At 36.8% G+C, this 121,896-nt stretch overlaps 3 protein-coding genes and 3 long non-coding RNA genes across 11 annotated transcripts; 2 read left to right on the forward strand and 4 right to left on the reverse strand.

The window, feature by feature from the left end:
- Positions 1–18,821: 18,821 nt before the first annotated feature.
- DMXL2 (Dmx like 2) lies at positions 18,822–70,384 on the forward strand. 5 transcript variants are annotated; one of them, XM_052671915.1, is made up of 44 exons: positions 18,822–19,007; positions 25,797–25,922; positions 27,522–27,593; positions 28,319–28,397; positions 29,029–29,182; positions 29,879–29,945; positions 31,749–31,927; positions 32,678–32,861; positions 33,833–34,007; positions 34,878–35,114; positions 36,298–36,575; positions 36,758–37,454; positions 38,631–38,752; positions 39,791–39,880; positions 41,750–41,867; positions 42,549–42,668; positions 43,060–43,287; positions 44,050–45,729; positions 46,040–46,150; positions 46,834–47,003; positions 48,130–48,227; positions 48,381–48,546; positions 49,470–49,734; positions 50,476–51,572; positions 52,228–52,419; positions 53,879–53,955; positions 54,494–54,624; positions 55,294–55,542; positions 57,978–58,159; positions 58,524–58,654; positions 59,595–59,680; positions 59,925–60,126; positions 60,906–61,023; positions 61,843–61,905; positions 62,297–62,383; positions 62,465–62,586; positions 63,321–63,459; positions 64,003–64,063; positions 64,149–64,276; positions 65,321–65,398; positions 65,999–66,090; positions 66,672–66,724; positions 67,899–68,116; positions 68,928–70,384. In XM_052671915.1, exons 1-44 carry the CDS (start codon positions 18,921–18,923, stop codon positions 69,135–69,137), a joined length of 9,219 nt encoding a protein of 3,072 aa, XP_052527875.1. In that variant the 5' UTR covers positions 18,822–18,920; the 3' UTR covers positions 69,138–70,384. The 5 variants fall into 5 exon arrangements, with proteins under 5 accessions (XP_052527875.1, XP_052527876.1, XP_052527877.1 ...); XM_052671916.1 differs by having other exon boundaries at positions 54,497–54,624; XM_052671917.1 differs by lacking the exon at positions 61,843–61,905.
- LOC128075323 (uncharacterized) lies at positions 29,854–48,471 on the reverse strand. 2 transcript variants are annotated; one of them, XR_008203742.1, is made up of 7 exons: positions 48,362–48,471; positions 45,573–45,698; positions 43,105–43,248; positions 41,140–41,293; positions 33,896–33,998; positions 32,705–32,823; positions 29,854–29,937 (listed from the first exon to the last, which is right to left on the reverse strand). It is a non-coding gene; the product is annotated as an uncharacterized LOC128075323 (long non-coding RNA). The 2 variants fall into 2 exon arrangements; XR_008203743.1 differs by lacking the exon at positions 48,362–48,471 and adding an exon at positions 47,558–48,114.
- LOC128075326 (uncharacterized) lies at positions 51,696–53,883 on the reverse strand. Its single transcript, XR_008203746.1, has 3 exons — positions 53,382–53,883; positions 52,065–52,132; positions 51,696–51,765 (listed from the first exon to the last, which is right to left on the reverse strand). It is a non-coding gene; the product is annotated as an uncharacterized LOC128075326 (long non-coding RNA).
- LOC128075325 (uncharacterized) lies at positions 55,536–59,641 on the reverse strand. Its single transcript, XR_008203745.1, has 3 exons — positions 58,701–59,641; positions 57,256–57,391; positions 55,536–55,619 (listed from the first exon to the last, which is right to left on the reverse strand). It is a non-coding gene; the product is annotated as an uncharacterized LOC128075325 (long non-coding RNA).
- A 1,305-nt stretch (positions 70,385–71,689) lies between the features above and the next one.
- Positions 71,690–87,159, reverse strand: GLDN (gliomedin). The gene is made up of 10 exons (XM_052671958.1): positions 86,859–87,159; positions 84,864–84,915; positions 83,625–83,642; positions 83,092–83,199; positions 81,882–82,028; positions 80,894–81,013; positions 77,197–77,277; positions 76,988–77,113; positions 76,162–76,312; positions 71,690–72,887 (listed from the first exon to the last, which is right to left on the reverse strand). The coding sequence occupies exons 1-10, from the start codon at positions 87,147–87,149 to the stop codon at positions 72,428–72,430; spliced, it is 1,554 nt and encodes a 517-aa protein (XP_052527918.1). The 5' UTR covers positions 87,150–87,159; the 3' UTR covers positions 71,690–72,427.
- Positions 87,160–100,712: 13,553 nt separating this feature from the next.
- On the forward strand, positions 100,713–121,679 carry LOC128075313 (aromatase). Its single transcript, XM_052671945.1, has 10 exons — positions 100,713–100,728; positions 106,836–107,000; positions 108,134–108,284; positions 110,760–110,914; positions 112,155–112,331; positions 113,046–113,160; positions 114,013–114,127; positions 114,738–114,900; positions 116,205–116,446; positions 119,045–121,679. The coding sequence occupies exons 2-10, from the start codon at positions 106,859–106,861 to the stop codon at positions 119,291–119,293; spliced, it is 1,509 nt and encodes a 502-aa protein (XP_052527905.1). The 5' UTR covers positions 100,713–100,728; positions 106,836–106,858; the 3' UTR covers positions 119,294–121,679.
- The last annotated feature ends 217 nt before the right edge of the window (positions 121,680–121,896 follow it).

Raw genomic sequence — 121,896 nt, forward strand, 5'->3', positions numbered from 1 at the left:
GTCAGAAATATTTCAGTCAGAAATATTTCAGTCAGAAATATTTCAGTCAGAAATATTTCAGTCAGAAATATTTCAGTCAGAAATATTTCAGTCAGAAATATTTCAGTCAGAAATATTTCAGTCAGAAATATTTCAGTCAGAAATATTTCAGTCAGAAATATTTCAGTCAGAAATATTTCAGTCAGAAATATTTCAGTCAGAAATATTTCAGTCAGAAATATTTCAGTCAGAAATATTTCAGTCAGAAATATTTCAGTCAGAAATATTTCAGTCAGAAATATTTCAGTCAGAAATATTTCAGTCAGAAATATTTCAGTCAGAAATATTTCAGTCAGAAATATTTCAGTCAGAAATATTTCAGTCAGAAATATTTCAGTCAGAAATATTTCAGTCAGAAATATTTCAGTCAGAAATATTTCAGTCAGAAATATTTCAGTCAGAAATATTTCAGTCAGAAATATTTCAGTCAGAAATATTTCAGTCAGAAATATTTCAGTCAGAAATATTTCAGTCAGAAATATTTCAGTCAGAAATATTTCAGTCAGAAATATTTCAGTCAGAAATATTTCAGTCAGAAATATTTCAGTCAGAAATATTTCAGTCAGAAATATTTCAGTCAGAAATATTTCAGTCAGAAATATTTCAGTCAGAAATATTTCAGTCAGAAATATTTCAGTCAGAAATATTTCAGTCAGAAATATTTCAGTCAGAAATATTTCAGTCAGAAATATTTCAGTCAGAAATATTTCAGTCAGAAATATTTCAGTCAGAAATATTTCAGTCAGAAATATTTCAGTCAGAAATATTTCAGTCAGAAATATTTCAGTCAGAAATATTTCAGTCAGAAATATTTCAGTCAGAAATATTTCAGTCAGAAATATTTCAGTCAGAAATATTTCAGTCAGAAATATTTCAGTCAGAAATATTTCAGTCAGAAATATTTCAGTCAGAAATATTTCAGTCAGAAATATTTCAGTCAGAAATATTTCAGTCAGAAATATTTCAGTCAGAAATATTTCAGTCAGAAATATTTCAGTCAGAAATATTTCAGTCAGAAATATTTCAGTCAGAAATATTTCAGTCAGAAATATTTCAGTCAGAAATATTTCAGTCAGAAATATTTCAGTCAGAAATATTTCAGTCAGAAATATTTCAGTCAGAAATATTTCAGTCAGAAATATTTCAGTCAGAAATATTTCAGTCAGAAATATTTCAGTCAGAAATATTTCAGTCAGAAATATTTCAGTCAGAAATATTTCAGTCAGAAATATTTCAGTCAGAAATATTTCAGTCAGAAATATTTCAGTCAGAAATATTTCAGTCAGAAATATTTCAGTCAGAAATATTTCAGTCAGAAATATTTCAGTCAGAAATATTTCAGTCAGAAATATTTCAGTCAGAAATATTTCAGTCAGAAATATTTCAGTCAGAAATATTTCAGTCAGAAATATTTCAGTCAGAAATATTTCAGTCAGAAATATTTCAGTCAGAAATATTTCAGTCAGAAATATTTCAGTCAGAAATATTTCAGTCAGAAATATTTCAGTCAGAAATATTTCAGTCAGAAATATTTCAGTCAGAAATATTTCAGTCAGAAATATTTCAGTCAGAAATATTTCAGTCAGAAATATTTCAGTCAGAAATATTTCAGTCAGAAATATTTCAGTCAGAAATATTTCAGTCAGAAATATTTCAGTCAGAAATATTTCAGTCAGAAATATTTCAGTCAGAAATATTTCAGTCAGAAATATTTCAGTCAGAAATATTTCAGTCAGAAATATTTCAGTCAGAAATATTTCAGTCAGAAATATTTCAGTCAGAAATATTTCAGTCAGAAATATTTCAGTCAGAAATATTTCAGTCAGAAATATTTCAGTCAGAAATATTTCAGTCAGAAATATTTCAGTCAGAAATATTTCAGTCAGAAATATTTCAGTCAGAAATATTTCAGTCAGAAATATTTCAGTCAGAAATATTTCAGTCAGAAATATTTCAGTCAGAAATATTTCAGTCAGAAATATTTCAGTCAGAAATATTTCAGTCAGAAATATTTCAGTCAGAAATATTTCAGTCAGAAATATTTCAGTCAGAAATATTTCAGTCAGAAATATTTCAGTCAGAAATATTTCAGTCAGAAATATTTCAGTCAGAAATATTTCAGTCAGAAATATTTCAGTCAGAAATATTTCAGTCAGAAATATTTCAGTCAGAAATATTTCAGTCAGAAATATTTCAGTCAGAAATATTTCAGTCAGAAATATTTCAGTCAGAAATATTTCAGTCAGAAATATTTCAGTCAGAAATATTTCAGTCAGAAATATTTCAGTCAGAAATATTTCAGTCAGAAATATTTCAGTCAGAAATATTTCAGTCAGAAATATTTCAGTCAGAAATATTTCAGTCAGAAATATTTCAGTCAGAAATATTTCAGTCAGAAATATTTCAGTCAGAAATATTTCAGTCAGAAATATTTCAGTCAGAAATATTTCAGTCAGAAATATTTCAGTCAGAAATATTTCAGTCAGAAATATTTCAGTCAGAAATATTTCAGTCAGAAATATTTCAGTCAGAAATATTTCAGTCAGAAATATTTCAGTCAGAAATATTTCAGTCAGAAATATTTCAGTCAGAAATATTTCAGTCAGAAATATTTCAGTCAGAAATATTTCAGTCAGAAATATTTCAGTCAGAAATATTTCAGTCAGAAATATTTCAGTCAGAAATATTTCAGTCAGAAATATTTCAGTCAGAAATATTTCAGTCAGAAATATTTCAGTCAGAAATATTTCAGTCAGAAATATTTCAGTCAGAAATATTTCAGTCAGAAATATTTCAGTCAGAAATATTTCAGTCAGAAATATTTCAGTCAGAAATATTTCAGTCAGAAATATTTCAGTCAGAAATATTTCAGTCAGAAATATTTCAGTCAGAAATATTTCAGTCAGAAATATTTCAGTCAGAAATATTTCAGTCAGAAATATTTCAGTCAGAAATATTTCAGTCAGAAATATTTCAGTCAGAAATATTTCAGTCAGAAATATTTCAGTCAGAAATATTTCAGTCAGAAATATTTCAGTCAGAAATATTTCAGTCAGAAATATTTCAGTCAGAAATATTTCAGTCAGAAATATTTCAGTCAGAAATATTTCAGTCAGAAATATTTCAGTCAGAAATATTTCAGTCAGAAATATTTCAGTCAGAAATATTTCAGTCAGAAATATTTCAGTCAGAAATATTTCAGTCAGAAATATTTCAGTCAGAAATATTTCAGTCAGAAATATTTCAGTCAGAAATATTTCAGTCAGAAATATTTCAGTCAGAAATATTTCAGTCAGAAATATTTCAGTCAGAAATATTTCAGTCAGAAATATTTCAGTCAGAAATATTTCAGTCAGAAATATTTCAGTCAGAAATATTTCAGTCAGAAATATTTCAGTCAGAAATATTTCAGTCAGAAATATTTCAGTCAGAAATATTTCAGTCAGAAATATTTCAGTCAGAAATATTTCAGTCAGAAATATTTCAGTCAGAAATATTTCAGTCAGAAATATTTCAGTCAGAAATATTTCAGTCAGAAATATTTCAGTCAGAAATATTTCAGTCAGAAATATTTCAGTCAGAAATATTTCAGTCAGAAATATTTCAGTCAGAAATATTTCAGTCAGAAATATTTCAGTCAGAAATATTTCAGTCAGAAATATTTCAGTCAGAAATATTTCAGTCAGAAATATTTCAGTCAGAAATATTTCAGTCAGAAATATTTCAGTCAGAAATATTTCAGTCAGAAATATTTCAGTCAGAAATATTTCAGTCAGAAATATTTCAGTCAGAAATATTTCAGTCAGAAATATTTCAGTCAGAAATATTTCAGTCAGAAATATTTCAGTCAGAAATATTTCAGTCAGAAATATTTCAGTCAGAAATATTTCAGTCAGAAATATTTCAGTCAGAAATATTTCAGTCAGAAATATTTCAGTCAGAAATATTTCAGTCAGAAATATTTCAGTCAGAAATATTTCAGTCAGAAATATTTCAGTCAGAAATATTTCAGTCAGAAATATTTCAGTCAGAAATATTTCAGTCAGAAATATTTCAGTCAGAAATATTTCAGTCAGAAATATTTCAGTCAGAAATATTTCAGTCAGAAATATTTCAGTCAGAAATATTTCAGTCAGAAATATTTCAGTCAGAAATATTTCAGTCAGAAATATTTCAGTCAGAAATATTTCAGTCAGAAATATTTCAGTCAGAAATATTTCAGTCAGAAATATTTCAGTCAGAAATATTTCAGTCAGAAATATTTCAGTCAGAAATATTTCAGTCAGAAATATTTCAGTCAGAAATATTTCAGTCAGAAATATTTCAGTCAGAAATATTTCAGTCAGAAATATTTCAGTCAGAAATATTTCAGTCAGAAATATTTCAGTCAGAAATATTTCAGTCAGAAATATTTCAGTCAGAAATATTTCAGTCAGAAATATTTCAGTCAGAAATATTTCAGTCAGAAATATTTCAGTCAGAAATATTTCAGTCAGAAATATTTCAGTCAGAAATATTTCAGTCAGAAATATTTCAGTCAGAAATATTTCAGTCAGAAATATTTCAGTCAGAAATATTTCAGTCAGAAATATTTCAGTCAGAAATATTTCAGTCAGAAATATTTCAGTCAGAAATATTTCAGTCAGAAATATTTCAGTCAGAAATATTTCAGTCAGAAATATTTCAGTCAGAAATATTTCAGTCAGAAATATTTCAGTCAGAAATATTTCAGTCAGAAATATTTCAGTCAGAAATATTTCAGTCAGAAATATTTCAGTCAGAAATATTTCAGTCAGAAATATTTCAGTCAGAAATATTTCAGTCAGAAATATTTCAGTCAGAAATATTTCAGTCAGAAATATTTCAGTCAGAAATATTTCAGTCAGAAATATTTCAGTCAGAAATATTTCAGTCAGAAATATTTCAGTCAGAAATATTTCAGTCAGAAATATTTCAGTCAGAAATATTTCAGTCAGAAATATTTCAGTCAGAAATATTTCAGTCAGAAATATTTCAGTCAGAAATATTTCAGTCAGAAATATTTCAGTCAGAAATATTTCAGTCAGAAATATTTCAGTCAGAAATATTTCAGTCAGAAATATTTCAGTCAGAAATATTTCAGTCAGAAATATTTCAGTCAGAAATATTTCAGTCAGAAATATTTCAGTCAGAAATATTTCAGTCAGAAATATTTCAGTCAGAAATATTTCAGTCAGAAATATTTCAGTCAGAAATATTTCAGTCAGAAATATTTCAGTCAGAAATATTTCAGTCAGAAATATTTCAGTCAGAAATATTTCAGTCAGAAATATTTCAGTCAGAAATATTTCAGTCAGAAATATTTCAGTCAGAAATATTTCAGTCAGAAATATTTCAGTCAGAAATATTTCAGTCAGAAATATTTCAGTCAGAAATATTTCAGTCAGAAATATTTCAGTCAGAAATATTTCAGTCAGAAATATTTCAGTCAGAAATATTTCAGTCAGAAATATTTCAGTCAGAAATATTTCAGTCAGAAATATTTCAGTCAGAAATATTTCAGTCAGAAATATTTCAGTCAGAAATATTTCAGTCAGAAATATTTCAGTCAGAAATATTTCAGTCAGAAATATTTCAGTCAGAAATATTTCAGTCAGAAATATTTCAGTCAGAAATATTTCAGTCAGAAATATTTCAGTCAGAAATATTTCAGTCAGAAATATTTCAGTCAGAAATATTTCAGTCAGAAATATTTCAGTCAGAAATATTTCAGTCAGAAATATTTCAGTCAGAAATATTTCAGTCAGAAATATTTCAGTCAGAAATATTTCAGTCAGAAATATTTCAGTCAGAAATATTTCAGTCAGAAAGAAATGGACTGTATAGACATTACTGCGTTTCTAAAATGGGAGTGCACACAGAATTCGTGAGATTCTGCTTCTTCAAAGATTCTGTACTATTCCTTACTCAACTTGAACTAAGATTTCATTTTAGCGAACAAGGAAATCCTGCCATTGAATAATAACACATGAAAACAGTTGCTTCTCTGCTGTTATTCAGAGAACAGACGATCATAATTAGTTGATGTCAAACAGAACAAAAAGTTAAGCCTGCTCTTAACACTGGGGGGGAAGAGAACAGATCTTTCATTATCACTGCCATAATTGATATTGAAATCCAGCACTGACAAGAACTTCTCAGTGTCCTTTTTATTACTACATGGTTGATCTACAAGTGAGGTGTAAAGACAAGATTCTATAAACCAGTTCTCTCTTTTTGCCATCAGTGAATTATCTTTCCACAAGCAATGCTCACTCTACTTCAGCCTGAAATGAATTAGAAGGATCTTCTTTCATCAGAGGGGTGTCAAGTGCTCAGCTGACATTCTTCTAATTACTTCTTAGCAAAAGGTGCAGAAACAATCATCTATGACAAAAAAATACCTTATTAAAGTATTTCCTCTGTTTCCAATAGAACAGAATAGAAAAGAATATTTCTGTATGCAAGATTCCTAGGTGCACCAAATAGTCCTTTCAGTTTTGTACTGGAAGTATCAGCTATAAAAATATTGCTTCAAATTTTAAACTACTGAATCAAGTTCATCCTTGCAATTCAAGCACTTTCTTTCCTTATTAGTAATTCTATTTTTTTCTTTTATAAGAAGTAAATACATACATATGCATTAAGGAGTTATATATTTGAATGGCATTTTAATGAGATGGAAAGTGATTCTCAAAAGACACAAGCACACACAGGTCTTCTCAAAGACAGCAGGCTAGGACTGATTTGCATTAAACAGGGTCCAAGAAATCTCTTTGGCAAAGGTCCCTTCTAACTACACTTTTCATGATCGCAGTACGAAGAAAGATTTGTGAGTAGGAAAATGGTTTTATAACCAAAGATTCTCTGATGTCTGTCAACCCCACAGCAAACAGACATATTTCTGGAAATTCAAAGCAAACTTTCAAGTCTGATTTGCAGTAAAAGACAAAGCTGAAGATCTTAGCTCTCCTTTGAGACTAAGAAGAAACAATTTGTCCACGGTCCAGGACAAGTTATAGTTACAGGCACTATTCCTAAGGGGTGTTTTTTTGACTACATACATTGAGTATTCTGTACTTTTTGTTATCATTCAGTTTTCGTGGGAGAAAAGGGAGCTGGTCTGGGACAATTCATGTCCCTGGAGATCTTTTCTTTAACTTATAAAATCTTATTAAAGTGTATGAAAGGCTTCTGTTGTCTCTCTCTAGACACCCTTTCTGCCAGTATATGTTCTTCCTGGAACATAAAGTGTTGTGTGATGTGGCCTTTGAGGATGCTTAGTCATTTTTCCAAGGCAGCTAAGAGTATTCCTCTGGCAATTATTCTAATCTATTTCATAGTATTGCTACTCACTAATTACTAGCAAAGAGGGACAGATTCGCACTTCGGGACAATAAACTGGAAACCAAACAGCAAATGTTTAAGAGCAACATAGCTGAGAACAATGTTATACAAATTAATATTTGTTTGGCTAGCATAAACCACCTGAAAATAACTTTGCAGGAAACACTTTTTCCCAAAAATGTTACATAAAAATAAGAATGCAGCACTGTTCCCAGCCTCCTCCCTTCTGTTTGATTCTTCCACTATCTCTGTGCTGATCTTCCTGCTACACACTGCAAAAACTGGAGGAGAAAATTTAAGGGGATTGAAAATTAATTTCCTCCATTTATCAAGTTAGGGTAAGCACAAGATAAAGGAAAATTTTGTGAATCATTCTGATATTTTTAAGTAGGTGCTTCTGTTTTTTCAAAATAGCAAATTTAAGGTCTACTGAACTCCAAAATGAACCTAAAGGCAAAAGAAAGAAATTACAACTGCATCTCACTGGTGAAAGTAACTACGCTGGAAGTTAATGCCATGAGAAGTTCCCTTTACGTCCAGACCCACATCTGGTGAAACCAATGGTAGATTCTACTGCTGACAGGACCAACAACTCTAAAGGACATCAGTTGCCATGACAAACATTTTATCAAATGAATCACAGAACTTTCTCACAGCTAATGCCATCTGGCAGAGATCTGAAGTGCTAGCATTGGTATTGCCTAAAGCATGCAACTCCTATTATAGCAGCACAGACTATTTCCCCACCTACCACATCCAGGGAACAACAAGTAGTGTTTGACACATGGACAAACAATATTCAAAAGGTACTTAGATGTTTTTACTGCTTTTCCTGCACTAAATATGTTGTTTTCCAAATTCAAAATAAATAATTTTTATTTTATTTTTTTTTAAAAAAAAAAAAAGAATCTCACTGGCTGTGCTGGCTTGTCATTTTATCTCCCACTCCCATCTGTTCAGTTGCTCTCAGCTGGAAACAAGAGAAAAAGACAGCAACATTCAACTGCTGTTTTCTGAAAGATGAAGCAGTAAACAAACCAAAGTTTAGAAAAAGACCCGTATTATAGAGTTCGTTGTTTTTTGTTTTTTTGTGTTTTTTTTTTTTTAAATGCACTGGCAACTTTTTGTATACTCTCTACATATTTATTTTACTGTGAAACAAATACAAATTATACAGCCAAGTCAGCCTAACTACAAAGCAACTATACAAAAGTGCAGTTACCAGAGTAACTTCTACACTTAAACTCCACAGAACAAAATGCATTAATCCTGTCTCTTGTCTTCCTCCTTAGAAAAATAGTCACTTTCTGTTTCTACATTTGGAATTCTTTACATCATTAGGACAACTGCACAGATGGAGACCTCACAATGGTGCTAAGCACCCAAGCACCAAATTAAGCTGTATAAACCACAATAAATGACAGTATAGCTAGACTGCAAGGAAGCTGACTTGTATCTACTGCATTTCTTAATCATGGCAGGAGCAAATAATCAAGCCAATTGTAACATGCAGCCATCTCTCCTAGGCAGCTCTTCTTTCCTTCCCAAAGTCGATTTTCTTATTTCTTTCTTTCTCCCATTTTAAGGACAGATACACAATGGGAATAATTAATCTTTGTGCTGGCACTGAGCCCAGTTCAAGAAACAAATGGCAAGCACTTGGCTGTTCTTGAGCCTGCCAAGGTTACTTTGGATCTTTGACACAAAGCAGAACAAATCCAAGGCTGATCTAACCCTCTACTTGCAGCACCCCAGCACAACTGTGCTGTTGCTATTGGCACATAGCAACTGGGAACAAGAAATTCACCCTGGATATCTCCTGCTCTAGAGATCCCCAATGAGGAGAGGCAGAAGGTATGGGAACAGTAGCTGCTGTCTCTTCATTCTCCCATCCCAAGAATCCATCAGCAGAAGCGACAGATTCTTCAGCCAAGTGAAAGCTGGTGACACCAAAACAGGTGAACATGTCAGAACGAGGTTCTGGGGCAGAAAACTGGAGAGCATTTGAACATCAGAATACAGTTTATACACAGGATACGTTGTACTTCAGATCTTCCAGTAAGGTTCAGTACTGCAGCACAGCTGCCTGAAGAGCTATTTCCAGATGGGAAAACAGCTACCCATGATGCTGAATACATGGCCCTACTCACACATGCTATTACATTGCTGGTCCCCTGAGAAAAAAATTGTATTTAAAGACCAATCGGCCTTAATGTTTACTATCAGATACCAAAGGCTGGCAGCCTAAGGCCTATACAGATGGGCCACTGCACCACCTTTGTTGGCTATAAAGCTATAACAGTGTTAAAACTGTTTTGAAGAGGTTATTTGGCCAAGAATTACGGCAAATACCCCTCAATAACAAATACAGCAGCAATGGCAATCATTTTAATTGATCTGCTGAACTCTGAAAAATCAAAATATAGACACTCTGAAAACTATAACTACAAGTTCATCATGAAATCAATCCTTCTGGGTTCAATTATTATAAGTGAGATATAAAAAATACCTTATCCAAATAACAGACTGTTTGTCCTACTACATTAGTTACTGGGTTTCTATATTTGCCAGAATAGCAAATCAAAGAAAAAAAAGGCAACGTTGATCAGATATACAGGAAAATAGCGTTTACAAACTTAAGTAAAGGAGCCTTATGTTTCTAGCATCCATGGAGATTTCAGAATATTAAAGACAAAGAGACTTGACTTGAATTTCGGAAGAAATAAATTTCCATGGAGAGAAAAAAAAAAAGCAAATTTTGCCACAAGTTTAACATACGGAAAATTATACAATTTTCTGCTCCTCTTTAATGCAGCAAACCTTTGTGAACAGATGGTAGCAGATCTGCGTGATGCAGTGGGCAGCATTTCCACATCACGCTGCTGGCAAATATCACTGACATTTATTCCTGTGCACACCCCCAAAATACACACGTGCATTACTGCTCTGGTAGAGGTGTATGGCACATACCACACAAACCAATGGGAAAGAGTGCTCACTACTGACTTCTTGTATTGCACAAAGAACAGCCGAACTGTGTTTCCTCACCACTCCTCCGTAGTGACAAACTTACTATTTTCCTCTAATTCTCAAGCAAAAGCAGATAACACCAATTCACCCATTCTAATTTAATCAAAAGCAAAGTCATAACAAGTTAAGAAAAAACCAGCCACCACATTCATGTGGTAGTATTAGAAGGCTTCTACTGAGGCATAAGCTGTTACTTAACCAGTGGATAAAACGAAGCCTGCCATGTTCTTAGTCACCTTTTATTGCCCTTTCCTGTTCCACATGACATCAGCACTCTTTTTAATGCTCTCTTGCCTTCTCTATCCAACGGCAATAACACCAGTTTTCTCCTGTGCCACGTGAGACAGATCAGGCCCTCACTGAAGCCTTACCATCAGTGGAAGCCTAATTACAGTTCTTGTCTCTACGCTGCCATCAATTACCCTAATATTCTTAAGGGACTTTTAATTTGATTCAGCTGAGAGGGAATTCAAGATCATGGTGAAATGGAGAAGGAAAAAAGGGACAGGAAAGCAGAAAACACAGTACAAGGGGGTAGAACAAGCTAATAAAACACCACGAAGCCCCAAAGACACACAAAAATTAAAAAGAAAACCTGAAACACTCTTCCCATCGTGCCACCAGTAAAAACTATCAGTTTAGTTAGGCCCAAGTTTCATCTTTTATCTCAGCTGGATTAAGGTGTGCGATGGATAGCCAGAATGTACTTCCAGAGAACACTTTGCACAATATGATTTACCATGGCTAGCATTCAGTTTGTTTCTCATATCCTGTTCACGGTTGTAGGAACCAAGATGCTGTTTTTTGCATGCATACATCTTTATTACCATCTCAGAATTGTCTGGAAGATCAGAATACACAGTTCATGCCCCAGAATATCATAGAAATTCTCAACCCTATATTAAGGATTCAAACGAATTTCACTGTAACATTTTTCTCCAGCACTGTGCAGATCAGTTTGAAGACTTCAGCAAAATCCACAGGCTCCTTACCTGTATGTTGACTTGGCAATCAACAGTCCTTACGCATGCCTGTCCTGTGAATCTCCAGTTAAAAAAAACCTACACAGACATCACATATGCAGGATAAAAGGCACGTAAAACTGAGCTGTTACATTTATTATCTCCTGGGAACTGTATTATCTGCTTATTATCATCAGTGAGTTGCTTTTTATTATTTCCTACAAATAACAGAAGAACAACAGTCACCAGTTTAAAACTCAAGTCTGTGGAGACAGATCACACACACCAACCTTGAACTTTCCTGTAAGAAACCTTACATGATGCAAGATTTATTTTAGCAACTGAATACCAAGCTAGCACTTTTCTCTTGAAGAATGTGTCTTAGATGCCAAGGCACATAGCTCATTTGCAAACATGTAGAACATATACCTTAAGTATTAATAAAGTTCTCTATGTATTATGGCAAGAAAAAAAAAACTGCAAATGCTTTTCTATGCAAAGAAAATTATGAACAGGTGTTAAATCAAGCAATCTGCTAAACTCTATTGCAGTTATGATTCACTAACTCCCACAGCCACAGAAAGACAAATTTCTGCCTTCCTGAAAGAGAGATTTGGATAGCAACAAAATACCCGACAACTAAACAGGGTCAGGCAGAAAGTGCATATAGAGAACTTGGTTGCATGGTGTAACACGATAGTAAGCACAACAACGACAGCAGACCAGCAGGACCCCAGGCTGCAACAAGCGGGATTTGCTCAAACACAACAGCAGCAGGCACAGAAATAAGGAAAAGCAACTTTATATAATATATAATATTATATATATATATATATATTATATAATTATATATTATATAATAATATATAACATATATTATATATATATATATATATATATATAATATAATTATATATAATATAAGCAACTGCTTATCTTCAGAAGGCCTCTTGGTACGCAGAGATCCCCAGCAAGATGGTCTTGCTTCCACTGCCAACCCTTTACAAGAGGTCTGGAAAGGGGTGGATCCTGGCTCCTCCTACCCTGGTTACTCAGGTGCATTGCATTGAATTGCATGCACCTGAGCAACCCTGGGCTGGCCCTGCCTTCCCAACAGGTGCTCAATCACTGCTTCAAGCCATGACTTAGCATTTCAGCTGCATGTTGCTTTTTAGTACTTAGAAAACAACAAATCATAGAAAAAAATGCAAGACAAAATACCAACTTCAACTGCAAGCTCCATAATGTATACAGTAAAGATCTTACACGTTCACTGTGATTAAAGAGCAAAGAAAGTCAGAATCCCGATTAATTTTTCTGTTTGAGTCTCTAAGGACTCAAATTAAACTATCCACTTGCAGTTTTAGCTACTGGCACTTATACAGAAAATTTAAAAAAAAAAAAAAAAACCATCTAGAAGTGCCAGCCATCCGAAATCATTGGGTCAGACATCAAGCTCATACCTAACAGTTATTTCATGTCCTAGTAAGTCAATTTGCACTTGACAATGGTCACAGGATTCTGTGCAACTAAAACGTTCTTTATTCTAAGTAAAATAAAATCGTTAAGAAGACACCAGTAACTCAGATTTACCTCACTAAAAGACTGTTCAACAGCCTTACCATTGCTTTCCACCTCCTGAAGAGCACTTCACTAAGAATGTTTTAGAATGGATAAGAACAGCTGAATAATAATTAGTGCAACTGATTCCAATGAATTTAGTCTGCACTTAGATAAGCAGAACAGTTGTTTGCCTCTTCTGGACAGAAAGCAGATAGATTGGACATGTCTGGGGGAAGGCAAGAGAGGGGTGGGGGAAAGCAACCTTAAAAATAATTTTCAACTTTTCATTTCTCAGGAAACTTCAACTTTTCAACTTTTTACTCTGATTGATAGGGGGGAGAACCTCAGACTATTGTACTGTTCCTGTTATTACTAAGTACATGCTCAATTCTATATTACTGTCTTTTAAAAAGTTAATTAGACAAAAGAAACTCCCTCAAGTTTCAAATACAAATTTCATCACAGAGATTCCTCAGAGTTATGTTAAAAAAAGAATATTGATTTACTTCATTTCAAATGATTCATAACTGTCCTAGCAGGCTCACTGGGAATGCATGAAGCCACAAAATACTTGCGATCACCAAATTACCCACAGCAAACACACTTGTATTACCTAAGGCACACCCTATAGATATATATGTATGTATGTGTATGTGTATATATATACATATATATACACACTGCACTGCACTCAACACAAGAAAATGCCACTGAGTTAATTAGCAATGGTTTAGAACTTCAGCATCAACAAGGTCACAGCATTTATGCTACTAACTTGAGTACTGAAGAGTTAATGGTTAAACTCTCAACGCATTACCAACCCAAATTAAAACCCAGCAGCTTGCATACACATCAATTACATTGACCCATGACTTGTTGCACAATGAACTAGTTCACGTATCAATTTGCACATCTCTTTTTGTGGTGTATTTCCTGTGTAGTCAAGAAACTAGTTAGTTCTTCTAGAGCAGTTTGAAAAAGCTAGCTAGATACTCTACATGAATTGTTCCCCATATACACTTGGTTGAAGAACAAAATTAAAAGAAAGAACAAAAATTAAACTATATACAACTTTTCCTCACACAATGCTGACATGACTACATCTAGAAAGACGGTATGTAATGTTTACATATTGAAAACATAGAAGATGTTCATAATGGCTTTCAACAGCTAAATACATAAATAATTTCATGTTTTATATTCATCTGCGGTTCAAAGCAACAACTATACTGTTAGGAGTTTGGTTGTTTTTTTGCTTGCAGCTTAAAAACTTGCATCACAATAATTTGAAATGTAGATAAAATTATGGTAGGCTCAAGGTCTTACCAAAAGCCATCAAGTCCTAAGAATCTGTTGTTTTAAAGATACACTCAGATACATGTAAAAAATGAACTGGGCAGAATGACACTGCAAGCAAATCATAGATTTTAAAAAGCCATAGATTAGTGTTGGCAAAATTCAAGAAGGGTACCAAGAGGAAATCAAAACAAAGAAAGGAAAAAAAGTTCATCCCTTATAGAATCTCATTCTTATTGGATAAATAACAGTTTTCTTGTTAGTTTAGGATGCATTAGTAACAACAAATACCAAATTTAAGAAATACACAAAAGTACAAAGCATCATTCTGCCATCTGATGAAAAATATTTACATTAAAACAGTTCCTCCTACTGCCCATTAATATTTAGACTCACAGGAAATGATTCCAAACATCCACTAAAAATTTCTCTATCGCAGAAGCATTTGGGAGAGAGCACAAAGAACAAACTCAGCCAATGGGACGAGTTAATCTCATATCATTAATGTTCAACGTCAAGCTGCATATCACTGCTCAAACTAGTTCACATTAACACTGTCTCTGTTTTCTTAGCATTTAGTTATTTACAACAGAAAAGTAAACTCAACTATTTCTTGGAAAAATCCAATGAACTGTCCTCCAAAATTCCACACACGTGGAGCTGGCATCATGATTAGACAGACTGGCAAGACAAGCCTTGAACCTTCTGGAGGGTATTAAAGGAGAGAACTCCTAGAGATCACCTGCCTCTGGCATGGAGCGAGTCAGCACCATTAAATAAGTACCTCAAAGCCTCTGTGTGCTTTCAAATATACAGCCTTCTCCCTACCCCACAACTCAATTGGACTGCACTTTTAATCACTAGTTCTTTCCCTCCACAAGTTTCTCGTTGTGCTTTAAAGAATTCCTGAAAAATTACTATTTTGGTGCAGTTTTTCATGCAGCAAATTTTTATTTCACTCAGTTTGATTCTTTAGAATGAAGGTTGGTGAATACAGGAAAGAAATGGCCCACACTGGGGGACACGTTGAGACACCCATCTACTGCAGAAAGCATTCGACACTTCTGCACCCCAGAGGAAGGCTTTTCATTTCCAGAAATATAATCTTTTAAAAGTAACCAAGTAAACAACAGTGCTGTAACTGGGTGTTTTCAGGAGTATTAAAATGACCATCCTTCATGGATTTATGTCTTCTACAAAAACACAGTGTGCAACAGTTCACAAATAAAGATACTTAAGGAGGCAATCTTGTTCTATCAGTAATAACAATGATACAGCAACAAAAACGCATTCCAGTTCAGAAATTAATAGCAAGTGTAGCAAATTGTGGGTTGAAGTGCACGATTTTCTCCAAGTGAAGTCAACAGCTGAATTTTGGTTTCTAGAGAAAAAACAGACGAGTAATTTTTCTTGAGGGAAAAGGGCCATTTTTTCAAGAGCACTGTGAGAGTGTGAGGCAGTCATCACAAATCATGATGAAAACACTCACAGAATCATAAAAACACAGTGCTGAAATGTTCTTCTCTTCTGAACAGGTAGAGGCCTTCAGCAGCACAGAAAATGGACAGAGTAGTGCAAATAGGGTGTGTTCTTCACATTTAAAAATACCAAGGCTATCATGCAGCATTTCACCTTTGAAATAAAGGCAATCCACCTGAGCTATTTACCTTGCATAATCTCTTCACATACTTGGTTTTTTTTCCTCCTTAGGCTGTGCTTAGCACATTCCTTTAGGATTTCTTCCTGCACAAATTCCACAGTAGCCTCTTGAACCACTTTGAACCTTCCTGTAAAACACCTCACCTTTTGCAGAAAGGTGGATTATTCTCATCCAACTGCTATGCACAGTGAGCAAACCCAGAAGAAAAGCTTTCTGTTGGTTTGGTTTACTTAGTTCTGTTTTGATTTTTAAATAACCATGGTTTCTTTATCTATACATGTATCCTTCTGATTATTTATAGACCATCTTCTTTTGCTAAGTGAAAATATCCCTTCCTACAACAAATGGAAAGAAGTTATTTCTCCACAGCATCTGTGCAGTTCTGTTCCTGTTTTCTAAATTTGAGATTTTCATTCACCTCCCTCTCATTCTTTTTGGAAAAGCAGAAAGGAAGTCGAAAATCCCAACATTTGAATACCTAGACTTTTCTTTTTCCTGTGCAGTTTGGAAAAGCAGAAAAGAAATAAACAGCCATCCTCAGATACTATGCAAACAGTCTTCAGAGGTCATCTAATCCATCTTGCTAGATATAACCAGGAGCTAAATTACCCTCCACATTTCTAACACAAGCTTTGATCTCCATCTGCTCCAGATGCTGCTCCAACTGAGAAGTTTTAGCAGGTGTTAAATGGATTTTTGGTACACTTCTGCTCTCCCTCCCACAACTCCAATAAATTTCAGACAAAACAGGGAACTCTTGGGTAAGCAGCTTACAGCAGAAGTATTGCAGACTCCTTTCTCTGTAACTCTAAGAAAAAGTAATTGAACAAGGCAACAAGCTAATCAGAAGAAGAAGAAAAAAAAGTTCTATATGTTCTTTTTTTTTTTTTTTTTTTTTTTTTTTTTTTTAATATATTCTTATTTTTCAGTTGGAAGCAGTAGGAGGGAACGTAAAAAGACTGCTTCATGCTCGTGAGCATAGAGATCGCTGCTATATGCATTGGAAATTACTCCAACATGACGGATTTAAATCATGAATAAGGATGAATCAACAAAGGTAAATAAAACTTGATTTGTCAGCAAAACTCAAATGAAAACACTTGTTTTCAGGAAGAATGTAAAGGCCTTATCTGCAGGTACTAGCAGAACAATTCTTGCTCAAGAGTCTGTGTACAGAGCTGACCATAACTATAGGTTTCCACAACCACAAATACGGTACTAGGAAAACCTTAATCTGGTGTTATTTCCACTTTAAAGAGGAATCTTTAAGATTCAGAGTAACGTATGTTATCTGTCCCAGAACAAAGTCCCACTGGAATTCGAGAACCATGTAAGTCAAACACAAAAAAGTTTCTCAACAACCCAAGATAGAAGTCCTTCTCACATTTGGCGTGACAAAAAGCTACCTGTACTGTTAGTCTGATTCGGTAACAGAAGACTGGGCTGAAAACCAAAGCTCTCACCAATCATATCTGTCACCTAGGAAGACTGAGGTGATCCTGCAGGTACTGTGCTTTCACTTAAGACTCTATGCCAACAAAATCAGATGGGGTTCCTACACACAGGAGAGGACAAGCTTTCCTTAAGATCACACTGTTCTCCCATACAACTTAATATCAGTTAGCAGAGGTAGCCATATCTGTTCAAAAGCTACATATTTTTATCACTATTAGTTGGATTGTGTTCCATCAGTTTCCAAAAATACTCTGGTTTTGCCTCTAAGTCCTGCTGCATTCATCTGAAATATCTTATCAAAATAAAAATCAGTTGTAAGTTAGTACACATTTTCTGTAGCAGATCAATCAGAAACACTATGGAATAGTGTCAGTGGAAGTTTCCATAGTAGCTGCATACGTAACCTATGAAGATTAAAATGGCTTTCTTACCTTTTCATCCCAGTTTGAGACACTACTCCCTTTGGATAGGGATTGCCATTAACTGGCATGGAAACAGATCTAATGTTATGCTTATTTTCCACTGGAAGATAACTTGATAGAATCAGAGAATCACCATGGTTGGAAAAGACCTCCAAGCCCATCTAGTCCACTTACCAGCAGTATTTCTTTATTAAACCACATTCTTCAGTACAACATCTAACATGTGATGAACACCCCCAGGACGGTGACCCCACCACTTGCCCCACCTCAGAAATAGACAGGATTTCAAGATGCAATATAAGGCAAGATGAACCACGCGGTCCTCACTGAGGCAAAACCGCGATCAGCTCAGAGACTGAACTCCAGTCACCACCAGCACAACTGAGGTGGAACCACACCGACAGGGTTCCAAACACTGCAGGATGTTCCTTACACGATGAGGCAGTGCATTTAGATTGCTTTTATTCCCATCAGAGCTTGGAACCCCTCCCAGCCAACGCTCAGCACTCAGCCTTTTGCACATCTCTGAGACAAGCACGTTGACCACCAGCTTCCAGCGCCATGCGGCTCTGACAAAGGCCAGCCGCGGTATTTTTAGTGAGGTTGCAACTACATTCACAAAGCAAGGCAGCTGCCCACACACCTCGTGTAGTTGTTACAGTATCCAGCAGCGTTCTCACCACAAGTGGATGTTCGCGAGTCGGGAACACCTACTTCTCGCTAGCACAAAGCGGTCCTTTCGGCTCACGGACGGGGCGAACAGTTTGCCTCGCACTTCCCGCCGCTGAGGCGGCACTCTGCAGACCCTCGCGCCGCACCCAGCGCTCCCCGCTCCCCCCCGCTCTGCATTCAGGCGCCCCGCGCGCGCCCCTCCAATCCGATCCATCTGCCCGCAGGCGCGCGCACGAGGGCCATCCCAACGGCTGCCGCTCGTGCTCCTGCGCGCGCCTCACCTGATGCAGGCGCTGCCCGGCGCGTGCGCCGCCTCTTCTCCCTCCCCCCACCCCCTGCCTTTCCCGACTCCCTCGCGCGCGCGCTCGCGGCGGTGGCGGCGGGCAGGGCTCGGGCCCGTGCGGGAGCGCGGCGTCATCCGGGTCTCGTTTCGTCGTCCCCGGGCGAGCGGCCGGGATGCATCTCCACCAGGTGCTCACCGGCGCCGTCAACCCCGGGGACAACTGCTATTCGGTGGGCAGCGTCGAGGACGTCCCCTTCACGGTGAGGTTGGGGGGGTGGGGAGGGCGTTTTGTAGGCCCGCGGGAGGGGCCGGAGGGGATTAACCTGCAGGGGCGGCCTGCGGGGTCGGGGCCGCGCGAGGGCGGAGGAGGGGCGGCTCGCCGTGCGGCGCTCCGGGCCGGGAGCTGCGCGCCCCCCCTCCTGCGAGGCGGCTCGGGCGGTGCGCGGCTGGGGGGCCGCCCGCCGCTGCTGAGACACGGCTGGCTCCGCATGGTGCTCCCTTTAAGGAGGGAAAGAGAGAAGCGAAGCGGATTTCAGGAGTCTGCCAAGTTGCGTAATAAACGCGTCCATCAGCCGCGGGCCGGTCGTTCTGTCGATGGTCAAGTCGGTTTTCCCGTCTTTAGTTTACGGTGTGCCGGGCGGATTGTAGCGAGCCATCAGCCGCAGCGCTCGGCGCACCGCATCCCAGCAGTGCGCGCTGGCTGTGGATACATTGTCTCGCTAGATTGCCTGCTAACGTTCGCAAGATATTAACTACAAACCGGATAGATGATGCAGAGCGCCATTTCTTGCCCAAGACAACCATCAGCTGACTTGTCCAGCATTTAAAGGCTGCTTCGGGTTAACACACAGGTCTAATTTTGGTATAGAGTGCTGAAATTCATAAGGAATAAGAGGTGCCATCTTTCTCTTTCTTTCCTTGTCTTGCTGCTGTGCAGCCATGCTGATATTAGAGGGCCTCTTTTGGTATTTACACAATAACATAGCCATACATGTCATATATATAAACATATGTCATATATGAGTGTGTTTCCTTTGGCTTTAACAATCTGAAAAGTCTGCACTATAAAAGTCAACTTTGTGCTATTTCTCATGATAATAATATCATCAAACATGATGAAACAGCAATATAAATTACAGCTCACGTAACACTTTTACAAGAACAGTTTGTTTGGGTTCTTTTTTTGTTTGTTTGTGGGTTGTTTGGTTTTTGCTGTTGTTGTTTTTTGTAGTCATTGTATTTTGTTATTCCATAAAAAAAAAAAGAATCAAAGAATCATGTAGTAGCATGTTTTAACTGTAGAGCTGCATATAACAGATCTCACTTGCTCATCTGGCTGCTGTGTCTGAGAAGGAACTGTTAAAGAAGGAACTACAGGGATGGGCGTGACATTGAATGCACTTCCTGGACATCCACAGCTATAACTTTTCTCTTTGCTCTTTCTCCCTTCTGTTTTTGATGTAGGCATTTAAATTCCAGGCCAGCTTAGCTGGAGCTCAGATGATACATTCCACCTAATAAGTGTATTGTTTAGGGCTTTAGGTGAATGGCATCCAGTTATTCTGAGCATAAGAAAGGAAAAATTTTGCTATTAAACTTTTTAAAACTTAATTTGCTAAAAAGAAACAGGTCGTAGTGACTCCATAAAGTGAAACAAATCCAAAGAAATAGGTGCTGGGACCACGCAGCTAGTAGTTTTTTTGTTGTTTATGTTTTAGTGTTAAATGACAGCTTTCTGTTTGTCATTCTGGTATAATTCAGCATGCTTTCCAACCTGCTGTGAGCAGGGCGTCTTGTCCTCCTTTCAGCAGTTACCACTAACAGTGTTTCACAAAGGACCATGCAGAAGTTACAGGTGGTCAGAGCTGATTGCTGTGCAAAGGAGTCTTTCAACACACACACCCCAACTAACCAGAAAAGGTATTCATTGTCTGCACCTTGTGGAAGTAACTTGCAGCCAGTATGTTTTTCAAAGATTGCAAACTACCTCCATTTTGCAAACCCTGTTTGGTTTCACTCAGCTTAGCACTGTGTCCTACTGTGCTAAGAGTAGGACTGAGCCTAAGCCTGGTACTCCTGCATTCAATTAGAGCTTTGACATTGCTCATTTCAATGGGCTCAGATCTCAAGCAAACATTGGCAGACCACAGCTTATTAGCTGCTTGTGGATCCTGCAAGTCATCTTGGCGTTCTGGCAGTTTTGCAAATCCATTTAATTTTAAAGTTACCAGTGACATTGGAAATGGAAGCTGGCAGGTATTCCATGTGGGTGGTTTTGCTGCACTGGTTTCATTCAGTGACAGCTTACAACTGTTTATCTAAGGCCTCTGCACTGTGATCCATTACAGTATCTCAGCATTTTTTTCCCCATCTTTCCTTTTTGCTTGGCTTACCAGTTTTCCATTCCTTCCATCAGGCTGTGCAGATGATTAGCCTATTGCCTTGAATTCTATGGCCACTCTTCTTCTGGCAGGAGAGATCTGTGCTGACACAAAAGATCTCCTTGAAGATGTTGTCAGCTGAGTCCTTCAGAAGGAACTACTGTTAAATATTATAACTATTATGGCACTTTCCTATTCTTTGTTGGTGTAGTGGGGCTACCAGTGAAGCACCTTTAAGGAATGAAAGAAGAATTTAAAAAGAGGATTTGACTGAAACATGTTCTGTTCTGGTGTAAGCATGATAATATATTGAGATAATTAGAAATAAAATAGAAATAAAAGTAATCAAATGGGAAGCTTGTACTTAGACAATACAAGGTGATTATGTAGAAATACCTTTCAGTACAGGAAAATATATGGATCTCTTCTGTTTTGAAAAATGTGGACAGTGTAAACGTGAAAAAGTGAACACATTTTCAAATGAGGGTGTGCCTTTCCTTCAAAGTGCTGATACTGCTGGTACTGCTGAAGTTTTATAGCAAATACGCTTCTCAAGAACTTCAAGAAACAAGAGACTTTCTCAAAATAAATACTGACACTAAAAAAATGACCTCAGAACCAAAAGTGCTTCCTCAAAGAACCTGGAGCTGCAGGCTGATACCTGCAGGGAAAGTGCTCTGGCTGAGGTCTTCCATGGACTGACGTGGGACGCTTAGGTGCTGTGCCACATGTAGGCAAAGAGGAGAAACAGAAGAAAGAATAGTAAGATTTCACTTAGGAAACAGATCTCTATGTCTTGATGATTCCTTGAGAAAAATAAAAGAACCTTCTGTAGAACAACACCCTTTTGCTTATTAACCAACTTTTTTAGTTAATTTCATAAAAATGGTAAATGCTAAAATTAACCAGCAAAATGTTCTTTTGTTGCAATGATAACAGCTGGGGAGAGGGGACTGGAGAGGGGAAACAAAAACATTTTAAAAAACAATCTACTATATTCTCTTCCTTCACAGGGCAAACAGACATACACAAGCATTAACACTTTTTCTGGTTTGACCATTATCAACTGTACACACACAGGCGTACATGTTTAACAACAGTAAGCATAACTGAAGTTGAGAAGTGTTTTCCCTTCCCTGTGTTATTTCTGAGGCTTGAGTCTGTACGTCTTTCAAGTCAAATTATCAATACCAACAATGGAAAAAAAATAGGGTATTTCCATAGTTTAAGTTCTTATTTTAAGTGGACCAATGCCTTTTCTTTCTTAATGTATCAAATAACATTTTAAATCTTGTCCCTTAGTTTGTTGGTATTAGTAATTAGAAAGCAGACTGAGGGACAAAAAACTGAAAATGAATCTTTGTCGTTTTAATCGCTTACCCTTTGAAGTAGGTGAATAAAATATTGGAACTCCAGGACCTGCTTTTGTTCCCCTGTCTTTCTGTGGACATTCACAGCACAGTCTCCATCTTCTTCACCCTACCTGTGAATGTTTGCTGAGCTGTCCAGCTTTCCACACCACTCATGGAGTTTGTTTTGCAACAAAATCCAATATGAGAAGTTGAGCAACAATAAAGCAGGAAGATTTTCTGTTCAGTGCCAGAAGTTACTTCAGTATCTCAAGTCTCTCTCACTCCCACTTTCTGGAAATAATTGTATTCAACTTCTGTAATAATTTGTTCCCTTCCAGCCAGGTGTAATAATGCATGGCCTAGTCACAAAGGAGCTTAAGGTATTTTCTTACACAGACAATCTCCCTCTAACCACCTTTTAGCAGTTGGTTCCCCCCTCCTCCCTGCTTGCAGTATACTGATACCTCAGTATCAGTTCCTCAGAGCTTCCCAGAACAACAGCTGTAGGTTTGAGGACTCAGAAAGACAACCTGCATTACCTCATTTTTGTGCCATGGCCTTGGAAATCTTTCAGTCTAGGCTTTGTGTACCCAGTTCTAATTTTCACATGCAACTACACAGTCGCAGGACTACTTTGGACATTTAATTGCTGCATCTACAGGTAAAATGTGTATTCTCATGCTCATGGTAGGTATTTAGCAAGGGGACCACATTATATAAGGCTATATCAAAAGCTTGTATTTAGAGCAGTGACAATAGTACTCAGAAAACCAGGTGTTTGCAAGCAGTGCAGTTACTGACCTGAACTATCTTCAGATTGTAAAATCCATAAACATACTCTCAGTTAATGACAGTTAATGACTGTGCTGGTAGACGTCCTGTGGAATGGTAAATTGTAGATGTTTCAAAAAAAAAAAAAAAAAGAGGAACCTGGAATTATCATTTCATTAATAGTTTCTTTCCAAGGACATGCATAACCACTTACTTTAAATATTGTGGTAGCAGAATGGTCATTTATAGAAACAATGATTTTCTGGACTTCAGAAAAACTAGTAGTAAAATATTTTATCACAGTTCCACTTCTCAAGTTGTGACATTTTTCTTTGTATATTTGCCAGTTCTCAAGCTGGGAGACATAATAACTCTGAGATGAAATCCCACAATCCTTTCCCTTAGAAACAACCATCCAGAGTTCCACAAGTCTGAAGAGCCACGTGTTGAGATTCTTTAGCAGGCCCAACTGTTGGACAGCTGGAGGAGCAAATTTTTTCAGAGCTCTCACTGAAAAAAAAAAAAGTAAAAACTAAATCTTTTTCATACTGCAAGCAACACAAGGTTTGAGGGAATGTTAGCACAAGAAAAAGTTTAAAGGTCTGTAAATCAGATAGAAATTAACATGAGGTAGATTAAAAATTTCTACAGTCTGAGTACCTGCTTTTTCTACTTATGTTGCTGTTCCCTTCCTGTCTTCGCAGTGACTGTGCTTTCATTAAATTCAGCCTTTTTTCTTCATATCTTCACTGTTCCTTCCCAGGAAGATCAGAAGTAAACATGAGACTGAGATCTTGCAGACTTGTCTAGTTCCAGTGGTTTTCCTACACCATTACCACACAGTGACCAGCAACAGGCATTAATCTTGGACACCTATAGAAATACTCACCTAGATAGCCTTTAAAATGACTGACCTCAAAACTGAGGGTAGGACTCAGTAATCTAGAAATTATAGTGAGAAAAGCAAGAGGCAAGTTAAACTGGCAAAGTGATTTTATGGCATCTGGCACTGACTGCTGAGAGCAGGCACGTTCCTGCTTAATTCAACTGCTGTAAAATGTGTTCTGCTGTATTAAAATCAGTGGAAAACTTCCTTTAAGGAAAGAAGCCTCCTACTATGACTTTTATTTACTTCAAAACAGCTTGTTAGTAGATTTATGAAAGAAAGGGATTTCTGTGCTTGAATGTGGGACTTCAGTACAACAGATCATCTGTGATTATGGGGCTTAGAGTATTCTAGTGCACAGGAGCAGGTGAAAGGTTGGCAGACATACGTGTTTATTCTGCCAAAAACAAGTGCTGCAAGCTATCACTGTACTATAAATTATTCTTGCATTGTTTATACTGCAGTTTGTCTATGAGATACTATGAGATACTGTGTTTATCTATGAGATACAACTTACCCAGGACAAATCTTTGCTTTGCAGTATCGTAACAAGCATTATTTTAAAACCCAGAGGAGTGCAGAAATGGGATCCTTGTGGAAAAGCGACGTTTGATGTTCTTTTTAAAGGGGGTGGAATGGTGACAGCAGGATGAACTTCTACTTAAATTCAATATGATTTTTTTTAAGTGAGAGAACACGCAGACTTGAAGTTTTAGAGTAAGTTTTCTTACTGCTTCTTTTTACCAGGATTTAAAGATTTAAACCTGGGAAGATTCAAGGTGCACTTTCCTATTTCATTTTGAAATCAGCTCTGTCTCATTGCTTCTGCCTCTGGAACTTTATAACACCAAAAAAAAAAAAAAAAAAAAAAAGGAAAATATCCCATGTAAATTTAAAATTCAATAAGAGTACAATTGTTCCTGTTTTAAATAGGCTTTCACTGATATTCAGGAGCAGCAGCATTACACGACAGAAACATCTTAGGTTCTGCTTTCTTTTTTTGGCAGGAAAGTCTAACGTGGAAATTAGCAATGTGGTCACTGCAGACAAACAGAATTTTCCTCCATTTCCCAAAATGCTGGAGAGAAGATTAAAAATATACATATCTTCTCATCATGGAGAACTTTTTTTCCTGATAGTAGAATAAACATTCCTAGTATAATACCATCAACATCTGATATTTGACATTTTTTATCACTGCACATTATACTCCTCTATCCCCAAATGCAAAAGCATAGAACTCTAAAGCAAAAGACAGTACTACTGTATTGCACACTTTGTGCATAGAGCAGTCAAACCTCAATACATTCACATCTGCTTGTAGAAGGACGTAACCATCCCAGCTGTAAATTCTTCAGATATTGGCATTGGCTGCTCAAATTCCTTTTCCCTCCTGATAATCGTTCCTAGTCTGAAAGGCAGAGTAACTCCTAGGAGTTGATTTGTACTTCTTGATTATCCTGCTCTTGCTACCAAGTTGATGAGGAATGAACTCTCTACATAGCAACATAAGATCCATTACTTGTTTAAACTGAGATTTTTACGTTTTTCAAAACATAATTCTAATAATGATTTACTTGACTTTTTTAATGATTTAGTTGCTTGCGTGTTTGTTTCTTAATAAATTTTAATTTGTATTCCTTTTAAAAATCATTTCAGGCATATGGTTCTGGTTGTGACATTGTTATTCTGGCAAATGACTTTGAATGTGTACAAATTATTCCTGGTGCTAAACATGGAAACATTCAGGTCAGTTGTGTGGAGTGCTCCCAGCGACAAGGCAGGGTAAGGATTGGGTTTTTTATTTTTCGTTTTTATATAGGCCTAAAGAAAAAGGATACTGAAACAATTCAACACAAAACATTAACGTGATTACTGAGTTAATTAAATGACAAAGATTTTTACTGATCTGTGGTTTTCAGCGCCATTCTGAGGATTGCTTTAGAACAGTCCATTTTTGAAAATTTTAGGTTGTGGTGCAGGGAGAAGGCAGGAGTTACATTTTAACAGTGGATTTTATGCCTTTGCAACATATGCAGTAACAAACCTCTCAAAATGTGGAAAGATACATTAGTTGCAGTATGGCAATGGTATAAAATTTCCTGCTTCTGTGATTCAGTAATTTTCTGCTTGCATATGGTAAAACATGGCAGGGATAAATAATTTATATAAACATAAATAAATTAAAGGTTCTTTGTTTTTTTCAGAAAAGCTCGGGCACGTTTATAGTGTTTCAAAGTGCTGCAATATGAGCTGTCATAACTGTGTATGTGGCTTTATTTTAAATCCCCACTTAATGCTGAACAGACAGTCTAGATTGCCATGAAAAAAAAAAAAACCAAAACCTTTCTATGAAGTATTGCAGAGCACTGAGCACAAATTTTGCTTATCAGTTCTGTTTGCCCACCACTGTTACCAAGTCAGGCAAATTTTAGCTGTAGAGGCCCCCGCACTTCAGCCATGGAGGCCCAGTGGGAAGAGAGATTCCATCTTGCACAGGTGGCTTCTGCAAGACCACTGTGAACCTCTGCAGGGTTCTGCATTCAGGACTCTGAACTCAAAGTCCATTCTTTTTTGGTTTGGTGTTTATTTTAATTTTCTCCCCACCGTGTGAAGAGGAAGTAAGATTTCATAATGTGGTGAAACTCTTATTTCACTTCCGTGTCAAAGAGAATGGGAGGAACTTTAAACAGTTGTTTTAAAAATCTTTTATACAAGAAAACAGTTAAATGATTGTCAAAAGTACTTACAAGCATTTGAGTATTGGGAATATTACTAGATAAATTCCTGATAAAGGCCATCTTGTACATGGAGGGTTTCCGTAAAACAAGTAGATGAAGGAAATTGAGTGGTACAAGAACTTCAGTTTTTCCATTACTATTTATCTTCCCTGACAATGTAATTTAACTATTCAAAATGGAATCCAATTTCTTCCCCTTTTCTAGTAATTATTATTTAGTGGTACAAAATGGAACATGGGGTCACACTGAGACCCAGACACTAATAATTAATTCATTAGTTACTTGTAAAGTAGGGAAAACGAGCAGAAGTAGTAAGATACCAGCTTTCCCTTACGCATTAACAATAGTTGCCTTAGAAGTAAGTATTAGATCTGATTGACAGTGTTCATCCCACTGAATGAAATATCTTCCATACTTACAGTTAAAATCTTAAAGATGGGCTAGTTCAAAGGTATGCATTTCTGATCTTCCTATAGAAAGTATTTGTATAATACTCTGAATAACATTTGTTTTCATTTTACTTGCTGAATATCTGTACATTGCAGTAGTACTGTGGAAATTCTTTAGATTCTTTCAAAGATTTTGGAGCAGTTAGGCTTCTCTCCTAACCTTATATCTTGAATCTTTGGGGTTTTTTTTCCAGATTGCAGCATCATATGGAAATGCTGTTTGCATTTTTGAACCACTTGGTGTAAATTCTCATAAAAGAAACAGTGTAAGTATATATTTTATGATTGTAATTCATTTTAGGTTCTGAAGGAAAAGTATGTCTGTCGGTTATTAAATTGGCACCCAAAAGACTACTGGATACACATTTCACAGCGTCCATAGTAATGGATAATAATAATAAAAGATAAAATAATAATGGATGAGAAGGATCTTCCACTGTACAAACAGAGCTGGGGATTGCAATGTTCTCAAGTTCACAGCAAGATCTGATGCAAGAGTGACATAGCAGTCAGCTCATATTTCTTTAAATTGACATGCCAGGTCTGTAATACAGAAATAGGACTTGGACTTGTGTATCCACACTAGTTTAAACAGCACAGTCATGGCCAAATGTCATGTTGATTGTGTTCACAAGTGGGTTTTGTGATCTGTTGCATTTGTGCTGCCATTCCTTATGTTGTTACAAATGTGTGATGCAACCAGCTTACAGCTGGTTCCCTGCTAGGCAGGGGGGTTGGAACTACATGATCCTTGAGGTCCCTTCCAACCCGGGTGATTCTGTGATTCTGTGATATAGCAATCTACAGATTCATTTGTATCTGATGTGACTCTGATGTGTTTAATTTTTATTAAACAATTGAAATTATTCAAGCTAGACTACAGAGTCTGCCACTGGGTCCTGACTTCGTTTGTAACAACTCAGTGAGAAATAAACACAAACGCCATTGCCGCTGATGTTAAAATTAATTTTTACTCTTCTTTAAACTGCAGCAGCTGAAGTGTCAGTGGCTTAAAACGGGGCAGTTTTTTCTCAGTTCTATGACTTACAACTTAGCCTGGGATCCTCAAGGTAATGTGAAATTTGTGATGCATTTGTTTGATGTTTATAGTTAGAAAACTTGAACATAAATTATTTTTATTGAAATGAAGTGGGAGCATGAATACAGACATTTTAGATGATCCATTCTTGGCAGCGTAGCATCGGATAAAATGCATTTGTGAAGATGCTATGCCAAGTATTTTGAGTGTTTTATGTAAGATTTTAGTTTGGGAATCACGGTGTTAAGTTGATAACTGCCTTAAATTACTACTAATAATCATTTAAATATATTGCTGACTTATAATAAAACTCTACCAAGAGAGAGATATTGATAAGATATCTAACAGTGTGCATTATCTGAGACATTAATGGCTGTTCAGCATCTTCAGAGGTCATTATTAAAAACTATCTGTCATTCAAAGTGATCTTAAAAACATCAAAACCCTAAAAGTTTTTCTTGAAAGGCATTATAAATTCAAAATGTTTTGATAAAAACAGATGTATGGTATGATTGAATACTCTTTCATATTTAAAATGGACTTTATAAAGTTGAATGTTCAACCTGTTTTTAATTATTTTCATCAAAATATGATGACAGACATTAAACATCATTATGCACGTATCAGTTTGGTTTCATATCTTCAACATTACTCACATTCAGGTAACAGGCTGCTGACAGCAACTGACTATTTGCAACTGTGGGCTCCACCATCTAGTGACATTCTAGAGGAAGATGAAGATGATCCTGATAATCAGATGAAAGATGATAAAGTTCTCCCAGTTCTGAATGACTGGAAATGTGTCTGGCAGTGCAAGTGAGTGAGACAGTTCTCATTTTAAGACAGATTGCGATGCCAACTCATATATCAACCCTATCTTCTCTCCAAAAGTGTATTTTAAAATATCTTTTAAATAAGCTTAAACTATCATAAAATTCAAACAATGAAAGTTACTCCAAAAAAAAAAAACCTCATTTTTTCAGGTGACCTTCAGTCACCCAGTAACATATCAAAGGCTTAACTATAGCCCTGGCAATATGTATAAATTTTCCCTGTCTTCTCATCCTTTGAAAGTAGTGCTGAGATACTGGATGTGACAGAGGAGCAGCAGCAAGCAGACATACAATGCTGATCAAGATGAGAGCTGTTTGATGCCTTCCTATCATTTGTCTTGGCCTCTGGGAGTAGAAAAGCAAGTGGAACAAACTTCACTTCCATGATCTCATTAGATCTAGCCTAGGCTTACCATATTTAAAACTACTGATTTTTTAATGTGCTGTTTTTCTCTAAAGAAAACTATATGAAAATACTAAATACTATGTTTTTCTTGTAGCAAACACTTCTTACACTTCTGCCTTATCTAAAGTATGCTTAAAACAACAACTATAAAATACAAATATAGTTTAATTAAATAATGACATTAACATTGAATTAACTAAATATACTTGGAGTAATACTGTACAATAAATAGACTTTACTTCCATTTTAAAACTTTACTCTTGTGTTCTTTAGGACTGCAGTATCAGTACATTTGATGGCCTGGTCTCCTGATGGTGAATACTTTGCAACAGCTGGGAAGGTAAGGATAACAAAAACAACAAACAGGATAAGCTCTTCAGTTGTGTTCCTTTTTTCGACAGAAGAAAATAAGTAATATAGAATGGTCCTACAGCCATGTATTCTACTGTAGTCTGAGCTAAGTAATCATCTTCTGTATAATGCTCTATTTTCACGTAATTCCATGAATTTCAACAAGAAATTTGATTTAGCTGTTTACTGTTACTGAATACTTCAGAATTGTCCTGAAAATACAGTGACAGTAATACAGACTCAGTTATATTTTAGATAAAGTATACTTAGATGAACTTTCAGATATGCGTAAACAATTTTTTCATCCTCTATTTGAAATAATTAAGATAAATTTTAGATCGTGAAAAACATATGCATTTAAGCAAGTGTAACGTGCATATCAGTGTACAAACAGAAAGATTTTCTGTTTGCAGTGAAGTCTGGGTTTGCTATCAGTTCTTAACTTCTAATTCCATTTGTCATATTTTTTGTCAAATTGCTATTCAAACTAAGTTTTCAACTAATAATTCTCTTTAATGTTGCCCTCTCATTTGAGTTCTGAGAGTCTGCATAGTTGGGCATTTATTGCTTGTGCTAACGTTGGTCAAATGATATAGGAATTTTAGAAACCTTTATCTTCTTAGACTTATTAAAGAGGACAAGGAATCGCAAGCTGTCATTACTTTATGACTAAAAATCTAATAATGACACCTCAAAAATACTACATTTAAAGTCACTGTAGTTAGAAAAATACCAAAACTTTTGCTTTGTTCCATGCTTCTGTTTTCCATGAATTTAGTTTCATACAGTTAAGAATTTGGCTAAGCGTGTGAGGCAGATGGTTCCAGTAGTTATTTCCTGTTTGTAGGACAGATCCATCTTAGTTCCTTCACAGTTTCATCATAATTTTTAACAGTGCTGTCTCTCAACCTTTCTTCTTGCAGAGTCTGGTCAGATACTGCCTTTTACATGTTTGACAGGAAATAAATAAGAGCTCCCAGAGATTTGTAATTTATTTGTTTATTGTGCATCTACACTCCTTTTCCAGCGCTGAAATCCAAGGATGTATTGCACAAATATATACAGTGTATTGTGGTCATCCTAGTAATGTTGCCTTAGTTCACATCAGTGCAGTCACACTCCAGTCCCACTTAACAGCATTTGGAGTATTGCTGTGTCAGCAATTCACTTCTGTTTCACTTAACCAGATCAGTAGTACCCAGCCATTCAAATAGGAAAGGTAGCACATGTTCTGCTGGTGGAGGGAAGGGTTGTACTATGCAGCCACTCGTCATTCATGGGCCTATTGGCAGCAGATACAGTGCTTCCCACAAAAATCAGGCTTCCTGTGCATGGGAACCCCCAGGGACTTCAAGCACAAATTTTCCTAAGGGAGAAATTGACTGGTAATAAGTTTAATATTGAGCTAGGAGTGGCAGCCTGTTTCTGGCTTTCATTTTTGCAGAGGAATGGATGTGGGATTGAAGCACACATATATAATATGCAGAAAATGCAAAGAGAACCAAGAGGAATGTAGGGGGACAAACGGACTGCAAGAAAAATTACTTCTGGGAGTGGTGTGTTCCTAGCAGAATATTTATTCAGTCCTGCAACTCATTTCAGGATTACTATCAGTGAAATTTCTGGTCCCAGGAATGGGCTGACTGCAAAACTGCAAATAGTTCCGGGGCATAGATTGAGTATTCGTGAAAGGTACTGAACAGCAGTCTTGTATACCATTTTAGTATTTTCTTTTTCTGACTTTTTTCACTTGTAGCTAGCTAATCCCATGTTATTTTGCTGCTTTACCTAGGATGATTGCCTCTTAAAGGTTTGGTATCCTATAACTGGTTGGAAGTCATCTCTTCTGCCCCAAGAGAATGAAGAGAAGAAGAAATGCTCAGGGGTTGTCAACTTCTCATTTGCCTATTTAGCTCATCCTCGAGCAGTGACAGGATTTTCATGGCGTAATATTAGCAAGTACATGCCCAGGTTTGAAAGATTTAATTTTTAAGACAAGCAACAAACCAGCAAGCATATATTTGACCAAACTGTTACGGTTTTTTGTATTGTTTTGTTTTTTAACACACTGCTTAAAGTTTGGCCATGAGAACATGGTTCAATTTCACTGCTTATGCTTTGAAGAAATTGAACATATCCAGCATATACGAAGACATCCGTTCCTTATTACAACAATTATAGTCATGTTAATAGGAGGAATTCATTCTAAAATATGGTCTGAGCTTCTCAAGTTCTGCCAGACATTGTGACACTGGAAATAAAACTTTTTCTTTAAACAGTTAGCACTGCGTAAGATTTTTTCTGAACCTTGTTGTATATGCTGCTGTTTAATTCATTGTTTGATTCACTTTTCAGGATTTAGTAAAAATGTATGTATTCTTCACATTATCCAGCAAAAAAATAACTTCGACAGTTCCATAACTGCAGTTTTATAAAAACTGTTGCATTTATCAAATAATAACCACCCCATGTTCACATGCACTTTTGCTAATAATTTATGAGTTTATCTGTCAGCATGTTGAAAATCCCTACTGTTATAAAACCTTTAGTTTTATAACATACAAACCTTTGTAATATATAAACCTTTAGTTTAGAGGGAGAGGTAGGAATTTGGAGGAAGTAGCAATGACTGCTAAGTATTTGTGTTTCTTCTGATTTTTGTTGTGTCTTTAATCACAATTTATCTATGTTGAGTAATATTTTTGATATGCTTCTCTTTAGGGGTTTAGTCTGCAATGTGTTACTCACATCATGTCTTGATGGCATCTGTCGACTGTGGGCAGAGACACTGTTACCAGAAGATACTCTTCTGGGTGAGCAGATATGTGAAACTAGCACTTCCAGCATTAGCAGCACCATTTCTCAATCTGGAAAGCACAAAGACAGAATACAGCATGCACTAGAGGTACAATACTTGTCAATTTTGTATTTCAGAATTGTTAAAACTTGTAAACATTTATTAGAAAATTTAAACTATGCAGAACTCTAAAACTGTGTATTATTTAATTCTTGCAAGTGTAGCAGAATAGTCTGCATTATTTATAGATGTATGTTATTAATCACTGAAGAAATAAGGTTCTTTCTGCACCTGAACTACATGTTCTTAAATTCCAGTCTACTTTTTCCATAGCTAACTGCAAGTGTTGAGGAGAGAGCATGACTAATATGGAATAGTAAGATGGTTTCATTTTGACTGCGTCTGAAAGTCTGTAGATAAAAAAAAAACATAGAAGCAGTAAATACACTTTACTTTAGGCATCTGAGTAGATAATTGCATTTCCAGAATTATAAAAATGTGAGGCTCTAAGTTTCAGTAGCAGTCACATGCAGTATATTATGTTTACAGGAAAAGAAAACCTGTCATTGTGAAAACAAAACCAAACAAAAACACCACTCATTTGTAGAATATAACAATCAGGTGAAGTTCTTACTTCTTACATATCATGACTGACAATACCCAGAGAGGGTGGAACCAACTATGTTTCAGGCTATTGAATAAGCTGCAGTCTCCATGTACTCTCACTAATTTTTAGTTGCATAAACGTAATTCATTATAAAATTGCTTTATAACTGTTTCTGCTTTTAGACTGTAATAATCTTTTTCATTATTGTTACACAAAATAGTTGGATTTTTTTTTGTCTTTGAAGCAGATAATGTAAGGACCTTTCTGGAGACTGCTAAAAGAACTCCGTCTTCAGTCAGAACTGATACACATGAGCTTGATTAATCTCCTTTGAAATGAACTTCAAGTAATCTTTTTGAAATTAGTCTTCACTTCTTAGGGAGAAGGAAATTTTAAAGCTTTACGTTTTACATAAATATTTATATCTTAATTTTTTTATTGTTTCTTAAATTGTTTTTTCTAACTGTACCAGACAATTCACCACTTGAAAAATATGAGAAAAGGACAAAGGAGGTCTTCCGTTCTTGTTACCCACACAGATGTGTTGCCAGATCAGCAGGGTACTCATGAAGTTCAGCGTCACATTTCACATCACGCAAATGCACTCGGTCACTTCCACATAGCAGCAAGCATCAACCCTAACACAGGTAAAATGCAACCATTTATCAAATTGTTAATAACAGATTTGAACAAAATGGAAAAAATAAACAGAGGGATCTGAGGTCCGTGTTCTTTGTTATATGTCTTTGAATGCAAGGTATTCATTCATAGGGAGAATATTATTTCATAACTTTTTTTTTTGCATAGAATTATGTAAACAAATTGGTCTGAATATTTTAATTACTTATTAATTTTTTCCTAAAAAAATCAGATGGACAGAATGGTTGTGGTTGAAAGAGACCTCTGGAGATAATCTTGTCCAATGCCTCTGCTTAAGCAGGGTCATCTACAGCCAGTTGCCCAAAACTTTCAGCATTCTTAAAATCCAAATTAAATTTATTTTTGCATATCAGAAGTAAAAGAAATTTCACAATCTAAATTTCAAGCCTGCTTCATGCTTGGTTGTTGGATTTAGGGAGGCAACAGTATATGAATGAAGTATTTTAACTACAGAATATACAGAATGAAGAAAAGTTGTACAATATTTTTTTTTATGGATAAAACCACTTTGTTTTTTGTAGAAGAAAAAGATTAAAGATACTACTTTACCTAAAGTCCGTAGGTGAAGTGACAACACTGCAACTTATGAAACAATTGAGCAATTAGAGCTAGTAAATACCATTTACTATTCTCATCACAATTTGTTAGTTCATTAATGTTAAACTGTATTTTTATTGTTTTTAATTCATATGTAGGAACTTGACCTGAATCTTACTTTTCCTAAACTTAGAGGCAAAATTATGTTCTACCAAGAATGAATTAAATGTTCAATCAAGAAATCTGTTTATAATATAAGTATATATACATTTATATAGATTTAAGATACAGCTTTTTGATTTATTTACAACAATCCACAGATATTCCATCTGTTTTGGCTGGAACAGCTTTTAATACAGATGAAGGCAATGGAGGTTTCGTCGTTCACTGGTTGAATAATAAGGAATTTAATTTTACATCATCTATTGAAGTATTTATGCAGCATCTAAGAAAACTTTCTGAGCAACAACTAGAAGAAGATTTTGATAATGTTGAGGTTGAAGAGCAAGAAGAAATAGAAGAAAAAGAGAGAGGTTTGCGCATGAAATTAGATCACGGTTAGTAGCCTTGAGATCTATAGCACAAGAATAATTTTGAAACACATTTATTTAGTGCAGTAATTGATGCAAATATTTAGCACGAGAATCAGAGGTTATATTTTGTTATTAACCTAAAATAAATAGATAGAGCTAGAATTTTGCCTCCGCAAATAATCAGGTGGCATGAAAAACTTAATGATATATCCCCTATTGGAAGACAATAATGATTTATTCAGTGAAAAAAAAAGGTTGCTTTGTTTTTCCTATCTGTTTTGGAAATGCTTTATAGTTAGGAAATAAAGACTAAGACTTGCTCTTGATTTACCATACAATCTGATTGTCAGTAATGAACAATGATTTGATGGCAAGCTTTAAGGAGGGTTGGACATTGTTCCACTTGAATGAAACTGCACTCTATCTAGTGTAAGCTTTGCATCTTACACCTTACAGCATCCAGTGATCCCAATTGTAGCTGTTCACATAGGAACAGAGGGACATATTGTGAAATTAATTTTTGAAAACATGTCCTGCTGGAAAGACTTCACATTGCTGAGAGAATGTCACTTTTCCAGGGAATGTATTCCTTCAATTTTATTAAAGATTACAAACCCCATTTAATTTAAAATTCCAAAAATTTATTTTCCCTTGTTTCCTCACAGTTAATAATAATGAATTATCTAACTAATAATGTACTATTAAAAACTTTTCTGCCTAAACAAGCAAGAGTTAATACTGAGGGTATTAACTAACGAGTATACAGAGGGTATAAACTAATAATGAAATATTGTCATTTATAATTCTTGGGTTCTTAAAATCTAGGTTAGTGCAATTTATTTTGTCATAATTCTGACTGCACATGCTACTTCATCAATGATCATATACCACATAGTTCATGATAACATTTTAAACAGAAATAAAAATACTAAACCAGCATTAATACTAAATATCTGTTTTTATGTAATTGAACAGAATAATCGTAGTCAGGATAAGATTCTAAGTATCTCAATTTTGATGACTGTGTTCATTATTACTAATTAGGAGCAATAAATGGAGAGTTCTACAGACAGATATTTCTACCCTCAGTTTGCATGAATATCCTTATGAGGTAGTGCTGTCAACAGATTTTAAAATGTTTTCTTGTTTGGAATAGAAACAATGGTAGGAAAATATTTGAAATGGATAAAACACATTTCTGTTGCAGACTTGTCTATAGATAGAGAATCAGAGACAGGGACTGGCACAGGCTCTTCAGAACATGAAGATGGAGAACGAGAGGGAAGCCCCAAAACATCTCTAGGAGGAAGCCTGCGGATGCCTCTTCCAACAGTTTTGTTAGATCGGAAAATTGAGTTGCTGCTGACTGAATGGAACAGAAATCCAGATATGCTTTTTACCATTCATCCTGTCGATGGTACCTTTCTGCTATGGCACGTGAAGTATTTAGATGAATACACGCCAGGCATCTTTCGCCAAGTTCAGGTGTTGTATATTTGAAATTGGTTTATTACTTATGATCCTAATGAAGTCATTGTGTTCCTGCTATTTAAATCTGGTTATCAGAATGAACTTACTTATAAGCATTTCCTGTAACATCTAACATGTATTTGGACTTGCACTGTGTTGTTATATTCTAATTTTTTTTTTTTTTTTTTTTTTTCCAGGTTTCATTTTCTTCTAGGATTCCTGTTGCATTTCCATCAGGAGATGCTAGTTCCCTTAGCAAAAATATTATGATGTATGCTTGCCCTGTCTTATTAAAAGATACCAGTAATGCTGTACATCAGAAGACAATGGACTTTTCAGATAAAACTCTAGAGAATAGAGGACCAGGCTTTACCCAGAGCAGTACAAACGTGAATATAATTTCTCCCATAGTAATGATGATTTCCAAGCATATAGATGGCTCTCTAAATCAGTGGGCAGTTACTTTTGCTGATAAATCAGCTTTCACTACTGTGCTAACTGTATCACATAAATTTAGGTACTGTGGGCACCGTTTTCATCTTAATGATCTAGCTTGCCATTCTGTTTTACCATTACTGTTAACATCTTCTCATCATAATGCTCTATTAACTCCGGAATCAGACAGTTGTCACGGCTCTGACAGAATAAGCAGAGTAATGGATCCTAGTAAACATCTGAAAGGTTCTTCTCGGCAACAGCTTAAAAATGCAGCAACTCGTACATTTCATGACCCAAATGCAATCTACAGCGAGCTGATTCTGTGGCGCGTAGACCCAATAGGACCTTTGTCATACACTGGAGGAGTGTCTGAGTTGGCCCGAATTAACTCTCTTCATACTTCTGCTTTCTCCAATGTAGCCTGGCTTCCCACACTTATTCCCAGCTATTGCCTTGGTAAGTACTCTTAGCATGATGCCATGTAAAATTAACACCAGTAGCCTTAGAATTTATTTTAAAAAATAAGTTACTGTTATATTTGGAATTTTGTACTTCTCAGCAGTTTCCTTGTATTGTGCCATGGGCATTCTTACTCCATTTGAGGCTAAGCTACTTCAAAATAGCATAGTTTGTGTGGGCTAAGAGTTTGTAGTTACTATGGATCAGCTGATAGGCAGCAATTTCTTTGTTAGACTTAATAATCACTCTCATAACAGGACAAGGTGATCCCATTGCTCAGTATGCTAGGCAACCTTAAATCAACTACACTTACTTTACAAAACTGCAAACGCTATTTTTTCAGTGGTCAGGATGTACAACATCAGATGCAATGCCCTGGGGGAAGTTTTTGTATAAAATTTTGATGCTCTCTGTTACATTTAAGAAAATTGTTGCTAGAAATGTTAATCTGTCACTTAGATACTTATTTTTAATTATAAAGATGCTGTTGTAATAGTGGTTGTCTTTGTGAACAGTACTAAAAAATGTAAATTGTGAATGTAACATTATTCAAGTTTAAACTAATAACGCTAGGATACTTTATTACAGTAAGGCTAGACTGACTTTGGCAATTCTTAAATGGGTATCAAAGGCACTGAACAACCTCAAAAATACTAAGTATGCTTAATAAATGCATAACTTTTCTTTGATTTAAAAAAAAAAAAAACCTTTAATCACATAGTACAGTTTTTTGCTGTCTCAGTCTGCAAAGCTGCTATTCTGAACAGTTTACCTTAGACTACTTTAAATCATCTCCAATAACCTAGGGAAGGTAGAGTTCCAAGCACCTCCTCAGAGGTTCTCTTTGACAGCGAAGAAAACATAATAATTTTAAGGAATGGCAGTATTCTGTTAGGCAAACTATGAATTATATTCACATACAAAAGTGAATCTCACTTAAATATTTCAACTTTTATGAGAAATCTTGGTTAAATAAATGAGCAGAAACTTACCCTGAAGACTTAACATTGGTGTTTTAATCCACATAATTTCTTGGGTTTGTTTCACTTCAATATTTTATAACAGTTATTGTTAAAAACATTCAGATATTGTGAAGTGGAATATAAATGACTACCTGAGACTATTTGATGCCCTTTTTTTTCTTTAACTCTACAATTTCTTTTTTTCTACTAGGTACGTACTGCAACTCTGCTAGCGCTTGTTTTGTTGCATCTGATGGCAAAAACCTGAGGCTCTACCAAGCTGTTGTAGATGCAAGAAAGCTTCTGGATGAGCTATCTGACCCAGAATCATCTGTAAGTTTTATGTAGTTATGGCTTGAAATGTTAAAAATAGAAGTAGTTAAGGTAACATTTTTTTCCCCTCCAGTGGTTTGTCTTCATTTATTTGTGCGCATCAAGTTTTGTGTTGTTGCACATATAAGGCTTTAATTTTTAGTTTGTGTAATTACATATGTTTTTTAAATGTCTATAAACATTAGCAGACAGCAATTCTATGCATTACTACTAAAAATGGTTAACAGGGAAATTTTAGCAAGAGAGGGAAAGAAAAATGGGATTTCTTTCTTTGTCTTCTCAGAAGAGGGGAGTCAGGAGCAGCTAAGCAGGTAAAGAGGGAAGAGCAAGACTTACATGCACACACTTAATGTTGATATAGGAGGGAATCAGGGCAAGTTATTGTTAATAATTAATAACTCATATTTTTTGCTCTTTTATCTTTCTTTCCTATGACTTCAAGCAAAGTAAAAACTGCCCTTCTAATTGTTACTGAATAAACAAGCACATTTTTCCTGTTTCCATTTTTCTGTTATTTTATAAGCTATCCTGTAAAAATATTAGCTGTCAGTATTCTGATCAGTCTGACCAACCTGTTGGAGGAGTAATGAATGTGAATGTTCCAGCAGTGACCTAGAGTACATTCAGTTTATATATAGCCTGAATTGATTGAATTTTTTCTTTTAAATTTCTTATAAATTTTCAGTGTTGTGACAAAACCTGAAGCTTTAAACAAAAGTGAAATGGTATATTTGAGTTCTCTGTGGTACAGATACTGAGTTATGTTATTATGAAAGGATAAATCTTAAAATAAACAACATTTTCTTTCCATATAAATTGGTATGTTATCCCCGTGAACAGTTTCAGACTCAGAGTGCACATGTTCTAATAAGCACATTATTCATAACTGCCAAAATGAAAACAGGAAGAAGCCTAAGAAGCCTATTAACTATTCACTGCAACAACAACAAAAAAAACGACCATTTTATTGTAAATGGTTGCAATTTCCTTTGTTTGAAGGGAAAATCTACTAACTCATCTCATTTTGCTTTGTTTCAGAAACTGATCGGGGAAGTGTTTAACATTGTGAGCCAACAATCTACTGCTCGCCCTGGATGCATTATTGAACTTGATGCAATAACTAACAAAGTAAATAATTAATTAATTCCGTAGGATATCACATAAAGGTGTTTGATAGCTTTGTACACTAATTAACCTAACATATTGAAAAGACACAAAAGAAATGACATTTCTCTATGGTGATAATGGTAGTGATGAATTTCCATGAATGTTAAGATACCTTTCAGGACCTTTCAGAACACTTTCAGGAGACAACTTTTAGCTGCTTGGATCTCAAAGTCCATTGCCATGGAGTGTAACAATATTTTCTAGGCACGAATCTTGTTTAAAATAAACTTGACCAAAGACTGGTTTATCCCCATCATGATTTAAAGGAAAAAAATAACAGTCACTGTCAGAAACTCAGCATAACATAGGGACAAATAACAACATCGAAAGATAAAAAATAGAGCTTAAGTCTTTTAAAATGTAGGAATCATATATGACATAGTTGGTACTCACAGAAGTTACTGTGCTGGTTTCTTTAGGTAGCAGCTTTTTTAGGTAGTGACTTTTTTTTATTTTTTTATCATGTTTTACTTAGAGATATAGGTATATTTGACAAATCTAAATAAGCATTTATCTGTTCTTCAATATTTCTTTCTCTATTCTTCTATGTCTTTTAACTATTAATCATATGGAACCTTTAATTCAGGTTTACAAAATATTTTTTCTAATATTTTTGTCATTTTTTTATGAAATGATATGTGGAATACAGGAAAGGACTGTGAACCATCTTTATGGTATAAGAAACAGTTTTTCTCAAGACTTCTGTTGAAAGACAGTATCAAGACATCCTGGTTACCTTTAATGTTTTCTATTTCTCTTAGCTGCTTAGCTTCTAACCTCCCTTGTCACCTGAGCAGTATAAAGCTTAACTAGCATTCTTGGATCTTATCAATACCTACAGAAATAGTAAATAGGATAATTAAGTTTTCATTTGTCACTTTCCTAGTTTTTAAAAAATGAACGTAGACATCAGTACATCTATTCAAGAGAAAGGTGAGGCTGGAACTAGGAAGAACTTTAGAATTTAAAAGGCAGCAACAAGCTCTGGAGAGAGAGGTCCTCTTCTATGAAAAGACATTGAATCCAGGTTTCTTAGAGAGCATCCTGATCACAATGGTGACTGTAGACATTCCCATAACACAAATGCTGTGTAACCTCTCACTACCTCCTTTGTTCCTAGCCACCGTTGTAATGGCATCTGATGAAGCTCTAAGAAAAACACCTTTTATATTGAGTGACTTAGCTCTTGCTAATTTCATCTAGTAGGATTTTAAGAATACCTGTATGGAGGAAGATGCCATTCCATAGTTCTCTGGAAAAAGAAGATATTCAGGAATGTGAAAATTTTGCCATTGATGTCTGGAAGACACATTTTCTTTGTCTGCAGGAAATGTTTTCAGTCCCAGCAGCCTCCCTTGTAGAGGGGTAGAGGTACTGCAAAGAAACATCTTACTGTCAGGAACAACAGCTATTGAGATATGAGAGGAGGAGTATCTGAGGTTCCTTCCCTTTTTTAGCAGATTTCTTAATTCATTGCAGTCATCTTCCCACTGAAGAGGAGTAGTAGAAGTCTCAAGATATTTTACTATGGTCATTTATTCATCATCTAAAGAAATAAAAATCATCTTTAAATAGTTGCAGCAAAAATATTATTACAGAATTAGTCTAGCATGGTAGATCTCAGTAAAATTTTTTGAATATACAAACAATAGGTTCTAGAACATGCTAGTTTCAATGTACAGATGAAAATGTTTTTCTAATAGAAAATGATTTTCATCATTATAAAGCGATCCCTCCTTATCAATACTCAGATTACACAAAATAAGTATTTTAGTACAAAATGTTGTTAAACATTAATTCTGAAAGCATTACTACTGCTCAATATTTCAGTGTGGCTCAAATACTCAATTGCTTCATGTCTTTCAAGAAGACTTCATTTTGGGATACAAACCACAAAAGGAAGATGTGGAAGAGAAGGAAACAGAGATATTTTTCCAGCCCTCACAAGGTATAGCATAAAAATAAGTACTACGAAGTAGGTACCAAAAATGCTCTTGAACAGTATTAAAATTTAGCAGGCATATCCTAGATTCAATTTAAGGAGAATCTGTTGAATTCAGTGAAATGTGTGAACTGATGCTGCTTATATAAATCATTGCCTACATGGTAACAGTATTAAGTAAATTTATTCTATTTGCTTAGAGTAAAATGTTTTAACTTGTATGACAAGGTCCATTTTTCAAAATGCTGTATCTTTTAAAATCCATACAAAGTAGAACAGAAGTCTATTTCCTGAATTAACATGTAGTTACAAGTGATAAGATGAACATACCTATTTCATAGTTAATCCTATAGAAAGTAACTGGGAATTTAGTAGTAGATTTAAAAGAAAAAAAGGTAGAATGCAGGCTTGTAGGGAAAAGAACTTTTACAATATAGCAGAGTAGTTCAAACTGACTGAGAAGGTAAATGCATTTAATTAATCAAAATTATTCAGGCTGGCTGCAAGTTAGTCTCCCCATTTTACTAATTCTTCTATAAATCTGAGCAAACAAAATATTGATTTAAATGTTGTTACTAGTATTGAGCATTTTATAATCAATTTCAAGGAGGAATTTTTTTTTTTGTATCAGTGTTCTTTTATCCATTGTAAACTTCATGACAGTTCATCAACGTTTTTAAATTACAGGATATCGTCCACCGCCTTTTTCAGAGAAGTTCTACTTGGTAGTAATTGAAAAAGACAGCACTGGCTGTTCTGTTCTTCAGATGTGGCATCTTCATCTCAAATCTGTGCAAGCTTGTTTAGGCAAGTATTTTCTTATAGGTGAATGTTTTGAATATCATGACGTGTCATGAATTTGAAGCTTGTCATTTTAGAAGCAGTAGGAGTAAGATTCCATGCAAACACTGGTTGTGTTCTGTACTACTGACAATATAAAAATATGTTGAAATAATAAGTAACGTATCATTGAATTCTTTATTTTAAATTGTCAGTATTTCAGAATGTTACGGATGTCTTATAATGAGCATAAAATTATTTGCAATAAAACTAAAGCAGCCAACATATAGAATTATTTTCTGCATAACTGAAGCACAACTAAGAAAGACGTGTGATTGTAACATATTCATGCTTTGTTCTAACATATAAACAGGTTTTTTTTTAACTGTTTTCAATGACTTTTTTTTTTCCAATATAGCAAAACCAACTGAAACTGCTTTATCAGAGAACAAGCTTAGCATACCTGAGCAGAAGACTGTAGATTCTTCTCCAGATTTATCACCTGGCGTGAGTCCCATTCCACGATCTTCATCAATTGCTAATCTTCAGACTGCTAGTAAACTCATTCTGAGCTCCAGACTTGTGTACAGCCAACCACTGGATCTTCCTGTTGGTGTAGAAGTAATAAGAGCAACTCCTTCAGCAGGTAAATTTAACATTTTTTTTCTATCTAATTGATCTACTGTCTACCACCTGGTTTATAGGACAGTAACCCTAACCCTATCACTCTCTTAATTGAATGATAAAGGAAATGTAGAACTAAAAAGACTCTCTCACCTCTATGTCCATATCTCTCAAATCCAAAATGTCTTGTTTCTCATCATCTCTTTTTTAAATGTATCAAGTCCCCCAAATCAAAGCTACTTGTATAACTTATTGTTCCAGTGCTTGGAGATTTAACTCCTAGACTTAGTTTATTAATGAACAATTCATATCCACTTTGTCCCCTGTCAGCATTGATCTGATGAGTATTTTGGGGGTTTTTTTTAGTAAACTTTGTGTACTTACCTCCTTTATTTGTCTCTCTCTTCTTCTTTTCAAGATACTTTTAAGTACTATCGTGCTCCCCGTAGGTTTCATTTCTGAATGCTACACAAGCCTAATCTTAATGTCCTTCAACTCATCTTATTAAAGCTTTGTATTCCCCTCATTATTCTAGCAATCATTTTCTTAATTAGTTGAGTTAAATTTTACCATCTTTGAGTAGTGCTGCAACTGGCAGATGACAAGTAATGCCCAGGCTCCTAACTCTGTCACTGATCTTAAAACATTTGTTTTTATCTAACTCCAAATTAGAAAAATACAACCAGATCAAAAAGTGCTTTGTTAGTAGTGACAGCATTGTGGCTATCTTTTATAGTCGTTTGACTTTTGTTACTATTAGCAATTATGTCTGTTCTAATTTCAGGTCACTTGAGCTCTTCTTCAATATACCCAGTCTGCCTTGCACCTTATTTGATAGTAACATCATGTTCAGACAACAGAGTGCGTTTCTGGAGGTGTACTGTAGAGATAGATCTAAACAGCAAAAATGAAGAAAGGGAAACATATCATTGGAGAAAATGGCCTTTAATGAATGATGAAGGAGAAGATAACAGCAGTACTGTCACCATAGTAGGAAGGCCAGTTGCTGTTAGTTGTTCTTACACAGGACGTCTTGCAGTAGCTTACAAACAGCCTGTACAGCATAATGGTTATGTTTCAAAAGAATTTTCCATGCATGTTTGTATACTTGAGTGCGAGTCTACAGGAGGATCGGAATGGGTTTTGGAACAGACAATTCATCTAGATGACTTAGTTAAAGTTGGAAGTGTGCTTGATTCAAGGGTCAGTGTAGATAGCAATTTGTTTGTTTACAGTAAATCAGACACATGTCTGAATAAAGACAAATACCTAGTGCCCAATATCAAGCATTTGGTGCATTTGGATTGGGTATCGAAAGAAGATGGTTCACATATACTGACAGTTGGAGTTGGTGCCAATATTTTCATGTATGGGAGACTTTCAGGAATTGTAACAGATCAAGCAAGCAGCAAAGAAGGTGTAGCTGTTATTACTTTACCGCTAGGTGGTAGCATAAAACAAGGTATAAAGTCAAAGTGGGTTTTGCTTAGATCAATTGATTTGGTATCATCTGTAGATGGCACTCCTTCACTGCCTGTTTCTCTCTCCTGGGTGAGAGATGGTATACTGGTGGTGGGCATGGACTGTGAAATGCACGTTTACGCACAGTGGAAACACACTGTCAAGTTTGGTGATGGTGAAAGTGATGTTTTTACTTCTGAAGATTTGGCAACTCAAGATCCACTCAAAACAAGCTTGATATCAAAGAAGACTAGTATAATTGATGGGGCAGGTATTGTGGATGATGTTTTCGGCACTCCAACTGTAATTCAAGACGGAGGCCTTTTTGAAGCTGCTCATGTACTTTCACCTACTCTCCCTCAGTATCATCCAACTCAGCTATTGGAACTTATGGATCTGGGTAAAGTTCGCCGAGCCAAAGCCATTCTATCACATTTAGTTAAATGTATTGCAGGAGAAGTTGCAATAGTAAAAGACACAGAAGCTGGAGAAGGCAGTGGTCCTAAACGCCATCTTTCTCGCACCATTAGTGTAAGTGGCAGTACTGCAAAGGATACCATCACAGCTGGAAAAGATGGCACTCGAGACTACACAGAGATAGACTCTATTCCTCCACTGCCACTTTACGCGCTTCTTGCTGCAGATCAAGATGCAACTTATGTTTCTGAAGAAACTTCTAAAATACCCCAGGGCTCTGAAGAAGACGCTAAAAAAAAAACAGAGGACCAGTACTCAGATCTGTTTCAGATTCAGCCTGTTACAACTGATGACTTCATTGATTTTGAGCCTGAAAAGAGGGAGAGTAAATCTAAAGTTATTAATCTCTCACAGTATGGTCCAACTTACTTTGGCCGAGAACACGCCAGCGTCCTTTCAAGCCACCTGATGCACTCAAGTCTGCCAGGCCTCACTCGTCTAGAGCAGATGTTCCTTGTAGCTTTGGCAGACACTGTGGCCACAACAAGCACCGAACTAGATGAGAACAGAGATAAGAATTACTCAGGTTAGTAACTGGCATATTATTGAATTAACATTCATGGTCTTCCCAGCTAAGGGAATTTTAGTCTTTGAAGTATTTGGGGATTACAAAGCTGAAATCTAGTATCAGTTATTCAGATTTGATATGGCAAAGAAAGGAATACTTAAATACAAATCTCTATATTTCATGCACAATACTTTGTCTCATACAGCAAATTTAGAAAGATATATTCATTAGATACTGCATACAGTAAGTCATATGCATTCCTTTAAATCATATACATGCCCTGTGTAGTCACTGCCGTATTCAAAAGTCAGTGTTTTATATTTTACAGGAAGAGATACCTTGGATGAATGTGGCTTACGATATTTGTTGGCTATGCGCTTGCACACCTGCCTTCTGACATCACTCCCACCACTATATCGAGTTCAGCTACTTCACCAAGGTAAGTTTTAGAATGAGGTATTACTTTAATTTGACCCAGCTGAGCTGACAGGATAACAGCTATTCTTTGAAGCCCCTTTATTTGCGAAGTGCATGTTCCCCTGCATGCACTGCATGTAGAGAAAATACAGAGCTCTAGAATAGAAGCCAGATTCTGTGCCATTCCATTTGAGCACAATTTCTCCAAACAGATCACATACTGATTGATTATATGTTGCTTTGTTTATGTTGGAGGAATGAAAGTACTGCTTTATGGAAGCATGGTTTTTATCTCCCCTACAAGATAATTTTATCATTTTCATCACAGGTGATTTTTTTTTCCTTTGCTCAATCTGAGTAAGTGAAATACACAACAGGAAAGAAAAGCAGTTACCACCTCAACAGTGTACAGAAAGTTTTCCGGCCCAGAATGAGTCTGCCTCTGAGATAATGTTTTCCTGCTGTTTTACACCATATAAAACTGTAGTATGTATATGATTGGGGTGCTGGAAAAGAATAGAAGCATTGAAGAGAGGACATATACTGGGAGATGTTTTGACTTCACCTTGAACAGCTCTACTTCCTGTCAACAAACATCCCTCTCTACCAACACTCTTTGCAGAGGTTCCATTTTGCATCTCTGATGTATTCCATTTGTTTATTAATGAGTATTAATCTTCTGAATCTTATTATGTTACTGTTTAGGCCTATCTACCTGTCATTTTGCATGGGCTTTTCATTCTGAGGCTGAGGAGGAGCTGATCAACATGATCCCTGCTATCCAGAAGGGAGACCCACAGTGGTCTGAATTAAGAGCTATGGGTATAGGTTGGTGGGTCAGGAATATCAACACGCTCCGAAGATGCATTGAGAAGGTATTCTAGTTGCTTATAAATTATAACTATATGCTGTTAGATGCCTTAACAAAAAAGGTAACTTGTGCAGACTCTCTTGTACTCCAGACCAGCTGGAAGGCTAACTACTTTTTTTTTTACATAGCCCGCTTCCAAATAGCAGTACTGTCAGATCATGTTGGCAGTTCTGGCTTATAAATCAGCAGTATCATGCGATATGTTTGAGCTAGGAAAAAGCCATTTTTGAAGCATTTAATCTTTTCCCCTATATTTTATAGTATGTTTAACATGGCATTACTCTATTTTGTGAAGAGTCATTTCTTTTTAGATATGTGGCAGCACATATCAATAGATTAAACAAGGAATTATATTTTGAGTTCAGATGTGGGTCTTATTTATTTAAGAAATAATTATTTCTAACACAAAGTAGCGTCAGATCTCATTTCATGCAGTTTTTATGGGAGCTCTAATAGTAGATAACATGCAGTATGTGCTTCAATATTATTTTATAATGTTTCCCGTAGGTACCAATGAGATTTAAATTCCTACTTCAATAAAAATTTCAGCTTTCTTACCAAGTTTGATGGATTTGATTTATTACTACTCCTTGCTTTGAATTACAACAAATAATGTAGCCTTTCAGATGTTTGTGGAACAGAAATATCCGGTAGTTTACTGAATTTCTAAGTCATGTGATGTAAAACTAAATTAGTCATCCAAATCTGATGCGATTCCATCTCTTGAGTCCTACACAGAAAAACACCCAGAATGGTCACTAAGGAAATATTTGTATTACCTTGCAAATTTGGAAATAATTGGTCACAAGAAGAACTTCATCCAATACTATGAGCTACTGTAACTTTTGAGAAAAATATTTTTATTTGCACAGCTGTAACATCCTGCTGAGGAAGGGCATTAATATGTGCAGTAGTGCTGCTTTTTCTGAATTACAGGAACATTAACAGTGTAATGAGCTGTTGTCCCCTGTCAATAAATTAATTCTTGCAAGTCATTCAGAAAGAAATTACTGTTGCTTTCTATAAATAATGCAGTCACCCAGAGCATCCTCCCAGCAGAGAACATACGTTCTTAAGCTGAAAGCACGCTTTATATTTTCACTAGTAATAGTAGGTTTTGCTTACTACAGGTTGCAAAAGCTTCATTCCAGAGGAACAATGATGCCTTAGATGCTGCACTTTTTTACCTTGCTATGAAGAAAAAGGCAGTGGTGTGGGGTCTATTTAGGTGAGTTCTGACTATAAGTTTGATTAAATTATATTTGAACCAGGAATGCAAAACAGAACTCATTCAGGATTAGAGTTTAATTGGTGCTGTTCAAGTGACTGTATCCTAAGGCCATGTAATAAAAACTTGTGTACCTTGCATTTCTTTATGCAGGTCTCAGCATGATGAAAAGATGACTGCTTTCTTCAGCCACAACTTCAGTGAAGACAGATGGCGAAAAGCTGCTTTAAAAAATGCTTTTGCTCTGTTGGGAAAACAGCGCTTTGAACAATCAGCTGCATTCTTCTTGCTAGCAGGTTCACTGAAAGATGCAATAGAGGTATTAATTTTTGAGAAATTAAATTTTAGTTTCTAGTCTAAACTATGGAACTGCATCCTTAAAAGCTGATCTTTTTGTAAAGTGTGGAAGCAGAAAGGGTATGTCTACACATGGAACCCTGTAGACATGGCATTTACCTCCACACTACTGTGAAAAAAAAACTTGGAATCTGATCTGAAGACCAGAATGAATGTTCAGATACATGAGTCCTCAGTGGAAGGACTCTTGAGAAAGCAATCATGACCCTGCCGGTGAAGCTTTGTTTTGCTTGTTGTAGCACTCTGTTCAGCTTCTAGCTACTCTGCATTCCCTACTGTTAGAACATCAAGTAAAACACAAAGAATCAAAACAAACAAACAAAGATCTTCTGAAGGATCCTTTTTTAGTGGAGTTGTGGTGTGGAACTGCCAAAAGGAAGGTGAAAGTTCTCAGCAAGGTCATAATTTAAGCAGTATATCTTAGGAGAGAAGGGAATTAGATAACTTTTACTTATCTTGCCTTTTTTATGCAGTTGTGTCTTTACCTGAGAATGTAAAGGCTCAAAAACATTATTCTGCAGATGAGTCAGTGGAAGAAAATCTTACCAGTTATGTACAAATGTTAAAGTTGGAAGCTAGGTTTATTCCACTAGCTAAAACATCCTTATATTTCTATCTGATATATTGTTTTTTGACATGATGTACTGAGGCATACTATAATCGCTACAATAGAAGTACACCTCTTTCCAAACATGGAAGAAAATATGGCACTTATAAATATCTCAACATACTTTTGATTCAAAGATTAACATATACTTTAAAGATCAGATATCATGAGGAAAAAAATGTATTGTGTAAAAAATTATTGTGTAAACATGTTGCTGTTCACTGTCATTTAAAAAAAAAACTTTCCCTCAAAAGAGACCTTTTCCCTTATTATCACAGGTGTGCCTGGAGAAAATGGAAGACATCCAATTGGCTATGGTTATCGCTCGCTTATATGAATCAGAGTTTGAAACCTCTGTCACATACACCTCCATTCTTTATGAAAAGATTTTGGGTTGCCATAAGGATGGAACTGGGTTCAGCTGTACTAAATTGCATTCTGATCCCTTTCTGAGAAGTATTGCTTACTGGATAATGAAAGATTACACTAGAGCACTGGACACTTTATTGGAGCAAACACCAAAAGATGATGATGAAAACCCAGGTAAGGAAAAAAAAGATTGTCTACTGGATCAAACACTCAATGACATAGTAGAGAAGGGGTAAAGTTTTCTGTTTATGTACACAGTCCCTTCTCTTGAGATGTTATGATGCTGAAATTATTAATAGGCTTATGTACTAGCCCACTCAGTTTCTTATGGAAAAAATATTTTTTTCCAGTTTTTTCCACAGGCTTCTTTCCAGTGTCCAGTACTGAGCTTAGTTCTAATAAGCTCAGATAAAGTCTAATAAGTCAGATAAACTCTGGAGGGCCTAATTTCTTCTTACTTTTCCTACAGTACCTCTCTTCTACTTAATGGTAGCTAATTTTTATTCTAATCAACTTCAGACTCGCATTCTTGCTTCTAGGAATCAGCAGTTCTCAAAAGCAGGGCTTCCTATGCAATCTCTTGCTAGATTCACGTTAAATGATGGAGAATTGGATGCGCTGATTTCTGTAGTATGTTCCCTGCACTAGTTAAATCTACCTGGCTGGTCTTCTCAGATTATTTTAAGCTTAGCTGGTGAAACAGTAACAAAGCAGATGTGAGAGCTTCATGTTTCCACTCATCCGGTTTACATCTTTAATGTTTTTGTGGGGAATAAGTAATTCTTTTGCTTTGTTTTGGCAACTAGACTGTCTTTGTTTTTGCATTTTGAATCTTTGTAATGCAGAAAATACTGCAAATCAGAGTAACACGTGAAATCCATTGTCAATAAACGTCTCATCTGTTTAATTCCCTAGTTATTGTCAAGTCATGCAATCCTGTGGTATTCAGTTTTTACAATTATCTTCGGACCCATCCTTTGCTGATCCGAAGATACTTCAGCTCACCAGAAGGGACTTTGGCCACCTTAGGTCTAAAAACTGAGAAAAGTTTTGTTGATAAAATTAATCTTATAGAAAGAAAATTATTCTTCACTACTGCAAATGCTCACTTTAAAGTGGGTTGTCCTGTGCTAGCTCTTGAAGTTCTTTCCAAAATCCCAAAAGTAAGAAAAAAATCTGCTGTAGCTACAGAGAAAGATGCATCTAGTCCTCCAATGCAGGCTGGTGTTTCAGATTCCAAAGCCTTAAGGGATGGTGGTGGAAGCGGTGATATAGACTGGTCAAAGCCAATTTCAGCTTCCTTTGCTTTGGAGGATAGTGCTGAGTCTTCAACACAATTTGATTGGAGTCAACCAGCAGCAAAATTTGATGATGAGCCTCTTACTCTTGATTGGGGTGAAGACAAAAATGAATCAGATGAAGAAGACAAGGATGTCGGTATAATTATGAAAAATTCAAAATCTGCTTCCAAGAGTGAAGAACAAGATGAAACCCCAGACAGTAATGTCCCACAGACACTACATGGAGAGATTTCTGATGTTGGAGACACTGAGGTTGATGTCATTGCTGAACAACTGAAGTTCAGAGCCTGTTTGAAGATCCTAATGACTGAACTGAGGACTTTGGCTACAGGTTATGAAGTAGATGGAGGAAAGCTCAGGTTTCAGCTGTACAACTGGCTTGAAAAAGAGATTGCTGCCATGCATGAAATATGCAACCATGAAGCAGGTGGCAAAGATTACTGTAAAACATACACCAAAGTAAATGGGGATCTACTTGATCATGAGAATGTTATGGATAAGCCAGACATTGGTTCCTATGAACGGCACCAGATAGAAAGGCGTAGGTTACAGGCAAAACGAGAACACGCTGAAAGACGAAAGTGGTGGCTGCAGAAGAACCAAGCTCTTCTACGAGTATTTCTAAGTTATTGTAGTCTCCATGGGGCACAAGGAGGTGGTTTAGCATCTGTAAGAATGGAGCTGAAATTTTTGCTGCAAGAGTCACAGCAGGTAAAACAAATTCAGCTGATTTGTATTTACGAGTCTGAACAGTTCTAGTCTGTCAATTTTATCAAATGCTTAAATTTGTACCTTAAGCTAAGCAATTCTAATGTTCTTCAGGCAAGAACTTACTATTCTAGCTTTCTGTGCATCCGCATCCTGGCTATTTGGTTCTTCAGAATCTGCCGGAGGATTAGGCTACCTGTAGTTATATAAATACTGCTCTATGTACTACAGACTTAAATGTATATTGAAATTATAGTTTTGATCACTATATTTTGGGTATCCATATAACAAGTTAAATAAGTATTAAGTATGATAAAATCTCTTTCCCTACATCACTGCATGTCATGCAAGGAGCTGTAAGGAATAGAGTCTTAGTCAGCATACTGCTCCCTTTTCTGTATTATGGCATTTTCTACAGTAAATGTAAGTGACTAATCAGAGCAAATGCTCTGACTTGGAATAAATCATGGAAGTGGCTCCAGTCCCAGAACTTACTTTTAACATCCATCCTTGTGAAATCTTGTTTGTACTGAGTAGACAGCAGTAGAAGAGAATAAATAATCCTGGAAAAAAAAAGAAAAAAAAAAGTAAATTACTGTTTTATTATTATTTTTTTCTCAAAGTAATCATCTTAAGTGCAATCTTTTCTTTTAAACAGGAAACTACTGTAAAACAGCTTCAGTCTCCACTTCCATTGCCCACAACACTACCATTGCTATCTGCAAGCATAGCATCCACAAAAACTGTGATAGCTAATCCTGTGCTGTATTTAAACAACCATATCCATGATATTCTTTACACAATTGTGCAGATGAAATCACCACCACATCCTAATATTGAAGATGTCAAGGTAATGAAATCAGGTTGTAAGAAATGCTGACTGTTTACAAAATGGTGAGAATACACTAAAATTGTGTTTAATTTTCAACTCTTACTCCTCACAATATTGACCTTCTTTCTAAAATCTAGAGAATTGAAAATGGTAGTCAACCAACCACTTGATTTCTGACACCTTTTGGAATCTCCTCAGTTCCCTTTCATCCAAATAATTCAGTCATTCTTGAGAAGCTGTTCTAAATTCAGATGTTCACTAAAGCACTGAATTGTTACTCTTACATCACGATCATATATGTTAACTATCATCATCTTGGTCAAATCTGGCGGGAAGATTAATGAAAGTAGAGGTGGAAGCTATGAGGTACGTTGTAACCTTCTGTTTATACCGTAGTTATAAATCTTAGTCCAGCGTGGATTGTACTGATTTCCATGTAGTTGTGATTAATTACTTTATCTGGCCCCATATCCTAGAGTAAATAAATTCTGTTCATAAAATAGAGGGGATTGGGGAAACATATTTCCTGAGACTATACAACAGTTAATTAGTAAAAATCTAGATCATTGGTTTGTACATTTTTATCAGTATTCACATTCATTAAATTTCACTTAAATTTCTATTGAGTAAATGAAAGTAGGTGAAAGCTATAAACTAAGTGGACCGTCCCATTGGTAGTTAGTTACCAATTTGTAAACTGCAACCCACGCTCATTTACTTCTTTACATTAGTTGACTCCTTTTCCATCCTGCACTATGCCACATTAAGTATCGTTCTTATTCTAAAAACTCTTATTCCACACGCATTTTCCTTTAAAAGGAAAGTCAGAAAGAACTGACACTTCCTAACTGTAATCAACTATTTAGATAACTTGTATCTTTAACCTGAGGTATGGCATCTCATTAAATAGAGGAAGTAGGAAGAGATGGAAATGAGCAGAATGTTAAAAAGCATTCATGTTTTTTAGCAGTTGGCAGTACCATTTTCAACACAGTTTGGCTTCCATCAGTCTTTCCAAGAAATCCTTGCATTTCTTCTTCTAGGAAATGGAGTGTTTCTGCTGCATTGTAAGCTCATAATAGTAATATTCTTGTTACTAGGAGAGTCCTGAAAAATTTTAAGCACGTAAATGAGGTGAAAAAGCTATTATAAATAATTAAATGATGATTACACAAACTTCTGTATCATGCATATAAAGCAAATACTACTATAATGAGTTATGATGTTATATTATATTGTTTCCAGGAACCAATCAGACTATAGAAATCACTGTTAGAACAGGACTTAATCACTTCTTCAGTATACTCACCCTGTGAGAGGTCTGTATTAGAGTAATTTTTTAATTGCTATTTCCTGACTGTAGTTTAAAACTGGGACATTCTGGCATAACACATTTCAAAAACTATTTAGAAAGAAGTGTGGTTTACATACCTTTGTGTATAAATTACATATAACTTACCAGCTCTTTTCATTTTAGGTGTACACTCTTCATTCTTTAGCAGCTTCCCTTTCTGCATCCATTTATCAAGCACTGTGTGACAGCCACAGCTACAGGTACAAATAGAATTTCTTTCTTACAGTCCTACATTTGAAGAATATTTAGTGCATCCAAAATGGAAATTCTTTCTGCCTGTGTCTAAGCAAAGAGATTCAACTGCTATGTATGTATAGATAACTATGCAACCCACACATTAGTTCTGATAGTTCCTGCCAGTTTCACACAGATAAAATAATAACAATCTTTTTTTTCCAATGAAAGGAGGAAAATCTGGTATCAATCTTAGGATGCTTCGAAAAGAACGTCTGAGTGCTGTTTTCCACAGTATATCCATTGCTGGGTGGGACTGCATGGAAAATATTTGAGGTTAAATGAAGTCAGGTTTTGGACAGTTCTTGTTTCAAACCAAAATTGGCTGTAAAAATATAACAAGTTTTAATTTAAAAAGTATATACTATGATATGAAATTGTAGTCTTGTAGAACTTTAAATATTGCATTTTCTGATTAAAAAGAGAAGCATTTCTATATACTGTATTTATTGCAAAAATGTTCTGAAATCCTTTCTCATCAGAAAAAAATTTATTTGTATTTAGCAGCCAAACAGAAGCAAATCAGTTTACAGGAATGGTTTATCAAGGACTGCTTTTGAGTGATCGTCGCAGACTGAGGACAGAGAGTATTGAAGAGCATGCAACTCCAAACTCATCTCCTGCTCAGTGGCCTGGTGAGACAAAAATAAATTACTTTTAACATGTCTGGAAAAGCTCCACTTCAAATTTTTTTTCACTGCTCTGTAACTTCATAACTTACAGTACAACTTGATGGCAATTTTTCATGCGAATATAGAGAAATGATGGGAGAACAACGATGGATAAGTGTTTTAAATTTAGCTTTCACATGTGACAGCCGTTAGCTTCCTCACAGATCAAAACAAAAATCGAAACTTTTCATATGGCAAATGTCTTACTTGAGGAAGAGATCAGAATCTTCAGGATAAATTCTATAAGCTGATTATTTGTCATCCTAACATGTTTTTTTCTGGTCTGTGTCACCCTCAAGCATAGCAGTTTCTGTCAGTTGCAGCTACAGTACTGTCTTACATATTTGCTTTTCCCGCTGTAGCCATCAAAACAACTGCTTTTCACATACTAGCAGAGAGGTAATATTGTGAGGTCAACTCTGGCCAACAGTGCAGGAGTTTCAGAGGCAAAGCAATCTGAGGCACAATTCAGAAATCTTTTTGTTCAGTCTAAGAAAAAATCATAATTGTTGATATATCAGAACAAAAGTTTCAAATGGCTATTAGTATGTGTGCACCAAAAGAGACAGAGATGCAACACAGAATTCTTCCTTGTTTGTAATTAACAAAGAGCTTTTCCTCTCCTCTCTGCAGGTGTGAGTTCACTGATAAATCTCTTAAGTTCAGCTCAGGATGAAGACCAACCAAAGTTAAACGTCCTTCTTTGCGAAGCTGTTGTAGCTGTTTACCTGAGCCTGCTGATCCATGCCCTGGCAACCAACTCATGTAACGAGTTGTTCCGACTGGCAGCTCATCCTCTGAACAGCCGGATGTGGGCTGCTGTTTTTGGCGGAGGAGTGAAACTTCTTGTAAAGCCTCGAAGGCAATCAGAAAATATTCCAGGTATTTTGCTTTCTAAAGGTCATACTAACGATCTGCATTTTAGACCTTTTAGTAACCCAGTAGGGGAGATTTCTTTTCTTTAAAGATTAGAAAAAACAAGGAAACACAATTTAAGTATCAACTGGCAAGAAAATTGTAACATTAATTAAAAAGCAGAAAGAAATTCACTTTTTTTTATCATGACTGTCCTTTATGATAACACCTAGCATGATTTGAATTTTCCATTGAAACAGTACAGGCATTTTTACTCAAAATGTAGCCCTTTAATCTGACAATTACAGCTTAACTGCTTTTTTTGATCGCTGCATTTATTTTAATTCGGGACTTGAAGACTTCTGTCTGAGTAATTGTTAGATTAAAGAATACAGATTTCATCTTCTTTGTGACGAGGCTGTTGTTTCCCCCCCAAAAAAATAAAACAGAAACAAGAATGTTGCTGTGGTAGAGGATTTTTTGTTTGTTTTGTTTTGTTTTCTTTAGTATCCACTTAGAATACAGATAGAATGACCTCTGCATTTAATTATTGTTACACTCAAAATAGTTTACTTGGACTGTATGTGTTTGTGTATCTTCCCAAATGCAAGCCTTTTCCTTTCCATCTTTGTAAAACAATAATGAATAATTTGTCAGTCAGAGGTAAAACAAAGTGCTTTAAACAGCAAGATATCAAGCATAATATCATTAACAAATAGCCATCACATTGACTAACTGTCAAATAGTGATGGAATCAGTGCTGTGATGCAGAACTTATACCCCAGAAGCATGATAAGCAACTTGCATGTGGAATGCTATGGGTATTTCCCAGCATAAACATTTCAGAATTACTAGTATACACCATTACTTTTCCTAATACACATCCCAACAGTACTTAGAATGGTACTGCCAGTGCTCTGGTCACTCAAACTCACATTTGGTATTAAGCTAGGCAAATAAAATAAGTTTATAATAACACAATTTTAATTCAGACATTCTGAGTCAGAAATCATCCTCAGGATAGCATATTTCCTTACCTTACTCCTATTAGATGCTTGTTTATAACACTTTCCATTGTTTTCAACCATTATTTCTTGTGTGAAAAAGCAGATAGTACAAATCAGTGTTAATACCTATGTTTTCCTGTATGTGACGGGTGGTGCTGTATAACGGTTACAGTAATTTGGAAGCAGTATTTCTGAAACTGTTTCTACTGCAAGATACAATTTCACCATGTGCAAGAAGTAACAGCTTCATCTGACAGAAAAATAGTTCGTACACAGCTAAGCTCCAACTAAAAGCAGGGATCTTTCAGACAGATGAGATTGTCTTACTATGCTGAGAAGTGAAGGCTGAATCCAGGCTCAGTAGATAGGTGTAAATGAAACCGTTTGCCCAATAATTTCACTGTAACAATCCTGAAAATTCTGACACATTGGCTTTAAAAACTACAGGTTTGAAAATTCTTATGCAGAAAATTGATATTTCATATATAAAATACAAAGCAAAACAGTACTAAGGTGGTATAATGTAAACACTGCTTCTAATCTTCTAGTCACAATCATTGCTGTCATTGCTGATGTTATCATCGTGTCACCATTGGTCAGTTAACATTCTGAAACAGACCATCACATGAATGCATTACGTATTTCTCTTTTATGGAGTAACTTAAGGACATGTGAGAATAATCATTTTAGGAGTGATCAGTGATTTAACAGGGTATTATTATGAACAGCTTACATATATAAGCCTTGTTTTCATCGGAGATATATTCTGTTTTCCTTATCCTACAAGCTGCTACAGTTTCTGATGTTTCAGAGGATGGTAATGAAGGTGTGTAAAAGTTTGCTGTGTAGATGAATGGTAGTAGTGGCTTCTAAAAAAAACAAACTGATTTTAAGTATTTAGGTCCTGTGTAACAAAGTAAGTGTAATCTTCAGCGCTGCCTGCCAATAACACCTTGGAGAACAAATTTCACAGTTATATTCTGATAACTATTAAGATCCTTTGAATCTTAATAGATTTGTCAAAAAGACTTGCCCTATTCAAATTTTCTTTACTATCTTACTATCTGGCTTGTATTTTGAACAACTGCTGCTACTTGTGCTATTTACAGATCAGTGAAATTTTCTATACCTACTTCTTAACAAGTTAACAATTTTTTTCTTAATTTGAGAAAAAAATATCTAAAATGCCCTTTAATTCAAAGCCATGTCTCCTGGAAAACTCAACCCAGATAACGAAATGAATTTCTCATTACATACACAACGTGTAACTGCCACAGCTACTGAATTTAACCGAACCTTCTGTATGATTACACTTCACTTACACAGGCTGGCTTTGATCCCTGAGTTGGTAGAAGTTAGTACTGGTAATAGTGCTTTTAGCTACTTCAGTTATAAAATATAGCCACTTTGGAAGATGCTGTGTTAATATCAGCTTCTCAAATTATCTGAATTTAGCACCACCTCTTCCTTCAGAAGAAATGGACAAACATCGTCGCCGTTTTAACATGAGAATGCTGGTGCCTGGAAGGCCTGTGAAAGACACCACTGTGCCACCGCCGGTACCTGCAGAGAGACCCTCTTACAAAGAAAAGTTTATCCCTCCAGAACTCAGCATGTGGGACTACTTTATGGCAAAGGTAATTTAGAGTGGAAAATACGTCGGGGTTTGTAAAAAGCTTATTCTCATTTAAGCTGTAAAGGGCAAAAATAGCGTGGAAATTCTGAGTGCTCTTCAAACTGAGCTGCAGAATATTATCATCTCAATAAAAGGTAAAGAGCTCTATGACTTGTCTTAGGGCTATTTCCTAATTTTAAAAATATGGTTCTTGCAAATAATACAGATTAATACTTTTCTCCTTGATACTTGTTTCTTTTAGAGAACCTTATTTATGTTAAGTTGTTATCATAGACAAAGAGTATAAATTACAAGTAAAGTTAAAGGTATGTGCATTAAGAGATCTGAAAACTATTTTTATAGCAGACTTTTATTTTGCATTGCAGCCATTTCTTCCTCTGTCAGACAGTGGTGTTATATATGATTCTGATGAAAGCATTCACAGTGATGAGGAAGAGGATGATGCTTTTCTCTCTGACATACAGATCCAGGAACACAAAGATGCAAATTCTTACAGGTTAGAAGAAATTGCCATTCTTTTAGAATTACAATATCATGCTTACCTTTTCTTCAGGTTTAAAGAAAATACAGGTGCTCTGAACAGTCCACAGTTTAGGTTGCGTATTTGTAGTTCAGTGGACGGGGGCACATCTGTAGCAGTGAGATCACAGGCACAACAAATTTTGTTTGCAGTAACAAACATTTCCCTATTTACTTGCCTGGAAAAAAAATGGGATTAGGAAGTCAAAGCTGTCTGGCTTTTGTGGGTGGGTGGGGAACAAACAAGAAGTACTCTACTATCACCTTCAAGACACAAAAACCATGACCTACCACAGTGCCAGCTCTAGAATGATGTTTCAGAGATCTCAGTGAAGTATGATCCTTAGGTTTCTGAATGAGATGCAAATTAAATGGACTGCTTACAGAGAAAATGTTGCAAGAAAAAAGGGAATTAAGCAAATTAACTTAGCATTATAAAAGTAGAGGAAAAAAATGATAGGTTTTTTTTTTTGTGTGTGTTCCACCCTTCGTCTCTCTCTTAATCCTTATACTCTACAATATTTATATTTTCACTATCTATGAGAGTCAGCTGGGAAACTTCTGGTGTGAATACCAAACTCAAGTTTTCTGTGATCACTATGATTTCATTGTAGAGCTTGTGAATGTGTTTCAGGGAGCTTGGACTTAATTAGCAATCTTGCAGAGTTCCACTCTTGCACCTGATGCATATTTTTAGAGGAAGAGTTACTTGCTGTTACAGGGGGAAGCCCTCAGAGATGGCCTTAATTCTGATAGTTGATGTGTACGTATCTTGCCATGTGTGTCTGTTAAACTCAAAAAATTCAGTGACCTCCCTGAGTTGTTTTTCTGATCTGCATAGTTGGTAGAAGGAGAGAAAACTGTTTTGCCAATAACCATATTACTGTTGCTTTAACACAACTATTATTTTTATATAGCTGGGCTCTTCTGCATCTGACAATGGTAAAATTAGTTCTGCACAACGTTAAGAACTTCTTTCCCATTGCTGGTCTGGAATTTAATGGTAAGTTAAATTCTACTTCACGTTTTAGTTCTCTGTGTAAGTGGCTTTCTGTCAGACTTCGCTTTTAAATATATTGTTTAATTTTTATTTTAAAATTTACATAACTTAAACATTCTTAAACAGTTGTTAAGAAATGTGTTTCTGCTAAACTTTTTGTTGAACGGTTGTATTGCTCTACTTTTTTGTACACACCGTAACTTATATGACCTTTTTTCTCTAAGCCTTTATTAATATTTCTGTTTAGATCTGCCTGTAACATCACCATTAGGCATTGCTGTAATAAAAAATCTGGAACACTGGGAACAGATTCTTCAAGATAGAATGGACCAGTTTGAAGGCCCACCACCAAACTACATCAATACCTATCCTAGTGATCCTGGAGTAGGTGCAGGACCAGCTATTCTCCGCAATAAAGCAATGATTGAACCTGAAAACACACCATTCAAGTAAGTTTTTTTTCCTATTCCTTAACCACAGAAATACTGAAGAGTATTTCTATCTAAACGTAAACAGCCAAATGAAGTTTAGCTAAAGCTTAGTTATAGCCAGTGCTTTACAGAATCCATTTTCCTCACATCTATTTATTACTTCTTTTGTTGCTGTTTCTTGCAGCTGCCTTTACTTATTTTGCTGCACCTTTCACAGCTGTAGAAAGAAAAGTAAGGTGGAAAGAGCAAAGTTTGGAGACTACAGATCAAGGGCAATGGCTCCTGCTAGAAAGTCCCTATTGAACCACCTTTTCTGTTCTTTCAGTAGCAGCTACTTCCCACCCTGTCCTCACAAACAGAGGAAAGCTTGTGTCATACATAAAGACATCAGGAGGGAGAAAGAGTTGTAGTAGCAGTCCTTATAAAGTCAATCCTCCTGTGTTAGGCATATGTCATGTTTGCAAGTATCTTTAAATGCAGTCCTTGAAGAATTTTATTCATCTCAAAAGTAGTTTACTTTTCTAGAAATACTAAAATACAACTTCAATCACTTAAGCTATATGTTAATTTGAATTTGCATCATTGGCACTATAAGATTTTATTAAGATATTCTTACAAATACAAGAAAAAGAATGTATCTCTTGAAATTCACCTTGAAGATCTTAGAACATTAGACTTAGATGGTTTTCTTCCAAATTGAAATTTAACCTAAAGTAGATGTGAGGAGGGACAGGAGTTATTTACCTGTAATTAAACAGAAGCTGTTTCCTTTTTATTTCTCCTTCTGCATCACCCAGATCAAAGGATTATTCAGCTCTTCCAGCAAAAAGGCTCTGGCATTTTCTCGTGAAGCAAGAACTTCTTCAGGAGACTTTCATAAGATACATATTCACAAAGAAAAGAAAGCAAAGTGAGGTAAGCAAAAAATCACCTTTTCTTTGTTGTTTTTTAAGAAATCTCAATTATAACCAAACCTCAGTCTCTTCAGTATGTATTTTAATTTTGCTTTGAAATGCCTTTCTGGTGGCATTTCAGTCTGTTTCCTTTCATTTGGCAGTGCTGTGTTTTCAGTGTTTTTTTTTCAAATCAACGTGACAATCATGCTGCTTATTGAAATATCAACTGGAGCAAATATTTTAGACGAGACATATTTCACCTTAGCTTTATGTATTTGAGAAGTGTTCTAATAAATAATTAGAACATTTGCAATAAATGCAGTAAGTAAATAAACTTGTTTTCATGTATTTCTTGTTGTCATATTGAAAAAGAAATTCAAGTGAGCTATTACTTTGTGTATATGTATATATGCATGAGTAATATATACATATAAAAATAATATTATATAGTAATATATAATATGGGATTTTATGAATTGTACCAGTTACAACTGTAATGAGTTGTAATTGTAGTTTTTAACCAAAATAAATACCATAGGAAATAAATATATTATTTAATATCTTTAAGATTTCCTGTAAGTATGGAGTTTGTGTGTGTATTACTCCTCCATTTATTTACTATATCATACATTTTGTGTTCATGTGGGAGGCATTACATTTTGAGTGAGTTTGTTTAGATTCCTGTCGTAGTTCCTGTGCCTTTTATAAAAAGTTAAAAATACATTTGTCATCATTTACTGACAGAGTGGCCTTTAAAATCTAGTTTGGAATGTTTCATTCTTTTTTTATATTTGTTTGTGCATGTGTTTTGTGTTTGTGACTGTGTGATGTTATGTAGTCTGTAGAAGATCGTGTGGAGCAGGTCAAACAAAACTGCGTAGCAGAAGATCACAAAAACAAGGTAGTATCCCTTCTCCCAAACCTCTGGCACATTCTTAAAAGTTCTGTGGAACTGGCTTTTCTTTCTCTAACGTGACTAACAGAAGCTATGTGTTCTGTGTAGTCTGTGTGGCAGGCTTTTAATCGGTGAATTAACTTTGGATGTCCTTTAATTGGGATGAGTGAGCACTTTGTAAATAGTGTTGTACACACAACTTTGTGTTTCTTACACTCAAACACGTCTGGCTCCTAGAACACAAAACAGTCTGAGAAGTCTAAAGTTTAGCTTCCTAAACGATGCTGAGGCCACTGAACTTTTCTTGCATGAATTTTGTATAGACTTTTGCACTTTGAATGTACAACTACAAAATGGATTTTCAGGCTAATTAAAGTTTCTCATAAATGTTTTGTAGGTTGAAGCAGATCTTGGCTACCCTGGAGGAAAAGCAAAAGTAATTCACAAAGAATCAGATATGATAATGGCATTTGCAGTTAATAAGGTAGGCCTCAAATTTTACTAGTAAACGTAGTAGAATAATCTAAACTGAAATTAGTTTAAATTTTCTATTTGTGCTGCACAGGCAAACAGCAATGAAATTGTTTTGGCATCTACACATGATGTTCAAGAACTTGATATTTCAGCTCTACTGGCTGCTCAGTCATTTATATGGATTGGGGAAGAATATGACAGAGAGTCAAAAAGGTAGGATTATCTCTCCGTGGATATAGTGGGCAGACAGGTTGACTGTGAGGCTGTATGTGGAATTCCAGTGCACAAAATGTTAATTGCATAATCTTTGGTAGGTTTTAGAACACTTTCAAAAAGAGTAGTGGTGGAAGAAAGCAAAGGAACATTAGTATGTTTTACAAGTGGTAAAACTAAGTTTTTGAGGGATTTGAGTATTTGGGGCATGTCTACACTGCTCAATGAAATACAGTCTCATGGTGTATAAGCTAATAAAAGAAGCTGTATATCAGAAACACTTGTAGTTGCAAAACTGCTTTGTTGAGCCTACTTCTGGTACCTGATGCTAGCTGTCCAGCGCAGTGGCCTCATCTCCTCCGTTATCATGCTGAGAGCAAGCACTTCCCTGCACTACATTCCATTGCACAAAACAGGCACGGTTACAGATGCACAGGCCAGGAACACTAGATGCTGTCATATCTTTCTGTCATATTTTTAACAGCATATTCTCCTCAAGGGAGCTCATATTCTCAACAACTTAGAATCACATGTTGAGGTTAAACACTGATGTCTGTGTGGCATAGGGGAGATTTTGTGTATAATACAAGTGAAGAAGTTATACATTTATAGTCTTCACTGTATTCACTTTCTCTGTCCACTGCCACTGGGCTCTTAACAGCAATGAGATAAGTGAACAGCACTGGTGGCAAAGAAACATTTGTTTAAAGCAGAACACTGCTCTTTTCTTACAGTTCTGATGATATTGACTTTCGTGGTTCTACTACAACACTAACTCAGTCAACTGCACCATCTTTTGGAGTGAGTCAGATACAACCATCTTCATCTATGCCATGGCTGGGCACTGGTCAAACTAGCACTGGAGCTGGTGTGGTAAGTACTTTTGTTGCATGCAGCCCTGTAGACTTACTGTAGTCTTTGCTGTGTCATTCAGTACACAAGTTATTGTAGTGTTAATTCAGTGTTAAAATAAAAGGCCTAAAGTGACCAAGACCTGGCCAAAAAGAAGATCACACTGCATATCTTCTTTAAGATTATAGCACAGTGTTATTGTGACTTAAAAAATAATAAGCCAAACAAGATTTTATGAGGGAGTTGTGAAGTAGGACCTGCAATTTCTCAAAAAATAAAATGTAATTTTTTAAACTACTCTTGCATTGGGACTAATATAAAAAGCATTACATCAGCCATCTGTATAATGGAAGATAATACGATCCGAAATTTTGTGACTGAATAGACTATCAAAAACAGGCTTTAATTACTGTACTAAAACTAGACATAATTAGATAGAAATAATGCTAGTTTGCAGGCATTTTAATTATGGAGGACATTTACCATATAGCAGAATAAAGAAAAATTGAATAGTGTGTTTATCTCTTCTTGATTTTTTTTCAATTTTTTTTTTTTTTTACAAAGCTTATTAAAAGAAATCTGAATAATGTCAAGAGAATGGCTTCACATCCAGTCCATCAGTATTGTAAGTGAATCACATTTGCCAGTATGAAGCAGACATTTTTCTATACCATTCTGTAGTACTAATGAATGCCTATTTCTTAATCCAGATCTTACAGGAGCACAAGATGGGAGCGTTCGAATGTTTGAGTGGACAAGGCCACAGCAATTGGTCTGCTTTCAGCAGGCTGGGAACGCCAGGGTTACAAGAATGTATTTCAATTCCCAGGGCAATAAGGTAAGTACAATATCTGCAATTTTTTATGGAACACATTTGATCATGCTGTGACCTCTAGAACAGTTCTATCTGGTGATATAGAAAACTCCTGTTAACGTATCCTAGAATAACCATAACCAGTACCATTTCATTTTTACTGCATATGAAAGCTCTGTAACAAACAGTGATTTTTATTCTCCTTTGTTTCCTGTCAGCTTCACACAGATTCCTCTCAGATTACATTAATACAAAGCAAGATTTTCAGTAATCTATCTGCAGTGTCTTTACACTTCAACAGTAAAATCTATTGCAGGAAAAATGCCCTGATTTATATCAGCTTGACTGTCTTCTCTTCCAGATTCCTTCCCTATAGAACTGTTTATTCTCTGCATATTCTAAGCAATCTCAAAACAATTTGTTCTTAAACCGACATACATGCATACAGTTTTTTAATGCCTCTACAATTTAACTGAGCCAACGTAGAACATAGTTGGATCTGAAACCTCTTCCTTACGTTCTCGCAAGGAAAGCTGAATATGATTCACTCAAAAAAAAAAAAAAAAAAAAAAAAGGTTTTGGGTGCTGTAAAGTTATCTGTTGATTTCAGGCTAGTCCTTATTAGCTACATTTTGAGACAAAAAACTTTGCAGTATTGTGTGTCATATTTCCCATTTTCAAACTTTTCTGTAATTTGTTTCTAAGTGGTGAGCTTTTAAATCAAACATTAATTACAAAAATGGAACTTGCCTATTTTGCAGAACAAAACTCGTATTAAACTAAATACAGATGTTCAAAAAGTACTTCATACTTTGCTTTCTGGCTATAATAAAGTTGAATGGTTTGGCTAGAAAACATACTTACAGCCCATTAATTGAACAGAGTAAATATACTGCACTACAGTGGAGAGCAGGAAAAAAAGTACAGAAGAGCCACACACTGTGGCCAAAAATAAGTATGTGAGGTAGATAAGCTGCAGAAAACAATGGACAAAGAGAAGGGAAGTGGGAGAAATAGCCACCTTCATTTTTCAAAGTTATGCTAAGAAATGCATTTCATTCCTTGCAGTGTGGTGTTGCTGATGGTGAAGGATTTCTAAGTATTTGGCAAGTAAACCAAACCACCTCAAATCCTAAGCCTTATCTGGTAAGTTAACAGTTGTGGGTTTTTTTCTTCTCATAGAGGAAATTTAGTCTTCAAGACTTTACACAAATCAAGACTGTAAGAGTTTCACTGAGGCATTTTTGTTTCGCTTATTTTTAATTGGCATACTTCATCAGCATGCTTATTTTCACTACTATTGATTTGAAGCTCAAATTGTAAAGTGACTGTAAGCTGTGATGCAATTACAAATGCTATCAGCATTGCCCTTGATTAAATAAAAATGAGAGCTCGCAGTAAGGACTTTACAGCCCCAAGAAATAGTAAAAACACTCTCTTCTTTTCACTGCTAATTAACAGCACAAAAAGATCATGCTTAATTTGAAATTCAGGCTAATGTGATACAAGACATTGTGGATTTTTTTAATAGTTCAATTATTTTAGTATTTGTTTTAGATTTTTTTAATCCATTGATTCATCTTCTGAGATTTCAAGCTGCACTGTGTGTCACTACTTCAGCTTTCAAAATCTTAAGACCGTTTCCTGTATGACAGCAGTGACATGACACTGATAGTAGCACTTGATGCTACTATCAGACTACAACTGATATGATTGCTTCTCTGTTATTTTGCTTTGTTTTAATAGAGTTGGCAGTGTCACAGTAAAACCACAAGTGACTTTGCGTTTATAACCTCTTCAAGTCTCGTGGCCACGTCAGGACAGTCCAATGACAACAGGTGTGTTTAAAGAAACTGAGGCATTTCAGCAGAGCTACCTACTGATGTCTACTAACCCACTGCTTGTCACGCATTAATACGTGGCTGATGTTTTAAGGCTTAGCATTACAAGTTTACTTACTGCTCAGACCTGACAGATTATTTCTTTGAACATTATTCCTTCGGTCATTTGTTTTCCGACACTTATTTTGTGAGGGATGCTTAAGAATTAAACAGTTTTTCCATGGTGTATTCCACGTTCAGAAAGTTCTGACATGCTGCTGTGAGGATAAACATGTTCAGTAAAAGGAAGATAATTATTTTTCTTTGAGAAGAGCAACCTGAATAACTTCTTGGTTCATCCTAGGGTAAGGTATGCATCTTAGAGGCAGAAAGTACAGCCTCTATCATGAAGCATAAAAGAGCACAGAAAGAGTTAAGATCTTAAATCTTTCCATATGCTCTCCAATGACTGCAGAGAGCCAAGGGCTCCTAGTTCAGTTCTACCTTCTCATCTTTGATACAGAACACAGGCACTATCTGACTCCTGTCACCCTATGAATCACTTATCAACAAGCCATAATGACTTTTTTTTCTTTCAGAAATGTGTGCCTCTGGGACACTTTGGTTTCATCTGGTAACAGTCTTGTACATGGTAAGTGCTGCAGTGAAAATATAAGTCTGCTTCTCACTGAATAAAGAAAAATACAGAATGCACTTTCAGGGCAAGGAGAGAAATTTATGCTGAAGAACTAGTCTATGTATTTGTATATTTGCACGTCCCAGGTCTGATACATGTCTCTAGCATTATCATTATCTACTCTACAGAGAAAAGTATGAAGAACACACTTAGAGCTATTTTTGTTACAATAAGGCCTGAAATACTTGAATACAATCCTAAAAAACCTACACAAGTGACTTAATCAAAGCTGCATTATTAAAGACTGTGTGTATGCAGAATTTCACTTAAACAAGCAATTCATAGATCCACTACTCTATTAAACTACCAAGAGAAGACAACTGTAGGTAACAGCAGAAGCAAATCAGAAAAAAAATGTCTTTATCTTTCAGCAGCCAGGCTGGATTCTTAACAAAATGTTTTTATCTATTTGACCAAGTTCAATACATTCATCTTTAGGTAAAAAAAAATAAAGCAAAATTCTATCACCTTGCACTGTGGAGGAAAAATTAATTTAAAATCTTAATATGAGAGCATGGATTTGTAAAAAAGCAACTATCATACACAGCTGCAAATAACTGCAGTACTGGAATGAACCTAGCAATTACCTGTGTAAACAATAGGTACATTCTTAGATTCACTTTTTTAAACCAGCAGATTGCACTGAAGTTCTGTCTCATTTTAAAGAATTCCAGTCAGGGCACCTAAGAAATAAGAGTTTAGGAAATTATAACAGAATAATTAATGTGTATATGGTAATTAATACTTACTCTAATTTTTATCTTCAGCTATAGTATTTTTATTTTTTTAGTATTTTATTTTAATGTACTTTATATGTTCAATGTTGTATTTTCTTAGGGTTCTTTTAATTCATTTATGTATATTAACTCATGTATAATTTATTTACAAAATATATTTAATTCATATATATTCTAATAAAGATAAGTTAGACTGCATATTTCTTGTTCCCTAGACCTAGGTAGCCCTTACAAGAGCAAAGAAGGATGTTAACTGATACAACATTATCAATATGAAGGAATGTATCTATCAAGTTAGAAAACATTCAGAAAACAGTAACAGAAATGCATGTGAAGATCAAAAGCTACTTACAGTTTCAAATCTATTAAACTGTGGCATCCTTCTTCTTCAGCCTTCACTTGTCACGATCATGGTGCCACGGTACTACAGTATGCACCAAAGCATCAGCTGCTGATTTCTGGTGGTAGGAAGGGATACATCTGCATCTTTGACATCAGACAGAGGCAAATCCTTTATACCTTCCAAGCACACGATTCAGCTGTTAAGGCCCTTGCACTGGATCCTTCTGAGGACTATTTTGTTACAGGCTCAGCAGAAGGTAACATGAAGGTAAGCTATAGAGTAGCTGAGTTGTACTAGAAGAGTATTTATCTTAAGCAGTGCACAGATATATTTTGGTCAGCATGCTGTAAATAGGTACATGAACATGGTAACAAAACAGCTGAAAAAAACAAAAAGTCCACAAAACTTCTACATTTGATAAACAGGATGCTTACTTTTATCTTTCAAGTATGAGATTAAATATTCTGGTATCTGTGTTCTCCACTAAAGAAGATAAAAGTCTTTTAAAAATTGCAATTTTAAATGGTTAAAGCAAAATTCATGATTTGAAATCTTATTTTTCCCACTTTAAGATGTATTGGTTTTGCCTTTGGATCTGTCTCCTTATAATACAGTGGGCACTCAGTAACCTTAATATCTTTCAACACTTCTGTAACACCAAATTCTTTTTTTCACTTGGTGCTACAGCACAAGACAGCTACTGGGATTTCACAGGAGGCAGACAAAAAAAAACAACCAACCAACCAACAAAAACAACCAAAAGAAATAGAGGCTATTTTAAATGTATCCTGTACCTTTTTGTACTTTCCAAGGGAAGAAAACCTCTGATCAGGCAGCACAGCAGCTTTGCCCTGTGAAGTAACCAGCTGCCCTACATTATGGTAGCTGTTTTGCTGTATGTTTCAACAAGAGCCTCTTAAGATTTGTGGCAACTCTTGCTTATAGATAACAAAAAATATCCTCTCTCTTTGCTGAATAGGGTTTACAAGAGCCAAGAACCTGAAATATTAGAGAAAAAAAAATATAAAAGTCCTAATTTTCATTATCTTTCATCTCATTTGTCATTCTTTTGATACAGGTGTGGAGATTGACTGGCTACAATTTAATCCATTCATTTAAAAATGAACATGCTAAGCAGTCCATTTTCAGAAATATTGGTGCTGGTGTCACCCAGATTGAAACTATTCAAAGGAATCGTATCTTCTCCTGTGGAGCAGATGGCACCTTGAAAATGAGGGTTCTTCCCAACGCTTTCAACATCCCTTCAGGCATTTTTGACATTCTGTAGCTTTCTGCCAGCTAACCCTGTTTTTATATAATGCCCCTTTAAGTCTCAAAAAATGCAGTGATATGCACTGTGGAACTTTTCTGTTGCCTTTCAAAGCAATTACAGCAACATTAATTATTACTGGGGGGAGGAAAGACACAGTACTTTTTCAACAGGTATATTTTGAATATACCTATAAGGATCACTGGGATGGAAATGTGAGTACTGTGTTGTAAAAGCAAAGAATAAAACCCAGTACAGTCAGTCGTGGGTGGGGTATTGCTCAGTAACCCACAGGCTGCATTTAGTAAGTATAGGTGTATTGTAAAGGTCCTGACTGTCAGCCACTTAACAAGCACTGTGCTCTACAAGTCAGTAAGCATTTCTAAAGTGATTCTGATTATTTTTATTCCAGTTTTTCCCACTAATGGAAGCATGTCTACAACTTCTCATTGTAAAATAGTTTAGTTTTAATTAAAGGTACTCAGTGTATTTGGTTTTCACAAGAACGTGTAATGGATGCAAATGTGCAATCAAGAATGTACTGTGAGACGTATCATTTTATGCTGAGATTTCTTTCCCAGTTAGTATTACTACATAGTTGATACTGTAAACTTGCACATTAACATTTTTAAATGCTTTTTTTTGTTTTAATTTGCACACTATTTCCCTTCCTTTCTGACAGCTATGTTCTCTATTGGCCACCTGCCTTTACTTTAGGAATGTACTGTGTGCATTAAATGTTTGTAGTGAGGACACCCATGGTTCTGGTCAGCTTTTAGTTTTTGAAATTCATTTGTCCAGAAAATACTTCATTAAATGAAGCTAATAAGAAAATACCAATAGAACATACAATGCCACATTTCAGATGAATGTCAGGCTTTATGTGGCCAGCTAGTAAATAGTGGATAAAACTGGTAATTAAATTATTACCACAGCATATTGTATAAACTATGCAGAGTTAAATATTGTTTGCTTGTAATATAACTAGCTACTGTTGTCAGATGTATTTTTCTGTTGTAAACAAAAACTATGTTCTTAAGACACTGGAAAAGATGTCTGTGTATTTAAATGTCAATGAAGTGTCTTACTCTTCCAATGAAAATTTTGATGTCTGTGCTGTATTGTAAAATATACTGGAATAAAAAGCACCTTTCTCCAAAGGCAGTCTTAAGTTGCAGGCTGTGAAGTAGGAAAAGAAAGAAAAGTAAATGTCATTGTTTAGTTTTCCCTTTGTAAGTTAAATAAATTACTTTTATTTCATGGAACAGTTCACTTCAGAACTTCCTTACATTTAAATAGACTTAACTGAACTTCTTAGAGACTGAATGAGCGAGCTTTGACTTGACCTGACCATACTCAAGGAAGAAAAACTTTTGCATTTCATTTCCAGCTTTCCTAGAAAATTATGAAGCTAACATGTAGTTCCATCTCCAACTGAGGCAGCTGCAAGAAACACTTCTTACACAAGCCTGGCTCAGCCACTGAGGCAGGAGATGGAGTTTGCTGGCCTTTCTCCAGTAGGTTGATCTGACTGGGTCAGCAATGACATTCAGAAATTTAACATATTTAATACATGCATGCTATATAAAAAATTTCAAATCTGGCTTAAACTATACTTTCACCAGTATATATCTCTGATGATTTATTTTTTTTTAAACTAAGAAGTCTACTTTCTTAGTAACAGAATTAAAAAAAAAACAAAAAAAACAAACCACAACCTCCCCCAAGATGTAATTCTGGACTGTGACATTTTGCATTATTGTTGTGGATAGGATTCTTGGCACATAAGTTCTGACGTGCTTATTAGTTCAGAGTATTAATTGTGCTTTTTTGTCTCTGCCTGCACCTCTATTCTTAGCACAGGAGGCCAAAATCCTGGCCTCAGTGAAACCAGCAAACATGCTAAGAGAAGACGATACTGCCCAGGCCCAGCCATCACTGTATCACACACTGAAGCTCAGCTGCAGCAGCTTTATTTTTCTAATACATCTGTTAGTTAAGTTCTGCATGCAAAGATCATCCTGCATTGTTTTTATCCATTCAATGGCTCCTTGATACCCAGTAGGCATTAAACAGCTGAGTGCAGTCAGGTTTAAGAGAGTTTTTAAATATTTGGATTAATCCTACGGATTTACCAATAGGCACTGACAACTTTGAAATTCAAGTTTTCAGAGGGCAATTTTGAATTGGAACACACAAAGACACAATGGATGTTCCAATGTTAAAGTTAGAAATCTGAAGTACTGAACAAAATTAAAGTCAAAAGCTCCTATCACTTTTCGCCTCTTGTTCCCGAAAGTTTGAATGTGAGTGGCTACCTTCTGAATCAAGTCACTAAGCACTGTAACAAATACAGGCCATCCTGCTCCAGGTATTTCATTTTTCAAAGAATACCAGCAAAGAAGTACACTCTCCATTTTGTGACTTCATTTCTATGAATAAGTGTGAGGAAAATTTATCAGAAATGCACCTTCCTTGTAACTACACTTAGTGAGCTGTAATTCTATGAAATGGTGGACTTTATGTGGCAGTGAGAGGGGGAAGGAAGAGATTCCAACAATACAAGCAACTACAACACTGTTTAAACAGGAATTTTAATTTTAAAATGTACATGTTTTCTTCCAATTTTATACCCAGTTACTTTCCTTCCCACATTTACTTTACTAAACAGTTTCACAGGCGTCAGTGTTTAATAATGTCATTACTACCATTTTCCTCGCAACTGGGGCTGAATTGTGCTTTTAATGATGTAACAGTTGGCTGGACTTCTCAAATCTGAAGATTTTGCTTTTTGATATTTAAACAACTCTTTCCAGTCCTCTTAACAGCTCTATATCCTTGTCAAAAATACGTTCACAGAGAAGAGGGGCGACCAAGGAAAGTATTTGTACACAAGTTCATTATTTAGACACTTATACCATAATTGCTGACTAGAAAATGACTGCAGATAAGATGATTGCAACTGGAAGTTATAAATAGTCACTGCTGATCACAGGACCATGGAATAATCAACAAATATTAGGTCTAATTATTGGCTCAAGAATGGGAAAAACAAAAGCAAGTCTGTGGTAACTGTGTGTCAGCTGTAATATCGAACATTCTCTGAACAACAAAAAGAAGAAATAGCCTGTATGATTTAAGTGCATTTATACAAAGGGGTCTGATTTCCCTTTTATGCAAGCACGCAAACCACCATCAGTGAACAGAAAGGGTATACCAAGTGAAGAGACTCCAATATGTATATCATATAGCTTTAAATAATCTGTTTAGTCAAACATGATTTCCTAACATTCCTTTTTAAAATATATTCATCCACCAAAATGTACTGGATATACCATTAAACTCCCATTCTCCCATGTATACAAATTCTTATCTCTTAGACTGTATGAGAGCATAGCAAGAACAGACTGTGAAGACCGTAACTCAAACCTTGCATCAACCTGCTTTTCTTTCAGTAAATCAAAAGCAAAACTTACTGTCATGTCCTTAGTATCAGTAACATAGATAATTCCACATGCTATGAATGCATTACCAGCTTTGGACTTTGGATATGTAGTATTGATATGCCGAATGACCGAGAACGTTTCTTCATCAATGTGTGCTACTATTATTGTTTCATCAGTGCTTGAGGCATATATAATCCAGAGTCCTTTTTCATCCACTGCTATGTTGAAATATGTCTTCGAGTTAGAAAAGAGGTAGTTACGGCCGTGATACAGGGCATTCTCAATGAGCAGCATGCCCAGCGATGCTTTATCAAGCCCAAGTCTGAAAGGAAATAAAGTATCAGTACCTTGTGTTAAAAGTGTGTTTGTATTTCAACCGGCTGGATGGATTGATTCAGAGGATGTAATTACTGATAGAAGCATTGTTGAAAATACTTATAGGACAATTCTAGTGATATCTTTTAAAATGAAGCGCTCCACCGAAAGCACCTTCCAAAACACCAGGAGAAAACTTGACAATAATAACCAGTTTGGGGCACACAAGAGCATGAATTCACTTTGGTAAGTTTAGTTTCATTTAGCCTATGAATGTTAATATCAGTGAGATGAAGGAAGCCAAGTAAAAGAAAGGACGAGTGTGAAAAAATGGGATACCAGGTGAAGCCCAAAACTGAAATCTACAGAAATTTGCCTTCTACCTGGCAGGAACTAAAGGGAGAAAGTGTGACTGACCGAACTGGCATGAATTCTGGGCAGGTTCACCTAGTCTTAGAGCTCGTCTTTTGAAAATAGTTCAGATAATGCAGTGATTTGCTCAAATGAACATCAAAGGAATAAAAATGCTACTTTTGCAGAGCCAAAATTCTGACCTCATGCCTCCAAAAGCACAGCTTGAATGTCTCCTCTCTGATGTATAAAAGTGGTTTTATTCCTTGAAATACCTTAATATGATGATAGTCCAAAGATAGTGGCATTTAGCACCTTAAAATTGAATTCTACAATTGCAAGAAGATAATCAGCTGCTATCAAAGCATATTTGCAGTTAATATTTAATCAGTGAGTAGTGTAGTGCTCTAGTAAGTGCAGAGTATGCTTTTATCCTTTTAAGAAATGCATTCTGTAACAAAGCACATTTCACTGTCTAATATCTCCATAACTTTATAGTTAATTTCCACAAATACAGGAAAAGAATTTTTCAGTCCAAGAATCTACTGTCCAAGAGTTTTCTGAAAGGGCAGACTTAAGACTGACAAATCATGCAGGAAAATGATCCAAAGAAAAGTCAAAACTCAAAAAGTGATTCACTTCAGCTTTTCTAGAACTCAGCTATGCAGCAGCTCCATATTCCAGCAGCACATGTTTGCATTAAAACATGCTTTTAGGGCTGGAGTTGATTTCCAAAAATGTGTCGACCTTGCTAAACCTATTACTCACTTCATATTTGTAAACAACCTGATGCAAGGGCTAGGAGGAACAGTCCCACAGAAATGCCAGTTTTCTTTGGGAGGCTTTTCTATATGAATCAACAAGGCAAAAAGCATCTCAAGATGCTTTAGAAACGAGCAAGATCATAGAATCATAGAAAACCTTGTCTTTTTTCTCTTTTATGTGAAAATTCTGAAGCAGAATAGTGAGGTTTCATTCCTGAGGTTCCCTTCCTGTCACTCCATGGGGACTGTGTAGCCCAGAACTCCAAATGGTTCAATTAAGTACTTAATCTTCCACCACCTTGAGGTAAAAGGTGAGATACAGGTCAATGTCACATCATCCACATCAAGCTACAGGCAGTATTCTGATCAACTGAGATGAGTAAGTCGACCAAAATGAAAAGAAGTGCAAAAACATTACAAGACAAAAGTGGAAGGGATGAAGCATTCCTTATGCAAGGGATCTGGCCATCACTAGAAAACTTACTTAAGGGTACCAGAGAAACCTGATTTTGTCAGCTTGTAAATGTGACAAGAAACTCCTAGATATGTTTCCAGCATTTGCAAAATCATCTAGCCACCTCTAGCTGCTCTTTGCACAGCATCAATACAAAAGCTGCCAGAAGCTTTTTTGCAGCCAAGAATCAAGGATTTTACTACAACAAATTTCTTACTGCCTAACCCTTTCTTATGCTGAAAATAAATAACCTCAGAGTGAACAACTGAACAGAATGGCAAACTTTGAGCAACTTCTTTGAGAGGTTCTGAAGATTCCATGAATAGCTTGTGTTCTTCTGTGCATGAAGGCAGTTCCAAATTAAGGGTGTCCAAGCAATGGTAAGGAACTTCTGTACTATCACTATGCACTGTTTAGACGGAGATGGTCATTAAAAATGTATAAACAAAAATCCCTAAAGATATTTAGAGTAGGTTGCCAAAAAATGAGTTTGTCTTTGGCAGAATAAATATTATAGAATCCAAGCAGCTTGCTTACATTCCTTAGCATCTAAATGAATATAGGAAGAAGGCACACACACCTGCTTGGGTAGAGACATCAAAGTACAGTAATGTTCTTGGCTCAGACATCAGAGTCAACTGAGCTTGAAAGAAGATGAAATCTTTCACTTGCCCTTGGGCTGTATTTATTTGGCTCTTCCCACAAGATGAGATTCTGTTTTTGATTTGTATTGTCTGTCATCAGTAGAAACTGAAGAAATAAGGATGTAATTTCCAGTTCAAATTCAGGGTGATGCATTGGGAGAGTTACAGAAATTTATTAGAAGGAAACCAAACAGCGGAGTGATTCCTCCACAATGGAACATTCAATCACAGGTCGCTACTCCTGTGCCACGGTGCATTCCTGTGAATGAGCAGCATTAACTCAACCCTTACCAGCATTAACTCAACCCTTACCAGCAAAGAACAGTGCTATCTGAGAGCAAGACCTGTGCATCAACCCAGGAAGAAGCTCTGGTAAGCCAACATGTTCTGTAAGTGGGCTTCAGTTGTATAACCCTTTATCTGTGTCCCCCAGACTGAGGCTGAACCAATTGCTATGCTGATGCAGGTAGATGCACACACACCTTACTTTCTTTAATCATATTCTTTTTTCTGACCCTTGTATTCCTTATTCAGATCACATTTCTTTCTGGCAATTACGAACACAGCAAAGAATCCAAGTGCAAAAACACCAGTGTATAATAGGAACCTGCTGGACCCAAGAATCTTCCAATAGGAAAATCCACTGCCATCTCTGCACACAGCATCTTTTCAATCTGAAGGACCAACTGTTTTGCATCTCATACATCATATAGTTACTGCTACAGTTATCTGCCTGGACACAGAGCTGCACAGTGATTAAAGAGCTAATTGTCACAGCAGAGTAATGAGCTGAGAAGCCCAATTCCTCACCTCCAACACATGATGCACACACAGACTGCATGGAAGGCCAGTGACCCACATTCCAATTACAGACAGGAAAATGTTAATTGTTCTATTCTGAAAAGAATTCTGAACCACTTCCTCCATTCTTCCTATGCTACATAGTACCAAAAAGAAACAAAACAGTACAAAAGAAATGGCCTGGCTTTTTGAGGTCCATCTCCATTGCTAACATATGGCTCCTCGTTCCACCACATCATTAGCCTTAAGCAAATTATATCGACTTACTTCAGAATGACATTGGTTCCTCCCTTTTGGTAGTACAGATGATTGTTTTGTACTGCGTGACCGCAACCGTAAAAGAATCCTGTGATGTTAATGATCCTGTAGCTGTCATTCAGCAAGGCATTGGAATTCTCATATTCTTTTATAGAGTTTCCTAAAAGGAAGAATAAAAAATAAAATTAAAAGACCATCATTTGATTTACCTAATTTCTGAAATCCCTACCCAAAAATTCAATCAGAATCAAGTCTGTGACAGACAATAATCGTATTTATGTTTTCAACAATAATTTAATATGCTGGAACATGATAAAATAATCCAGAAGCAAAGCCAAGAACACATAAAGGTGTTCAAGGGGCAGCTTCCCATTGAGTAATCAGCCTTCATGTTGAACACACTTGCTAAACTGCGACAATATTTCCTTCTACCATTCACGTCCTGGAAAAGATCCTGCAATAATGTAGCTCACATAGCATCTGATTCATTTACACTCTCCCTTAATGGTAAGGCAAGGTCCTAGCTACAATTTAGGGGATTAAATTAAAACCATAGAAAGCGGTAAAGGACAAGAATACAAAGACATGGACAATGGGCACTAAAAAAAATCCTCAAGCTATTCAGAATCAACACTGGATTCTGAAAACGTCAGAAAGTATTAGAAATGTCTATCATCATATGCATAGCTAAGTGTTAAACAGTGATATGGAAAACACTCTCAAAAAGATGTGGGTAAAACCATCACGCTTTGTTTGAAACATTAATCTGGGTTGAAGGAATTGCGAAGGCAATGTTAATAAGCCTGACTTTTGATGGTAACTAGCAGTGCCATACCTGAGAAGTGCATGGTAAGCCAAATCCTTTCATCGCTCACATTCCCAGGTTCCCGCATCCACGTTCCAAACGTTTGCTGTACGCTGACAAAGTGAACAGGACTTCCTACAGATGTTATGACACACTCTAGTAGAGAAAAAGCACGCGTCTGTTACCTGTGTGACTGCAACCCAGCAAGCAGCAGCTAGGCTGACACTCTAGCAGGTTACCAGCTTTTTTGGAATGACCGGAGGGTCTGTCTTCAGCTTTTCCAGCCAAGGTATCATCATTTGGTATGGCACACGTCTCACCTGGATTTCAGAGAGAAAGGGTCAAAGGTGACATCTTTCTACACACACGCATCAGTGGCTTCACTAAACTAAAGAAATGATGTTTGGGATTCTATTTCATCTAGAGAAACACTTAAGTGATTTTAAATAAATGAACAAATGAAGTGTTCAGGTGAGTTCGTTCCCTTGAAGTTATCAGGCTGACAGACAACTTTGAGGAGCAACTGGTTTTGCTCAGCAGATTTCATCCTCTAGCTGAGAATTTCAGAGCAGGTGCTTTGAAAGGCAGTACTGTCCCTCTCCTCAGATAGCAGCAGATAACTGAGGCAGCTGCCAGCTGGCTGACTTATCCGTAACACCAAATCTGCTTCCTTGGGAGAGAGCAATGGCCAAACTCAAGGACCTCACACCTCAAAATCTGGACACACCAGCAGTGGGGCTGCACTCTGTAGACAACCATGGAAGTTCTGAACTTGCCACGAATCCCCAGAACAGTAAACCATACTTAATGTACACACTGAGCACTGCATGCATAAGAATGCAGATCAGCCACCTGTGTCATTAAAGAACCAACACAAAAGACTAAGGGAAACTATACACCATATTCTTTCCACAGAGAAATGGTTCACCAAAGAAGCAAATAAACAACTGCAAACATTTTCCCTCACTCCTCAATGATTTGAAGGTTAACTGGTTGGGTTTTCTGCAGCATTTACCATTTAAATGATGCCTTTATGAGATTATTTATAAAACCTTTTCTGTAAACACAGATGCACCTTCTGTCTTTAAAACAATGCAGCACATTTCTACTTTGTTACAATGAAAAACTGCAGAGAACAAATAGTTCTCAGTCCTGTGCTGAAGACATCCTGATTTCACTTCACCTCTCTTCTAATCCAGTTCTTAACATTCACCTCCTTCCACATTTCACACATTTTCACTGTTGTTTTCCAACTGATTCCTGGGCTTTGCAGGACTGTGATGACGTTGAAACTAGCAAGGTAGCAAAAGTATGAAGTATCCATAAAGTAAAGCTGAAAGGGCAGTATGACACTGAGGAATGAAAGAGCAGATTGCACTGCTTTGTTTCCTCCTTAAGATTATAACCTCTCTCTGTTAATACAGAAAGAAAATACTCCAAGGCAGACCAAAAACAACACATCCATTTATCTAAAACACTTACTGATACGACATTTGAAGTTGTAATTGATCACAACTTCTCTCCTAAAAAAGGCACAAACAGTCAATCCAGTTGTGGGAAGACATGCCTGTAGCTGCAACCCAGAAATCCCCCAAATACTCTTTCCAGGTTTTGATCTCAAAGTCTTCTCAAAATATCTCAAGAAAGGAATCCACCTCACAGAAATGACAAGCTGTGATGCACAAGCTTATTAGTCTCAGCCCAAGGAAACTGATAAAATTAACTGCAAGAACAGCTCCTCATACAGTGGTTTATCTAACACTGTGGAATAGTCAAGGACCAGGTCAATGTTTCTTGTGAAGATGAATGCACTGTTTGGATTTGAGAACATTTGCAAACCTCTCTGGGAACTTTCAGCTGCATGAAACAGAAAGCAATTAAGATTAGAAAGCTTTCTATCAGAGACCACTATGTGAAATTTCCACTGCATTCTTTCCACCCAAAATAATAATAATAATAAATATCATAGTGGTTCTTCTGATTCTAAAATATTCTGGCTGAGAGTTAACAGAATTTACAGGACATTAGAACTATGGTTATGGTCAATCTGGGGGAGGATGTAAAGGGCAGAGTGAGGGATGTGCTGTTTCTTCCAGAATTAGCTAGCAGAATCATGAGAGCAAAGCACCTGAGCTTGCAACTAATTATTCTATTCTCTTAAGGAAAGTAAATTTTGAAACAGGTAAAATCTGATTCATGGAAATCATTCCTACATTCTTATGCAATAACTTAATTACAGCTGTAAATCAGGACATGTCTTCTCTATCTTCAAAGGGATATGATTATTATATAAGAAAAGATGATTTACTTTTGCATTATGGTCACACAATTCACTACTCATAACATTTAAATGCTCACTGAGGAGCACCTCTTCTGTGCAAAGTTTTTGAATATAACTCCCATCTGCACACCGGGATTTCAAATCCACCAGAAATCCATCTGGTAAAGTTTAACCCTCCAAAGAACTTCAGACAGTATCAACAACTGGAAAAAAGCTACCTGAGTAAATGCTCTAATTAGATCTTGCACAGCACTTCACACACTTCTGAATTTTAAATAGCATCAAATTTCTGCTCAGCTATCAACTGAGGCTCTTTGGGCTCCATTCTGATGCTTCAGTACCCAGCGTCTCCCAACTGAAATCTCACATGCTACTACAGTTACATTCTAAGAATAAGAGACAGAAATAATTGATGTATGTTCCAGCATTAAATATTCACCAGTTAACAGCATTTATAATAAAAAAGATGACATTAATATACATGCCAGGCCTAGCTCACTCAAAACTCCTACAAGCTGAAATGGACATTGCTAGTAGCTGATCACTAGTTATCTCCTTGCAGTGAACAATTCAGGTGCTAGACATCCTAAATGCTGAGTGCCTTGCCTGCAACATGAAGGGCTGCTAATGACAAATGGGAGAAGAAAGAAGTGAGAACAGTATTTTGAATCCATTACCACTGAAGGACTTTTTCCTAGCACTGGAGAAGAACCATGCTCCCCCTCCTCAACTTTACTATGGCAACATCAAATCAATACCACCCTACTAATGACGAGACTTACGAATCGCTCTGCATACTTCACACTTGCACTGTTTGTCTTAGTTCATACATTTCCAGTTTCCAGAGAAACCTCATTTAACCAACACTGTCACAGACAACTCCACTCTTTTCTGAAAAATGTGAAAGAAGGAAAATTACTACCTGGGACATTCTTTGCTATCACTCTGACCTTCTCAGTGAGGAGGAAAAATCATCCTAAGACTGTACAGGGAGTAACAGTCACTGAAAAACATATCTCTGGCATCAAATGTAATACTATCCGGGGTAAAGGACAAAAGGACAGCAGGACCAGATCCAATATATAGATCCAAAACCAAAAGTTTCCTTCCATTTTCAAGCTAGAAATACAAATGCTGTTCTAGCAACAGCTTCTCTTTGCTTTCCATTATCAACTGATGGATCGATCTAATATTTTCCAGTTATCACAATACAACAGTGTTTGTAGAACGCTGTAGAACAGTGGGCAGAGCAACCAAGCAACAGCTTGTCTCACCTCATACTGCTTCAATGACCAATAAGAATGGCTCTGAGGTAACATAACTTGTCAAACTGGACTAAACTTCAGTGACTCGAGAATTAAAATGCATATAAAATACAGCTGCTGAGTTTTACAACAGAATGAGCAAGATTTCCAAACATCCGTGTGTACCTTTTTCCTCCACTCCTACATGGAGGGGAGAGGGAAAGGAGAGAGGAGTACAGCTGCTGCATTTCAGCAGACAGTCTATGAACTGTCAGTATGGATGTTCTTATCTTGGCTATAACAGTATCTGCTGGGAAATTTGCAGCCAATCACTGCTTCATGACACTTAGAACAACGTGCTTAATCTTGAACCTGTCAATAATATTAAAAAGAACAGTGGAAAGAACTAACCTGTGCATTTGTTGCTGTACATATTCTCCTGAAGCTGTGCTTTACCTTTACGTTTTCCTGGAGGCCCTGGAGGTCCAGGAGGCCCAGGGGGGCCTGGTGGTCCAGGTTCACCTTTTGCACCTGCGTACAAAGCAAAGCACAATGTCACAGGTCCTGCAGGCAAGGATGTAACCTGCAGAGAACAGAGTCAACATGACGGACCTAATAGAGATCTCTAAAATAGCTTCTGTCTTCTGAAGAGGTCTTTGTGTACAGGAAAAAATACAGCTCAATAAACTCTCTGGAGTGCTAATTCTTAGAATCATAGTATCACAGAACATCCCAAGTTGGAAGCAACCCATAAAGATCATCAAGTCTGGCTCCTGAAAGGTGAACCACCCAGCACTTCACAGGTTCCAGGACAACAGTGCAATTTAATCTGTCTGGATTATAGGCATATTAGAGAGTTATAAAGCACAACTGCCTTTGTTGTAAACTGCACAGTGTTCTCAAATACTTCAGTTTAAAGGGCTCCAGTGCTACAGTTTTAGCAGCTTACACGTACAGTTGCCGTGATGCTTTCTTTACATATTCCCGAGTGGAAATCTGCTCTCATTTTCTAACACATAAGTAAAACTACACTGCATGAAAGAGCAGGAGATCAGCTGTCTGGAAGCATTCTGGAAAGGGTGGAATTCGCATCCTGGAAAGGGTGGAACATACACATAAGTCTTCTTGTGAGGAATTGCATAATGAAGGGATCCCCTGAAGACATGCATAATGAAGACGATACCCTGGGCAGTCGTTTTATTTCTGGAGCTGCACATACCCTTGAGACTATTACTGAGAGATTCTAATATCTGAACTGTAGCAATGCCCAGAAACTTCCCTGTGGATGAAGTGGCCACGTTGGCTGGTCCAACTCTTATAGATCATGTTCATGCTACAGAAGCAGAGTGTCTATTTCTCCACTATGTACACTGTTGCAAGAGAGAGTGCTTCTTCCTACCTTCCAACAACACATCATTGTTTGCATCCCCCTTTTCTCCCTTTGCTCCTCTTGCACCTTTCACACCAGGCATACCGTCCTTGCCAGGTAAACCAATTTCTCCAGGTTCTCCTTTCTCCCCTTGGTCACCTTTTGGTCCTGGCACACCTAGAAATAAAAAGTATTTCGGTACAAAGAACATTTACCCATGGTGTGTCCTAAAATCAATACACTCTGTTGAAGTGCAAAATGCATTCACCCTAGTTGTTCAGTGGCTTGCCATATTGCGCTTCCAACATTTTCCCTTGCCCCAGCAAACATCAAAGTAACTGCCCACTAACATTTCCACATGCACTTGTTGCAAGCATGACCACTCTGTACACCTCCTGTGCTTGGTCATTTAGCAGAGTAACTTTTTTAACTAGACATTCATTTATCCTGCATAACCTTGGCCGGAGCATTTTGCAACAAGGAACACAATGGTGTGGTTGTACAACTGACACCAAAACGTTCCACTTCCTGCCTTCGTGTCAGTATTTTGTGCTATAGAAGAGAGGTGAGCTGCCACAGAGCCAGAAATAGAAGTGTTCTTGCAGGCCAAGGGTTCACGTTATATCTGTAAGTACTTGAGGAGAAAATACTTGTCCTTCCACTTACAGTATTACTATTTACACTGAAATTGTGAAACCAGAAACAGAATTATAGTTTTGGGGAGAAATCTGAAACGTGTCTTCCGCACAATTGCCCTCTGACTCTAAAAATAGGCTTTCACTTTCATTTCCCATTAAACAAACAAAAAGTTGATGAACACTAAAGTGACAGACAATGTACTGCCTTCAAACAACCACAGACAATTGGCTCAAACTCAGCCTTCATTTTTAAAGCCCTGTGAAGTCAAAGATTCCTTATGTTGGCAGGCTGAAGGAATGGAAATATTCTTATAATGACATTATTTACAAGAAATTTCAGAATACTGAGGTGCAATTAATTTTATTTTATAGCCTTAATTTGCAATATTTGACAATATATTTATACCATCTTTCACTGTCTAGAATACATCTGAAGTGACCTACAAAAACTTAGTGCAAGACAATGACCATTACAGAATTCTGCAGAGTGCAAATCCTTTGCAGACACTGAATCCCTTCTCCCTGTAACAAAGGTCTAACAGTAATTGCATCTGAATGTAACAGTGAGAACAGGTTTTATTTTATTTAACAATAAAGTATACCCATTTTTCCTCTCTTTCCATTTAGTCCTGGCTCTCCTTTTTGACCTGGGACACCTGGGGCTCCATCTGAGCCGTTGTAGCCGGGCAGTCCATCGAGTCCGGGAGGCCCTGAAGAAGCCAAACAGCACAACAGAAATGTCACCATTCACTATAACTTCAGAAATCAATAATCAGCATTTCTAAGTGCTGTTTATAGCATTAAATTAAAATAATCAGCTACTCTTTTACAACACTCTTGCCTAAATGCTACCAGAAAATTCTGAACACCATCTAGCTTTGAACAAATATGCTCTGGCAAACATCATACAATTTTCTCACCTCCAACACAAAAACACAACCTCCCTTCTACCCCCAGAGGGGCACAGGTTGACATTAGTAGGAAAGTGATAAAGGCAAGTAGTCACTCTATTCTCCTTCATTCTAATTAGCAAAGAAAGACTATACTGTAAAGATGCATTTCTATAGTTCAACATCTGTACCAACAACTGTTTCAGTGAACCAAAACCATTACTGCAGTTGTGAAAATGTCTTACCTGGGGGACCTGGAGGGCCTACACCAACAACATGCAAAAGAACACAAGAAAGAAGAAACAGTGAGTTTATCCTAGCACGTAAACAAAAACAATCCCAGATTGAAGTGATGAGTGTTAGGTCAGAACAATGAAAAGGGGAGGAAAGCACATCACGTCAAAAGGAAATCCTATGAATTTACATGTTTTGTATTGTAAGCAAACATATGAACACTACTGTTTTTACATGGAATTGTTCTCTGCACTGCACCACACTCACCACAGCACCTGGCTGGAGAATTGCCTGGTGTGGTAGAAATTGGACCTTTGTTACTCTACAACTTTTATTAAAATAACATCTGCCTTATTCCTTCTGACTTAATTTGAGTATAGGGCCCTAATGGTAAGAAAGCACAGCAGGCAGGAGTAAAGCATCGCCTGAAAATATTTCTATTACAAGATTTGTCTTTTGTGATCCCAATACACATTTTAAAAAAAAAAGTTGTTGCATTTAAAGGAGCAAATCAGCTCCATGAGCACTTTCATCCAGTCACTGAGTACTGCCTTGTTTCAACAAAAATAAAATCTCTAAGACAAAATAACAGTAATTCCTCGATTTCCCTACAGGTGACACTTTCCAGCATTAACAAAACACCATGAGTAAAAACCATTTTATAATGCCATCACAGAGATTATCCCTTTTAATGAGCACTGACAATACCAGTTGGTAACTTACTGCCAGTTTTCCAGTAACTGAATCTCTCCCCCACACCACAAAGTTATGTGCATTAGTGCCTAAAATTTGTATGCCATCTCAGACTCTGAGGATTTTAATTATCCTTGTAACAGATAGATAAGTAGAACAGAAGATAAGTAAGAAAGGTGCTTGAGAGATAGTAGAAAGGGTGACAGCAGAGAAAGCCAGGACTAAAGAGTTTAATGGAGTCAGAAGAGCAGAAAGCTGTAAAAGGCATTGAGTAATTATGATTTCACAACTCTGGAGCCCAAGGAAACATGGCTTCAACTGAACTCATAAACTTCCAGAATTTATAAGTAAGTATAGGTAAGTCCCGAAGTGGCACCTACTATCTTTTTTAAGTAGATAATGTAAGTGATATAAACATATATATACACAAATATGAATTTTGATAAATAGCAAAATTTGTCATGTAAAACTTTATCTACTTCAAGTTCTTTGAAAACATTGTGATTCTGTATTGCTGAGAGTAAAAACAAATGTAATGTTCATGGCAATTAACATACCTGTTAAGCATATCCCTTTTGTGCTGTTACACAAATCCACCATCACTCGGACCTAATGTTGTAAAGAAATTAAGTTCAAAACAAAGTAAAACACGACAGCTCAAAGAAAATGATCTGATTTACAAAACCAAAGATATCATTACTGTGCTTCAAAGAATAAAATATTTAGACCTGTTCTTACACTGAGACACCAACCACTTCCTCATGCAGTGATTCTCTGACACTAACCTGTTTGGTACACCTCACTGCAAGCCCTACTGAAGACATTAAGAAAATCATTATGGAAATGCCCACGCTACAATTCCACAAATCAGCTTCTTGGCCATTATAAAGCAGTTCTTTCCCCTTCTACTGTAGGCCTTTCTATTATTTTTATCTTTGTATTATGATTTCAAACACTTCATCCCCCTACAGCATCAACCCTGACCCAGTGCCTTTCTGAGTCCCAGTCATTCTGAGAAGCTTCAGAGTCAACCTAACTTAGCTCAACGGCTGTTGCAGTCAGGATTTGCTTGTTCTCCTTCCCCTCATCTCTCAAAAACCAGGCTTCTGTGCTGTAATTTGTAAAATACACCTTGTCCAAGCATTCTCTAATTCAAACTGCATTTTAATCTGAGTGGTTTTGTTGAGATCACTGAAGTGATTACAGCTCGCTCTGAAGCCCTGCAATTATCTCAGCATTATATTTGCCACTCAGTGCAATCCACACAAAAGTTACAAGCCTGGCATTCAGAGAGCACGTTACAGTGTGCAGCCTGCCGCACAGCCTCCAGCTCAGCCACGAGGAGCCAACTACCTTTCCATCAATATATTTTGACGGAGCACATCTTGATTTGAACAGAGGAGGGGCACAAGTGGACAGTCTTGTCACATGCTGTTAAAATACACTTTGTGTCTCTCAGCTGAATTTGGAGAGCACAATAAAATTTGTGTCATTTAACCACAGAGAGGTGGCACGTGTAGCTGCCACTGTCACAATTATCCAACTCCACCAATAGCAAACAGTTTTAACAGCATTCCAAAGCCTGTGACATTTTCTCCACTGATTTTATTTGTGAGTCACTCAGATTCAGAGAATCATAGAACCATTGAGGTTGGAATGACCACAAAGATCACCCAGTCCAGCCATCAACTCATCCCAAAATGTCACTCAATGCTACATCCACCCTTTCCTTGAACATCTCCAGGGACAGTGACTCCAACAAGCAGCCTGTTCCAGTGCACAGACACTCTGAGAAGAAATTGTTCCTAATATCCACTCAGAACCTCCCCTGGCACAACTTGAAGCCGTTCCCTCTAGTCCTATTGCTGCTACCTGGGAGCAGAGGCTGACCCCACTTCATCACAACCTCCTTTCAGGCAGTTGTAGAGAACAACGAGGTTTCCCCTGTGCCTCCTCTTCTCCACACTCACCCATCCCAGTTCCCTCAGCCGCTCCCCCTAATCCTGGCTCCAGACCCTTCACAGCTTTGTTACCCTTCCCTGGATGCACTCCACGGCCTCAATGTCTTTCTTGCCCAAACTGAACACAGCACTCCAGGTGCGGCCTCACCAGTGCCAGTGCACGGAGACCTGCAGCTCCTGCTGGCTGCGCTCTCTGACACAAGCCAGGATGCCACTGGCCTTTTTGGCCACCTGGGCACACTGCTGGCCCATGTTCCACCACAGTCTGCTCACACCCCCACATCCTTTTCCTCTGTGCAGCTTTCAGCCACTCTGCCCCAAGCCTGTAGTGGAGCATGGTGTTACTGTGACCAAAATGCAGGACCTGGCACTTGGTCTTGTTGAAGCGCATGATTAGCCTCAGCCCGACGGTCCAGGTCCCTCTGTGGCACCTTCCTTCTCTCAGGCAGATCGACACAACTTGGCGTCACCCACCATCCTACCGAGGGCGCACTCGACCCCCTCATCAATAAAGACATTACTCAGTGCTGCTCTGAGCATCAGACCCAACCACGGTGAGCGCGCGGAGTCGCACGCGTCGCGCCGCCCTACCGGCACCATGGAGTAGGTGAGCATCATCAGCATCTCCTCGCTCTCGGCACGCACGTGCCCGCGGCGACTCCTCCTGCTGCGGGCGGGGGGCGGGTGGCCGGGCCCGGCTGAGCCCAGCGGGTCCCGCACGGAGCCGTTGGCCGCGGGGATCCGCGCCGCCTCCAACTCCCGCAGCGCCGCGCTCAGCTCCCGCCACTGCGCCAGCAGGAACAGCGTCCCCGCCGCGCTGAGCGCCGACAGCAGGCCCACGGCGGCCAGCACGCAGCGCAGAGCCCGGCCGCCCGCCTCCATCGTGCTGCGGCCCGGCGACTCCGGCCGGCGGGAGGGATTTATGGCCCCCGGAGCCGTGGGTCGCGGGATGGGCGGAGGGGAGTGGCGGCCGCCCGGTAAGGGATACTGCGCGGTAAAACAAAGCTCCCCTTTACTTACAGGATCACTGAGATTTGAAAAGACTTCTAAGATCATCTGATCCAAACATCCACTCATCCCCACGTCACTCAGTGCCACATTCACCTTTTTCTCGAACACCTCCAGGGATGGTGATTCCACCACCTCCTGGGCAGCCTGTGCCAATGCCTCGCGCCAGTCTTTCTGAGAAGAAATTCTGCCTAACACCCGACCTGAACACACACTGCCATTCTGCAGTGCCAGTGATCCTTCGCTAAGAACACACGTCATTCACCAGCACTCATGTGCACCAACAGCACTACCTGCTGCTTCCAAAGTTCGAGCGTGGATGAACATTTTCCCAAAGTCTCCTTGCCAACCCCTGTAAGCCGTGGGATATCTTTGATACAACACATTCTGCTCCTAATTAATTCATAATAAAAATAAGAAAATGAATTATACAGTACTCTGTTGTGAGGAACATCACAGCTTAGCTGAAGGTGAAGACGTCACAAAGACCGTGAAACTTGAAAGAACTCTGAGGAAGAGTTGTAGAAATGCTCTCTAACAATGCTTAAACTTTAAGCTTGAAGACAGACAGCTGTGCTTTTTCTCACTGTTGCTATTTCAAATTGATCTCAGGAAATTCAGCCTCTGAATGCCTGGTTCCCTGCAAGGAGGAGCATCATTCCATCTCATTCCATAAAGGAGACAGGAGACAAGAAAATTACCTCATGTCCAAAGGAGTAGGGCTCACCAACCTGCTTATCTCTCTCAAGGAAGGACCAGCACCATGCAGTCTTGCTAGTCTCATTTGCACTGTAATACAGGATAGCAGACATCTCTGGTAGCTCACACTGCAAATATCCTAACTTAGGATTTAGCAACAGGTTGCACCATCTCAAGCCATTTGTGCTCATCTTCTACCACGGCACAGTGCATTTTTCAGCTTTCCATATCTTATAAAACAAAATCAGGAACCTAACCCCTTAATTAATTGGTTACAATGCTTAAAATTTAACTTGGCTATTGAAAAAACATTAACCCTATAGGGATGGAATTGTACTACATATGAAGCACATATTTAAGTTTTGTTTCTATTAACTTGTGAAGGGAAAAAGAAAAAGAAATACAACCTTACACAGAACTTCTCCTAAGTCATTATTTCCTAAGCAAGCTTTGTTTATCATGTCACAGATATTATAAAACTGGTTAGAATCTGTCATAGCAGCAAACTAAAGCATTTTTGTCTGAGACCATAAACAGAACTTCACCCCATCTGAATGCCTCCACATCCCCCCCATCCTCTAGTACTCCCACTTCAGGGCTTTGATTTTTCATCTCCCTCTATGTGTCCCATCCCAGTACAACACACCCAAACTCTTGGTCCATCCACTGTCACCAGCTGCAGCACAGCTCCATTCTTGATTCCTCTGTTCTTTCTCCATGATGAACAGCAAAGCAGAATGAAAGTTTGAGAAAGCTGCTGATAAAAACTGAAAAAGTACACTCAGTAATAATCTACACCAGCATAAGAGAACAATTATCTCTTATATCCATTTGGTCCTTTTTTCCAGGTAGGTCAGATAGATGCCAACAAGCAGCAGCTGAATTATTTGGTGGCGCTTCAGGAAGTTGTCATTCTTAAAGCATGTCCTACAGTAAGCATGCATCACACCTGACCTGCAGGAAGCATGGCATACAGCAGTGATGTACATCAGCCCAGCCCACATGGGAAGTAGAACAAAACTATCAATGTATTGCCTGCACACTGCAGGTACAACATCACATTTATTCTTTGCACAATTCCAGCTCAGTCACACAGCTGAAATAAATTGTTAGAAGATAAAACATTGCTTTACCATGAGATATTTTTGCATCCAAATGACATGCTATGTGTGTAATAAAGAATATCACTTGATTATTCTGAGGCAGACAATGTATTCAGAGGTGTCACACTGAAATACTGCTCCCACTGATGTTTTACTTTGCAAAAATTGTCATAACTGAAATGTCATCTCTTTAGGCAGCTCTCCCAAGATGAAGCACACTGCATACTGGCACACTGCTTTCACTTGAATAACTAACGCTGAAAGATGGACTGAGTTCTGAGGTGATACTCCACTAGATAGACAACCAAACTTCCTCCAATTATGACATTAAAATGATGCTAAAACAGACCATAATCTTTATGAGTACCATTAGAAAGAAGTTCACCTCTTTCCCTCATCTACTTTTTTAAAAAAAAAAAAAAAAAAAAAAAAAAACCTTTCATAGCCTCCCATGATAACTGATACTCCTCTGAGACACTGGGTACTGGTAACTGCTGCAGCTATATGCCCAGCATGGATACATTCCAGAAGAATAGAAACACAAGTGCTATAATGCCCTTTTCTCCTCATCTCTGCTATCACTGCTCAAATCATACAACACATTGGCAGCCAAGCAGCTATAGAGTTCCTCCATTCAAATCATGGTTGCAATTCAGTTTTGGCACTGAAGCAAACACTGTTTCACTGTAGCATCCAGACTCTGCACCAAACTTCATGGTTAACCTTGTCTTGCAGAATAGCCTCAGGCTCACATCAATGACAGCTGCCAGAATGCATTTCTGCTCAAACAAACTCTGCACCTACATTCCATATGCATTGTAGTATATTGGATACACAAGCTTCCCTTTAAAGGAGGGGGAAAAATGAAAAGAAAAAAAAAGTTATTTTTAAGAGTAAGAGGCAAATGAATAAAATAATATAAATAATATAAAATAATATAAAATAATATTATATATATAATAAAATAATAATATAAATAATATAAATAATATAAAATAGTAGAAGAAATAGAAGTATGTTCATGGTATAGCCCCCAGTACCACCGTGAAAGAGGGGCTGGATTAAGGATTAAACTCTTTAAGGTTCATTCCAACCCAAACTGTTCTATGATTGTAAGTATAAGTGAAATTAATCTTAGGCTGAACAAATAGTATTTAATTAGATACAGTTAACAATTTGAAGCAGTATTTTATATAATAGTTTAAAAAAAAAAGACAAAAAACCCAGCATGGAAAGGTTATGAATTGCTAGATGATTCTTACATTACTAGCTAAAAAAGCTGGATCTATAACCCAGCCCCTTTAAGTTTCTGTTGTGCATTCAAGCGGCACAAGGATATAAAGTTCTTTAAGGCATCAGCAACATATACCTTAATTAGAACCCCTGATTTTAGGCAACTTTTACTTTAATAGAGAGTTGTAAAATAAATACATGTATACAACGAAGTCCTGGTATATTTTGGAATATCTAGACAGTGATCAAAGCAAACTAAGGACCAATGAAAATCAACCTCTTACTAGGTCAGCCTTTAACATCCAGAACAAAATGCACAAATCTCAGCAAGCAGTGCAGCACAGAGAGCACTACCCGGTGCCAGCAGCACAGCTCCTCGCTGTGCAACAGCCATTGGCTGCTAAAGATGGCTTTCCCAGAAAAGTGCTCAGAACTCCTAAGTATGCTATAACGACCAAAGCTGAATCACAGAGGAGATGACTTGAGGAGCAAAGTCACACAGAGCAATTCAAGCACCATTGCTACAATCGTTCATTGGTGATTTAAACTAGAGGAATAAAAGCAACTGAAGAAATGCATGACAAATGGTAAGTGACTCAACAGATCTGTCACATCCTCATCATAGCACTGCAATCTGAAGGCAGTAAATGCTACTGGAGGAATCAGTAGTTCAGGAATTAAATACTGAATATTTATTACCAAACAAACTGTCAAACCCAACTTTTGTCTAGATTGAAAGCAACACACAAAACATCTGCTAAAGGAATTCCAATAACACATCTCCCAGCAGTAACTCCAGTTCTGAGCTGCAAACTATGGGCACTCACCTCAGCCACTTCCCATGGATTTGCCATGGAAGCAGTGTGGATACACCCCAGTGGCCTAAGGATATCAGATTAAATGAACAAAAATAGCAGCAAATGAAGCAGAGCAGCCTTAAAGCTTCCTCTTTGCTTCAGAGATTTCCTTTCTGCGCTACACTGGGTGTACATTGCATCCATCCCTCTGACTTCTTAGCACTATACACAGTTCAACCTTAGCAAAAGCTGATTACAGCTGCCTGTGTCTCTCACTAACTTTCACACAATCAGTGCTCTTCATAATTTCCTCACAACATTCTGTCATTCTATTTATCTACCATTATGACCCACTGGAAATTAAAACCACATTTTCTTATCTGAGCACTTCTTCATTGGATGTACTGCAATACATGCTGTAAGGACACATCCTAAGATTCCCTATAAAGCCAAGAGAGACAACTAGCACTACATGGCTTAACAAATTCATCCAGTGCCTCTTACAAAGGGACGTGGGGGCTGAGTTGCCAAGCAGCCTTCCACCTGTGGAACAAGATGAACCCCATTCCAGGAAAGATTGCTTTACCTCTCCTGCTAATAAAGCAAGCTCAGACATATGTGTCTGAAGTTAATGGACAGTGTACCCACAGCAATATTACCTCTCCGGGAGCTCGGCATATTAGGATAGATCTTATTCAGACACATTTCATAAAAGATCATCTCTGTTTCAAAGGTCTTATCATCTCATCTCCAGGCAGCACACAACAGGAGTGGAAAACAAGAAAAGAAGAGCGAGGCAGAAGGCTTTATTAGTTTTTTATTCTTAGATTTATTACACTTCAAGGAGTTTTTAAACATGAATCTTCTAAGCATACCATTTTCAGGAAAGCTGCTGTGTAACTTAGGCACAGAATGTACACTCATAACACTATTTTGAATATTTTGCCTTACTTTGGAAGAAGCTGTAAAAGGCACTGAGTGTAGCTGAGGAAGGAGAGGGCACATCACCCCCACAGCCACCCCGATACAAAGCCGTGCACTCCTTCATTTTCAGAAGCAGCAAAAAGCAGTCTGTGCAGATCTCAAAATGGCACATGGCTGTGACACAACATTCAAATTGTTCTGGGAATACAGGATGGAGGGGGCACTGGCAGAATGCTCAGCGCCTTTACAGGCATTGTGGCTCCTGCCCACGTCTACAGCAATTTGGCACATTCTGTGTCTGGGAAGAATCCTCTCACATCGCACTGTCTGAATTTTTATTCCTGGTCTCCACAGAAAAAAAGAAACCATTTGAAGATACCACAAAGCGATGAGAAATGCCACAAAGCGTAACCTGAGGAATGGCATTTCTAAGTAAACAAGATTGAGTCAGAAAAACTTTTTTAAAAAAAGCAATTTAATCAGGGTTTTGATGGGCTGGGTGCTGCGCTGCCTGGCGGGCACAGAGGTCTCCTTGTCAGGAAGAGGCTGGCAGCAACCATCAGCTCTAACAGTATCCTCCATTGCAGTCAGACATGGTACTGAGAGGTACATTTTCCATGGCAGGCAATGGAACAGCAGATTTGGGCAGCTGACCGCCAACCTTTCTGCTGTACAGCTTTTTCTACCAGAGGGCCTTTTAGCCAGTATTATCCTAATGCAGAGTTTCCATAGAAGAGGAACCAGAGAGCCTAGCATAGCTATCAGTTGTCATTCGGAACCAGCACTTACAGTTTAAAAAAAAAAAAAACAAAAAAAAACATGGACTTAATCTCAGGATAAATAAAGGAAACTGGCACAGCAACACAATTTGTTTTGTTTTCTACTCATTTACTACCATTATATTTTCCAGTATACTGGCAGATCTGTGGGACGTTCTAGAAACACTACAATAGAAACACAGCAAAACAGTTTAGAAATATTGGTAGCTTGCCATTCCTTCTTAGCTTTTGTCACCATGATATGAAAGTGCATCCAGTGTCCACTTCTGTTCCTACTTCTAAATCAAGATTTGGATCTTCATGTCAACAATGATAGACAGCTTTAAAAAAAAAAAAAGTTCTCTCTTTGTTTTCCTTCTTTCCCCTCAGAAGCACTTTGTAAATCCCAATGCTCTTTTTTATTACTTGTCCTTTATTGAATTTATTTTTTTTCTCCTGAAGGTACATAAAGAGAAATCACATCAGAAACAAGAATGCCCCAAACATTCAGGTCTTCCAGCTGTTTCTTTGATTCCCCACCTTTATTAGCACTTGGTTATGGTTATTTTTGCACTAGCACTTGGAAAGTTTTGCACTGTTTCTACATAAACTAGTTTACATCAATAAAATCCTATTTCTTACAAGCGTGCTCTCTTTATTTTTTTTTTTTTTTTCCTTCTTCTTAAAAACACATCGGCTCTACAAGATGCAACATTGACTTTTTGCCTCACCAAGCAGCACTACTGACACTGACCCAGGGCCCTGCACTTCACAACAAAAGCAACATATGTATCGGTGTGCAGACACCAGCAGTGAACAGACACATAACAGAAGCATTAATGTTTCACTGTAGAGCCTCAACATAATCACAGATGATTCAGAAGTCTGACCTTTGCAGTCCATGATAATTTCTGCTTTGTCTGCATTTCACGGTTTATTAGAAAGGACACAGATTAAGCATACTTACCTCACAAAACTTTAAGGCCCAAAATAATTTTAAAGATCACGGCATTTGGGAAATATTCTGAGTCACACAATGGAGTCCCACAGAGCCCAAAGCCAAAGAGCAATTACAGTTGTTCGGTCCGTGACCACACACAACTGTTTTGCTTTTGCTAGCAGCTCCTTCTGCAGACAACTGCAACAACTGCAGTGCTGCATAGCACGAGGCTGTGATTCCACAAAACTGGCTTCAGGCCTTACAAGGTGCACAAGGTAATTACAAGGTAATACAGAAGCTTAGAACTATGTATTTCAACTCAGTCAGAATCATTTTAAAGCAGAATTTCCAATCTGAAATTCTACTTAGCTTTAACTTAGCTTCATTCACATCCTTTATGGTTTACAATACTATTATTTCTCATAGACCACTTCAAAACATCTACTTCTATTTGCCAAAAGAATGCAAGAAGAAAAAAGGGAGAAAAGGGGGAAAGAGTAGAATTAGAGAAGGGAAGGAAAGGGAAAGGAAAGGAAAGAAGAGAAAAAAACTAAAAGGTATCACAGAATTTTAAGAGAAACTGATGGGTCACGAAATTCTCCATAACTTTGACAGATACATGCAAGAATGTAGCAGTAGAACACACTTTCTGAAAATCCATCTTCTTGCACAAACAATGCATCCCATGCACTAAGCCTACTTTTACAAATCTGTCAGGCCTTCAAGCAGAGCAGGACTGAGAAAGAAGTTAGGCACAGAGAGAACGCTCTGAATCCTGCCCACTTCAGAGCTCATGCAGACAGGGCAGCTCTCTTCACAGAGCAATTGGTACCATTAGCAAAATAAGCAGCAGCACTTGAAGGAGCAGTTAAAAGGATTCAGAACAACTAGAAGCGATCGGTCACATTTTCAGTTGATTGCTTTGTACCTTCTTTACAAGCTAAACTTAAGTACTGCGTATTTATATTCCATTACAGAAATACCTACAGTACCTTCAGTGCTGGAACTGTTCTGTTCCATAAGCACTCTTAAAATGTCTGCTTCCACTGCTGGCACTGCAGGCACAAGAGGTTTGGCTACATTTCCACTTAGCAAAAGTTTAACTCACTTTCCGTTGGGTTTTTTTTGGAGGGGGGCAGGTTGGTTGGTTGGTTGCTTTAAATTTTGGTGGAAATTGTCTCTAGCTGTTAAAAACAAAAATGCTTAAAACTTCCTATAATTTATGCAAATGACCACTGGAAAGGATTCTGTGTGATACAACAACAGTATGACAGAGTACGACTATAATAATCAAATAACAAAAATTTGCCCGAGAAAGTCAGGAGTGCTTTCCTACAAGTGGCACTGAAAGACAGCCAGTCTGTTCAAGCTGCTGAAGGGAGAAGTTGGGAGTCCAGCAGCCCTAACAGACCAGTGTGTCCTACCATGACTGGAGGGATCCCAGTGAGTAGGAGAGCAGCGCTGGCCCCTTACAGAATACAGTGCTTATCTGGCCGAACAACAAGGCCCTAGATCTCAGGAGTCCTGAAAGGTTCCAATCCTATCTTTCTCCTTTAAAAACAGGCCAAGTGGCTGGAATTAAAGTACAAAGAAAGTTCAGAAAGGCAGATAACCCCAAACTTCAACTCCTTGTGAATAACAAGAAATACTTGGAAAGCGTAAGTGTTACTTCAAAGAAATTAAAACAGGGGAAAATGGTTTAAGTTCCACAGAAAGTACTCAGTCTTCCTTGGTCCTTTCAAGTTCAAGCTCTCTATCACCTTTATTGCAGTCAGTCCATGGGCAAAGAGAAAAAAAATCTGAGACAGCGCTCCCTAGTTCCTGCACATCCAGAAGGGGCAAAGCTTTCATGCACCTCTTCCTTTTCTTGGCCAGCTGTAATTCCAACTCAGGAGTAGGACAAAAAGTAGCTAAGCTGAACAGCTAATAAGCAAGGAACTGTAGATGCCCAGAGAGTAGATTCAGAGTTTGTTTGAGATGACACATCCACGACTTGTTCCTGTAATACTTCATTACAGCCACTTCTGTGTGCGACCAGAACACATTGTTCCCATCTTCACAACCAGCTGCACTTCTTGAATTAACAAGTGTAAGCCTATCATAGTCTGAAGATCTGAACTTATGGATGTTTTTCTCCTATTAGTCTCTCAGAATGTGGTTAACTCTTTCCATTTTGACTTACACTGGCTGTTTTTTAACGCTGTTTTATCAGTTCTGATGTGGACAGAATGAGAAAAGTGACTTGGAAGGAAGTTACTGAAAAAATGCAGCTTACATTTTTAAAAGGTTTACATCCTCTTATCAGGCAAGAGCAATGCTTGATATAAGCTAACGTCGATTCCAAAAGGCAACAGCAATGTAATCCTGCAATAATATATTTTTTGCTTTTGTTTCAAGCATCTCAAAGCCCAGTGCATCTACTTGGCCCTAAATCATGCAGGTAGACAGTTCCCTTGTAACAGCATACTGGTTTTATACACTGCCACAGTGAATTACACATCTTGATCAGCAACTAAAATATTTATGCAGCAAAGCCTCTACCTTGCATGTGCAGCCACTCCTATAGGCTTAGCATTACGAGATTGGGGCTGCACCAACCCTAAAAGCCCACTGCCCCAATGCAGCTACACACATATGTAGTCTTCACAGAAGGAATGGTTTTGGTAAAGCACGGAGAATACAAACACCAACAGAGTCCAAATGCAAGTGGCTTCTGAAGAAGCAGCAGTCATAAATAGTACTTTTCCTAGTGAGGTTTTTTCCTGCATTTGTTCCAGACAGACACAACAAATAAAATACTTCAAAAAACCAACAAACTACCTTCAAGGTCATCATCTCCAAAGACTTGCATGTATTTCAAAACAGTACAGAGCAGCTTTCTGACTGTACTTGAAGGAATGATGAATTCTTCCCAAAGTGTCTCTTTCTTTCAGACTGTTTAAACACTTTTAGGTTCCGAGGACATATCCTGCAGCTAGGGGAAGCGTGTGGAAGACTGCTTTAAGAACACTGCACTGTTTGATCATGACATGTAATGTAATGATGCAATAGCAGCCACCTCATCTGCTCAGCAGCTATGCACAGCAGTGTTAGAGCACACTCATGCACAAGCCTTCTTTTTGCCATTTAAAGAGGCAGAAATACGAGATGGAAGCCAAATTTCTTCACCAAGTAGAGAACTTCACAGGTTGAGCATGGGATATCCCCACGGCTTTTCCATTAGACAGAAACAGATGAAGCATCTGATTACACAGACACTCACAGTAGTCTTAGCTCCATTAGTAGTATTTGATGATTAACTTGTTTAGGATAACAGGAAAGCAGTATATATGAGAAGTTAAGAGAAAAGGCCTAAGCAAAATGCCTCGATAAAAAGAGTGCATCATCCTTCCTGGAGAGCCTACAAAAGACAGACAACCACTACTGCAAACGCATGGATGGTGGGGGAAAAGGAGAGGGAAGTATTACATCTGTATTTGCCTGCTACCAATATTCTTCATCTAGCCAATGGTTTGGGCCACTCTTCAAGGTGCAGCACTGAGCTAGATGGTTCTTCAGCCATGCAATCACAGACTGCATCCATACAAACATCTCTGTCTCCTTCTACCCTGAATCACATGCAGCAGATTAGGGACAGATGTACCAGACAACATTCAGCCCTGCTGTAAGGACAACGTTTACCTCATGCCCTACTAACTGCAATGGGATCATCAGGCCATAAAAAAAATTAAGCCCTAAGCCTTACTCAATCCTACTAGTTTCACAGTACTGAAATTTTGTAATTTTGTACATAGTATTTTTGTCTTCACTGATTTAACTGATTTTCTTTCTATGCTGTTGCTAGATCTGATTTGATCCCATTTTATTAAAACAACATTCTAACCAATGTTATCATGTGAGCCACAGGGTCCCTGCAAGGATGTGAACTCCCCTGCTCAACCATGGAGAGCATTTACATCCCCTTTTCACAAAAGTCTATTGTAAAATATTTAGGGGGGAAAAAAAGCCTTATTTTTATTGTATAAAACAGAACTTTGTTAATTCACTGAATGCCTACTCAGGCACTGAAGAATTTGCAGTATTTAACTATAGATCTTTGTAGTGAACAGCAAGTCCAATCATTCTGGTTGCATTATACAGAGTTCCAGGAATTCTTTGGCTTGAAAGAACTGAAATTCATTTTCTCTGGCATATGGAAATAATATTTGATTTAAAGATATATCCCACAGAAGTCAGTCTTGACAAAAACCAGTCTGAATGTAAACAAGCATTTTTACATTATTTAACCTTTCTCATGCTCTCTTCATGACCAATTAAACTGTCGCATTGCTGCCAAACTACAATTCATGAACAAATTCTTTTTGTCACCAAGTAGATATAAAGCTTTGACAGAAGGAGACCCAACAAAACATTACTAAGATGTTCCATTTTTAGAAATGAGTCGTTTTGATTAAACAAATGATTAAGGTACGAGGAATCAATAATTCCATTGTGTGGGAAACTAGCTAGATCTTTGACTCCCTTAAACCTCAAACAACTCATGCTAATGAAGAAAGAATCTATAATGGTTTCACATTCCTTATATTTACTTCTTGCTTTACCAAGCATTTCATTCTGAGGTTTTATAAATAATCTGAAGAATTAGGTGGTTTATTCTTGCTATTTGCATATATAATAAAGAATATCTAGGGATATATGTGCTTCTAAATTGAGTTAATCTTCTTTTTTTTCTTGTTATTACTATGATTTAGCAATATGAAAGTAATACCTTCCAGAGCAGTTTTTCCAATAGCTGTGGTATTCTCTAATGCTACAGACTTACATAATGTCTTATAAAACAAATAAGCAAGTTCTGCACAAGTTATTTTTCTTAGTTACTAAAGCCAAAGCAACACTGCAATGAATAAGTCTATTTGAAGCCACAGGAAAGGACTGGAACTCTCTTTGGTAACTTTCTTTTGCTGGTACATAAAGCTCTTTTCATTTGGTATCCATAGAATAACTCATCCTGTTCAAAACTGACAATTCATATTAGTTTGTCCACATTAACAATCTGTAAGTAATATACCACAAAATAGATCAAAATCAGCCTCAAGATCTAGTTCTGCTAAAACATAGTTTACAAGTAGTAAGAACATAGAATTATCTTTTTAAAACCAAATTATATATATATATTAATGCCTGACTTTCCCTGAATTTTTAAGCAGGCTTAAAAATTGAAAACAGCTGTCATCTCCTTTGGAAATCAAAGAAATAGATTTTAACAAACACTCCTAGAACATAAGATAATGACTGAACCCTAATGCACAGAATTGTGATCAGCTCTGAATACAAGACACAATAGAATTGCTCACTAAAGTTCTGACCATTTTTGCTGGTACTTTTGATTCCAAGAAAATTATACAGTGAAATGAGTCTGCAAACAAGTCTCTGCATAACAAATAGATATGGAAGGGTGTGTTTACATGGAAAATGAACAAGAGTTCAGTTTTCAGACTGCAATTATTTTGACTTCTGATTGTATAAGCTGTGTAACTTCAATGAAGTTGCAGTCATGCCGGAAGCATTTCCCAATGAATTCAGTCCTTATTCTCCAAAATGTCTGCATTCATTCATTATTTATTTATTTTAGAAAGGCTTCTCAGCAGAGATTTCACATTCATCAAAACTCTAGGCCTCTTCCAAGCTTCTCCTGAGTTAAAAATATTCTATCACAAGAACTATTGTGCATAAATCTTAAATACCTTTGTTCCAAGTGAGATCACAGCTGCTTAGAATTAAGTCTCTTCTACCCACTTGATGGGCCTTCTGACTAAAAGCGCTAGGATTCATTTCACTTATTTCTCTTAAACGCTGATGCTAAAGCCTTGAATGAGTCCATAAAGAGAATGAAAACACTTTATGAGAAGTGTTTACTTGGCCTGACAGCAAGAGACAAGGATGAATAACATCTTCACACCACAGGACATGACTCGGTCTTGCTGAAAGCAGCCCTGAGTAACTGGGCTTTCTTAACTTGGCAGCACTGAGCAAAAAGATGATTTTGACCTATTTCTCAAAACATTCCATTGGAAATCATAGAAGTAAACTTCACAGAAGAGGCAGCTGAGTAAGAATTTGTTGTAGCATAAATTGAAACCCTCAATTCAAACTTTCTGTTGGTGTTTCAAACCAGTATCAGACACAACTACCTTATTCGTACTTCTGAGTTAGTCTCATCTTTTAGTCACATCATCATCCTTTTCTGTTGAACTCTGTTCTTTATTTCTGCTTCCTGTAACTCTTTAATGCAGTTCTTAGAAACTAATCTTCATACACTATATTTATTCCAGCTGACAAAAGCTACAGCTCTACAAAGCAGTGAATCCAGCCTTCAGTATGCATGTTAATTCTGAAGTGTTACTAGGGCAGCTGGGAATATAAAGGAAACAGTCTACACACAGAAATGGAGGATAGCCATTACAATCTTTGTAGTGTTGATGCAGGATGGCATCTCATGAAATGTTATCTACAGTGATGGCCATCTCAATATCAGAATGAAATACTTAAACTTCTCTTCCTTTCTGTTAGAAATCATTAATAGATTTAAATGCACAAGGCAAAAAATTAGCATCATTTCTGATAGTTACATCTCCATTTAAGTGCCACATCTATTTCCTTGGTATTTAAAGTCTTCAATTATGATTAAACTTTACTTTTCTGCTTTGCGATCCAGTCACAATTCTAATTAGTTCTAGACACGTGTCTCTCTACTGCTGGCAGCTGATACACTGAGCTCTAGAGGTAAAATTACAAAATTCTCTTTTCAATAGCAATGGCCCCTGATCTATTACAAAAAACAAACTTCCATCTCTAAGCAACTGATCTCTTAGCAACAAGAAGCACCTGCATAAAAGATGCCACAGGGAGGGATCACCAGAAAACCTACTCAGATCTTTAAAAGAAGAACATCAGTAAGAAAGATAGCACTCTTCACTCAAAATCCAGAGGAGGACACAGGTAATTTTTTAATTCATATGCTGTATTTTCTTCAGACTGTGTGAATAGGACATTACAGAAACGTGTGTGCAATTTTTAATTTTGTTTTTGTGGAGTAAGTATACTTTCAGCTGATTACTTTTTGTAATTACGTTCTGTAATTAGCTTTATATGGATGATACGTTGCCGGTATCTAAATAGATTTTTTGATTGGAAGATCTGCAGATTTTAAACCAAATTCTTAGCATTAAAAGAATAAACTGTTAAATATACGGACATTTTTCTACAAAGTTTCTTTTTAAAAAAGCAAGTACAACATTCTTGCTGAATAGTAATCCTTAGAAACTTTCCACCTCATTCAAACCTCCAGTGCTTCTACTGCATCAAGTATTATAACTTTTTAGTTCTTTTAAATACAAACTCTGGTGATTTCTAAAAGAAAAAAGAAAACACAGCCATTGCCTCTGTGGTCTCTGATTTCACTTCAGAGTGGACTGAATTTTGCTCCATTCACTACACCTCACATAAAGATGCAAAGCATGACAAAGTTAAGGTATGATACATAGAAGAGAATGGATACTGACAAACTGTTAAAGACAAACAGCAAGTTAACAGCTGGAGCTAACGTTTGTCAGCAAATTTGGAAAAACCAGCATTTCCAGGTTTCATTGTCACAGGAGGGAAAAACTGAATTTTAGTAGAGAAGTTAAAAAAAATCGTGAAGTGAAACAAGTCTGGAAATGGTTTGTTCTCTCATGACTTGCTCTAGCTTTGTTAGCTTTTGATGTGGGGAAGTGCTATCTGAAAGTTATCTGAAAGGTAAATGGTTTGAAAGTATTCATACATTCTTCTTAATCCTTCTTTTTCCTCAGAAACATAGAGAAATTTTCTTCCAGGTTAATTTACATACTTCGAGAGAATAGTTGATATTTGTAGCCAAAAGTCAAGAACTGAAGTTACTTTCCTTACACAGCAGTGCCTTCTGCGTCAACTAACTTTCTGCTTATGTGGGTTAAAGTAATGCTAGCAACAGAAGAATCACAGCAGAGATGTAATTGTGGCACAAAGAGCTGCCTTCAATCTGCCAAATGACAAACAAAGATACCTGCCTAGCAGTGACAGCAAATTGATGTTATATGCAAATATATATATATATCCAAAACCAAAGCAACCCTATATAGGTCTATTTTTGCACTCTCAAAACAGATCTGATGGAAAGCATGCTGGAGAAAACATTCTCTTGTCTAACTACAACTCATTTTCGGGTTTTGAGTACAATCAGAGCTTCTGCTGTTCTAAGGGAACTTTTGAGGTAGAGAGGCAGTAATACAGAGCCTTACCAACACTGCAGAAGTTTGTTTCTCTCTGTACTTCTTTTAGATGGCGTACATGCACTGACATTCTGCTTCAGAAGGTGTATGTTCCAAATGAAACTCTTTTACTGTCTAATGTGGATAGTACTTTTCATAGACATTATGTTAGTTCCTAAGCAACAACGAGACCCTTTTTGAAAGGTACAAGAACTAGCAAGTTATTTTTCCAAATCATGTCAGACTGCAATTAAAAGCCCAGAGCAGGACATGGTCCAAGATTTAATTTCAGATCATTATTCTTCTGAAAGAAAAATCCCAATTCAAATAATTATAGATTATTCGGGAAGCAGAAACCCTTATTGTACAGTCAAATTGGGCAGCACAGAGAGTACCTTGCCTCACACGTTCACATTGTATAAATAGCTACAAGAAAATAGTACGTACTGCCCACAAATAGGAGAGAACTCCTGAGCTGGATATGAGTTGACCACATCTTTGCTGAAATCACAACACCAAAAGCCCACTGTAGAAGCTCCAAATGGCTCCTCCATGACATCTACATGCTAGGTGTGATGGAACTTCCCCGCCACACCAATCCTCCACCTACTGACTCAAACCCTAGAAATGGCTGAAAAAGGTAACTATAGGCAGTGCATATTTTAGCATACTTGTACTTCTGCTGTTGTGAAAAAGAATTGATGGACTTTCAAGGAAACAAGACAACTGTCTGTATCAAGGTTTGTCCATGACATGTATGTAGTACATTCAGTAATATCTACCTACTTTGGATTAATTCTTCAAAAGGAACGTAACTGAGGAACAAAAAAGGTGCATTCATTTTTGTGGTTCTTAGAAGAAGTTCTACACAAAGGTGACCACTTTTAAAATAGTATTACAAATGACTTCTTATTCTACAGCTCAGATGTTAATTTATTATTTCACAATAAAGTCCACCATTTGAAGGCAGTGTTGAAATAGTCATATGAACTTCAGCGTGACATCTATTAAAGGAATCTGATGTGCAGTCAGAGACAGCTCTCATCCTATTTTAAGTGCTTTAGTCCCTGTCCAGCAAAGATACTCACATGTTTAAAAAAAGCAAATACAACTATTTTATTTGTCAAAAAGTTCTGTGTTCCTTTTAGGCCACGCCAACATCAGAAAACACTATAGTCCAACAGAAGCAGTTATTACAAAAAGAAAAGTAATTGGTAGAGTTGGTCCATGCTACATACATTTCAAAAGGGTTCACTTTAGATCTAAGCACTTTATGCTATTTGAAATCCCACTTAAAGTTGGTATGCATGAGACACAGATCTTGAGTACACTGCCTGATTTATTTGCATCAAAGATGACCCCAGTTTGCAGGCTCTTAAGTTGCTCTGTAATAGGAAGGGAAGCGTAGCATGGTTTACTATCAAAGCAAACAGCTGAAATGAACTGAAACACCAGTGCAGAGAGACTTTGAGCCACCGTCCTGCTGACTGTTGCACACTGAGGAAAAATCTGCAAAACAAATACAAGCAAACCACTACAAGCAGTTATTTGCAAGAAAATTAAGTCTGAAGCTTTATAGTCTGTATGAAATTGTCAGTCTTAACTGGGTGTAAACTGACAACATCTAGAATCAGCTACTAGTAAGAGAGGGAGGCTACAGTGTTTTATGTGGAAAAATGAAGACTTACTAGAACTGCATAATCCAACAGTTATATTTGTGCAAAGTCGGTCTATTTAAAATTTCACTTATACAAACTGTTTAGTTAAACTTTAGTTAAACTGCTTCAGATGCTGTTACGGGGCACTCATATTTGGAGATTCATAACAAGCAGCAGATTCTTCCCTATATCCTTCCTGAAATACTGCTGAGGAAAGGATTCTAAGACTCAAGGATGGGTCTCCAACAGTTTTCTACTACTCTTATGAGCTCCTCAAAATTATCAGTAAATTTCAGCCACTGATTCTGTAAAATATTCTATATTCTATTTTTCTATGAACTACATGCACAGCTTGCCCTTCTATTAAACATAGCCATTAAGCATCAAGTTGCAGTTTTAAGAATGGGGATTAATACAGTTTTCACTTAGATACATGGAATTCTTTTCTGTGGAACCCTCTTATCACTCACTGAAACACCTTTTGCAGAGAAGAGTACATAACAGTACCCAGAATTTTCTCACAGTGTTTCAATCAAGTGTTAAAGATCCATGATCTATAGGTCCCCCTGCTGGCAGGTGCTTCACAGCTGCTAAGCTCTAAAATTACCTGTATGCATATCCAATTAATTTATGTCACAAAAGCATTTCCTTATGAGCTTCTTTCCCAACTCTCCCACTCTCTGACTTTAAAAGCTTCCTTCCATCCCCTTCCCCCTATATAAGCAACAATCAGAACCAACAAAACCCTCTTATCAGACACATACCTCACTCAGATGCAAGGAAAAGAAAACCACCCACAGAAGATTTCAAGATCAAATAGCCAAGAATAGTGAAAACTTCTTCCATGCACCTCAGCTGTGTTCCATTTCTGCTTATTGTATATCTATAAAGTTTACTTACTGAATTTTTAGTTTTTCTTGAGAGATTTTCTTCACAGAAAATGAGCATAAGCAGGACAAGTAGTTCAGCTGAAGTATTTGCAAAATGATTTTTCCATCGCCAAGCTGACTTTTCCAACAAAAAAATATTTAGAAATTCCAAACCTGGAAGTGTTCTTGGATCGTATTTATCAAAATGGGGCAAAGAATTTCTCAGTACAAGCAGTGTCAATTTCTTGTTTTAAATACTAAAGGAGCCCCATTTCCTAATGCTTTGTGTGCTTCAGGCAGGTTCCAGAGTACAAAATGGATCCAAATAAAAGACAGTACTTTCACTGCCTTTCATTTACATGGCAGTCAGGTGCAGGATATAAGAATGATAAATCTAACAGTAAAGTGCACACTGATGTAGCTATCATATCATAGAGGGGGAAAAAAAAAAAAGATAAGACTCACTAAAAAAACTTAAAACTGTAAAATGAAGTCAGATCCAGAGAGAAAGTAATAAAGAAATGAACTTATGTGCCTGAAGCATAGCCATATCTGTGTGCTGTAAGCTCAGTGAAAGGAACTGGATTAAATAAGACCACTCTATGATTCTATCTACACATACACATAAATAGCACTCAGTGCAATTCAAAGCTAGCATTTTCACTTGTATCATTATGGAAACATTACCATTAGCGTGTAGCAGTTTTTATTGGTGAAATTAAAATATTGTTATGTGATTTAAACAATTTTTCTGGTAACAAAATCCTTTTTCAGAACATGCGTGACAGCTGGATGCATACAGGATATGTACATATCACAAGAGGGGTACTGCTAGCTAGAAATTGTGTGCACTTTTCCGTCACCTGGCATACCATGTCTTGGTCAGTGTGGACCACAAAGACTTTCATAGCAATTACCCAGAATACAGGAACATTACATACACCTGCAAGGTTTTGAGCCACTGCTGCTCCCCTCTTCAGCATGGTTTGGTCTGTACTGTAAACATTTTGCCTGAAAACATCAATTTCTCACTGTCTAGAAAGCACCTATCACTTATTTGGCATAGTTTAATATGATGATAGCACCCGAAGTTACAACAATGTTAGCTGTTCTTTCATCTGCGAGACCAAATCATGAGATAAAAGAAAGAACACTTGCTGAAAGTAAACCCAACAAAAAGCTTCCTATTAAGGAACAACATCGCTGGTGGGAGGAACAAAGAAAACTTTTTCCTTTTTCTTGTTAGAGCAGAATTAAGAAAATGTTTTGCCTTATTACAGAGCAGATGTAAGCTGAATCTCTCTGTGGTTATGCAAGATTGATTTTCTCACTCATATCATCACATCCTCCTCCTTGTATGTTATGATTTAAAATCAAAAATTGGCAAAACATTTTCAAAGAATCCTTCTGCTCCTGCTGTACATCCCAGAGCTGTCCACCTGCTTGCTTTTCCATGCTGCTCAAAGTGTTGGCTACAACCTGAAGGACCAGATAATCCATGGTCATGTTTGTTACAGCAGAAACTAATTTTCTCAAAGTGTTCACCAACAGAATTGCCATAAAGAAACACAATACTTTGTACTCCACTCAATGGTTGACTATAATATATATATTATAGTATATATATATATGTATATGTATATATATATATATAGTACTATATATTATATATATACATATACAACTATATATTATATATATACATATACATATATATATATACTATAATATATATATTATAGTCAACCTTTGAGTGGAGTACAGAAAGCATTTCCAGAAAGCTTTCTGGAAATTAAGGACTAACACTACAGACATGCAGGAAGGAAGGAGGCTATGAAACAGAGATAAAAGTCCATGGGTGAACTCATTCAATGCTTCCACGTGTGCTGAGAGTTTAATTTCTTGTGTTTTGGTTAGCAATTTGCAAGGAGTAACCCTCAGTACTGGCCAACAAAGCCAATGCTGGAGATGAAAGGTTTGACAGCCAAAGCATCCAAAAGTGTGCTTTCATATCAAGGTCAGAGAAGCTTTGTTATTTTCCAGCCAAAGAGAGTATCTGCTGCATGTCTCTTTCAACTTGTGACGTAGCCTGTCCTGGCAAGCAGTCCAGGTCAGTCTCATTATAAAACACAGCTACCTCAGAGGTAATTTGCTCATTTACAGGGCCTCCAGCAGGTTGAAAGGTACCGAGCAGATCTGAATAGAGCTTTGAGCTCTAAAAAAAAACTCTGCCTCTTTTCTTTCCCCTTCTTTATCTCCCTCCCTCCCTCCCTCTCTCTCTCTCTCTAAAGCAAAGCAGAATCATTTGGAAAAGATGATACCAGAAACTTTGAATCCACTGAACTACTTCACCAGCCTGCTACCAGACTTGATGCCAGCTGCCACAGTGCCTATCATCATTGTCATCTGCCTTCTGTTTCTAATATGGAACCACGAAGAAACATCATCAATTCCAGGTAAGGTAACTCCATGATATCGCCTAACAGCTGCCAAAGTATTTCTAGAGTTTTTCAAATTTAAATGAGAAGGGAATGCTGAATAATAATTGCACACAGCAAATAATAACACAGACATTAAAGTAACTGATGAAAGAAATCAGGCTCTATTTAACCTTACCACTTCCCTAACAAATCTGACCTAGCCATATAAATACATCATTTTGTTTTGCTTCTGTTGTGTATATGCTAAAAAGATACAATGTCATCTGACAAATTCTATATGTTCATATTTTCATGTGCATTATAAATTCCTACTTTTTATGTGTCGCATGCTTAAAGCTCACTGAATTATCTGCACTAGAAGCAAGAAGTACTATCTGGCAAATTACTTAGATTTTAGCAGATTTTTGTCTTTTACAGGCATTGTAGAGGCAAGGTATGCATCCTGTGAAGAAGAAAATCCTCCTTTAAAAATGATTCAATAGCCATGCTAATTCTGTAATGCTCTCTCCTTTTTGTTGTAAGGACATTCAGTGCTGAGTTACTGTAGGTTCTAGCTGATAACTTTAAGTGCTTATGAATCCTTTCTTAGCTCCTATTTCAGCATGTTGTTTTCAAAAATGTACAGCACTAAAATACTCTTTCCTCTAAATATCTATTTTCTCACTCTAGTATTATTGACTAAGACAAATATAATTACATTAAGAGAGATTAAAAAAATTATACTTAATTACATAACAAGGATATTCAACTTTATAGGTGCTATTGCCAAGATCACTCAAATGATTCATTAGAATCACAAATAAGTTGAGCATTTGTTCTACACCACTTCTTTCTGGTGTCTAGCCATTGTTCATCTGGTTGTAAGCAATCTCAAAGCAATGGTTTGAAGTCACATAAAGAAATACTGAACTTTATTTGCTGTATTCACACTGAATGGCTTGTAGGTTTTCAGAGATAATAAATCAGATTCCAGCAGTGTAGGTGCAAGTTTCTGTAAGACAAAACTTCACAAAGGGATTTTATGTCGCTTGCCCAGTGCAAACCTTGACCATAATGCAAAAAGGGCAGTCTCCAAAGGGGTGATTTTTGGTGACATATTCTTGTCTGTGAACGCTGACAAGAGAAAACTTGCCTTATTTTTCCCTCAGGACCAGGATACTGCATGGGAATTGGGCCCCTCATTTCACATGGGAGATTTCTCTGGATGGGAGTAGGTAACGCCTGCAACTACTACAACAAGACATACGGAGAATTCGTGAGAGTTTGGATCAGCGGTGAAGAAACATTTATAATTAGCAAGTAAACCTTATTTTCTATCTTCAAGAAAATGAAAAATTTGTTTCATAGATTTACAACGTTTTTCCTACTTTCTGAGGTAGAATTGAAGTAATTGCTTTACAAAATTGTCATAACATAATCCTCTTATTTCCTATTGTTCACAGACCTTTTTCCAATCTTTTGTTTCTTTAGAGACTCGATTATTGAGGTCTCTACTAAAGACTACCACTGGATGGAGTCTCATTTTCTAAGTGGAAAAGAACATAAAGAATTATGACCCAATCCTAAAAGATACTTACAAGTTACTATTCCATTTAATATTGGGATGACACATTTCACATGAATGCTGACTGATTGACTGCCACACAGCTTTAAGCCTAATTTTAGTTTCCCGTGTTAAGACTCTCCTTAAAATGAGAACAATTCTTGAAGATTATGGCTCTGATTCAGCAAAGTAATTAAGTGAAAGCAGCATTACAGGATCATGAGTAATTCCACTCCAATTACTGAGATTACTCCTAGAATTCAATTACACACAGTACTAAAAAAAAAAAAAAAAAAAAAAAAGCAGTAAAAAAAAAACAGTAGTAAAAGATTTACTATGCATAATTAATTAAAAAAATATTAGCAATATCAATCAATGCATATTCAGCTCTCATTATGTAAAGTTTTATGAAAGACAATGCAGAGAGGACAACTCTAACAGGATTTCTCAGGAGTGCTGCTAAGAAACAAAAGCTATAGATGCATCAGACATTACAGGCCATACATCACCGTTCTTCAGGCATCTTCTGCTTAAAAGCACTGACATCACATGGAGAACTAATATCTAACTTTAAAAACAAAAAAACAAACAAACAAAAAAAATCGCTTTTTTATGGAGTGCTTCATAAATTCACTCCAAAACCAAACAATATTCCAACTTCTGTAAGTGTACACTCCTCCTTAGTCTGTATTTTTTACTTGTATCACATAACATATAATCTTTACAGCACTGCTTTACTTCTTTTTGGTTAGCTTCCATTTCATCAGATTTTCATCATGTTGGCATTGCTAAAATGCTATCTCCCTCTAAAGGAAATATCTCAAAGCAATAGGGTTAGTCACAACCTGTTGGCCAACATATGTGAAAACAAACCTTGTTAACTGTAAAAACAGAAGAACGGATGTACTGGATTCACCTATATTTCTATTTAGGAACATTCATCCTACATACTTGGCTTTAGAAAATTTTCAATTTAATATACTTTTGTATGAATAATTCCTCTTGATAATATTATGATGCCGCATAACCAAAAGTTCCAACTACATTTAGGCTTTCTGTGCATGTTCAGGAATGGCCAAATAGCTACAGAATCATAGTTGAAGTTTAACATGCATCATGATGAAGTTATCACTGTCTGGGTAATTTTATTCATCACAGAGAAACTGATGCCTCACAACAAATACTAAATGCATCGAAAAAAACAGAATTTGCAATCTTTAATGCCCTTGAATGAAAGTAGTAATCATACTCCCTTAAATCTGCCATATTACTGCCTTTTTCTTACTCAAGGAAGTAATAGATATCAGAATTGGAGTCAGTTGGAGTTAAGCTGTTCACGGCAAACCCCTACATACGAATTAGAAGGGTAGATGAATAGATAGATTGATTGACTAACAGACAGAGATACACCATTCTTCCCAAAATATTGGACAAGGACTACAGAAATTGGTAGAATACAATGGATGGTACTTCTGGAAATGCAGACAATCAACTGCAGTGAACGTTACCATAAAAGGAATAGAAATGTACATGGATGTAAAACACATCTTCTTCAGTTCTGCTGCTTCATTTATTCACGGTGTGTTATTCCTCATGTTTTTGCTCAATATATAACCTGCAGTTTTCTAGGGCAGTGTTACTTAGCCTCTGTTATGAGCATTTGAGGGTCTTAGCAAGTCCCCTGTAGTGATTTTAAAAAGCACGCATTAGCTGTTAGTAGGATTGAGTTATGTATGTCCATCAAAAATACGTTAAGGAAAAATAAATCAAATATCAAATTTAAAAGAAATCGATTTAAAACTACTGATCTAATGTTAGAAGAAGAATTTCACTATATGAGAATGTACAAATCTGTCACTATTTTACATAATTTGCTAAAACATCTGATACTGGTTATTGCCTGAGTATACGTACAGATCCCTATCAGAAGTACAAGTTATAAGAGTACAAACACTATTTACATTAAAATCTCTTGGTGACCTTTGTGTTTTAACTGAAACTGTATCAGAAACTGTATTTTAACTGGTTTAAATACAGATAGAATACATTGATGCTCTAATAAAAATTCTGAAGCCATTCAATCATTTTTTTAATTATGTAATAGGAGCAACATTTAATGTCAAGAATAAACTAAGAATGCAAGTCAGCCCTTCTGAGAGTATCAGAAAAACATTCTGTGTATAATCTTTGAAATTGCATTTTATTCTTTTCTCCCCACTTCTCTTTCTTAGATCCTCAAGCGTATTCCACGTAATGAAACACTGGAATTACGTTTCTCGATTTGGGAGCAAGCTTGGATTACAATGCATTGGCATGTATGAAAATGGGATTATATTTAATAACAACCCGGCACACTGGAAGGAAATCCGACCCTTCTTCACCAAAGGTAGGTCAGTGCGCATTAACACACCGTGCCACTCTATCACATGGTCTGTTTCTTTCTGAAATGTTGTGTGTCCAGTGCATAATTAAACTAGAGGGAACAGTTCTCTGTTTATGATCTCAAAACACTTTTTCACACACGTTCTTTCACATTTACTGTGCTTGTTATGGTATTTGAAAAGAAAAAAAAAAATAATGCCCACAAATCAAGTGTAAAAATAATTGAAATTACTTGTAATTTCAATTACAAGTATTCACAATTATTCCAATATTCCAATATTCACATGAGCTCAGCTAGCACTTCCATAAATGTAGTTAGCAGATTCTGTCCACGTTTCTGTCCATACTTCCTATGATATCCAGGCCTTTCGTACTTGATTTTGAAATTGAAAACTATCAGCTGCTCTTTGCTGGCTGAAGACAGCAGGAAAAAATAATATCTTTCCTACATATTCCTAGAAGTACTAGCTCTCTCGATTTATGAGCCAGACAGCCTCTCTTCTCAATTGCAAATGTACAACCCCTCTCCACATGTATTTGATCAAATAACGTACTTCAGGCAATTACAGAAGTTCTTACATGGAAAAGTAATTTAATTAGAGTACCTGGGGCACTCAGCGCTGAGTTCATTCCAGCTAAAGCTCGTCATAAAATCCCACTGAATTACACAGCAGAAGAACGTTTGGTTTCTTGAAATGAAAAGACAGAAAATATCCCTCATGACATTATCTCCAGCATCCACAGCTGAACAGACTAATATAGGGTAATGCAGAGTGTTCTACTAGAGCAAGCTTCAATATGTCCACAGCAGCACCATAGGTTGCCAGCAGCTTACTGCAGAGCTTCTGTGCTGTTTACCCAGGAGATGCATTCCCAGAAAAGCTGGTTGTCCTCCCTATGAGCTCCCAAACTAACATCCCTGCTCAGCGTACTTGTGAGCGAGACAGGCTGCCCACAGTGCCTCTACAGAGGATATTTACCTCCTGCACCAAAAAGCAGCACAAATAGTGCCAAACGCCTAACATGGCGTGAACCAACACTAAACACAAAGTGGACGGATGCAAATGAAGTTTGGTCTTTGTGTTTCTTGCCATTCTAACTAAAAATGCAGAATGATTTTATTCCAGCCACTTAGGCTACGTTTTTTTGAAAACTTTTTACTAACATCGTAATTGCTAGCAAATTAGCAATAAAGTATAAAATTTAATGAAGCTTTTGATCATCTTGCATCTTTGTATTTACAGCCCTGTCTGGTCCCGGTCTTGTGCGCATGATAGCCATTTGTGTTGAATCAACAATTGTTCACCTGGACAAACTAGAAGAAGTGACCACTGAAGTAGGAAACGTCAATGTGTTGAACCTCATGAGACGGATCATGCTTGACACATCTAACAAGCTCTTTTTAGGGGTCCCTTTGGATGGTACCAACAGCTTTATTTTATACTTCATGTGCATAAACAAGAAATGTTTGTTGACATCACTTAGAGTTATTGTTTCAGAAAACAGAACAAGGACACACTATTACATCCCTAAATGATTTGTTGAAATTGGTAAATAATTCTAATCATGAGAATATTTTTTGGATCAAATATATATATATATATATGTGTGTGTATATATATATATATGTATATATATATATATGTATATATACATATATATATATATACACACACAAAGCTTTTCACATCTAAAGAAGTTTTTATGCTTCAATCCCAACATTATCGCCATGTAAGAATCAAAAACCTTCCCACCAAATGAAATTATAGCAATGAAAATTAACCCAATCTTCTCTCTGATTCTTTCACCCTCAAGTCCATTTGACCAAAATAATATTACCATGATACGTAAATTTACACATTTCAACACACTGCAAGAGAGTTCTGCTTCTGTTCTCCCATGGGAGAACATCTCTAGTTGACACACCATCTCCTTTTCCCTACCTACCAAGAGTTTCTACAAAGAAATGTACCTCATCTACAATGTTCTACAATCCTAACAGCATCTACTAAAAAATGTTTATCCTGTCAACTTAGCAGGAGCAGGGCCTCCTTATTATTTTCCCTGAAGCATTTCTGCTGTTTGACTATTGAAGTTTAGATTTTATACTGCTGTTTATTTACATCTATTTTCAGAAAGTGCCATTGTTCTTAAGATTCAGAACTACTTTGATGCTTGGCAAGCTCTTCTATTAAAGCCCGACATATTTTTTAAGATTTCTTGGCTTTGCAAGAAGTATGAAGAGGCAGCGTAAGTATCAACAATTTCTACAGATTTGCCTAAGATTCTTACTTTCTAGAAAGATCTTTCTTCAAATCTTTCTCTTAGAATGTAAATTGTAAAAATTTCAATGGTGACTGACTGAAGGCCACTTTCTACAAACCCAGGAAAGAAAAATGCTATGAAGAGGCTGATCTCAGGGGCCATTTAAAGTCCTTGTCTACACAGCTCTAATTTTCTTACCAAAATAATTCCATAATCCCTCCATCTAATTCTCCTTTGGCAATAGGTGAATGGTTGGACTGGGTGATCTTTTAGAATCACCAAGGTTGGAAAAGACCTATGATCCTATGATTCTACTTACTGGTGTCTGCAATGTGCATTTTTTTGGAGGAGTGGCTGAGTTTTGAGCTAAAACTTGGTGTTTAGCATGACAGTGCATTTCAACATTTTTTTCTTTAAGTAAGGAATAAATAGGTTTTGCCACCTTCCTGTTTGTAAAAGTACAAACTTCCTCTTCTGTCTTGATGCTCTAATTTGCTGTTTTATACTGTATATAAAAAGAAGCTTACCAAGCTTGAATTTTAAGTGTATTTACCCCCCTATAAGCACAGTCTTTCTACAAGAACGTGGCCTTCAAATCTGTAACTAATTGAAAATGCAAAATAAAAGCTATTCAATGTCATTTTTCCAAAATCAAAATGCATACTGTTGACAGTATGTCTCATCATATAATTACCATGTAGCCATTCTAAAGAATACTGAAATTCTATCCTTAGATGTTTTCATGGGTATAACCTTCATGTTTCTGAACATTATCTATACTTAATCATACACTAAAAGGCTTCAAATATTAATATATTGGATTTTATCCACTTTCAGCAAAGATTTGAAAGGAGCAATGGAAATCTTAATAGAACAGAAACGACAAAAGCTTTCCTCTGTTGAAAAGTTGGATGAGCACATGGATTTTGCATCCCAGCTGATTTTTGCACAGGTATTGGCAATATACTAAAATTTTGCCAACTTTGATTTTTCTGTCCATTTTCTTTCAATAGCAATAGAGAATTTACAATTTAGAGATCACATATCAAATTCAGATCATCAAGAAGGGATACAAGTTAGTCAGTTTGAAGGAGTCTCTCAATCAGCTGGCTTAAACAGCATCCTGGTTATTCACACCTTAAACGGCATCCTGAAAACCATTGAGTGAAGAGCACCCAGGGATATGCTCTCTCTTTGACCCCCATGTTTTATCTTGCTGCATTGCCTTTTACTTGCAAAGGCCCCAAGTACTGTGTAAATCCTATCTTGCATAATCTCTGACAGCTCACATACTGTGTGGGGAAAGGTAATAAATCAGTAAGAATCTGAGATAAGAACAAAGCCTCACTTTTTTGTAAAATCATACGCACCTATTAAAACATATATTTATATCAAAAGAAAAAAAGAATCCTTCTTAAAAGATAAGGGATGAGACTTGTGAAAATCAAGATCTCGATTTTCATTTAAATGTATTCTAGGTCCATTCCATACTACTGCTATGGGATATTTGGCATCAGGTTGGCAGTCAACATTTTCCCCAATTTTTTCCCCAATTTTTCTAGAACAGAGGCGATCTGACTGCTGAGAACGTGAACCAGTGTGTGCTGGAGATGATGATCGCTGCTCCTGACACTCTGTCTGTGACTCTCTTCTTTATGCTAATACTGATTGCAGAGCACCCCACAGTGGAGGAGATGATGATGAGAGAGATTGAAACTGTTATGGGTAAGTAGGGGTTGCAAAGTCAGTGGTGCAGGAATATAATTTTGCTTGTGCAGTGATCTAGTTTCTCACTCAACGTCTGAAAATTCTAAGGATTTTCTTCTAACATAATTGTTTGCTCTAACGTATACGAGCTACCACTTTATGTGGACAAATTTATTCAAGATCAAGAGAAAGATGAACCATTTTTAAGATAAATTCTATCAGGATTCATCAGAATTGACAATTCTGAGAAAAAAATACTTATCCCATAAAAACAGCAGTACAAATCACCTCAGAAGTTCCAATGAAATTATTTTCAATTTACCTTGCAATAGTAAAAGGGGACACTCATTTCAAATACTTCTAAACATCAATATTTCTCTCTCACAGAACCGAAGTTTCACTATGACCGCAGAACGGTAACGTTAAAGAAAACTACAATTGTTATATCATTCTGCTGTCATCCATTTTGATCTCAAACTGGTCTCCTCTTTAAATACTAATGATGAACTACTCAAAACAATCAAAATATTTTAAGGTTGTATTCTCCCTTTCTCTAGCCTTCATTCAAAGTTTGAACTCCACCAAACTACATAGAAACTAACTTCATCCAATCCTGTGGTCAGTTAAGCACTGGCAAGCATATTAAAAAATCCTTTCCTCTTTCTCTAAGGTACTTTCAGTCTCAAATACAAAGGAAGGGCTATGATGTTACCTCAAACTTCTTGTCATTGTTTCAGCCTCTTTTTCCTACTTGAGTTAGGAGACTGCCTTTCCCTTTGTCTTCTTATAGAAATTTTTCTGAATGATCCAAAAGTGTTACAACTGAAGGAAATCCAGGAATATCTGGGAAACCCAAAGAGTGAGCCTTCTTGTCACTTTACCCGGCTCCTGCAAACACTTTGAATCCTGTTCAGCATAACAGCAGCAAAATCTTCCACCACAACATAGTACAAAGGGTTTTTCTTACTGTACTTGGAATACAGTATCAGAGGTTAGCCTCATATTCATCACTACGTACAACTGCTATAAAATCCTTATACATCAGAGTACAACTATCTTGAAGTCCACTAAAACAAACTGTGCTTTGCCAGTGAAGACTGAGGCAAAATGTGTTGAGTACCTCAGCCTTCTCCTTGTCCTGTATTGCTCACTAGGTGGGGGGTGGGTTTCCAAATGGAAAGGATACATGAAATTACACAGAAGCTGATGGGTACTTCCTGCCATTTCAGGAACTGAAAATCTTCCCAAAATATTTTGGAATTTGTATGATGCATCTAATAAATTCATAACCAACTGCTTCACCATTTGTTTTATTCCTGAAGGTGACAGAGATGTACAGAGTGATGACATGCCAAACCTCAAAATTGTGGAGAATTTTATTTATGAGAGTATGAGATACCAGCCAGTTGTGGACTTAATCATGAGAAAAGCTTTGCAAGATGATGTAATTGATGGCTATCCTGTGAAAAAGGGGACAAACATTATTCTTAACATTGGACGTATGCACAAGCTTGAATTCTTCCCAAAACCGAATGAGTTTTCTCTTGAAAACTTTGAGAAGAATGTAAGTTTTCCACCTTATTTCCTACAGGATATTGGATATTATTTGTTGACAATGTATGTTCCTCCTATTTTGATCAAGACCTTTGTGACCAAGGCTGTTTTCCCTGTGACTAACTGCCTATCTAGCCAGGTGTACATCCTGCTTATTACTATTGTTTTTATTAGAGCTAGGTGGGCATTTTCCCATCGAAGTGTCTTATCATTCAAAAATAACATCATTGAAAACAAGAATTTTTGCAGGCATCTCAATTTAAAAATGCCACTGAAGACTGTCTAAGACACACACCTTTACCACCATCTCTGACGCTAGGCAAAATAGAGAGGCTTTAGGGAGCTACAGCCATGCAAGCAGTACATAAAGATCTGAGGCAGTGCAGGGAATCTCTGGTGAAGTGAAGCAGCACAGTAATTCCCAAGAGACAGACTCTGGCACCCATTTTATGTATTAATAAATACAAACAAACATTAAGTAAAAATACTCATCTTTTATAGACTGAATTGGCAATCCTAAATTGTAATCAGTTCAGTAATGCAAATGCTGGGTAATACTGTCCCAGTGCAACACACCATTTAATCTAAGTTTCACTCCAACTCCCAAAAGAATTTTTTCTATTTGTAACCCCCTACTACTGTAAATTATTCTTGAGATTCTTTTCATTCAGAACTTTGTTCTTCTGATTACTGATCAAATGAATTGTCTACCAAAAATATACTTGTTCAGCAGTAATCATATGGAGAAATTAGAAGTGCACTGAAAAAAGACAGACCAGTTCCATGGCAAATTTGACTCCTTGTTTTTGACTGTTAACCAGTGCAGGTGGAAATGAAAGATGCTGCTATCCAAGAAAGAGAGGACACAAAATATGAAATATTAAGTGCTAGCTAGCACAGCTAGGAGGCTGTTAGCTACATCTCTAGAACAAACAGCCAGCCATGCAAGAATGGAAGGCATTACCAATTTCCCTGTTAAGGGAATCTCAGCTGTGCAATGTTAGCCTTTTTTCACATATGAACAGATTTTCATGGTATATAAGCATCCTCTTTATATGGTCTAGTGGCCTGTCAGTTATAAAAGTCGTATGGGGCTAAAGCTAAAGGGTTAATCCTTTCTACAACTGAATAACAAATCTGAATTCATTTTACTACCAGGCAAAACTTTTTTTTCCCTAAGATGTTAGAAGATGCACACAGAGGTGCTCACAACAAGAAACTTCAGTTCTAAAGAAATAAAGAGAAGAGCCACTGTGATACTTCAGAAATAGTAAAACACATGAAGACAATTAAGAAATGAGGGAGAAAAGGTTATGTATGCTCAAGCCAGATACATGTAGAAAAATCAAAGATAGAGTAACTGATCAAGTTTACTGAACTACTCAATGTAATTCCATTTTGCCACCCATTGTTTTCATTCTAGACATTTCTACAAAAATGGATTTCTTGCTTATTTTATAAGCACACTTAGCTTCTAAAAATATTTCCCCTTGACCAAATGTTTAGCCACATATTTTCTAACTGATTTGATGTATGATGTTTGCCACATAATTATTCTAGCAAGCACAATTCTCTCACAGTTCTCTAAGCAAGTAACAATCCACACCATTATTTATAAGATGACATTGTTAGAATCTAAATATTTTTCCATTTTCACAGGCTGCGTGCTTGCCATTGAGCTATACTGCCAGCTGCTGCCCTTGCTTTGTATTATAAGCATTTGTATTTATCTATCGTTTTTGAAAAAGTATATATCTCAGTTTATTTGAAATGATTTGAACAGGTAAAAAATGAGGGGAAAGGATAATTTCTCTAGAAAATTTAACATGAAGCATCCTTCTGTATTCTAATTCTGGATTCAAAAGGAAATCAAAAGCACACAGCTAACATTCTTTTTAATACATTAATGAAGAAAAAAATTACCTAATTGCTTTTCTTTATTCATACCAAGTGCCTTGGTACATCATAAGCAGTAACATTCATGTTTCAGGGGACTGTTTGGATAGTTGATCTATTCAGTGTTGACAAAGGTAGGAGAAGTTTTCTATGCATTCTTCAGCAGTTCTGGAAATCTTACATTTCACATTTTAGTTGATAGAACAAGAGATAATCATTTTATAAATATTAAAAAAAAAAGATTTTCAACATTGCATTTTATGAGAAAATTGCTCATTTCTCAGAATCACATTTTGAAAACGTTCAGAAGTTTTTAAATGTACTTTAGCACATATTAAAGTGAAACCTTCACTCTATTCACAGCCTGTGATAAAATCCCTGTAGTTCTCAGGGGACAAGCAAAATGAAACACGTGGCAGAATTTAACTGCTTCAACTTTACCTTTCCTGCTACCTTTGCATTCGAAAAGGCACAGTTATTTCCTGTATTTATTTCCATGTTTTGGCCTGACTTGTGTGGGAAGACCATTCAGTAACAGCAGCAGCAGTGTGAAGTCAAGACATAGCTTAGAAATAAGGAAGGAAGCAATTTTCCTTAAAAGATTCTTTCCATGCTTCTTCCCTATCCACACTACAGATTTCCAGCATTTTTCTACCTGATTTTATCAAGAAAATTTTGCCTTAAAGTTTATTCCTCATGTTATTCTGCACAGGTTCCATCACGCTATTTCCAGCCATTTGGATTTGGCCCCCGGGGCTGTGTAGGAAAGTTTATTGCCATGGTAATGATGAAAGCAATTCTGGTGACTCTTCTGAGACGGTGCAGAGTGCAGACAATGAAAGGAAGTGGACTTAACAACATCCAGAAAAACAATGACTTATCCATGCACCCAATAGAAAGGCAGCCTCTGCTGGAGATGGTTTTTACACCAAGAAGCCCAGACAAGAATCACAGTGATTAAAGGGGATCAGCATTAACATTACAGGGTGTTCTCAGCCACTTTAAGAAATGCTCTTCATTCCCAGGTAAAGATGTAACATAAAACATTTTGTTGCAACTAAACCACTACACCAAGCATCCACTTATTTGCCTGCACAACACAACGTGTTCTGGCCATAAATTCCACTGCAATGCAATAAGTCCAAATTCTCAAAACAGTCCTGTTGTCAGGTGATGCCACCCTATACACAGGATTCCTGACTACTTTTTAAACCATCAAGTTCAGATGAAGTTCAGCCCTGCTTTTCAAACGGTGCAAGGTCAGACATTTGAGGGTCAAAATCACCTGCCTGTTCGTGCTAAATTCTAGGACTCATCCTGGAATTTCGTTTCATCCTCCCACCCCTCCAGTTGGACATAGCAGTACTTGGTGTGAAAGTTCTAATCATCTGTTTTTGAAAACATCTGAAGAATGCTAAATTTGACTTCAAGACTATGAAATGATTTAAAATACAGAAAGCTATCATGCTTAAAAAAAAATACATGTACTAATGTAACTACAGTAGTAGTAGTATGGTACTAATAATGATTTCCTCCAGCCTCAGGTTTAGACTTGGTCCTTTACAGCAGAGCTACGTAACTACCCAAGTTTCTTGCTGCAAATGGAAAATATATGGAAATTTGTAGAGTATAGTTAGATATTTGTTGGCATCTCTACTAGCCTAATGATGATTCTCTTCCTTGGTCAAAAAGAAAAAGATTTTCTGGGTTTACTGCCAGCATTCTCTGGCAAAGATTTTCCATTTTCGGTAAGCTTCAGTGTCCTTACCACATAAACTAAAGAAAGAGGCTTTCAGGATAAAGTGCCTTGATAAAACTAACTAAGGAACAAAAAGTTTATGTTCAGCTTTTCCTCCAAAGTCATTTAAACATTTTATTTTTCTGTTTATAGTTTATATACTTGTTTAGAAAACTTAATTATGTTAATTAATCTGGTCCTTTGGATCACTGCTCTCAGGTGCAGGTCCAGCAGACTAAGATTTATTCAAGTAGCATGCAAAAACTACTCACAACCAATAAATAACTGTTTGTTCCAGACAAGGGTAATGAATTAGGCCAGAATGGAATTGTTGATGGATAAGAGCTGCACATTTAGGTCAAAACAGCATAGAAGTGGTCTACAGGAATTTGAAAACATATACATCAGACTTGAAAGAAGAATGATTTATTGCAGCTAGGTTACTTTCATACCTTCTCCATAGGATTGGCACAGTGCCCAAAAGCGACACCAGAAACGCGCAGTCTCTTACAGCCTGTGAATACAGACAAATCTGTGCATCTGAAGATGCACATAAGTAGAATTTCCATCTTTTTAGTCATTAAGAGGCAAAGTGACGTGAACATTTTGAATATCCCATATAACCTCATTCTATATCCTTTGTAGCTTTTAAACTAAGAAATTGAGTCAGCTGGGGAAAAGAAAAGAATCCACTGAACCTTATTTTGCTTGGGAATAACCTATAATTTTACACATTGTGCATCTTCATTTATTTCACACACCAACATTTTGAACAGGGATCATTTACTCTGTGGTTTCTATCTCAGTTATAGGTTCAGAATAAATTTATTCTCAAGGTTGAAAATAATAAACTCCTTAAACAACTTTTATCACTAAAATTTTAAAACAATTACATGAAATCATGTAGATAGTTGAAAAATGCACTCTGCTCTGATTTCTTTAATATATACTGTTAAATTTAAAGGCTGGAATTTCAGACATGTGATTACTGTTATTATTCTATGAAAGAAAAGCAGTTTCATTTTTTACTTTTTGTCAGCAAAGGATGCAGAATTATTTTGCATTGTAATTCAGGTGCACTCTTTCTCATATGCTTTGCAGATAGTGATTCTGGTCCTCAAGTTTCTGTAGTACTTATTTTTGCCCGTATTTTGACAATGGGCCCATTAGTTAACCTGAGCTGCTACATAACCTGAGCCCAGTTCTCCATATCTCTTTTATGACTGTCATACAGTGGTCTATTTGCATGAATATTTGCATGACGAGGCCTATTTCACCACATCTTTGAGAATGGTAATTGATGAAACAGCATTTCAAAGCTTGCCATGTGGATATAAACAATTTAAATCTTCTAGATGCATATATGCCATTGTATATAACTAATTTTAAACGGTGTTTTATTACCAGATACTGTAAAAGCGTAGGTGACCTTTACAGCTGTATCAAATCTATTAAGTGACTTTTCCATTGGCGTTCAGTTTATTAACACAGATCAAACCTGAAGACTGTTTAATACATCACTATGAATATGGGCTGCTCAGAGCACATAGATGTAATACATTGTTAGAAAATAAGTGATCATCAAATAAAGTCTGTATGCACAAAAACATGCTTTTAATTATGTTTCATCATGTTTTCCTAATCTAAATACAAAATAGATGACAAAAAGGTTTAAATGTATGAATGTGTATGAAATCAAACTGATATTAAAATAATATTAGAATACTAGATACAGGGAGCAAATGGCATACACTAGAACTCATGAGAACTCTCCAATGCTCTTCAAAAAATCTATTCATTTTCAAACACCATGAGACACTCTCAAA

This window comes from Tympanuchus pallidicinctus, unplaced genomic scaffold, assembly GCF_026119805.1.
Source record: "Tympanuchus pallidicinctus isolate F22 unplaced genomic scaffold, pur_lepc_1.0 scaffold12, whole genome shotgun sequence".
Lineage (NCBI taxonomy): Eukaryota > Metazoa > Chordata > Aves > Galliformes > Phasianidae > Tympanuchus > Tympanuchus pallidicinctus.

Excerpts from the sequence above, each read along its gene's own strand:
- DMXL2 (XM_052671915.1), top strand. The coding sequence starts at position 18,921 with ATGCATCTCCACCAGGTGCTCACCGGCGCCGTCAACCCCGGGGACAAC. Across the intron at positions 43,288-44,049 it reads AAGAGCAACTCCTTCAGCAG|GTCACTTGAGCTCTTCTTCA; the intron begins GTAAATTTAACA and ends TTCTAATTTCAG. Across the intron at positions 49,735-50,475 it reads AGATGATGATGAAAACCCAG|TTATTGTCAAGTCATGCAAT; the intron begins GTAAGGAAAAAA and ends TTAATTCCCTAG.
- GLDN (XM_052671958.1), bottom strand. The coding sequence starts at position 87,149 with ATGGAGGCGGGCGGCCGGGCTCTGCGCTGCGTGCTGGCCGCCGTGGGC. Across the intron at positions 82,029-83,091 it reads TGGAAAGAGAGGAAAAATGG|GTGTGCCAGGACCAAAAGGT; the intron begins GTATACTTTATT and ends TTTTATTTCTAG. Across the intron at positions 81,014-81,881 it reads CAATGATGTGTTGTTGGAAG|GTGCAAAAGGTGAACCTGGA; the intron begins GTAGGAAGAAGC and ends CTTTGTACGCAG.
- LOC128075313 (XM_052671945.1), top strand. The coding sequence starts at position 106,859 with ATGATACCAGAAACTTTGAATCCACTGAACTACTTCACCAGCCTGCTA. Across the intron at positions 112,332-113,045 it reads TTTAGGGGTCCCTTTGGATG|AAAGTGCCATTGTTCTTAAG; the intron begins GTACCAACAGCT and ends ATCTATTTTCAG. Across the intron at positions 116,447-119,044 it reads TTGAAAACTTTGAGAAGAAT|GTTCCATCACGCTATTTCCA; the intron begins GTAAGTTTTCCA and ends TATTCTGCACAG.